Raw genomic sequence first — 144,179 nt, forward strand, 5'->3', positions numbered from 1 at the left:
ACAGATGGGCCTCCATTTTCCTATGGAGTAGCAAAACACAAACATGTTGTGCAACGCAGAACGGCTCCCCTTGCATTGCACGTTTCCCCCCCTCCCAGCTCCCAAGGCACTCAGCAGAATTACAGCCCCAAATAAAATGGGGGGCAAATACACAGATTCGTTTACAACGTTTGTGACCCTGCCTGTTTGCTATAGGACCCTGCGGCCCTGCTGCTCCCTGCTGGATGCGACCTGCAAGAGCAGGGGGTAGGTTGGGGTCATCTGTTTAAAGCGGGTGCTGGCTGCTACCTTCTTGCCTCCCCTCCCTCAGGGTGTTGCTCGGGCTGTGATTGGCGGAGACTGTCCGCGGGGTTTCTCCCCCCCACAGCCGGCAGGGGACTGGTGAGTGCTGCGGCGGGTGGGAGCGGGGGGCGCTGCCTGGCCTCTTGCCGGCCGGCTCTGCACGCCGGGAGCCGGGAAGGGAGCAGCGGCGTTCACCCCCTTCTTGCGGGGGGTTGGCTGGTGGATGGATTTGCCGCTCCCGTGAGCATTGCAGGGGCCCGCAGCCTGCCACAGCCCGGGGCTGCTGGAGGGGGTCGGGTTATTGAGCCGGCGAGGGTGCAGCAGGAGCGGCGGAGGCGTGTTGGGGAGAATGCAGCAGCAGGGTGGGCGCCAGAGGGCTGGTGGCGTTGCAGTACTGGGGGGGGGGGGTGTGCAGAAGAGGGGGAGTTTGCAGAGAGAGAAGTGGGGAGGGTCTGGGGGAGAGGGGGACAGGCTGGGGAAGGAAGGAAGGAGAAGGCGGCAGGTAGCTTTACCTACCAGAGGGATTTCTAGTGACCAGGAGAACTGGAGGAAGGAACTTTGTTTGTGAACAGTCGTGTGAGTCTTACTCTACATGCAACTGAAAGAAGCCAGCAATGTAGCCTATGTACTCCAGTAGCCCGGCATGGGTTAAAGGAGCAGCGTAGAGGGTGAGGCATTGCTTAGGCCAGTAAACCCTGAACCCTGTGTACTCAAGTACATACCCTACAGGGCGCTCTACTCAGCCTTTCCTGTCTACAGCTGTGGTGTGTCCCACTGTCCCCCTGCGGCTGGAGCCTTGCCCTGTGGAAGGAAAAGACTCCAGCAGTGAGGAAAGGCCCCAGTGGCTGGGAAGCAGCTGTCAAAGACTTCTGCCAGACTTCTCCCTGCCATTGGAGCTCTTCCCTGTTGCAGAGAGAGGCTCTGTCTGTGGGGAAAGGTTGGTGCTAAGCTTTTCCCACTCCACTGTCTCCCGCCTTTCAGAGCCTTTCACTGACGTGTAGCGACCCCTGGCAGTGTGGGCACAGCCCGCTTTTCACTGCGGCGAGTGGCTGCGCATACCCTACACGCTGCTGAAGGAAGGGCTGTTGAAACAGGTGGGCTGCTTCACATGAGTTAGCTAAGCAACAGACGCCAGGGTGTTTTTCCCAGCTGTCTACTTGTGTATCAGAAATCAGGAGAGGGGAAACTCTTGTTTGGGGGGAGGGATAGCTCAGTGGTTTGAGCATTGGCCTGCTAAACCCAGGGTTGTGAGTTCAATCCTTGAGGGGGCCCATTTAGGGATCTGGGGCAAAAATTTGGGATTGGTCCTGCTTTGAGCAGGGGGTTGGACTAGATGACCTCCTGAGGTCCCTTCCAACCCTGATAGTCTATGATTCTACTGTAGACATAGCCTTATGGTGCCATAGGTGAAAGGATGACCTTGTGACTAAACTCGTGTAGCCAGGCTAAGGAGATCTATTCCTGACTCTGCCCAGCTACCCTTTGTGACCTTGGGCAAGTCCCTTTGTCTTTTACAGAGTGAGATAGTAAGGATTATTGATTCTTAAACACACAGATTTCTGAGGGCTTTTTTTCTCCATTGCAGCTGGACCCATTACTCTTTGAGTAGCAGAGGAAGGGTGGCCTGACATGGCTGGCCTGATGTTAGGTGGTTGCTGAGGTACACAGGCTCTTGGCAGTCTCCTGTTAACTTCAGCAGCTCAGTTGGGGACAAAATGCTACTTCTTACAGAGCTGTCTGGGGCATCAGGACAGACCCTGAAATAGACATCCTTTGTGTTCAGGGACATACACGTCACCATATATTTGTCACAATAATCTGAGAGTTCCTAGAATTCTGCATAGGAATGCAGAGCTCCTCTGGTCAGCTACTCCAAGATTGAGCCTAAACCCTGCATGAAGATGCAGAATAAGTTACTACTCATGCTGATAGGTGGTTCTTGTTAGCTCTGACCAGGCTAAAAAAGGATCAGCTTGTCTTTATGGGGCAGAGAGGATAGTTGTTCAGAAAGCACTTCAAACAGTTAAAGTGGGGAGGAAGACTTAGGCTGAGGTTTATATTCTGATGCCTGTTCCTTACAATGCCCCTCCTGGAGTTTGGTTTTTAGTATAGACTATATACACTCTCTGTATACACTGTTCAGAGCAAGGGAGGAACTGTACTTCCCACATCAAAAGGCCATTGTAAAGATCAGTATGCACCAATGCCTTGAACATGTATAGCTTTTAAAAGACCTTTTTAAGGATTCCAGCCCCTGTTAGTCTAGGGTGCCTTGACCAACACTGGAGGTCCAGTAGAGAAGTTGCCAGGCTTTTCTGAGCCTTGTGATGATATTTTGACTTCAGCTATTACAGAAGACTGCAGTAGGAGAGATGTGGATGAGGGAAGAGAGCGATTATGCCAGAAGCTCACAGAAGAGAGCACTGTGGGGAGGCAGCCTCAAAATGTGAATACTATTCCAAACAATCAGATGTTTTTCCGAGTCTCCAACTGTGACATTTTTTGGGGTTACCTGACAGGTCTGGAATGAATCACTACCACCTGCTTACAATGTGAGAGCCTTGTCTGTGCCCACCAGAGGAAACCTTCCCATTCTAATGGGTTGCTGACAACTTGAGTGCTCCAATTTGGGCTCTACGGACCCCTCTGATTTTACCTAAAACCATTTAGAAATCAATAAAAAGAAAAGGAGTACTTGTGGCACCTTAGAGACTAACCAATTTATTTGAGCATAAGCTTTCGTGAGCTACAGCTCACTTCATCGGATCCGATGAAGTGAGCTGTAGCTCACGAAAGCTTATGCTCAAATAAATTGGTTAGTCTCTAAGGTGCCACAAGTACTCCTTTTCTTTTTGCGAATACAGACTAACACGGCTGTTACTCTGAAACCTGTTAGAAATCAATGCAATTTGTGTGTAGCTGGAGCCGAAGTTTACTACGTTCCTCCAAAACTCTGAGTGACTTAAATGAAGCAGCTAATTAGTAAACAAGTGGAATGATGTTTGTGGGGCAGGAGAGAGATTTACAGGAAAGAAAAAAAAGTTATTTCACAGCCATGAAGGAGTAATTATAAACAGTGTATAAGGACTACTGACCGACCACCAGAGGGCAAACCACTCCTATATTCTCTCTAACATTAGCGTTAGATGCATCGGAATGCCTAATACCTTAGTCATAACTAGAGCTGTGCAAATAACTGACTGATTTGATAGCATTTCTAAAAAGTTTCTGTTTCAGGTTGAACTGAATGTGGGGTGTGTGTTTTTTTTTTTTTTTTAATTTTCAGGTAATTGAAAAGTTAGAAGAAAATTTGTTTCAGCTTAAACAAAACATTTTGCTTGACAAATGAAATGTTTCTTTTTTATTTTTGGCTATTTAAAACTGTTTTTTAGGATAAAAGCACAATGCTCTATTCACAAAAGGCTTAGGCACCTCTGGCATGCACAAAACCAAGGTAGGAGTGCCATCTGGTATGTGGGAGAATCCGGTGTGAATCCCTGCCCAGGAGCAAGAGTTTGGATCCAGGTTTCTCCTCTTTCTGGTGAGGCCATATGGCTCTTGGTCTATAGGCAATGGCTCTTGGTCTTTCCTGTTGAAGTTGTTCCACTTGTGTAAATATTTATCGGACCAGGGACTGGAACCTGGGTGTCCTGGCAGTGGGTCCCCTAACCACCAGGCTATAAAGACATTCTCTTTCACACACTCTTCCTCACCCACAATGAACTTCAACAGGAGAGACTGAGAAAGACCCACCTCCAGAACACTCTATAGCCAAGTGATAAGGACACTCACCTGGGATGAGAAGGGAGAAAACCTGGATTCCAGTCCTCACTCCAGAGCGGATTTCAAATCTGGCTCTCCAACATCCCAGGTTACTGAGTTCCCTAACTACAGTGTGGGGGGCACCACTATTATCACCTCCTCCTTGGTATTGTGAATCTAGCCCAAAAAAATGGTTCAGTTAAAATGAACTCCCAGTTAGACATTTCCTACATTTTTTTCCCTTTTGCTTTGAAATAATCAAAATTGACATGCATTTGTGAAATGTTTCAATCAATGCACTTTTCAGCGAAAAAAAATTTTGGCTGAAATTTTTTCCCCAGCACTAGTCATAACCTCTCTCCTTCATATATGTATGACCTTTGCATGAGTTCAAAGAAATTTAACTGTGTGAAAAGCTTGAATGGGTAATAAGCCATTTTGGTGCCAGAGGGACAGAAAGAAATTGTGATAAACATTTTATTAATGATCTTAATTTTAAAAAGTGTATGAATTTCTTAACGTTTTTCCATTTAAAATAAAAAAAACAAAAAACATCCTGCATATTTAGCCTTCAGAGTAAATGTAACATTGAGGCCAAACCAATTGTATCTAGTCAAAGTTATAGGGGTGTGTACCTAAATATAAAACCTATAATGGAACCTTATTGCAAACTTATGTATAGATTCGCTATTGTGCCTCAGTATTATGTACTCCACTAAGAGTAATTGTCAGATACACAACATTTAGAGATGAACGTGAATGTAGCCAATTGTGATCAAAGCATCATTATGAAGTCCTATATCTGCTGAGACAAGTGGCCAGTGACCTGATCTTTCCACAAAGATACGGTGACATGAAGCGTTGTGCCAACATTCCTGGCTGATGTGGCAATGACATTCCTCTGTCGTGATGTTTTATTACTATACCAATGTTGCAGCCAAATGTTTCTTAAGGAGAAAAATCCAGAATTTGATGTAAAAAGGTCATTTAAAACTATCCGAAGAAGAATCTATCTAGCTATTTTAAAGAAAAAAATAAAACAAATGTGTGGTTGATAAACTTTTTCTTGTTCAGGAGTTTAGAGAAGCATCTGATCTAGAAGGTCTTCCTCCTTGAGACAGAGAGCATCTGAGAAGCTTATGAACCTACTGGATTGCAGGCCTGCCAGCAGCTGAAGCCCATTCCATCGGAGTTATTGCTGTTCTGTGGGCGTAAGCATTCTCTGTGGAACTGTGCCAGCAGCTTATCTGGTTATTGCTTAACCAGTTTCCTTGCAATTATTGCTGTACTATGAAGAAAAGTTTTGAAGGCTGTGATTAACAAGTAGCTCCACCCGGTTTTTGTGGGTACTGTGAATAAATTCCTACTTGTTGGTGCTTGTAAAGCAAGAATTGGAGTAATCATTTTAACAGGTAAGAACTTATTTTTAATATCCTTCATTGTCAGTTTTGGGTGAGCTATTTATATGCTGTGCACTTAACCCAAGACTAACCAGGAAGTGTTGAAATATGTCACTCATTCTTTTTAATGATTTTTATGAATAATGCAGCTGAAGATAAAAATCTCAGTGGTGTGGTTCTATCTATTCATGAATTTTTGGCTGCTGTGACTGAGTAACTTATTCAACAACATTTTTTGGCTCCATGTGTGTTTTGATATTTGCTACTAAGAGCGATTTATTTCACTACTTGCTAAAGGGGTCATGAGTCTTTGCCAAACAAAATGGGAATGCTGTACCATTCTGAAGTATTGTACAGAAACAGATTCCTTTGTTAACTTGTAATGGTTTAAAATAATTCTACTTTGCAAATTTAGCTTCACTGCAATTGAGATGCACGTGGACTGTCATGTTAAAGCTGTTTCACAGAGCAAAGGACTATGTCTAGGAATGTTTTGCAATAGAGGACTTTATAATATATTCACCCTTTTCCATTGCAATTAATCTAGAGTAACATTTGTGTCCATCACATTTACTTAATTTATAACCAAATCCAGGTTTTTTTAAACTCTGGACTCCAAAGGTCAATGATGCACAATAGAGAAACCGTTTGAGACTTGTTTAAGAATTAGATTGAGCATCAAGCATGATCTAGTTATCATGCATACATTGAAACATGGCATTTTGGCTGTCTGCTTGTATTAGTGGTAGTGTAGTAACACTTTCCTAGCCTGCCCAGAAGTAAAAAAACATGTGTATATTTAGTACACTCAATCTCAAAGTGAAAGGCTTTCAAATTAAATGACACTCCAGTTCTTTATACTTTTTTTTTTTTTTGCTTTTAGTATTTATTGAAAACATGCACTGTTCATATTTGGTTTCTTACTATAACTGCTTTAGTGTATTACATAATCCTGGGGTAAATAGTAAGGACTTCCATCAGTCTCAATGCACTCCAAACATTCAGCTTTTCTTTAACTATTTATATAGGAAGTTTTAACAAGTTTACAAATCCTTGTCATGTAAATATCAGAAACAAAACTCTCCATTACAACAGTTCTCTTTTGTTTAAAGAGACATTACACAGAAATACAGTCATCAGATCTTTGTATTTAACAGTGTCTTATGATATTACAGAATGAGCATTATTACAACACCTTTGTTAAGTGAAATCTCTATACACACATAACAGGCCAGATATGGCTGTCAGATGTTAATATTAAGAAAAAAAATTGGACAGGCATGCTGGTGGGTTTGTTGTTTTTTGGCAGATGAACGTACTTTTTCTGAGTATTGAATGAAAGGTAACCAAATGTCTAAGCATCTATCTGTCCTCTGTTTTGCTGGTACGTAACTGATGTCTTAATCTTTCTGTAACTACAACTTTTTTTTTTTTTTTTTTTTGAACCAATAGCCAAGCAGCTACTAGCAGATGAGAGATTAATTCATTTTCTTTTGCATGATCATTTTCACTAGGAAGCCCCAGGAGGATTATCAAAGGGTCGTTTGGTAATAAATATCCAACAATTTATGCTTTTGCTTACGGATTGCTTCCCAATATTCTGTTGTGGCTGGACATGTCCACTATATATGCATAAAATCTTCTTTCACCACAATTTCTTAAACATTTTTCCACATTCAATATCTCTCTATTTTTTTTAATCTGTCTGGTGTGAGGTACCATTGAACCGGTATCTTAAAGAATTTTTCTTTTATTGTACTACAGACTGAGGTTGCTGGTCCTCTTTTCCAGATCAATCCCCATTCTTATAATGTAATTTTTGTATCTGCATCCTTTTCCCAGTGTATGATATAGAGACACTTTTTGGGGGGCGGGGGGGAGGAAAGCTGTCTGCAAAGATTCATATAAATGAGTTTTGTTTCCTAATTGTCCAGATGCGATCACTTCTTCTGATCTTAGCTTTCTGTGCAAAAGAGGTTTCTAGAAAGTTGAGAGAGACAGTGCCTGATTTGAAAGTACTGGTACGATGGGAGAGTGGGCCAGTTCAAATTAGTTTTGATCTCTAAATAAGTTAGAAAAGTTTCTTTACTCAATAGCTGGCCAACTGTGTGTATTCCATGGGTCTCCCCATCTTTGAAGATCTCTGGTTTGTGATTTTGGTTAAAATCTGGATTATTTGCAATGGGTGTCATTGGTGAACTAAACAATCAGCTTTAACATGAGGTAGGTAGTTTATCTTTACAGATTAGGAAAGAGAACTATGGGGTAAATGAATTACTTATGGTCATCCAGAAAGTATGTGATGCAGCTTTGACTAGAGCCCATACTGCTGCCGCCTCCTAGTCATGTGCCACAAAACCATCCTTCCCTTAAATGATTAATAGTGTGTTTGCCCCAGTGAACATCCATGATGGGAGTTTGAATTCTTTATCGCCTCTGAGAAGTAACTTGGAGATTCCTTTAAAGTGCTATAAAACTCCAAAGTTGTGGGTTATATTGTATTCCAGTTCAGTTTTATAAACTGAACTCTATAATTTAGAACTCTGCCTATAAATGAACAGAACAGCATTAAAGCAGTGGTCATAAATTGATTCCAGTGGAACATGTTTCTCCATTTTTTTTCATTGTGAAGTATCCATTCTGAGCAGATTTTTCACTAGAAGGTTAAATAATGAATATCCATTTACATGATAAACCAAAGGCTGTTTTATCCAGATTGTGGCTGGGAAGGTAGTATAAAATCTCAAGATCTCTAAATCAATTGCTTGCAAGAATTCTGCAGTTGCTTTCAGTTATTCACTGAAGCGTGATTTTAGTGTTAATGAAAAGTGCTAGACTGACTTAGTGGTAGCTCTAATTTGAGACATTGTCCAGCTCAGAAAAATGAAAGTGAATCAGTCACCCCAGTTCTATGCCACTTGCCTTCAAGACACTCCTCTTTAATTCCGACTGCTATATATCTACATTCCTCTACTGTATCTCGTTCAAATCACTACACCTTACCCAGATTTCTCTCCTGACCCCTCTCTCTGCCCACTTCTGACTTGTGAGAGTCCTTTGACATTTATGCTGTACAACTGGAACTTCCTCATTCTCTACTTCCTCACAGAATTTATAAAGATCCACCTATTCCACTCTGTTGATAATGAACTTGCCATTCTCTGTCTATATACAGTAATAAGTAGAACCACCTTGTGCTTTTAAGAAGTGGAATATGGACTCTGTTAATTGTTTGGTATAGTTCTCCTATTCATGACAGAGCACCATGCACCCTTGCAGCACTTAATGTGTGTCATTCTTAGCTTCAGACTTAATGGTGTAGAACTTCTGTCATCAAGAAGAAAAAAGGCCTATATAGGGCAACTGCATCAGTTTCCTATATTGTGGTTTACTTTCCAGCAAGGGCTCCAAAGCAGCAATAGCATTTCAAGGAAGGCACCTGCACTTCATTGAATATCCACAGCAAAGGAACTGAAAGGCACTTCTGAAACTCAATTAATTGATCCTCCTAAAATGCTGACCTAGCGACACCATTGCTGAGATTTAGAAACTGAAGTCCTCTTTATTCCGAGAACATGAATAGGAGCAGTGCAAGCATCTCAACCCTGTTTTGCAGAGACCACTTCTGTAGTTAAGAAGGAGCACTTAGGTTGAAAATATTGGGGGATGAGGATGATTTTTCAAAAAAGCCTTATTGAGCTGAGAGTAATGTCAAATCAGAGCGAAGGGAGGAATAATGGATTAGCTTTCCTTTCCTCATAAACCTGCCTGCCTCTGTAGGTACAATTGGGCTGGCATTGCAGCATATTCATACAGAAATAAGATGGTTGGGGGGAAGAGGCAGAAAATAACTACAGAATTGACTCTTCTGCACTACTTAAAATCCTAGATGTAGTTTGTGGGATTGGAGTGGTAGGTGAGGAGGTTGATTCCATAGATCCACTGCTGGGGGAAAAAGTGTTAAAATTCCTAGGGTCAGATTCTGCCACTCGGTCATAGTGAGTAGCATCTTGCTCTGCAAACAGCTCCTTGCAGTCAGTCAGTGGGACTGCACATGTAGTAATGCAGCAGCAGTTCTATGCATTGTAAAAGTGGCAAAATCTTGGTCCTTAGTTGGGAAGTATATTTAGAGCCAAAAGGAAAACCTTTTTCGTTCAATTAAATTATAAAGTACAAAATTTACTTTTTTATCCCAAGGTGCAAAAACGGAAACTGATCATGGGAAAACTGACCTTCTTGCCGATTTCTGACATGACTTCTCTGGAAGCAGCACCTCCATACTGCCAGATGGAGGATGCTGACTCTTTTTCTCCTGTTTTTCCTAAACCCTGTTGTCTCTTTGTCCTCCATCTTCATTCACTCCATTTCCCTTTGCGATGACATGACTTCATTCTTCTAAATTTGTGGCTTCTTTTTGCAAACCAGGAAGATACACTATTATACACAATTATTTAAGCAATTATGTAGTTTAATATACATTTATTCAGATTCTTTTTACATTTATTATGTTAGAAAATGGTGCATGATGAATTTCTTTGATTGTTTAACTTGTAATTTGTGTAAACTTTATTTGGATGGAAATTCAAAGTCAGTCAAAAATGCACAAACAGAATTCAAATATTTATTAATAAAAGTATCTTAAATATGCTGCATACATAAACTTTTTTTTCTTATCAAAACATGTTTTTCTTTTAAAACTGGTTTATTAAAATAAGGAAAGTATGATCTGTAGTTTAGTGAATTGAACTGATTGTTTCTGGTCAATCTGTCCATCTTTCTTAGTTTTTTATTATAGATAGGAAGAGGAAAACAAGCTTTCCTGCTTTTCAACTTCCAGTTGTCTCTTAACTTTGAATGAACTAATCACTGAACTGAGTTAGCTGAATAAACTGAAATGAAGAAAATGTTTTCTGTACCTGCAGAAGAGGCTACTGCTGTCAAAAGCTGGTTTAGCATCTGAACGAATTCTACTTCCAGGTGCTAAGCCAGTGATTGCCGCCGGTTCAGTGATTTGCCCTTCTTTAAAACTTGGCAGCAAACATACTGATTAATATTTTTGTACTTAATTAAAATGTTGTTAATAGATTAAAAGACACTTAGACCTCAACATAAACTGTCAATTTCAAATTTAATTTTAAATAGGTTTTTTGAAGTGTACTTAATTTAAATGAAAAATTCCAGTTTTAATAAAAAATCTGATTTAAAAAATAAATTGTTTTGTTTTCCCCCTTGCCTTGCCCGAGCCTTTTCTTCTCTAGACTACATGTTCCAGTTCTTTCAATCTTTTCTCATAGGTCTTGTTTTCTAAACTTCTTATCATTTTTGTTACCGTCCTCTGAACTTTCTCCAATTTGTTCACATCTTTCTTAAAGTATGATGCCCAAAACTGGACACAGTACTCCAGCTGAGCCTCACCAGTGCTGAATAGAGTGGAAAAATATGACTCTTGTTAATACATCTGAGTGACATTTGCCTTTTTTTGCAACAGCATCACACTGTTGTCTCATTCAGTTAGTGGTTTCTATAGCCCACCAGATTTATTTATTTATTTTATTTTTGTAGTACAGCTGCCTAGTCTGCAATTTCAGATTTTGTATTTGTGTATTTGATTTTTTTCCTTCCTAAGTGTAGTAGTTCAGTACTTTGCACTTGTCTGGATTAAATTTCGTCTTCTTGATAACAGAGAATTCCTCTGAAATCATCAAGATAATTTTGAATTCTACTCCCGTCCTCCATGTTTAGAAAATGTGTTGGCTATTGTATTAATTAACATGTTGAAAACACTACGTAACGTCCAGTATACTCAGGTGGTAGTAGTATAGTAACTTATTAGCTGTCATGTTTGGTAGACAAACCTCATTTTCCCAGTGTAGAAAAGATGTCTGAGTCTTCAAACAGCCTGAAACAATAGCTATAACAGGGGGGCAAACCTGAGGGCTGCATCTGGGTATGGAAATTGTATGGCAGGTCATGAATGCCTGATGGGAAAGGGGGACTCTATGGGGTGTAGTATGGGGGTGGGGGGCTCTATAAGGAATGTTACTGAGGAGGGGCTTATGGGGGGGCTCTACAGGGGGAGGTACTGGGGACTCCTAGGTGCCCTGCCGGCGGTGACACCAAGGTGGCCGTACCAGGCACCACCACAGGCTGAGGCACCCTAGCTGGGACAGGTGTAGCCCCTGGGTGGTTTCGAGGGTGGGGCCATAGAAGACCAGGAGGGGATTGGGTGGGCTGCTGTGTAGGGGTGGGGTTCCGATCCCGGAAACAGCGCAGTGAAGTCGCACCTGCATAGTGTGGTGCTGTGTGCCGGCAGATGGTGCTCATCGAGGGAATTGTGAGTCGGGGGCGGGGGAGCACCGGGCGGGTGGAGCGGGAGCTCGAGGGTCGGATAAAATACTTGCAGTGAATTGCTCTGCTTTGAAGAATTTGGCCTCTAATAAATTTGTTCCATCAAAGTAACTCAACATACTTCTAGATGGATTTGTCACTGAAAAGCTAATCTTTTTACTGAACACTTTAATTTTTTTAAACACATTTGAAAAGAACATCAGTTTATAAAGAGCTGGAATTAGGTTAGCTACTTAAACATCAATGTGAGCTGTTACCTCATCTTTATTTTTGACATCACTAGCTTCCTATAGTGATGTTAAAGTAGCCGATTTGGATCCTAGAAACTACTTGTCTCATGTATTCTGTTGTCCCAAGGTAGCACTTACTGAGACTCCTCTGTCAAAAACAGCTTGCTGGTTGTTGATATAAATCCACACCACACACATGCAAATAGTTAAAAGATAATGGCAAAGGTCTCGTATGGAGATGGCAAAATCCTCCTATATTGCTTTTTGTAGTAGCCCAATAGACTAGGGTTACCTCCTTTCTAATTACTGGTAACTGGATTCCCGAAGCCCCACACCCTGTCCTGCCTCTTCCTCAGCCCTGCCCCTGCTCCACCGCTTCCCCAAGGCCTTGTCCACGTCTCTTGCTTCTCCCCCGGGCCACCTTGCAAGTAGGAGGTAGCCCTGTCTGAGCAGGGGCTGGCATGGGTTAATGACCTGGCATCTCCCCATGCCCTGTGGTAACTGGGCTTTTTGCTTCCGGTGCCATTTAGGGTTGCCAGGTCCCCAAAACCAGACACCCGGCAACCCTAAAAGGCAACCTAAACACAGAAGCCAAAAAACAGACCCGTCTGGGTAAAACCTGGACAGGTGGCAACCCTACAGTAGACTAGCAGTGGCTTGCTAAATGGGACTGATAGGGTGTATAGACCTCACACTGGTGATGCCCTGGGTGCAGGGCTAGTTCCAGACCTGTCAGTCATGTGTGGGAGGAGAAGGCCTTTAAAAGGGAAGAAACGCCAGTCAGCTGGGGGGAAAGGAGCAGAAGTGCCTTTCTGGGGAGACACCTGGAGCCCAGAGTTGGGAGCCCTTCACTCCAACCCTACAGAGAGTGCAGAGAACTCCCAGGGTAAGCTAGAGAGATTTATGAAGGCCTGCAAAGGGCCAGGGGCCCTTACAAGTTGCAAGGAGCTGGGGCCTGGGCTGAAGACACCCAGTGTAAATAACTGGGTGTAGTCAGATTCCCCACCTGGGTGAGAAACCCCAGGGGGCCCTTTTATGGCACTATTTGCATGAGTAAGTGCAGTTGTATAACTGTGTTGAGCCCTTCCAGGCTCCTCTTGATCAGTGCCCAGACAGTGTCCAGTTAGCGTTAGCTTGACGACTAAATCCCCTCACATGTAAAATGTCTATCTGGCATTCTCTTTCAAAAACAGAGCTGCATTATCACAGGGGGTCAGCAAGAGCACCGCAACCACTGGAAGTAGCTTGGGTAGGAGGACATGGTACCCTTTGGCACTTCAAAAGTAGACTTGGTTATCCTGAGAGCTTGATGGATGCTGGAAGCTTTCTCGATCACAGGCATTTTTAAATGCTTCTTTTCCGTAGAGTGGAGTGCAGTTAATGTGAAACCAATTGTAAGATATACTACTGACTTTTTGTCCTTGTATAATGGATTTTCAGTAGGATCCATGAACTTTTTTCACATGGGGGAAAATTTGAAGTGTGCTTAAATGTTCTTAAATTCTGAGGACTTCCTGTATGTTACCATTAGTGGGGCCTTTTTATTAGCATCTGCCTTGCAGGAAGGTCTCAAGAACATTGAAGTACATGTACTTAAATATATTATGGTCTTTAAATGAATGACTTAAAATAGTGAAGAAAAACTTGAATTGAAGCAGCTACAAAAATCCAAGCAAAAGCATCAGTTTTCTTCTGCAGTGATTTTCTCTAGGGTTAAAACTGGAAAGAAGGGTAAGAGGAAGCATTCTGAGGTCATTCTGTTCTTAGCAGAGATGTGTGTGACAGTAAAGGTTCATTTGTCATAAATCTGCAATACAAGAAAATCAATTTAGAGCTAGGGTAAACTTCTTTTGCATTAGAGAGTAGTTCTGTTGCTGCATGATCTCTGAACACAACTGGAATTATCATTGATTTACTTTGGTCTCTTAAGCCTTGTCTATATTTACAGAGGGCCTGTGTAAGGAAGCAGTATCTCTTGCGATTTTAAACTGCTGCTTCTAACATGGCTCCAGCCCCAATGTGGAAGGGGCCCTAAATGTAACAGCTTGTGTAAATATTTATATCTTTACATGTATATTAACTTTTCAGTAAAACTGAGACAGAGGGCTGAAATGTTTGCACTTCTTTGTTTTGTTTCTTATGTAATGTCTCTTTTTTAATTCCAAGGGATACTGTGTGGGGGGGGGGGGCTGTAACCTGTTGTAATTGGGCTCCTGAGGTACACTACATGCTTGTAAGAGAGTTGGTATCTCTACTTAATCTTTTTAGATGTACCACTGCCTTGGTTTCCCCTTTGTATATAACAGCGTGCTGCAAATCTCTGGGTCTTCAAATACCATTCAAAATGGCCTCCACCCTTTACATAGGAGAAAGCAGGGTTTCTCAAGTCTCAGTCCTGGGGCCCATCCCTTAATGAGAGAGTTCCAGGCAGCTGGTTCACTGCTCAGTTACAAGGGTTCACACTATCGCCAGGATGTCCGTGGCTTGCTTACTGTTTTCTTGCCCCAGCCCTGTTTGGGCTGACTCTGTTTTATTGGACCCTCAGAGAGCTCATGCAGCTCTTTTTTTCCTTTTTGGTCACAGGGATTTAGTCCTTGGCCCATCCTCTCTTCAGCTATTTCCCTGGGCTCTGCCATGAGGAAAGTAACAGCTCTACCCCAGGCTTCCGCAGGGAGAGGCTTTCAAGCAGCCCCTGCTTCTCACACAGGCCCTCTCCCAGACTGGGCAACTGGGATTGACTTTTATTGTCTGCTTTCTGTGTTGGTGTTTTGTTCCTTGTTTTTGTGGGTTTTGTACTTACAACCATTGAAGGAGAAACAATATTGAATGCTGCACATAGGACTTGTATGTAGGTTGTTTTTAAAATGCAAAAATCACATTTTTAACTCTGATGTGGGTGTGGGCCTGAGCCAATATCCCAGAGGGAAACCACTCCAAAGTTCAAGATACTAAAGAGCAAGACTTGTACTCTGTAGTTTGGGCCACTCTCTGGTTTAAGAATAATATTACTGAGGTGGGATCTTGCCTCTTAAGAATATTTGTGAAAGCTTTCCAGGTCCCCTTCAGTAGTGCAAGTTGTCTGCTTTGTGCTTGTAAGACAGCAGCAACTCTACACTTCTGCTTTATTGCTGTGGAAGTGAGAACAACTTAAAGAAGTGAAAGTGCTTTGTTCTGCGTTAGATATTAGATAATGGGTGCCTACAGGATTCCTAATAGTGTGTTAAGATGGCGATAAAACTATGACATGAGAAACCATTAAGCAAAACACAGTGATTGCAGCAGCAAGTTCCTTTTTGTATCTGACTTGTGGTATGCTTTCTTTTCTAGAGGGATTAAATGACCAAATGTGGAAGGCGACTGTTCTGCTGACTTTGCTGACCCTGAGTGTGACCTTCGAGCTAGGTCGTGCTCATAAACAATGGAGTGCCTTTCGCAGCATGTTTAGAAGGATCAAGTGTTCCACACCATCAAAAGGAGACCCAGGGCACCCACTCTTCCTTACCCCTTATATTGAAAGTGGGAGAACTGAGGAAGGTAAGAAGAAGTTTACAAACTACCTGCCTAGAAAACCTACCTCTTTCTAAACTTTCTGTAGAACCTTACTAACTTGCACCTAATGATTGGGAACAGCTGTCGATTACTGAAGCTTGGAAGCTATAGGGTATGTCTACACAGAGACAAATAGACCTGTGGCTGGCCCAGGTCAGCTGACTTAGGTTCCGGGGCTGAAAAATTGCTGCATAGATGTTTGGGCTTGGGTTGGCGCCTGAAATCTCTGAGGATGGAGGGTCCCAGAGCTCAAGATACAGCCTGAACCTGAATTTCTACACAGCAAATTTTAGCCCAGCAGCCCGAGCCCAAGTCAGCTGACCTGCGGGGCTTTTATCCCCATGTAGACATTGAACTGTTCGCTTGGCAAGTGCAGATTTAGTTAGCTGTGATGCTACATAAAATACTACTAAACATAATGTAAAATAGTCTTTTAAAAGTAATGAGGTATTAGAAACTTGAGGCCTAACTATAGCCCTCTGCTGTGGAAGTGCCTTGAGAAGTACGGAGATAAAAGAATAAGAATTTTGATGAGTAAAATCTCACTAGTTAATACGCAATCTCATTTTAACACCTCTAAAATTGTTCACTTAGATTGGTACAAACGTGACAAACGACATGGATGTAGGAGGTGACTAAGCTGGTTCAGATGTTGCATCTCATACAAGAAAAGTTGCATCCGAGAGAGGGCCTGATTGATGAGAGAAACTCCATTGCTTTTCTTGTATCTGTTTTACTCGTTGATTTTTAGTAAGGGGATCAGTGTTCTTCCTCTTCCCCTGATTGTTGTACGTGTGTGTTTGTAGTAAATGTAGAATTGAGATATATGTAAATTCTAAATTGAGGCTTATCTCTAGACCTGGCACACAGAATCTGAATCATCCCAGCCTTTGGAAAGTTTCAGTTTGGAACTTTGCATCTTAGAATCCCGCTAATATCCTTAACGCTGAGGGAAAGGGAGGCATTTCTGTATTCAGGCTGTGGAAATTTTGAGAACCAGAAGTGCTCTTGGATGTTGCCTCCCATTCACAATTGAGGTCTTCAGAGTGATGAATTCCCATTCCACATCCCGTGGAGAAAGGGTAGGCTCCAGGAAGTATGGCTTCTTGAGGGGTGGTATTTGCTATGGGAGGGGAGTGGATAGTGGGCTGTTCTTTTCTGGTCAGTAAGGGATCTGTATGTCCTTGGGTTTATTCCTTGTAATGACAGACATGTTAACCTGAATACCATTCTCTTTATTAATGCTTGTTTGAATCTTTTTGGTCTCTCTAGGAAGGCAGTTAAGTTTGGTTGGCCCTCTCCAAGGAGTAAATGTGAAGAGTTACTCTGGCTATCTCACAGTGAACAAGACTCACAACAGCAATCTCTTCTTCTGGTTCTTCCCTGCTGAGGTAAACGTACTACTGAGATGAAATACTCCTGTGCCATTTAAACAACAAAACAGCCCTCTTCCCCCCATACTTATGGCATTGCTTAGTGTATTTACAACAGAAAGCTGACATTACAGGATAGCAGTACTTTACCTTGAAAGCTAGGCATAACACAAGCCAAACATAAACTTCTATTTAATAAGGGTGAACATTTATTTAATGGTAGCCAGACAACACAATAAATTCCTCTTGAAATGATTGCTTGTACTTTACCTCCTTCTTTTCCTCCAGCCACAGCATTCTAGTTGGCTGCAGGTTGGCTTGAAATGGTTGTAGACTGACTTGAAGTCCAAAATTGATCCCAGATCTGTGTGTGTGTGTGGTATCTATCAAACTTGTGCAAACTTGCTGTAATGTAGGGAAACTGCGTCTAGACGGGGTTTCCTAATTAAAGCAACTTTATAGAAACCGGCAACAGATTGAAGTGAGGTTGAAATGGTTATCACTTTTGTTATTGCTAATTAATTTTTTTGTATCTTTACCCACACTGTACTATTCTCTTCCTTGTCCTTGATCTCGCTAGCCTTCTTGTTTGTGACCTTATGTCTCCTGTATAGATTGGACTTTGTCAATCTGTTCCTTAGCTGAGAATTATTCCAAGCTCTAATTATGCCCATTTCATCATGTATAGGATAGAAAGCTTGTCATTGTAACTTTGTTCTCTTAAAAATCTTGGATGACCTTTTTTTTTTTTTTTTATGGGGAAAATAACTTTCTAATCTTGGCCTTCAGTATTAACTATTAGATTGCAGGGGGATTCATCTAATATTCTGAAATTACTAGAGAATATAGGGGAAGCTGTATTGAAATATAGTATTGAACCTTAGAGAGCTGATATTTTCCAAACTGTTAGCAAAATGAATCCCTTGAGAGGATGGATGACGTGTGCAATCTCCAACAGGTGTATATGGTTTATTTACTAAACTTCCCCCCCCCCCCAACCTAAAATCAACTAGCCCAGCTTTATATTATTTTTTTGCTCTGAGAGGATACTGATGTGCTGTACCAGCTTGTATGATGGAGTTTTAATTTTTAAATCATGCCCGTATCTAAAGGGGGAAGTGGCATTGAGACACATGGCAAGGCGATGTCACCAAGATTAGTTCCGTATCTCAGAGCATGGACTTGTGATAGTTAATAGTGATTGTATGGATTTGACTGACTTCAGAAAGTTTGCTTATCCAGACTTTTGTCACTGTTGAAAAGAAGTTAGTGTCTACAACTACTTAGTCTTCTATTTTAGATAGCTATTTATTTGTCTACAAAAACAACAAGGAGTCTGGTGGCACCTTAAAGACTAACAGATTTATTTGGGCATAAGCTTTCATGGGTTAAAAAAACACTTCTTCAGATGCAAATCTTTACATTTATTTGTCTAATCACTCTGCTCCATGCATTGATGTAACTGACTACTCTGACTCGTGCATAATATGTTTGGCCTTGTGCATTTTGGCTGTTTTGCTGTAGCTTCCCTTGTTGTGCTACAAAGCTGGGTGTTCACAAAATTAATATCTAGCTGTTTTGACTTTTTCAGGTGGCTGATGAGACATCTGGTCTCTTTCTCAAGAACTTATGTAAATAAAACTTACTTAGAGAGTTATACTCCTTATGTTCAGGTTTGCCAAGTAGTGTATGTTAGGATCTTTCCTGGCCCCGAGAAAGCATTGTTAAGAGGGTGAGGTATCGGAGGATTGTCCTGTTGAAACAAGAAAAACATTCTGCTACAGGGGATGTGGAAGAACTGAAGAAAAAATTCACAGAATAGTTGACTTCACTAAAGTTAAGAAAAGTGGTATCTAAATGCTTTGCCTTACATATTTACGAACTTTGCTTTTCAGGGTGTAACCTGTTCTCTTCCCATCCCCAAATTCAAAATATTCAGCAAACTATTCTTCCTTTAGCATTTCCCTTTCTCTTATCTTTCTCCACCCTTTACTTAATTTCATTTCTTGCTGTGCCAACCAATAGTCCCTGTTCTGTTGTTGGACCTCACTGAGACTTAAACACCTGCCAGTTTTCCTCACCCCTTGGGTATTTAGTAAGCAATTAAATGGGCCAGTTATGCCAACACCTCTAAAATGCTTAATATCCCACCGTGAAAGAGTAATATATGAAGTGTGGAAAGAATGTTATGTCTCAAAATTACTAAACCATCATTCAAGTCTTGTAAGGCTTCTCACTACCTCCAAGAGAAACCTCTTTCCTAAAGAGGTAACCTAGAACATGGCTGGAAAAAGCTGAAAAGTTTATGCTTGGATCAGCAGCTAGTAACATGAGGGGTATTTGGTCTAAAGCAAGCCAATTAATCTTAAATTGGTAAATTTTGCTTTCTGGTTTTTTTTGGACATATGATGCTTCAAAAGGATGTGGGGGGAGGTGCAAAGAGACTCTGGAATAGAATGGGCTGCACCTCCTGTGAAAGAATGTTCCAGCATCTATTGTTGCACAATCAACACCCACCCAGTGGGTGAAATCCTGACCCAGTTGGAGTTAATGGGAGTTTTGACATGGTCTTTAGTAGGACCAAGAATTTGCCCCAAGTCTTCAGGGAAACCGTCTTTTCCCAGACTAATTTTCTGATTTTAGAGGCACTGTCCATTTATACAAACCAGGGGCCAAATCCTCAGATGATGTAAATTTGAAATGCTCCACTGACTGCAATGGCATGAAGACAATTTATAGCTGCTGAGGATTGGGCCTGGATGTCTATAAAATGGGGCCTTAAGAAGCTCTGAAAAGAGTTACCAGAAAGAGAGTTCTGTATAATACAAGAAAAATGGCTTGTAGGTCATCAGCAGGCCCCTGTCAGGATGGATTTCAGAAAACAGTACAAATAATAAAATCTCAGAAAAGTGAAGTTAAATGGAGATAAAGTTGAGGCCATCAGGGCGACAAGTCCCATTGCATCATGGTTTTTTAAGCCTTATTAATAAGAGTTAACTTCTGAATATCTTAGGGAAAGAGAACTTTGCTCTTTGAATAACAATAGACAACTGCTAAGAGGGATGTGCTCTAACAATATTAACTTGTAAAATGGCTTTAAAATCCACTAATCCTGGGTGCTGTTGTGACACCCCACTGTTTCTACATTGAATACTCTTGTTAAATAACCTGCCATGTTCCCGATCCTCCTATTTGGATAGCATTATTTATATAGAATTGACTTGAGAAGGAGTCTCTAACGGAGGGTTGCTACTTAAAACTGGAGAAACCAGTCAACGGTTCTTTATATCTGTTACTCAAAAGAAGCATTTTAGTGCTGCAGAGTGAAAGAAAAATGTACTAAGTAGGTTTTATTTAAACCATCTAGAGTTAAACTTCTTAAACCTTTTTTGCTTTCAGCAAATTAAAAAAATGGCCTGTAGGGGGCACCAGAAGAATTCAGTGAACAGCTGCCACAGAAGTCCAACTGAATATGTACTCATTAATATCATCAGTAGCTGTCCTTAAATGATGTTTCTTCTGTTGGTAGAAGACACTTTATTAAAAGAGATTAGTGTATTTGGCACTTCATAGTGTGTTTCTAGGTTCTTCTGGCCTTCTTGATAAAGAAATGGTAGATTTAGGCACTTTTGAATATTTTTTGCCCTGGGTCCCATTTTCCAAAGAGGCACCTTTGAAGTCAGTGCCACTTAGGCTCCTAGGTTTGTCACTTTTGAAAATGGGGCTTAGACACTTTTGAAAATTTTGTTCTTAATGCTGGAGTTCTGGTGAAATCAAGAAAACTTTTTCAGAAATCCTATTCCTATTAAATTGTGATGGTCTGCTGTAAACCATCATGACCTTATGATACCTTCTGTTTTGAAAGTTTTTGCCTAAAGGGGGGAAAAAATTTAAAACCCTGGTGAAAATAGCTTAAACGTTTCCCTGCAGTACTGTGAGCCCAAATATTCTGCTAGTGTGAATAAAATGAAATCCGCTAGGAAAAGTTAAGTGAAACTAACAATGAGCATTTTTCAGTTCTCATCACCTGCTCCTCTGTGCCATACAATTGACTATTCTTTTCTTATTGTTATCTTGTGCTCCCCTTGTCTTGATCTGTTGTCTTACACTTGGATTTTAAGCCCTTTGAGGCAGGGACTGACTTTTTGTTGTGTTTGTACATGGAGGCCCTGATCAATGAATAGAGCCACTAGGTAGGATTGCAGTGCAAATCATGAATAATGATAACTACTCTTAATTCTCTCCCCCGCCCAACTCCATGTTTTTCTGCAACCCACTATGTCCTGGCTACTTATCAAGTCTCCATTTCTTCCACCTGCTCCCAAGATAAGTCCCAATCATTCTTTACTTCTTGAATGGCAGGCTTTGAAACCTGCCTCTTCATGTTCACCATTTCTGAAGCTTGCCCATTGACTGTTGGTAGAGGCTGTCTGGCTCTCCCTAGCAGTAGCTATTTTGGGAGCAAACATCCCCTATAGACAAATCATCCATACAAGAATGAAACATCCGAGAGATCTGTAAGACACTCGGGGTATATCAGTATTGCAAGCTGAGAGGTATGATTCCCAGCCCGGGTAGACAGACTCGTGCTAGCTTAGCTGTAGCTAGCCTGCTAAAAATAGCATTGTGGACACTGTGGCATTGATGGTGGCTTGCACTAGCCACCTGAGTCGTGCTTGCCCAACACCTTGGATTTGAGCTCAGGTGGCTAGCCCAAGATGCCACCAGTGCTATTACATCCACACTACTCTATTTTCAATTTGCTAGCATGAGCTGAGTTAGTGCAAGTCTGTCTACATGTATGGGGAATCACATCTTCTCAGCTGCAGCATAGACAGACCCTTAATGATTCGGAAAGGCTAAAACCAATTCTTGTCACTGAGGGTAACAAATAATGTGTATTTCTTTTCACACAGGACAAGTCTACACTACTGCACTGCATAGGTGCAGCTGCACCAATGTGGTGCGTCTGGTGAAGATGAATTATGCTGACGGGAGAGCACTAAGTTACATTGACTTAAGCGGTAATGTAGACCAGCCCCTCATGTAATGGTGTCTATTTCTCTTGTCTCTTCTTTAAACAGGTGCAGCCAGAGAATGCCCCAGTCCTTCTTTGGCTCCAGGGTGGACCAGGAGGAACATCAATGTTTGGGCTTTTTGTTGAACATGGACCATATGTTGTCGACAAGAATCTCAGATGTAAGTGTTGCTTGTGTTCTGTGAATTCTGGAGAGACGTTTTTTTTTTTCTATTACTTAGGCTTGGTCTACCCCCACTCTGAACTCTAGGGTACAGATGTGGGGACCTGCATGAAAAACCTCCTAAGCTTATCTTTACCAGCTTAGGTCAAAACTTCCCCAAGGTACAAAATATTACACCCGTTATCCTTGGACTGGCCGCTACCACCACCAAACTAATACTGGTTACTGGGGAAGAGCTGTTTGGACGCGTCCTTCCCCCCAAAATACTTCCCAAAACCTTGCACCCCACTTCCTGGACAAGGTTTGGTAAAAAGCCTCACCAATTTGCCTAGGTGACTACAGACCCAGACCCTTGGATCTTAAGAACAATGAACAATCCTCCCAACACTTGCACCCCCCCTTTCCTGGGAAATGTTGGATAAAAAGCCTCACCAATTTGCATAGGTGACCACAGACCCAAACCCTTGGATCTGAGAACAATGAAAAAGCATTCAGTGTTTTACAAGAAGACTTTTAATAAAAAATAGAAGTAAATAGAAATAAAGAAATCCCCCCTGTAAAATCAGGATGGTAGATATCTTACAGGGTAATTAGATTCAAAAACATAGAGAACCCCTCTAGGCAAAACCTTAAGTTACAAAAAAGATACACAGACAGAAATAGTTATTCTATTCAGCACAATTCTTTTCTCAGCCATTTAAAGAAATCATAATCTAACACATACCTAGCTAGATTACTTACTAAAAGTTCTAAGACTCCATTCCTGTTCTGTCCCTGGCCAAGACGACTACAGACAGACACAGACCCTTTGTTTCTCTCCCTCCTCCCAGCTTTTGAAAGTATCTTGTCTCCTCATTGGTCAGGTGCCAGCAAGGTTACCTTTAGCTTCTTAACCCTTTACAGGTGAGAGGAGCTTTCCCCTGGCCAGGAGGGATTTCAAAGGGGTTTACCCTTCCCTTTATATTTATGACAGCCTAAAACTTAAATTGGTATAGCTGTCTGGTCAAGGGTGTGAAAAAACTACAACCCTGACTGACACAGCTATGCTAACAAACCGCCCAGTGTAGATGCAGCTCTGCTAACAGAAGAATGCTTCTGTTAATATAACTATCATCATTTGGGGAGGTGGTGTTCCAACACTGGTGGAACAAACTACTTCTGTTGGTGTATACTGTGTCTACACTAGGGGGCTTTGCCAGCATAGGCTCTGTTGCGTAGACATAGCCTTTGCTTTACACCTTGCAGTGAAGAGTTTTAACATACTTATAGGCATGGAATTATTTTATCTTTTCTGTATGCTGATTGCTGTGCATGTGTGACCCAGAGCAATTTTTAATTTTGTCCTTTTGAGGTAATTTGAAAACTATTCGGTTTATCTTCTGATACTGTTCGTTTTGTACATATTTGGGAATGTATTTCAACACAGAAAGCTAAGTAAAGCTTTAAGAAAGTTTTAAGAATATAATTTTTAAAAACGTATAACTTTCTGGTCATCTTGCTACCAAAATAAGCCTTCTCTTTTCATTCAGCGTGGAAATAACCATTGTTTTGTGAAAAGTGTGGGAAGTAGAACTGAACTTTTTTCTTTCTTTATTTCTTTTTTTTTTTAAAGGAAAGGGCTTAGATTTTAGCATGCAACATAAAGAGTTGCATTGAGCTTAACTCCTAAACATACAAAAGTAATGGGAGTTATGCAATTGTCTGTCTTTGGAAGGATGAGGGTAGAAAATGGTTAAATCTCAAAAATGCTGGTTCAGATAGACCCTGATCAAGCAACATACGTGCATGATCCTGTTGAAGCTAATGGAGCTAAGTGTGTATTTTGCTGGATCAGGGACAGAAAATGCAGAAGACCTGTATGCTTTGGAAATCTGATTGAATCGTACTAGATCAGACTTGTAACATGATTTGACTGGATTAAGAACATCCCTTCTTGAAGTACTTCCTTGATTCTCCCAGATAGGCAGAAGCATATGAAACTGTTTAAAAAAAATTGGTTTACTTTAACTCCCTAAAAATTGGAATGTCCTGCTTTTATTATTAGGCTTTGCCATACAGGAGATTTGCAGCATGGCAGAGTGATATATTTTTGCCTCACAATAGGTTGTCAGAATTTTTTAACATGAACAAAACCATGTATTTTTCTCTAGCCTCATTCTCGGAAACAACTGAACCAGTTTTGTCTGAAACTTTAGACTGATTTTAAAAAAAAAAATCGATCTTTTCTGTCATCAGCCAAGGCAGACACAGGGCATGAAAATTTCATCCAGAATGGTTATTCTGGCAAAGTTATAAGCAACTGAAAACATGGACTTATAATGGGGAAGTGTCAGGCAACCTTAATAATGGGTGGTGCTACCAGCCCCATCTATAATATGGAATGTACTGGCAAAATACAATAGCTTGTTTAGTTTTTTCACAGCCATATTAGTATCAAGTATTATGGCTGTTTCCAACCTGTGCCATTGAAATAGTTATAGGAACATGTTTATCTTTATCTGGGATGGAGATAAATGGTGAGAACTTTGTATTGCTATTTGCTAGTCCTTTTCACAGCATAACTCCTTGATTATATAGCTTAAGTGTTGATGGCTAACAGCAATGCCTTTTCTATTAATAGTGTTTAAACGGAAGTTTCCTTGGACATCTAAATTTTCCATGCTTTACATTGACAATCCAGTAAGTACAAAATATGAAAGTGTGTGTGTTAGGTGTATTGTCTATATTGTAAAGTTAACTATGTATACTTTTAAAGTGGTGCCTTGATAATTCTCCTTTCAGGGTCCATTCTTAAACCGTTTTCGTGGTAATCAATTCTTTAGACCTGTAGAAGAAGAGAGACAGAACTACATGTGACAAATGCTAGTTGCATCACTTTGTGTGCAACTGGAAGACTCTCTTCATTCTACAGTGTGACGGGGTGTAGTATAGACTGATTTACAAATTACTAACAATGTGCACTTAAAAGCAATTTTGCTTTTTATAAAAGGATCAAGGATATATTCCACTCTTCTCGTACTTGCCAAGAAGAAAGTTTGGGTTTATTTTGCACCATTGGGTGAGATCACTAACTCAGAAAAGAGCATAGAATGTGCAAAAATAAAGTTTCTTACTTTTTAAATGCCCTAATTAGTTTTAACCTAATTTACAGTTTTTTAATTGAGAGAAACCATATACTTTACAGAATCTTGGTTTGCCACATGGCAAAAAAAGCGTTAAGGAGCTAGAAGCAATTTTGTTCTCAAATCCCATGATTTTTCATTTCATTATCAGGTTGGGACTGGCTTTAGTTTTACTGATGATACGGGATATGCAGTAAACCAAGATGATGTAGGAAGAGATTTATACAGGTAAATTGTGCCACCTTACTCCATTTCTTTCTTTGTGTTCATTCCTGTTCATCTTTATGTCCCCAAAGCTAGCACTGCTGACATCTTGTGGCCAGCTTCTAAAATCATTTTAATGAGCATTTACAGATAAGAATTGTTTTCTTCCTTTTTATTTCAAGGAATTTTTACATGACATTAGGATCATATGTAGTGGATACACTTATAGTTCATTCTAGTTCTAGAGAGATTCCCAATTTGAGCATATATGGGGAATATTGCTGCATTCAGTAACCTCTCTAGGGCAGGAATGAACTTTAAGTTCACTCAATGATTTGTTTCAGTAACCAGTATATTTAACAAAACAAAATTTTAAAAAAAGCACTTAAGGAGAAATTAGTGGAGGGGGAGGGATGGGGACTCAAAAAGATGAGGGAAAAATTGCCAGCCTGAGTATGCTTCTGTACCTTGTCCTGATCCCTGTAACGCCTAGATGTGGGAAGTAGGGGCCATAACAGAATTTCTTGAGCTTTATTTGTTCTTCATGTCTTGCTCCATTCCTTTGCGCCCTATACTCTTTATAGCCACTTTTGGTTAAATGTTTCCTTGATTTCTGCTCATGCTCTTTAAAATGGCCTCCCCACCCCCTTCTTCAAATTGCTGGTTTCCAAATGTCTGTCTTAAAAAATTCCTCTTGCTAGGCAGCCTCTTGTCCTTGTTGTTCCCAGTCCTTCATCAGTAAACTGTTGCCAGAGGTTCCTCAGCCAATACACATTGCTAAAGAGAGCAAAGTAAATCAAGATTTAGACTGTGATCTCGCACTGAGAGCTGTAGAGGGGAACCTCAGTGGGGTTCCATGAAATCGTGGGGTTCTGCTTGCATGGGTTTTGGTGCTGGAACAGGGCTGGAGAATCTTAATAATTTATTCAGAATGGGTGGCCTGCCCCTGTAGAGAAGGACCTATTGCTGAGAGGTTTTTGTGTGTTTGTTTTTATGTCCTACATAGAGTAAAAATGTAATCCTACCCTTCCACTGGTCCTTTTGCAGAACAGAATCTTTAGAAGGGTGGAAGACTACACCGAATACCTTGTATTAGGAATAGTTGCTTTACCACAAAATCTGGTGAGGGATGCATGTCTCTCTCTATTCCTAAGCATTAGAATTTGATCCTAGAGGGTGCTGAGCACAGAAGCACACACTTTGCTGTTCCAGGCTGAAGTGCTCTGCTGAGTTGGGCCAGAGTGCGTAGCACCTGGCTTGATGAAGCTGCAGCTTTTTCTTTTCCTCTGAAGCACCAAACCTTTTTGTTTGTGTTACTCCCATAGTAAATATTTTACTTCTTTAACTGGCAGACATCTTTGCTTTAATATGGAATTCAAGAAGTAATTTCATACATTTTGGAACTGTCTTTTGTTGTTAGCTTTTTCTCTAGGACTTTGTTACAAATTCCAGCTGACCTTCTATGTGGCTATTTACTGCAGGCATGAGACACATCTCCTTTTGCATGACATGTATAAAGAGAGGCTAATTCAAAGCGTCCATTGTTTATAGCTATTTTTTAGTTCTTTTAGCTTCAGGCTTTCCAAGCTGAAGAACAGCTAATCAAAGGGTAGTGCAGAAAACAGATTTCAGCTGTCCCTTTATAGGTTTCACATTTTTCATGCATCCCACCCTCTTTCCTGCAATTCAGAGGCGAGGGGAAGGAAGGAAGGTCTAAAATCTTCATCAGAAATTTGGGTCTAGTTACAGGAAATTGAGCAGTAGTGGTCAATTTTTTTAGCCGCCTATGAAACTTCAACCCTCTCATTTTTTATTTATTTATTTGTTGGTGGTGGTTGCCTACTGTGTTAGCAACTTTACTCACTCTTATAATCTTAGTAATGGACCCTTGTACCTTCAAAGTGTTGGGAGCCCAGTTACGATCACAGTGGTGTCTGTAGGTTATTCTGTGGCACCGCTTCAGAGGGAAGACCGCACCCTTCTTAGCTTGGGCATAAGTCAAAGGCAGTTGCAGTTTCCTCTTTCTGCCTTCTTTGAAAGGACTGCTTTGTTTCCTTTGACAGTGCGGTTTATAGCTTCCATGGTTTGTAGACCTAGCTTCATCAGTTGAAACTGTCAAAATGAAGTTCCACTGAGATTGAAGTAAGAAAACTAAAGTTAGTTAAACTTAAATGCATGGGTGGACATTATGCAAACTTCTCTCAAATGATTCAGGAATTTCTAAATATCATGGTGTTTCAAAAACTTTTACTCTCTAAGGGTCAATTTAAAAATGCTATGACCTGTGATCTCTAAATCTGCTGCATTTTCCAGAAACTCTGTGAACACTGGAGCAGAAGATTACTCAGTCCAGAACTATATATTTGACATGCTCATTAAATGAAGAGTAGGTTTAAAAACAAAAAAACCCATAGACCCTAGTGATATGAGTTTTCTAATGGAGAGAGTATTAATCCTAACAAACATATCCTATAAAACTCCATATGGGATTCTGCTGTGTATTTGGAGTAAATCTACTTTAAAATGATGTTGCTTAATTGGGGTGAGGTTAATTTCCATGTAGTCCTGATTTATACTTTTATTTATATTTCAGTGCACTCATCCAGTTTTTCCAGCTATTTCCAGACTATCAGAAAAATGACTTCTATGTTACAGGAGAAGTGAGTTCAGATAACTTTTTATTTTACTTTCAAGAAAACTGTCTATCTTCATAATTATTTGTGAACATGAAGAATAAATCTTCAGTGCCCTTACTCTGACAGCAGAGTACTTAGAGGCCAGTGAGCAGAATGATGGGCGGGGGAAAAGAAAACATTGACTCTTCTCAGGAGAGGAGTGAAGTGGAGCAATCACTTTTTCTCATGTAAAGCTTGTAGTCTTTCTTAGCAGACTATAAGCTTTTTGAAATATACTGTAATTCTTTAGGTATACCAATATCTGTTTCTTACCTTTTATACTGGCATATTTCACTCTTAAATATACACTTTTCACTTTCTGTCCTTACTGCTTCAGGATGATCAAATAGTAACTTTAAAAAGATGTGTATATTTCTCCTTTATGTATATCCAGGGAACAGTAGGCACATATATCCTTTTCTTAATTTTATATATCCCTTTCCAGACACTGTTCTGAAAAACAGTCTGTTAATGGGATCTTTCTCTTGGAAGTATATGGAAACAAGTCATCAGCTAATTTCCCAAAACATACTGTAGCTAACTTTTGGATGGAAAAGCTTTGGTTTATTGTTTCCATACACACTGCATTCATACTAGTAAGATTAAGGTCCTGCAAGGATCTGATCTTTCTAACTGCAGCGCTTTCCTATGACTTATTTTTGCTTTAACACCATGAAAAATTAATGGCAAACTTTTGCACACCTTCAGTTTCGTAACAGTAGTTTCCCATTTTTGCAGCAGGAACTTTTAATTTCTCCAATGAGACAAATTTCAGTCTTGAATGGAAGCATCTAGTGAACTTTATTTTCAGATGATGCTTTTTGGCCATCTAATCTACAATTTTAAAATGCAGAAAAAACAACTTTGAAAATGACATGGGAGGGGTCCATGTTTAATTTCCCTTAAGGACTTCATAATAGATTTACTCAGTCAACAAATAAAAATATGGCTTTCATAACTTTCAGCCCTGCATACTACACAAGGGAGCTAAAAGCCCTGCTTGCTTTCTTTGGTTTGTGCATAACCAACAGAAACAGTAATTGGTATGTAGCTAACAATTCAGATGCGTGAGCCAGAAAGCTTGAGCATAAGCTCACTCTCTCCTAGATGTCTGAGCTCTACAGTGCCCACTAGAAGTAAATAATAAAAACTTATTTAATCAGAGAGGTGTAGAATGAAGTCCTATCCTGTGTCCCTATGCACTTCAATCTGGCACCATTATGTGCCAGCTGAGTTGTCCAAAGTGCAGTCAGAGAACCAAATATGGCCTCTGGCTTTCTTTGTCCTGTAACTTCAAAATCAGGCAAAAACTGATCATCGGCAGGTTTTGTTGCTGTGGAACTCAAAGGCATTTCTATCAGTCTGTTAACAAAGACGCAAGTCCTGACCAGTATTGTGTGTTTGTTTGATGGCATGAACTCTACAGATCAGGCATGACACCTGATGAGTTGCCAGTGCACCACTCGCTGTGTAAAGTTTATTTGCCCTTAAGCTATGTTAAACCTTATTTATTATTAATAATTTTTATAACTGCCTAAAACTTAAGAAATAGGTCAAGAAATTAAAATATGTCCATGACTAGTTCAGCTCCTAAGAGAGACTGTGTGTGCAGAACAGGTTTTTTTCTTTGGGGTTATAACTATTTTTATCTGTTAAACTAAAAAGTTTGTAGGCTTTTTTTCCTCTCAAAAACCTTTGTCCATTTGATATATGACCCATGAAGATACATGTACCAGAACTTTAATTAGTGCATGCCTCTAAGCTGTATGACTAGGATTGAATAAATGTCTGTCTTCCTAGTCTTTTCCTCCACCCTGACTTTTCGAGCACACCAGATGGCTTTAATGTCACTAAAGAGAGAGAAGTGTCTGATAACACAGGGCTCAAAAGTAAAACCTACTTAAAAAGAGTTCCATCTGCATTTAATTAATCTGCAGGAATCATTATTTTTAAATGTTCTTGTGAATCACTGCCTCTCCATGGCAAAGATTCCCAGAAGCACTGTGCAGTGTAGCTGAAAATGTGAAATATAGTGAAAGCCTACTGCATATCAAAAGAGCACCTGCATACAATTCACAGTGACTGAAATTAAGGGAGGGGAGTGATTTGCTCTAAGAGAAAGGGCAAGGGTGCTTAGGGCTGTGGCATGCAGCAGGAAAGGGTCTAAACATTTTTTATATTGTTACACATCTTTTCAGTTTTGCAAGTATGTCCTGCCTCAAGGCTCAAACACAAATGAAGCAGGAGTCTCTTAGCCAAAATGGAGACTAAATGTATAAGAAAGGCAAAAGCCTGGCTCGTCTCATCCAGGTTCCAGAATGGAAGAGAACCAACTCTATCATCCTTTCTTCCTTACTTCAGTGAGTTTAGCTCCAGCTATTTCCCAGCAGAGCCTTCCCAATTCTTGCAACCAGAATCCAGCCCCAACTCTTTAGTACGTCTTCGTGTGGTATGTTGATAGGAATACAAGCAGGCTTAGCCTCCTTACTCTGCAAATCGCTATGCTCAGAGCAAGCAACTGGTCTTCCCTGCCAACCTCTGGATGGGGATTGGACTCCTCTATCACAGGGGCCATGTGAGGTCAAATTAATAAATACCTTAGGAAACATTAAGTTGTCACTTAAAAGTAGGAAGAGAATAGACTAATAGTAATGTGGGTCTCTCCCATGCTGAAATTCCTGTAGCCCTCCACTGTTAGGTTGGCAGGCAGAGAGCTCTTATGTGACAGAAGGATAGTGTGTGAGTGTAGATACTAATCAGGATGAGGAGCAAATGTCTTGAATGTCTGGTATCCTAAAAAAATTCATGTGTATGGTTCTTCATGATGTCTATGGCTGAAGGCAGGTAAAATCTCTTGGCTTGGCTGTAGATATTTTGTACAAGAACCATATGTAGGCTTACAGACCATTGAGATTCCAAGTGCAGCCTCACCATCTTCTGTCCAAGCTGCTTATGCTTCTGGAGATCACAATTAAACCCCAGAGGCCTACTGGCACAAGGAATTTCCAGAATACAGAAAAGTCGGAGTGTAGATTCCCTCTCTTGCAGATAACCATCCGTGAATCAACTGGCACTCTGGCTGGGAGATCAGATATGCCTCTGTATTTGGAGACCCTTTCTGAGCTTGTAACTCCTATTGTTTTTCTATTGTTCATTCTTCTGTATTGTAGATGTCATATTTAAATAAAATCACTAGTACTAATGATGACATACCAAGATAATGTTGTGGTGTCATGGTTTGTGATCAGCTGCTAGGTATTTGCATTTGGGAGCCCTTTTCTTTTCTAGGACAGGAACTTTCAAACTTGGGTGCCAAATTTAGGCACCAAAATCCACACTTGGGCACCAGTCCACGGCATGATGACTGAGCATATGAAACTCCTGTTGAGCTTCGTAGGGGCTGAGGGTGTTCAATATGTCTGGAAATGCCCCCTTTATTTTTCTATTTGTTGTAGGGTTTTCCAACACCCATCACAATTTCAGTACCTCCCAGGTAAATTAGGTCTGCATGAAGAAGTTCTGTAGGCTGAGTCTTCTGCTCCTCTCCCTTTCCTGACTAAGGAGGCTCTGTGTGGGATATATTTGATTGTAGTTTTACATTGTGCTCAAATATGACTCTAGGTATCTGAACTTGAGTGGCTAAAGATAAAAGTTTTGACCCTAGTCCCTGACAGTGCCTATTTTCTTCAGCAAGAAATCTGGTTACACACTTAATGGCTCTTGACGGGCTTTTGTGAAATGAGTAAGTGGCTGAAGTCCAGTTACTATTAGTCTGACATTGCAAAATGAACTATGGTATTTTGCATTCCTGTTGACCACCTGGATCCATATTCCAAAAGTTGAGTGTACATCTAATACAAGCAATCATCTATCACCTTTGAGGTTCCTAGGTGAGGAATGAGAGATTCAGTACCACCACTGCCTGTATTATACACATGGACTGTCTTTAATGCTGTTACTCTGGCACCTTTATTAACAAGCACTCAATGAACTTTAATACTGTATTGTTCCTCTGTTCCTTCTGACTGGCCTTGATTCTCTTTAATCATAAAGCTTGAGGCATCATGTAAGGAGAATAGTGTTTCAAACTACTTAAACTCGGAATCCTTTCTGAAAGCTGTTTAAGTCTTTATTCAGCCACTTAAGGACTTGACTTTTAAATTAAATAGAATCAGAAAGCTGTCTCTACATATGAGCCTACGACAGATTGCTGTGTTGTATTAAATTTGGTTGTGCTTGCCAAGTTTTGTTAACTATTGTTAGGATCTGATTTTAAAATTCTGTACCAAAGTCCACTTTAATTTCAAAAGGACAAAATTCTGTTTTTATTGTGGATTATTGGCTCTGTGCATTAGATATGAAATAGGTAAAAACAAAGTGGCAAAGTATGTGGTGGGACATAAAAAGGAGTGTCGGCTCCGGGTCAGATTTTCAAAATGAGGCAGTCTGAGCTATCAAATTCTTGTATGAGCAGTTTTTCATGCTTACATTTTTGCACATGCAAATTGAGTAGCTGGATGCCTAAAACTTCACGGAAGTGCAACTTACATGTATACTTCAGTTTTTGCTCATGTAATTTTGAAGTTATAGCCTTTTTGAAAATGGGACTAAATGAATTGTGGAGTGTACCTACAGTATGAGTTACTGGTCTACTTTATAGTCACTGGCATTATAGAAAAAAGCTAAGTGCTGATCTCTGGAGACATCAATTTTGCTTAGAACAGTCATGCCTTAGGTTAAGTTAGTTGCTGGTTGCTGTAATATTTTTTGGCATTTAAGGGAAACTTGCAATTTTATTTTAAAAATATAATACTATAATCTACTTGTAAAAAAATTGCCAATAACTTCTAAAATGCCCATATTCTCATAGTCTTTAAGGTCAGCAGGGACCATCATGATCATCTAGTCTGACCTCCTGTGCATTGCGGGCCGCAGAACCTTTACAGTTTATTTTCACTAAAAGTACTGGTGTTGCCCTTTTCACAGTAACTTCATAAGAGAAAATAAACATATCATGCTTCAATTAGTCTTGCTTAAAAAAGAAGGTAAAAGAAAGGCATGGACTTAAGAGGTTTAGGAATAATGGGATACAAGTTAAAAAGGATCCTGGAAAGCTATTTTCATTCGTGGTGGGGGAGGAATACAGAAAACCAAACTGGGTCTTGTGCTATAACAAGTCAACCTTCAAATGAACCACAGTCAGATGGGTGAGGAGCTCTGTGCTTGTTCCTTCTCTTGTCTGTTTAGGCATGCACAGAGCAGTGTGCTTTTAGGGCTTTTGCAAGCCATGTGCTTGTGAACATGCAGTCATTCACGTACGTGCCTCATTGAAAAGGGGATATTTCAAACAAATCTGTTGGCAACATAAGTTTAGAGAGATTCTCTATGAGGAAAACACTTAATATTTTCTTGTTTGTTTGGATTGCATGCTCTATAGGGGAGGGACTGTATGTACATGGGGTAGTGGTCTTGATCTCACTTGGGCCCTGTAAATGTTGCTGTAATACAGTAGTAAATAATGTGTGGGCCTAAACCAGACAGTACATTGGCTTGTTTGTTTTTTACTCTTCTCTGAACTGTATTTTTTTTCTGAGGTTCTTTTTGAGGAAAATCTGTTTGCACGTACAAGTGTGTTGGCAGGCTCTTTGGTCTATAGCAAAAAGAAAAGGAGTACTTGTGGCACCTTGGAGACTAACCAATTTATTTGAGCATGAGCTTTATTTTCTATAGCAGTGGTTCTCAACCAGGGGTCTGGGGCTCCCTGGGGGCCATGAGCAGGTTTCAGGGGGGCCATCACGCAGGGCCAGTGTTAGACTTGCTGGGGTCCAGGGCAGAAAGTCAAAACCCCACCGTCTGCAGCTGAAGTCTGAGCAATGGGGCCCCAGGCAATTGCCCAGCTTGCTACCCTCTAACACCGACCCTGGGTTTTATATACAGAAAAACAGTTGTGGCACAGGTGGGCCATGGAGGTTTTTATAGCATGTTGGGAGGGGGCTTAAAAAGAAAAAGGTTGAGAACCCCTGTTATGTAGATTATAGCTCTGGGAACCATTCACTATTCAGCCAGCAGGAGGGGCACAGTCCATCTGGCTTTTCAGTAAACAAGCACTATGTATTTTAGGGTCCGTCTAGAAGAAGCAATATGGTAGCTATTATGTCTGCTTCATTTAACTTTTAATTGAAGAATTTGAGTGACATTTCATGCCAAATAGTCTGGGCCCAAACTTTGTTGACAGTATGGCTTTTCAGATTATAAAGCTATACATTTCTCTGTCTAAAGTTTCTCTATTTCTAATTACATTTCTCTCCCTGCTCCCCCCACCCATTTCCCTCACTGTCTGTTTGGTCATAAAGGTCTGAGGTGAAATCCTGGCTTTTCTGAAGTCAATGGCAAGACTCCCATTTAGTTAAATAGAGACAAGATTTCACCCTTGGCCTATGCATAAAGTTGAACCTCTTTGACTAAATTGGCTTAAATATAATACTTGTAGTCAAGCTTGCCCTTGCAAGCTAAAGTGATAGAACACAGATTTAACCAGATGTGTGTCCATGCAAGGATTTGCATTGGTGTAATTCACTAGTGCAAGTTTGGGCCCTTAGGCTGTCTGTTTTTTAAAGAATTCCATTATGTAGGTAGGTAATATTTAGAGACCGCTCTTTTGCCTAAAGAAAAGGAGTACTTGTGGCACCTTTGAGACTAACAAAATTATTTGAGCATAAGCTTTTGTGAGCTATAGGTCACTTCATCGACAGCATGGTAACTAACTATATCTAAAGAGCTGTGGCAGAGTAAATCCTCTAGCAATAGTAACTGCTAATGCATGTGTAATTCTGCTCAAAGGACATAGTTTTCGTTATAGTTTTGTTCTCTGCAACTACACTGTCTCTGAAGGGGGCAGATTCCAGTTTGACTTCTTAGCTGGGGAAGCCATTTCTTTGCTAATAACAATTGGCAGGGGCATAATAAATCTGCAGAAATTTGTTTAAAAAAAAATTACAGGATAGTGTGGGTGAGACCGTACCTGACACTAGCCTCAAGAAGGCTAGTTTTATTATTCTTTGCACTTCAGGATGGTCTGTTTTCCAGTTTTCATAGGAATAGGTGAATAAATACAGCCTACGACACCGAGGACACTTAAACAAGTGTTTTTCATAAAGTAAAACATGCAGTCTGCTCTCTGTGGAAAAACGAAGATACTCTGTCAGTCCACTTGCCTACCCCATTACTCACCATGTGCTGTCCATTTCATTGAGTTAGCATAAATTTAGATTTCAGTCTTGCTGGATCATTTGACTGCAAAGGGTATAGTACACCCGTCTGGCACCAGACAAATATGTTACCACTGTAATTTATAGTGGTACTAAATAGTCCATATTTTACAATCTACCTGAAACTGTGCTATAGGAACTTACAGTGTTAGGTTTATATGAATAAGTAGACTTCCGACTAATACATTCATAGATCTGAGACACATTCTGTCTCTTCCTTCCTCTGAAGGTACGATGGAATTTAAATTTTTGTGTCTACTTCATGGGTTCTTCTGTTCTTCTCCTTCCCTAGCATTATGGCATTAAATATACTCATACAGTCTTATTATAGTTGAAAAGCTGTATTCAAAAGCCTTAAAGGTGGCCAGATTCGAGTTTAGCCTTGCCTCTAGATGCATGTTCCACAGCCAAACTCCTTCAACAGAGAAAATACCTCCTTTGGATCTTGCATGCTTATCCCATTGCTTTGTCAGTTGTTTGTCACAGAGGAGCCTTGCCAGGTCATGGATGAAGACAGAATAGCTGATGTACCTGGGACATGACTTGGTGGTGGGCTTTGGTGATCAGTCTTTGGGAGACAGAATAGGTTGAAGCTGATGGGTGATATGTTTGTCTGAAGGGGAAGGCTACTGCCTTTGCATTGCTTCCAGTTTCAGCCCCAATTTGTGATCAGATTCTTGTCTGAGAGGAAGGAATGAGGCTTCTTAGCAAGCTGAAGGCAAAAGGCTTTTTTTTGTTTTTGTTTTTTGCATCTGATGATGCTAATTATTGTTTAGAGTCCTCACGGTATTCTGAACAGGGGATAGATGCTTTTGATGGAAGGTCTGGGAGAGGGCAGGGGAAAGAGTGATTAGAGTACCAGGAAGTAGTATTAAACATGTATACCTTTCCTAAAGGTATTGTCACTGAGTCCCTACTTGGATTCAACATTTACGATCTCGCAGTTGCTCTGATTGGTGTCTATTTTAATCTAATTATGATTGACAGTATTGGCAATGCTTCTGTGTCAGATGAATCCAGGGGTCAAATTGGGAGGAAAAGAATTGTGGAATTCTTCCAAGCTCCACCTACAAAATAGGCCAGTTCTGACTCTCCAGAATGAGATGCTGCTCACAGTAGATTGTGCACAAAATATGATTGTGCATGCTATGAACTCTACTAGGCTAGCAGCTTGGCTCTCCCTTGATGGGGCTTGAGTATTACCAGTGGTTCTGCTGGAATCCTTGGCCTTGATTCTTGAAAGAGAAAGAAGGTCTCCCAAACATCTCCTGCTTGTGGCACCAAATGAGACATCACTCTCAGTAAATTGTGCAAATCTATGTCCTTGTCTACAGTATGCTGGTAAAATTATACCAGGAAAATCCTGTGGTGTGGTTGTAATTATACTGGGATGAAAATGCTTACACCAGTATAGCTTATGCCATTTCACTGAACTGGCATATATACTGTGATACACCAGTATAACTACCTCCACCCTAAAGCTTTTGCAGGCAGAGCTATGTTGATTTAAGAAAAAAAATCTCACTCCTGATTGATATAGCTGTGCCTGTAAAATGTAAGTGTATATCGAGCCTTAAAACATAAACATCAGTATTAACAATCTTAAATGGCCCTCTGAGTTAACGTCTATGTTAGGCACGTTACCTACCACCCTGTACCAGCCCAGTCCAACTCAAGGATAAACTTGACCAGGGCCAGGCATGAGATCATTAGCCAAACTATTTTAGAGTGGGATTTCTATGGGATTTGGATGTGCATTTTCCATTATAAATAATGGAAACGGGTGATTCCAACCCCTTAGGGTTTGACTATTTCAACCTTAATGTCTTAAATCATTTTTGATAATGAATTTATTTAAACTCTGTGTTCATGAGGAATAAATTAGCCGCATATCAGTGAGGGGTAGAAAATAAAGAATGGAAAGCTGCAGTAACTCTATGAAAGTGAAATAAAATATTGTTAGTTTGTCTAATGTAGAAATACTCAAGTTGTAATACACAGTAAAGCAATATTATTTCAAACTGAATCACCTACGATTCCATTCTCTCCAGTCTTATGCAGGGAAGTATGTGCCTGCTATTGGCTACTACATCTATACCCATAGTTCCAAAGCCAAAGTTAAGATCAACTTCAAAGGAGTTGCTATTGGTGATGGTTTCTGTGACCCTGAAATGGTAAACTTTACATATTTTTTTTCTATTCTTTTTGTACTTAATTAAATGGAGTGCTTTTCTCATATTACAGTCCTATCTAGATAAAAGGTAGTTGTTTCCCAAGTGACTTCCTAATGACTTTAAACCTTTAATATTTGCCAAATGTTTCCAAACATCAAGTTACTAGATCAATTTTTTTTTATTAAAATTTTACTCAGTTGAGTTCAGTGACTGATCTAGAATTTTAAAAAGGCGATCTTGGAAAAGTAAAATATGCCTTCCTAACCTATCAGCTTCCTTTCTTGTGTGCCTGTCTGGTAGATGCTGGGTGGCTATGCACAATTCCTGTACCAAATTGGCTTGGTGGATGAGAAGCAGAGGGAGTATGTCCAGCAGCAGACTGACCTGGGAGTAATTTATATCCAGCAGAAGAAGTGGATGAAAGCCTTTGAAGTACGTATCAGAGGCCCCCATGTTGGCCTTTAGCAATTAAAACCATCTGAACTGAGCAAGGGGTCAGAAAGAAGCATAACGAAGATCAGAAGTTTGATGCTGGAGAAGGTGCCCATTATAACATGGCGGGGGGAAGAGGGAGTAGGGAATGAAAAGAAAGGAAAAGGACTGTCCATAGAATTTGTTTTGGCCTCATTTAAAACAGAGGCTTTAGAATATGTTTATACAGTCCTGTCTTTCATTAACTGTTTTTGTTTCTTTAACTAAATGCTTACATGCCCTGAAGGTTTAACTTGCCCATGGAACTTAGAAGAAATGCTGTCTAGAGAGCTGCTGCATATACTTGAACGTGCTATTAAATCTTATATATTCAAAAATAGTGGCCGCATTTCATAGATGCAGTTAATCAGTGTCTGCAAGGAATATTGCTTAGTGGTTCGTGGATGCCCATGTTGCAAGATGTGTTGGCATCTAAGATTACGGAGCGCAGACGTTTTCTCTACACGAAGTACAGACGCCCCCCGACTATATGCAATCGTTCCATTCTGGAAAGCCTTGCATAACTCAAATTTTGCATAAATCAGAAACATATACCCGTACGTTACACAAAAATTTCCGCAACTCGAAAAGCCTGCTTATGGAACTTTCTCCATAAGTGCGAATTTGCATAAATTGGGTCTTGCGTAACCCGGGAAGCATCTGTAACTCATTGGAAGTGCATTATAGTAACTGTTCTGAGTTTATAATCTCTGTTGTGTGTTCTAAATAAGTAACTTTTCTTTTGTATAATTTAAGCATTATAATGGGAGAATATGCATCATATTTATTATGTGGGTATTTTCTGGTTAGACACTTTTAAAATACAGATAACACTTCTCACAATGTTTGCAAAATAGGATGAAAATAAGAAAATTGTTACTTTTTAGGGAAAAGATCTCCCCAGAGGTTGGGTAAGTAGCTTGGCAGTGGATTACTTGTGGGATACTCAGACACTACAGTACTGAGTGCCATATAAGTACCTAAGATTAACAGTTAAGCACTATAATCAAAATTTAGGCATGTAAATAGAAGTGGCTTGACACTTAAAGATGAACACCTGCAGCTCCCTTGATTTCAGTGAGAGGGATTGTTAAGCACTTCTGAAAGTAAACACCCTTCTATTTTAGTGGCTAAATATGGATGTAGGAGCCTAGATTAGGTACCCAGCTGTGGAAGTCTTGCACTATGTAAATACTAGAGGTTAAAATTTTGAATCATCTTTGGTCACAAGGTGCCAATTTCAAACTTGTGACTAGTGGAAACTTGCTGTATCACCATTCAGAATCAGCTAGCTTTGCTCATGAATGAAGAACACTGTGTGGGGAAACTGGCACAATGGCTACTAACAGTGTCCATCATGCCAGAAAAGTGTACCAAATATAAAAGTTTGAACCTGTTTCTCAGCCCCACACAAATAGAATGCTTGAATCATAATATTTATAAGATCCTTTATCTTAGCCTGGAGGATAAGGTTTCTTCAACACCTCAGAGGCCGGGATTTACTCTTCAACCATAGACTCATAGAATATCAGGGTTGGAAGGGACCTCAGGAGGTCATCTAGTCCCACCCCCTGCTCAAAGGAGGACCAATCCCCAATTAAATCATCCCAGCCAGGGCTTTGTCAAGCCTGACCTTAAAAACTTCAAAGGAAGGAGATTCCACCACCTCCTTAGGTAACGCATTCCAGTGTTTCACCACCCTCCTAGTGAAAGTTTTTCCTAATATCCAACCTAAATCTCCCCCACTGCAACTTGAAACCATTACTCCTTGTTCTGTCATCTGCTACCACTGAGAACAGTCTAGAGCCATCCTCTTTGGAACCCCCTTTCAGGTAGTTGAAAGCAGCTATCAAATCCCCTCTCATTCTTCTCTTCGTAGACTAAACATCCCCAGTTCCCTCAGCCTCTCCTCATAAGTCATGTGTTCCAGTCCCCTAATAATTTTTGTTGCCCTCCACTGGACTCTTTCCAATTTTTCCACATCCTTCTTATAGTGTGGGGCCCAAAACTGGACACAGTACTCCAGATGAGGCCTCACCAGTGTCGAATAGAGGGGAACGATCACGTCCCTCGATTTGCTGGCAATGCCCCTACTTATTAAGCCCAAAATGCTGGTAGCCTTTTTGGCAACAAGGGCACACTGTTGACTCATATCCAGCTTCTCGTCCACTGTAACCCCTAGGTCCTTTTCTGCAGAACTGCTGCCTAGCCATTTGGTCCCTAGTCTGTAGCGGTGCATTGGATTCTTCCGTCCTAAGTGCAGGACTCTCACTTGTCTTTGTTGAACCTCAGAGTTCTTTTGGCCCAATCCTCCAATTTGTCTAGGTCCATCTGTATCCTATCCCTACCTCCAGCGTATCTACCACTCCCCCCAGTTTAGTGTCATCTGCAAACTTGCTGAGGGTGCAATCCACACCATCCTCCAGATCATTTATGAAGATATTGAACAAAACCGGCCCCAGGACCGACCGTTGGGGCACTCCACTTGATACCAGCTGCAAACTAGACATGGAGCCATTGATCACTACCCATTGAGCCCGACAATCGAGCCAGCTTTCTATCCACCTTATAGTCCATTCATCCAGCCCATACTTCTTTAACTTGCTGGCAAGAATACTGTGGGAGACCAGTGTCAAAAGCTATGCTAAAGTCAAGGAACAACACGTCCACTGCTTTCCCTTCATCCACAGAACCAGTTATCTCATCATAGAAGGGAATTATATTAGTTCGGCATGACTTTCCCTTGGTGAATCCATGCTGACTGTTTCTGATCACTTTCCTCTCCTCTAAGTGCTTCAGAATTGATTCCTTGAGGCCCTGTTCCATGACTTTTCCAGGGACTGAGGTGAGGATGACTGGCGTGAAGTTCCCAGGATCCTCCTCCTTCCCTTTTTTAAAGATGGGCACTACATTAGCCTTTTTCCAGTCGTCCGGGAGTTCCCCCGATCGCCATGAGTTTTCAAAGATAATGGCCAATGGCACTGCAATCACATCCGCCATCTCCTTTAGCACGCTCGGATGCAACGCATCAAGCCCCATGGACTTGTGCACGTCCAGCTTTTCTAAAAAGTCCCGAACCACTTCTTTCTCCACAGAGGGCTGGTCACCTCCTCCCTATGCTGTGCTGCCCAGTGCAGTAGTCTGGGAGCTGACCTTGTTCATGAAGACAGAGGCTAAAAAAGCACTGAGTACATTAGCTTTTTCCACATCCTCTGTCACTAGGTTGCCTCCATCATTCAGTAAGGGGCCCACACTTTCCTTGACTTTCTTCTTGTTGCTAACATACCTGAAGAAACCCTTCTTGTTACTCTTCACATCTCTTGCTAGCTGCAACTCCAAGTGTGATTTGGCCTTCCTGATTTCACTCCTGCATGCCTGAGCAATATTTTTATACTCCTCCCTGGTCATTTGTCTAATCTTCCGCTTCTTGTAAGCTTCTTTTTTGTGTTCAAGATCAGCAAGGATTTCACTGTTAAGCCAAGCTGGTCGCCTGCCATATTTACTATTCTTTCTACATATCGGGATGGTTTGTCCCTATAACCTCAATAAGGATTCTTTAAAATACAGCCAACGAGTAAGCTACCCAAACAGTTCTAATCTGAAACCCTGGCCCAACTGACTTCTGGATTTCTAGGGCTGATGTCAATAGGGCCAGGATTTCACCTCTAGACACTAAAGACCTGGTCCTGTAAAGTTCTGCATACCATCCATTTCCACTGTGGGATAAAGGCTCATGTGTATTTTGTATTCATGCCATAATACAGATGAACTAAATAGGTTGAATAACAGGGTGTCGCAAAAGCTTGTGTATTTGTCATGGGAAAATAAACTTTGAAGTTAGCTTTTGTAACCTTGTAGTAAAAAGTTATTAGGCCATGAAGCTGATTTACACCAGCTGGGTATCTAGCCCATTAATTTTTGTCTCAGTGAAAATGAAGAAACATGCCAGCTCCCAAAGTGAAAGAAGAGGTTTAACCTATCCACTTCAATATGTTTGAAACATTTCTGCATATTCTACTTGCATATTGTATCTGTACAAGAAATACAAGTTACTACAACAGTTACTACAATTGCTTTAAGAGTACCAGTACCTGTTTGTTCAGGGCAGAAGTTTCTCATAAACACATCTCGTTAATAGATATTTGAGCCTGTTGCTGCTGGCTGCCATGTTAAGTGACCTTATTTGTGACGCTAGTAATTTGGGAGAAATGCGAGATGTTGTAAACTGGGTTTGAGCCTGTCTTTGATTGTTGAAACAAGCTTTAACTTTGATCTTTAAAAATGAGTTAGTATGAAGGACTGGCTGTGGGAATAAAAGTGAAGGACTGAACATTTTGTAATAGATGTAATGATAAATGTGTTTACAGTATATTACTAGAATAAATTACACTTCCACCCAGCTTGAATTTCTGAGGGGGAAAAATACAAAAGTTAAATGACGACAAAGTGGCAGATTTCAAAGAAATGCATTCCTTAAGGATAACTTTCAGTTGGTACAGATTTCAAACCTGTTGTTTTTTTTAAAAAAAAAAAAAAAAAAAAAAACACCCTCCAAAGTGAAAAATAATTTTGCTTCTACAGTGTATCTTTCATGCAAACAGTAATTCAGCACTTATGGTTAACTCTTGTTTGATAAAATATTAAAATTAATTTTGAATTCAAAGCTTATGACTGTCAGTATGACATGAGTGTATTTTTATAACACAACAGAGGGATGCCAACATGATTTATAAAATAATAGTTCAAATTCATTTCTGTTGGAGTGGGGCACAAGTTCTTGTTCTGCACATGTGACTCTTGACTTCGTTTCTTTACATTTGTGTACATTAATGTTTCCACTTCAGGGAGTCAGTGGTGATGGCTCAGGGTTGGGCAGAGTGGTCTCTGAACTATCATGGGTGTAGCTTCAATAATCTCTCTTAGAAGCATATGTAGTTGCCTTTATTACATGTTGAACTATTTAACGCTTCAGTATATGCTTCTAAGACAGAAAAATAGCTTTACTTTGCATAAGGATGCATGTTGAAGAGGCTAAACCTTTTATAAAAAGGATCAAGCTAAGTATTAAAGGTCTTTCTATGGATTTTTAATGGGACTTAGAACAAGCCCCAAGAATAATCTGGTAAGGATCCAGATTGCAAAATTCCCAGCGTTCTAATTTCCTTTTTCTAGCTAATGGGACTAAACTGGTTTCTAGGCAAAAGATCTTATTTTATTCCAAGTTCTTGTCCTATCTTTTTAATTGTTGGTAATATCACAGAGTTGTTAATAAAGCTCCTTAAGCTTCAAAACCTAAAGACCCTTTCCAGTCAACCCACCATCCCACCCACCATTGAGTGACTAAATGGGCAACAGACTCAACCTGTTGAACCAAGGTAAGGGGCAAATTCTGGATTAGAAGGCCTCTTTGAGAACGCTCTGACAGTGGGCACATAAATCAGGGGTAATTGGTCTGAAGATTCCAGCCGCTTAAAGTGATAAAGCCATAAAGAGCTTAATATTTCAAAGAAACACCTTGAATTGTACCCAGAAACCATCTGGAAGCCAGTGCAGTCTGTGAAGGATAAATGCATGACGCTAAATGAGAAGGCAGAATGCATCTGTCCTAGATTGAGATTTTTGAGTGGTTTTCAGGTGTAACCCATATTCCAATCTGAAATAATCAGATAGCAAACTAGAAGTAAAACTCCAGTTTAGAAGCCATAAATAAATATACAAGTAATCATAAATATAGACAGGCAAGCCCATATACTGCATAAATAGCAGTGAATTCTTTTTCATAATGAAATGGATAACCTTTGGACTTTGCAATACACATAGACGAAAGTGTAGACTGTAAAGATATTTACATTATTTAGAGGCAAATTTAGGTTCATGAACTCTCAAGTTTCCTCCCCCACTCTGAACTCTAGGGTACAGATGTGGGGGCCTGCATGAAAACCTCCTAAGCTTAATTTTACCAGCTTCGGTTAAAACTTCCCCAAGGTACAAATTAATTTTACCCTTTGGCCTTGGAATTTCCACTGCCACCACCAAACTTTAACTGGGCTTACTGGGAAACGTAGTTTGGACACGTCTTTCCCCCCAAAATCCTCCCAACCCTTGCACCCCACTTCCTGGGGAAGGTTTGGTAAAAATCCTCACCAATTTGCATAGGTGACCACAGACCCAAACGCTTGGATCTTAGAACAATGAAAAAGCATTCGGTTTTCTTACAAGAAGACTTTTAATAGAAGTAAAGGAATCACCTCTGTAAAATCAGGATGGTAAATACCTTACAGGGTAATTAGATTCAAAACATAGAGAATCCCTCTAAGCAAAACCTTAAGTTACAAAAAAGACACATAAACAGGAATAGTCATTCTATTCAGCACAGTTCTTTTCTCAGCCATTTAAAGAAATCACAATCTAACACATACCTAGCAAGATTACTTACAAAAAGTTCTAAGACTCCATTCCTGTTCTATCCCCTGCAAAAGCAGCATACAGACAGACATAGACCCTTTGTTTCTCTCCCTCCTCCCAGCTTTTGAAAGTATCTTGTCTCCTCATTGGTCATTTTGGTCAGGTGCCAGCGAGGTTCCCTTTAGCTTCTTAACCCTTTACAGGTGAGAGGATTTTTCCCCAGGAGGGATTTTAAAGGGGTTTACCCTTCCCTTTATATTTATGACATGAACCATGAAAGTATATTCCTGAAATTGACTGGAAAAGATTCTGTTCTCTTATAATTGTGGCTTTAGCTTTGGAAACTTAAATAGCTTTCTAATATTAATGCATGGAATGAAATTCATATTTAAACTCCAGTAAGAACATGACATAAAGAGCAAGTTTAATTGAGAAGCAGTTTTGATTGTATGTTTTGTATTTTAAATACATATGTTTATCTTGGTTTCTCCCTCCAGGTATTTGATACTCTTTTGAATGGTGATGAAACAAATTCTTCCTACATTCAGAATGTTACAGGATGTAGCAACTACTTTAACTTTTTGCAGTGCCAGGTAAACTTACTATTGCAATAACCAAAAGCCCCAAAACAAAAGAAATTTACTGTCTAACATAAGCAAATGTCTTATTCTGTATGTCAGGGTTAGGAAATTGCCTGAATGTAGTAAAGGTGTGTGTATAAATGTAATTTTAGTGCCAGTCTACCCACACACCTAAGCACATGCTTAGCTCAAAGTATGAGTTTTCCCACTGACTTCAAAGAAAATATTCACATGCTTAAAGTTAAGCACTTAAATACTTTAGCTGATCAAGGCCTTACTCAGCTTAAACACTTGGTCTTTAAGCCATCTTTTGTAGAATGCACTTTGCAATGTTAGAGAGCTGCTATGTATTTCACAAATTCAAGCCCGATCATGTTTGGTAATAGAATGATCTCTGATGGGAGTTGAATTCCTTTCCATATACAGCAGAAATAGAACAGTATGGCATCTAAAATATCTGGTAATAAGTCAGTTTAGACATCCCTCTCCATTTTCTCTTTAGGCTCAAGAAGAGCTGGGGGGAGGAGGGACCTTCCCCTTTATTGTAGCTTATTTTAGAGTATCAGTGGACTCACTGGCTAATGTCTTGAATAAACAAGAGTTGGCAGGGGTCAGGGGTTTTGATCTTTATGTATGTGGTCACACTGCTGAAAATTGTGTTTTGTTTAATGCAGCTTTCTTGTAACAGGAGCCTGCTGACCAGGAATATTTTGGAGCGTTTTTATCACTCTCAGAAGTGAGGAAAGCTATCCATGTGGGAAATCTTACCTTCCATGATGGGTCTGCAGTTGAGAAGCATTTGCTTGAAGATGTGATGAAGACAATAAAGCCATGGTTAGCTGTAATTATGGATAATTACAGGGTAAGAAAGTAATGGCTTCTAACTTCCTACTCTGGGGGTATATCTTCACTACAGAATTAACCCAGGCTCTTATCCCTAACCTGCTCCGGTGTGTGCACACAAACCTCGGACCGGAGTATGGTGCTTTCAACCCAGGCTAACAGGCCCATCCTGGGGTCTAAGCTAAAGCTCAAGTGTTGTTATCACGTCAGGCGGTAAGCCACCCACTTTTCAGGCAGAATGTAGTCTATCTAGTGCTGGTAGCCCGTCGGAACCATCGGTGGAAGAAATCAAAAATAGCTTGGTATCAGGAATGAATAGATGAAAGTTGTAGCAGTAAATTTTTGGTAAACAAGATTGTGTCTTGGTAGGTGTTCACCAACTATCTGAGCTCTGACATGGCTGAATTGTCATAAAGTGAGCAATAATGCACTTAGAAATACAGTTGGGCGTTAACACATCATAATTTATTGTGGGGAATATGTGAAGAAACAAGAATGCCATGTGGTACTTGTAGTGATGGGAATAGGGCCAACTGGTCTTTAATAGAGCATAATAACATATAGATTAAGAGCTACTTACCTGGTGTTTTCCCACTGGACACTTGGAATTGTATCAAGAATGCACACAACCATTATTTGTAGCACCCACTCTGTTCTTAGTTAAACTATTATCATTTTTCTTTTGACAATGTGGCATTAATAACTAATAATCTGATTTGAAAAAAAACATTAAAATCAAGCTTTTAATGCTCGGTTTAGCCTATTGAAAAGTTGAGGGCCCAGATCATCCATTATGGCTGAGAGGAATGGCCCAGTGCAGTTTGGGAGAGGTCAGGGTGAAAATATGGCCTTTATGTTCCTCAGTCCTATGCGAGTCCTGTACTGAGTTCAGTCCTCTGGCCTAATGTATCGGATTTAAAGGCTGCTCTGAAGTTGCACTGGCTGCCAGCAGCCCCAAGGGTGCAATATGGCAGCCAGGGATCAGCATTGCACAGGCAAGCTCGGGTCACATTTGCGATGTTGGGAGCAAAACCTCTTCATGACATCCCAGGATCTGGGCCAAGATTCTTAAATGTAACTGTGATGCCAAGGGATGTGAGCTCGGAAGACCGTGCAGATTTCTTGTTTTGAAACTACAATAGTCATTTTACTCAACTCAGTAGTCTGAGGTAAGAAGCACTTTTACAAAACTTGTGAGTTTATTTCAGTTTTTAAATCTCTCCTCTTCTGAAAGTTTGTCATGTCTAATTTATTTTGCTCATCTGTGGCTCTGTTTTTTGCTATATATCTCTTGAGAGCTTAGCACGGTATTCAAGGTATACAATTGATTATATAATTTCAATACTCATTCTTTATATAATATGTACCTTATTTACCTGTTTGACAATTGCTGTCCATTTAGCAGATATTTTCATTGAGTTGTCCACAGTGACACCCAACAGGTGTTAGTGGTTACAACTAATTTAGAACCTAGCACAATATGCTTTATTTTCCGTTTGTCAAAACTGAATTTCATCTGTTGTTAATTCTGCCTGGTTATCTAGTTGTGTGGGTGCTCTCTGAAGTTCCTCAATTTTCTCCAGTCTCAACTAAGTAATAATTTTGTATCTTTGGAAAAACGTTGCCACCTCACTCTTCAGCCCTCTTCTGGAACACTAATGCGTATATTCAGCACTGTTTTCTTTATCTATCTCTGGGGTGTTTCACTATGATTTTTTTTTCCATACTGAAAACAGGCTGTTCATTCCTACTCCTTGTTTTCTACCTCTCGACCAGTTTTTTGTACAGTACAGTACTTTTATCATTCATTAGCTCCTTAGCTATTTGCTTTTCAAATTCCTTCTTATTCTCTCAATTCCCATCTTCCATTTTTCCTGCCATGTTTTGTTCCTCTCACATGGGCTGAATTTCTATTTCCTGAAGGGTACCTGTGTGTCTCAACTAACCTCCAGATGGTTTGCCATTAAACCAAACCTAGAGTTGTTTGCTTCCTTTTTTGTTTAGTTGTATGCCTATCTCCTGTAACTCTTTTACAGAAGCAGCACTTGTGGTTACATAATTGATCTTACATTTCTTAAGCAAAACAAAATGATCTGTTGCATAAGAACAGGAAGAGCAGGACAGGCAAGACTGGTGGGAAAAGTGCAGTTTTAGTGGGAAGGGGAAAGTGGCGGTCAGGAGCTAGGGAAACTATCCAATATGTTCTAGCTGCTTTGTGCTTCTCTAGACTGAGGTGCAAAGTTACAAGGAGAAAAAGGTTGTAACGTTCATGCTACATACCTTTAAATATTTAATTGTACATTGTAGCATTTTCTTTAGGATTCTACATGTAGGAAATATTTAATTCTAAAAACAAAGGAATTCCCACAAAAATTACATTAAATTGGAGTTAAGGTTGTGAATATAGCAATAATTTCAGTAAAACTTTATAGTGATATAATTATACAAGAAACAAGTATTACAAACCATGAAATTCAGAGTTCAGGTTCAACTTAAAAGAAATTCATGTTAAGATATGAAAATACATAAAGTACTCAAACAACCTTAACTCTGCCCTATAGTGACACTGGGGAAGGTGGGGGGCGTGGAAATAGCCAATAGAAACTGAAAAAAAATCAGTCTTTTTAGAAAAAATCAGTTTAATCTGTGAATAAGAACACTAAAAGATAACACTAATTGTAGGCTTATTGCATGGCATCAAAACAGGGCAAAGTTAAGGTTGTTGAAGTGTGATATTCTTTTAGAAAATGAGATGTCAGAGGATCTCTGTAGAAGTCTGGCGTATTAGCAATGTACGTATTTCTTTACTACGTAGGAATGCGACATTATTACAGTAATGTATGAAAGGTTTTTTGGGGGAAAAAATCCCTTTTGATATAATTCTTGCTTCAGAAGGGCTACTGGAATTACTGGTAAAAAGTGGAGAGAAAGCAAAGTTAATGATTCTAAATGGGCACTTTCTCTTCATACTATATTCTTGCTGGAACCCCGGATGGGTAATTTCTGTCAACATATTTATTTTGTTGGATTGCTATTACAAGAGGGGTAGTTCAGATGCATTGGGAAGGCTCTTGGCTAGAACAGCTTACAGATCAGACTAGTAAAGTACAATAGGTCCTCGTGGGAAGCAGAACCTCATAAATCTCTTGCTGTTTCCTCTTTTCAGATTCTTCTCAGATATTTAGTATGTTCCAGAAGACTGAAAAGGGTTTTGACTGCTGTTTCCTATTTTTTTTTTTACTGAAGACAAAGGCTGCAAAATCTTATCTAAAATATTTCACTACTTGCAAACTGGACAAGCGTTTGATTTGTGTGTGCACACACATGCTTGTCTATGCAGTTGGGTTTTTGGCTCCGATTCCCCACACTTTTCAAATAGTGGAATTTGATCAAGCTGCCTTGCTTTAATTTGGGTAACCTTTTCCTCCTCTTGCAGCTGCCTAAGAACTTTACTGAAATGTTTACAGACTTCTGTCAAGCTTTTGCCAGAAGATGCTTTATCTTGTCACTTTTAAGGAAATATTATACCAACAGGTTCAGACAGCAAGTAAAACACGGCACATGTGCAACTTGGCCATCTTTCAGTACTCTCCTATAACACTGGCTCGTTTGTTCTTTATGAAACCAGGGAAAGACCTCAGGAACTAACGCATGCATATTTGGTCTTCAAGATGTTGGCTGCTGTTTTCTTAATTGAAATAAGAGATGCACTGTACACTCTATTTTTCAAAACCCTATCACTGGATGAGAGGGAAGTTTCTTAGAGTGACATTCATTTAGTAAATTGTCCTGGTAAGCAAGATTTTGAAGATTACACTGTTGCCACTTGTTGATATTGGCAGAGGGATAGTATAATAAAGACACAGTGCGACACAGTTGCTATGTTGCATGAGGCAAATCATGCTTACTTGTCTCATGGTGTTGCAATGGCTGTGAATCATCTGAACCTGGTGTTTGTGTGTTAAAGAATTATGGCGGGCTACTTTTGGCTCTCTGGTCTCTTGGCAAACTGTCTTTTTGCCTGTTGCAGCAGTTATTTGGGATGGATTAGATATTATAGTTACAGGTTTCAGAATAACAGCCGTGTTAGTTTGTATTTGCAAAAAGAAAAGGAGTACTTGTGGCACCTTAGAGACTAACCAATTTATTTGAGCATAAGCTTTCATGAGCTACAGCTCACTTCATTGGATGTCTCTAAGGTGTCACAAGTACTCCTTTTCTTTTTGCATATTATAGTTACTGGCACTTCATTCTCTGGTCTTTGCTTTCCATCTTGATTTATCCAATTGGGACATCAGGTGGCTGTTGAAATCATTTGTCCTATTTGGATGTTGTCCACCATTCTCTTAATAGAGCCATTTTGCAGAGGATACAGTGCTTATGAGTGTACTTGAGTACAGATGTGCAAATAAATAGGAATCAAGTAAATAATTTATTTTGGTGAACATGTAGCTCTGGGAAGCTGTTGTACTACAAGGAGGGAAATATGAATGAAAAAGGTCAAAGTGTAGTAAAAGTAGTAGTAATCTTAAATGTCAGAATCTACATATGCCCCCATTCCCTCGCATAATGAATTGCACTGCAGAAAGCTACTTTCCCTGTGAAAGATCTGTGTCCCTGCTCCAGGAAAATTCTACCGCCTCTCCATAATAAGTTTCATCTATTGGTCTGAAAGCACTTGCAAAGGTGGGTAAGCATTATTATCCTCATTTTGCAATTGGGGAAACTAAAGCAGAGATGTTGTGACATGCCCAAGGTCCTGCAGCTACTCAGTGGTAGGGTAATAAATAGAATGTAGTTTTACTGAATTCCAGTTTGGTGCCTCAGCCACTGGGCCATGCTGCTTCCATTACTTTGTGTTCATATGAAAAATTATATTGAACACTACTGTTCCAAAAGGAACACTTAAAGCCCAGGAAATGCCAAAACTAAGGCTGCCTATATGGCCTTAATTCTACCTCATGTGCATGACTATGTTCTTTAATTGCACGATCTCATTCATTACACATTCTGCTCTACTGAGGGCTCAGATGTGGTTAGTTGAATAGCAGCATAAATTCATATTTATCCTGTGGTAACTGCAAATAGAATATGGCCAAAAATAAAGAACAGCGTCTGCATGACTCCGATCCTGCTGTGCATTGTCCAGTCTGTGCACTGAATGAGGCCAGGGGTCCGCAGAAGAAAACTGTATGTAACCATACAAGTTAACCATACAAGTACAGACTATCGTAATTCGTATACCCAAGGAGGCAGAATTAAGATTCTGTAGGCAACATTAATTTGGCTTATTTCTGTGAGCAGTAGTAATCCAGTAGTGCCTCCATCCAAGAATCTCCTAGCCCCTCGTAAGTGTTAACTACTCCTCATTTCAGTGATGGTGGTTTTTTCCCCACTTTCAGATTAGGTGTGGGAGTGAGGCTTGGAGATTGTGACATGGAAGGCTGTGGCATGACAGATTAAAGATTTTCTCTTCGTCTCTCCCCTCCCCCAATGCTACAAATATCATTTTTCCAGTGTTGAGATTTGTTTTCTTTCAAGGTTCGGGCTTCCAGTTTGTATGAGGCGTTTTTAAATAGGTGTTCTTTGTAGATGCACCCTTCTTGTCACCCAAACTTTATTTGCTATGACTTCTGATTGTTGGATGCCCTAGATATTGAATTCCACTTGTGGTGGCTACTTAAAAGATTCTCTTTTCAGCAGATGAACTCAACCATCTAATAAACTAGATCATCATGAACTGAAAAATATTGAGGCTCGAGTGGAAAATGGTGCTTGCTCTAATTGGAGCTAAGATTACTATGAAACCATAGGCATTTCCTGTTGCCAAGATATTGTGTTGGTCCCTGAAAACTTTGTAGGCCAGTGTTGGAATGTTGCTGTTGACCTCTGAACAGTTACATTAGAGAGGTTAACTTGCCTTGGGGGTAGGGCTTAGTATTGCAGTGTTTAAGAGTTCATCTAGTCAGGAAATTGTGGCTGTAAAGTTACATAGCCCTGTCGCTTATCGTTACACAGCTCATTAAATCACAGCTAATTGCATCTTCACTCTTCCCCAGTATTCAAGTCTTAATGTTTCTCTGCCTAATTAGCACATTAAAAGTTTAAAATCCATACCATTGTGCTTATTTTACTTGCTTACTCTACACCAGACAATAAAATTTGGATGTCAAATTTGTTCTGATTAAAGGAAAACTACATTCAGCTTATTAAGTTCAGTAGCCTGAAAGTTCATGAGGTAGGTGCTTATTTAATTATTAATCTGAAGTGTATTTGAAATTGGAATTTTTGAGGCCACTATGCACTACTTTAGTTTGCTAAACATTTGCCTTTTTATCCTTTTTGCTACTTGTTGAAGTTCTCACTCTCTCATCCATACGTTGTCTATTTAGACTCTATGTTCTTTGGTGCAGGAACATTATCTCTAAATCATCTATCATTGTTTTGGCATCATATCAATATACTGGAAACAGTCAAGTTATGTCTCTCTTGTGATAATGGAAAAGACATTTCAAATGTATATGGTAAAACCATATGGGTAATTGATCTAAATGGGAATTCACTTTGAGGCTCACATCCATATAGTTCATTAGAGTACCAAAAGTAATCTTCCAAATCCAGAAAGGTCTTTTGCCAACTCCTAAACTCAAAACCACACTGTAACACAGTGTGTTCAGTTTAAAAGAATAGCATCTAACTTGGACTTTCAGTAGAACTACTTTATTACGTACAAGGGTCGCAAAGTAAAAGTAATTAGGATCAACTCAATGATTCTTTGCATGTTTATTTGCTACAGCAACAGTATATAAACCAGAATGTGCATTTTATTGTATTGTATTGTAGTGAAGCCTTTTTAAGATGTGAATTATGCCACATTTACTTTTGTCCTAGCTTGAAGTCTTAGCATCTGCTTTCCCTTTAAGGAAATGGATATCCTAGAATAGAATATCAGGATTGGAAAGGACCTCAGGAGGTCATCTAGTCCCACCCCGTGCTCAAAGCAGGACCAATCCCCAACTAAATCATCCCAGCCAGGGCTTTGTCAAGCTCGACCTTAAAAACCTCAAAGGAAGGAGATTCCACCACTTCCCTAGGTAATGCATTCCAGTGCTTCACCACCCTCCTGGTGAAAAACTTTTTCCTAATATCCAACCTAAACCTCCCCCACTGCAGCTTGAGACCATTACTCCTTGTTCTGTCATCTGCTACCACTAAGAACAGTCTAGATCCATCCTCTTTGGAACCCCCTTTCAGGTAGTTGAAAGCAGCTATCAAATCCCCCCTCATTCTTCTCTTCCACAGACTAAACAGTCCTAGTTCCCTCAGCCTCTCCTCTTAAGTCATCTGTTCCAGTCCCCGAATAATTTTTGTTGCCCTCCACTGGACACTTTCCAATTTTTCCACATCCTTCTTGTAGTGTGGGGCCCAAAACTGGACACAGTATTCCAGATGAGGCCTCATCAATATCAAATAGAGGGTTTCTTTCTCCACAGAGGGCTGGTCACCTCTTCCCCATGCTGTGCTGCCCAGTGCAGTAGTCTGGGAGCTGACCTTGTTCGTGAAGACGGGGGGCAAAAAAAGCACTGAGTACATTAGCTTTTTCCACATCCTCTGTCACTAGGTTGCTTCCCTCATTCAGTAAGGGACCAACACTTTCCTTGACTTTCTTCTTGTTGCTAACATACCTGAAGAAACCCTTCTTGTTACTCTTCACATCTCTTGCTAGCTGCAACTCCAAGTGTGATTTGGCCTTCCTGATTTCACTCCTGCATGCCTGAGCAATATTTTTATACTCCTCCCTGGTCATTTGTCCAATCTTCCACTTCCTGTAAGCTTCTTTTTTGTATTTAAGATCAGCAAGGATTTCACTGTTAAGCCAAGCTGGTCGCCTGCCATATTTACTATTCTTTCTTCACATCGGGATGGTTTATTCCTGTAACCTCAATAAGGATTCTTTAAAATACAGGCAGGTCTCCTGGACTCTTTTCCCCCTCATGTTGTTCTCCCAGGGGATCCTGCCCATTAGTTCCCTGAGGGAGTCAGTCTGCTTTTCTGAAGTCCAGGGTCCGTATTCTGCTGCTCTCCTTTCTTCCTTGTGTCAGGATCCTGAACTCTACCATCTCATGGTCACTGCCTCCCAGATTCCCATCCACTTTTGCTTCTCCTACTAATTCTTCCCGGTTTGTGAGCAGCACGTCAAGAAGAGCTCTGCCCCTAGCTGGTTCCTCCAGCACTTGCACCAGGAAGTTGTCCCCTACATTTTCCAAAAACTTCTTGGATTGTCTGTGCACTGCTGTATTGCTCTCCCAGCAGATATCCGGGTGATTGAAGTCTCCCATGAGAACCAGGTCCTGCGATCTAGTAACTTCTGTAAGTTGCCAGAAGAAAGCCTCGTCCACCTCATCCCCCTGGTCTGGTGGTCTCAAGCAGACTCCCATCATGACATCACCCTTGTTGCTCATACTTCTAAACTTAATCCGGAGACTCTCAGGTTTTTCTGCAGTTTCATACCGGAGCTCTGAGCAGTCGTACTGCTCTCTTACATACAATGCAACTCCCCCACCTTTTCTGCCCTGCTTGTCCTTCCTGAACAGTTTATATCCATCCATGACAGTACTCCAGTCATGTGAGTTATCCCACCAAGTCTCTGTGTTGTTCCAATCACATCAAAATTCCTTGACTGTGCCAGGACTTCCAGTTCTCCCTGCTTGTTTCCCAGGCTTCTTGCATTTGTGTATAGGCACTTAAGATAACTCGCTGATCGTCCCGCTTTCTCAGTATGAGGCAGGAGCCCTCCCTTCTTGTGCTCGCCTGCTCATGTTTCCACCTGGTATCCCACTTCCCCACTTACCTCAGGGCTGTGGTCTGCTTCCCCCAGTGAACCTAGCTTAAAGCCCTCCTCACTAGTTAGCTAGCCTGCTTGTGAAGATGCTCTTCCCTCTCTTCGTTAGGCAGAGCCCATCTCTGCCTACCACTCCTCCTTTTTGGAACACCATCCCCTGGTCAAAGAATCCAAAGCCTTCTCTCTGCCACCACCTGCATAGCCATTCATTGACTTCCATGATTCAACCATCTCTACCCGGGTCTTTTCCTTCCACAGGATGGATGGATGAGAACACCACTTGCTCCTCAAACTCCTTTATCCTTCTTCCCAGAGCCACATAGTCTGCAGTGATCCACTCAAGGTCATTCTTGGCAGTATCCTTGGTGCCCACATGGAGAAGTAGGAAGGAGTACCTATCCGAGGGCTTGATGAGTCTCAGCAGTCTCTCTGTCGCATCGTGAATCCTAGCTCCTGGTAAGCAGCAGACTTCTCGGTTTTCCCCGGTTGGGGTGGCAAATAGATGACTCAGTCCCCCTCAGGAGGGAGTCCCTGACCACCACCACCCGCCTCCGTCTCTTGGGAGCGGTGATTGTGGAACTCCCTTCCCTAAGACAGCGCATCTCATGCCTTCCAATCGGAGAAGTCTTCTTCTGCTCCCTTCCCTCAGATGTGTCATCTAGTCCACTCTCCGCATTAGTATCTGTGGAGAGAACATGAAAATGGTTGCTTACCTGTATCTGCATTGCTGGTACATGGATGCTCCCCTTTCTTCTTCTGGAGGTCACATGCTGCCAAATTTCTTCCCCACTGCGCAGCCTGCTCTGAATCTTCAGAATGTTGTGCCCATAGAAGCATATCCTGATGTCTGTGTAGGAAATCTTCAGTTTCTCTTATGCAACACAGGGTTGATACTTTGTTTCTCCAGACCTTGAACCTTATCTTCCAATATGGAGACCAGTTTGCACTTCGTCGCTTCTGTCCTGTGGAAGAAAGACAAACATAGCACATCCTGTGCAGGTGGTAACAGCTGAACGCTCACCATCCAAATTACCTTCCTTCTAAGAGCTTTCTCGGGTGTTGTGGTAACTACTCAGAGAAGCCTGCAATCTTTTAGTCATGTCTGAATGAAAATGAAGCAGATAAAAGTATCCTTCTTACATCCTCATACATCCTTTTAAACTGACAGTATTTTTTAAATATTGTGACGGGGCAAGGCCAAATAGATACATTAACTCCAGGCTAAACAAATCCCTGGTACCAGGATAAATGAAATGGCAGCTGCTACAGGTCAATTAAGACACCTGGGGCCAATTAAGAACTTTCCAGAAGGCAGGGAGAAGGCTAGGTTGATTGGGACACCTGGGGCCAATCAGGGGCTGGTTGAAACTAGTTAAAAGCCTCCCAGTCAGTCAGGTGAGTGTGCATGTCAGGAGCTGTGGGAGGAAGTTGCACTGTTGGAGAGGCTGAGTAGTACACACCATATCAGGCACAAGGAAGGAGATCCTGAGGCAAGGGTGAAGTGGAGCTTGAGGAAGTGAGGGCTGCTGTGGGGGGAAGTAGCCCAAGGAATTGTACATGTACTGTTTCTAAAAGGTCAGCTACCATAGCTGATACTATTAGGGTCCCTGGGTTGGAGCCTGGAGTAGAGGGTGGGCCCGGGCTCCCCCCCCCCCGCCGACCTGTGCCCCCTGATTAATCACCGAGACTGGGAGACAACAGAAACTATGCAAGGAAGGATAACTTCTCCTCACCTCCCTCGCTGGCTTATGATGAAAATGGCTCAGTAGATTGTGACCCTTGTCTCTAGAGAGAGAAGGATTACATGCAGGATCACAGTGAGCCTCTGAGGCTAGCGAAATCCACCAGGAAACACGGGACCCACAGAGGCAAGGACAGAGCTTTGTCATAATATAAAAACCATTAGATTTGAAAAAAACAGACACAGATCTGCTATACAAATTTTCTTAGGAATTAATTTAGTCTGGGCACTTGGAATTGCAATTTGCACTTAAATTGCAGAACTGCTGTCTTTTGGGGGTGCAGAACTTTTTGTTTTTCAATAACCATTATTCAAATTTGATCTACAAGACCCAAAACTTCTTTTTAAATGAATTTCCATTTGGTACATTTCTTAGCTGAACTTCATCTGCTAGTTTTCAATGTAATCTTGCAATTTTTTTTGAAAGAATAAATGAACATTTGTAGTGTGTTTTATTTCATGTTTTTTACTAAATGTTGCTACTGGTTAAACTAGATAAATTTGTGTTCAGAATATCCTGCCTACCAAATAGCTATCTTTAAACCACTCTTTGTTCTAAGATAAAGTATTCTAGATCAGTGCTGGGGAAAAAACCTGAACATAAAATTACAGCTCAGACCAAATAAGTAATAGACAGATTTAAAAAATTGTAGTTAGAGAGCATGCATAAGGCAATTCAGACTTGTTGAATTAAGTCTCTGATAAGGATTTTATTTGGTATGAATTTAGAATAATTCCTGTGAGGTCAAATAATCGGATGCAGTTTGAGCTTGGATTGAGCTATATAATTTGGGACGATCATTAAATGCTCTTGGATTCAGGTAAAGTATACAAAAATTGAGAATCTACAGTTCTATTTTTAACATCTAGTCACTTTGTATTTGAGACGCACATGAAGTATCATTATCTAGCCATCAGCAAAATTAATGAGACTTCTAGATTACCTCTGGAATGAATCAGGCTGTGTTCCAAAATCCTAGGGAAAAGCTAAGGTAGCTTCATTTGGCTGTTTTGTACTGTAGCCCTGTTGAAGTCCTTTTCCCTTCCTCTTTTGGTTTGATAGTGAGGAATTGTATTCATGTGTAGCTTTGCACTGGAATACAAATATTCTGCTCTGTTTTTTGCAGTTAATCACAGATTTGTTGTTAGTTTGCATTAATTTATCAGGTACCAGAGGTCAAAAATCATCGTTCAGACCTATTTATTTCATTGCTTGTTATAATCCTCAACAAAAGGAGGTATGGAGTGGAGAAAGGACCATTTAACATAATGAGGGAGAAGGATGATAATCTTTCGGAGACCTTTTTTGTTTTTTTAATAAGACTAAAATGTTCTCTTTGGACCCATTTTAAATGCATCACGGTTCCATGTTTACTTATTGAGCATTCCGCAGCTGATTACTGTTAGGGCTTGCTTTGTGAATGGAAAATCTGAAGATGCTGGCTGTTTCTTGCATTAATTATTTTACCAAAAAAACCAGTTAACTCCTGTGACCGCTTGGGGATATGTCTGGGTCAAACTATGAATTCCATATTATTTGGATGAGCCCTATATTTTTTTTCAGGGGCTCTGCTTTGTACTGTAACCTCCTTTATGGATTAGAGCATCTGTTTTGTAGCAGGCTTAATACCTAGTGGAAAGACCGTCTGAAAACCTATGGCAGAGCTACCATAGGTGTTAGACGTTCCCCTACTGGAGTAATGCATTTTCTACTGGTAGGGCCATTGACTTTGAATGATTCTACACAGAAACTGAAGGGGAGGGGAGTGTAGCAGGAACCCATAATTCCCTCATATGAAGCACATGAGCAAAATGGAGAAAGACTTTTTAAAAGATGGTTTGTTCTCTAAGCAAGGGGGCTGACCACCACCACATACAAGAAGATAGAGCTAAGGAATGCAGGAAGGGCTGCCTGGCCTAAGGACACTGACCAAATCCAGGACTAATAGGAGGGGTGAGATCAGATGGGACATGGAGGTGGAACAATGGCTGCATTCGGGATTTTGTTTTACCAAGATTTGTAGCTCTGTAGTGTACTTTAAAATGAATTGATTATAGAGCCATAAAGGACCATTATGGTCATCTAGTCTGGCCATAGGACTTCCCTGAACTAATGCCTATTTGATCTAGAGGGTATCTTGTTTTTTAAAAAACATTTAAAAAAAATTCCAGTGTTGCAGAATCCACCATAACCCTTGGTAGGGTATTCCAGTGGCTAATTACCCTCATTGTTAAACCCTTGTGCCTTATTTCAAGTCTGAATTTGTTTAGCTTCAACTTCTAGCCATTTGATTTTGTTATACGTTTGCCTGCTAGCTTGCAGAGCCTTGTATTACCATATCTTTGTTCACTTGCAGTCACTTTGGTCACCCCTTAATCTTCTCTTTAATAAGGTAAATAGATTGAGCTCCTTGAATCCATCTCTATAAGGCATATTTTCCAATCCTCTTATCCTTAATTCCAAAAGGATCCTGATAAATAGGAGAGGATTCAGACAAGAGGCATAAGAATGATTATAATGTCTGTGGTAAAGAAATTCCTATCTAGGCCTATGTTCCTTGTTTTCCTGCCACATTGTTACTGAAGCATTGACCTAAAACTAGAATGGGAACTAGGTGGAATCTCCTTCCTCAGAAGTTTTTAAGGTCAGGCTTGACAAAGCCCTGGCTGGGATGGTTTAATTGGGGATCGGTGCTGCTTTGAGCAGGGGGTTGGACTAGATGACCTCCTGAGGTCCCTTCCAACCCTGATATTCTATGATTCTAGAGCTTTGGTGGCACATAGACATGTTTCCCCCATAGTCCAAGCAACTGGGGACTCAAGAGGGCTGAGGTGCTGGTTCCAAGGCCTAAAGTGGCTGTACTTCAGGGTCCTGTCAAACATGGAGTCTGAGTATGGGGAGTGTCTGAGAGATCTAGACCTAGGAACAATGACCAGGCACTATCTGACTGTAGTGGGGTTTAGAAGCATGTGAGATCCCACACTTGGGTCCATTCGCAACACACTGGTGTCTCTCCAGAGACCCACATTTATTTTTTCTTATGTGCTGTTAGGGGGAGAGAACGTACTTTCAAGATCGCCTTCTTTACTCCCTTCTATGCCCTACCTTCCCCCATCTATTGTTTCCCCCATCTGTTACTATACTCCTTCCAAAGCTGGTCATTCTTAATATGTTGGCTATAGCAGGGCAGGAAAGGTTGAGTGAAAGGAGGTGCTCTTGCCCCTGTCAGTAGTGGGAATGAAGAACTAGCTTGGGACTGTTTATACTGCTTCTACTATTTGATTAGTTTTGGACACTGTAACAGGGCATTCTGTCCCCCAAAGTTAGTTGTGGTCTGGGTCCAGCCAGGCCTATTCCAAGGTTCTCTCCCCTTAGGGAACAGACATTCTGGGACTTGTACATCCCTAGAAGGGTCATGTAACCAAGCTGGGAGTAACACCAGGTGGGAAATCGGAGGGGAGAGAGGTAGGTGATGATCCTGTGTGACAGGACCCCAGTGTAGAAGGCAAGCCTGTGGCAGTATGTAGTTAGTAGTATAGCCAGTGTGGAGCAGGAGGTGCTGGGCATATCTCTGTGGTAGGCTAGAGTGACGGTCTAGGAGAGCTGGGAAGCATTTAGCTGAGAGGAGCTGCAGGCACTATTGCCAATCCCAAAGGTTCAAAAATGATGAGTCAGACCCCGAAAAATCATGAGACTATTTTAAAAAAAAGATTTTATTGTGGTTTTGATCTGTCTTTTTTGATTTTTGAACTCTGTTAGTGTTGTCAACACTCACACATTTATCAATGCAGTTAATTCTGCCCAGTCCCTCATTCGTTCTGACCTCCCAGCCTCACCTCTATTCCTCCTGCAGCTGCAGGCCATCTTCATCCTTCCCCTTGCTCCTTCCCTGGCCAGGTGTTGCAGGGATTGAGGGGAGAGAAGTGAAGGGAGTAGAGCTGCCTGGGGCTGGTTTAAAGTTTCTGCTCCCTGTTTCCCCTCCCCTCATATGACAATGATGTCTGCTTCTGAGGAGAAGGGAGCGAGCTTTGCCTGCTTCTTTCAGCATTCTTGATTAGCCGCTCTTCCCCAGCAGGCAGAATCTGCTTGCATCTGGCCCCATCGCTGGCCAAAATCCCATGAGTCCTGAAGAAATCATGAGAGTTGGCAACACTGCGAAGAGGCCAAGCAGGAGGCCTGGGTTGGAACTCCGTTAAGGGAGCTGGAGAAACAGCCAGGAGGGACAGAGCGAGCTTTGTGGCCTGCGTCATCAAGACAAAGGAACTGATGGGAGATTGTGCATGGCCAAGGAACAGTTGAATCCAGGCACGGCTAATGATAGTCATGGAGAGAAAGGTACTACAGGCATCCCGCATCAGTGCGGTAGCTAACGAACTATACTGAGCCTCATGGGACGGGGAAGGTAATTTCTTCAGGGAGAATGGGGAAGACAGACCTCCAGGAGTGGTCTGAAACCTAGCAAAAGAAGCTGGGTGGAAGTGTTACCCTGGATTTGAGGGGTGTGTGTACCCCAGAATGTGATGAAGCCAATTCCAACCATATTATGTGCATTTAGCTACCAGGAATTAATGAACTAGAACACCACATAGTTAAGGGTTAATTTGAAGCAAGGTCACATCTAGCTGGCAGTTTCAGCTATCAGAGTGGGAGGAGGGGACAGACAAGTAAACAACTTAATGTTCTTAACTGAGACTAAAAACCTTGTTGGTTGGAAAACCTTGAATCTAGACGTCTCTGATATTAAACCTTTATTGAAAGTTAGAAAAGTGATGATCCAGTAGGGGATCATTATGACCTGTGTGTTTTGTAGAAGTTAATGATAAAAGATTAGTTAATAGGGTGTACTTTGGAGCAGTCCTCCGAAGCCACCTTGAGAGAGGTTTTTTCTTTTCTCCCCGGTGGGTGAGCAACTGACCACTGTTAATTACTCAGTACCGTTCCAGATATTGGGTAAATATCTGGGATGTTCTAAACCTGTTGCTTATATCTGTGTGTGTGCTTAAAAAGTCTAATAAACTGCAGTGGTAGATAAGAGCACGCTTATTTGCATTAATCTTATCAGACGGAATTGCTGTGTTCCTATTGATTTATTCCTGACACCGCCTGGAGTGAAATAGTTAAGTTACCTCTTCTGTGGGTTCCGAAAACCCCAGGTAAGAGAAGGACTGTGTGTTTTGTTTGGATTTTGTTCCAACCTAGAAGAGGTGGACTTTTGTGTTAGACTGCAGAGTCAGTCCCTTATAAGCCTGAGGGGAAAATTCAGCTGATGTGCCCGATGCCAGATCAGTTAAACCACTTTTACAGCCACTACTTGAAGCTTTTTCCTTCTTTTGTTGCCGTTCTTTATGTATAAACTTTAAAATGTTAAAGGTGTTTCACAGCAACCTTGCTCATTACTTTTAGAGAGAAAATAACCCCCTGATGTGCAACAGACTGTGACTGTACATTTCCTGGGACTGTACAGTTCCCTTTAAACTTGTCACTCTGTTCTGGAATTCTGTTTTGTTGTCCTGTCATTGGGCAACACTTAAGAGACAGGTTCGTTCTTCCAGTTAGTTAAGCCGCTATGATGTCCCATTCCACATATTTGGTGCGCTTGTGGATCTTATTTTAGCTATCAATAAATTAGCTAAAACCTTACTTAGAAAAGGATAGGCACAAATTTTACTGCTCCAAAGTATATACAAATATTGTGGGGTGTTTTTTTGGAAAATCTGAGAACACAGACAATTTATTTGATTAAAAAATCTTAACCGTGAAGTTCTGTTTTATTGTGTGGGAGTTCCCTCCATTTAAGAGAGTCTTGTATGAAAAAACCTCTTTCTTTCTCTTTGAAAATATTGTTCCACAAAACATTGTGAATGGAGCAGTAAATACTTAAATCAACTTGTGTTTAAAATAAAAGATGGGGTTTTTTTAAATGTACATTAGAGAGAACAATCACACTGAAGCACTCTTGCATAACTTTCATGAGACTGGTATTACTCAATATTACTTTTCATAGTTAGGACGCTGCCTCTGTATCAGTTTGTGCATCCAAATATAAGCAGAAAATGAGCTTTGATTGTACTATTTTTGAAGCAGATTGATCGTGTTTATTACGGTAGTGCCTAATGGCCAACCAAGAACAGGGCCCATTGTTCTAGGCACTGCACAAACACAGAGTAGTCCCTGCCCCAAACAACTGATGATCTAAATGGACAAGACAGATGCAGGGTGGGGAAAGGGGTATAACACACCAGCAGAATGAACTATGTGATGGTGGTAAATGGCATGTTAGTGCCATGATTTTATTTTTATTGATGGATTTACTTAGAAGGGGCTAAGCTAAATGAAAAGAAAAGGGAAGGGAGAGGGGACAGCAAAGGGTGGGGTGGAGGTTGGGAGACAGAGCAGGGGAGAAGAGGGTTAAGGAGTAGGTATGGAATGAAGCTGCGATTGAGGGACTATGAAGAGAGAGGGAGTTGAGAGGATCGGCGCAAAAAGCCAACCAGCAGGGCAGAGAAAATGCAGTCAAAACTGTAGAAATATTCCTTTTCCTCAACAGAGAAAAAGGATTGGGGGAATTGTTTGTTCTGCCTCTTTCTGTTTTTCTAGAACTAGCTTATTTGTTAACATAAGGAGCATGAGATGCCCTGTGGTTCATTGTATAGAGCCCTGGACTGGGTGCCAAGACACTTGCATTCTGTTCCTCTCTCTTGCCCAAGATCACTCAGCAGGTCTGTGTTGGTTTTCCTTCCTACCCTTCCCTATCCTCTGTTTTCCCTCCCAGCCTTTGGCTGTCTCGTCTATTCAGATTGTAAGTTCTTTGCGGCAGGGGTTGACTTTTACTGGCACTACCATAATACAAATAACAAATATCCCTCCGTTTCTGTGATTCTTCAGCCTGTTCATTCAGACAATAGAGGACTTTCACTCTCTTCGTAGCCAGAGAGCAGGATCAGGGGCTTGCCCCACTCTGCGTGGCTTCCAGAAGCAGCAGCATGTCCGTCCTCCGGCTTCTAAGTGTAGGGGCAGCCAGGGGGCTTCACACGCTGCCCCTGTCCCAAGCGCCTGTGGACAGGGCAGCTTGCAGAGCCGCCTGGCTGTGCCTCCACGTAGGAGCCGGAGGAGGGACATGCTGCTGCTTCTGGGAGCTGCTTGAGGTAAGCACCACCCAGAGCCTGCACTCCACCCCCATCCCATGCTCCACCTCCCTGCCCCAGCCCTGATCCCCCTCGCACCCTGCTGAACCCTCAACCCCGCACCCCACAGCTGGAGCCCTCATCCCCCACCCCAACCTCCTTCCCCAGCCTGGAGCCCCCTTCCACACCCTGAACTCCTCATTTCTGGCCCCACCCCAGAGCCCGCACCCCAACCCCCAATTTCGTGAGCATTCATAGCCCACCATACAATTTCCATACCCAGATGTGGTCCTTGGGCCAAAAAGTTTTCCCACCCCTATTCTAGAGGAAGCATAAGCAGAGCTTGTAGCCCATGGCTTCTCTCAGGTGACGCTGCATCCAGTATTCCCTAGATGGAGCTACTATAAGGTTGGTGCATAATTGGTTGGAAAACCGTTCCCAGAGAGTAGTAATCAGCGATTCAGTCATGCTGGAAGGGCTGGGGTCCCGCAGGGATCTGTTTTGGGTCCGGTTCTGTTCAATATCTTCTTCAGTGATTTAGATAATGGCAGAGAGAGTACACTTATATTGTTTGCGGAGGATACCAAGCTGGGAGGGGTTGCAAGTGCTTTGGAGGATAGGATTAAAATTCAAATTGATCTGGGCAAACTGGAGAAATGATCTGAAGTAAATAGGATGAAATTCAATAAGGACAAATGCAAAGTACTCCACTTAAGAAGGAAGAATCAGTTGCACACATACAACATACAAAATGGTTAATGACTGCCTAGGAAGGAGTACTGCGGAAAGGGATCTGGGGGTCACAGTGGATCACAAGCTAAATATGAGTCAACAGTGTAATGCTGTTGCAAAAAAAGCAAACCACCTGGAGGCTTGATGGAAGGGGGAAGCCTTATTCAGAGCTAATTTTTATCCATCATGTTCATCTCACTAGAAGAAAGTGTGAAATAGTTTTCCCATCGCACAAAAATTTTAGACCTTGGAAAAATTTTCCCATCCTGAATTGGGATGAAAAGTTGAAATCTCAGATTTTCAGTTCATGAAAATCTAAAACAACAATTTTGGTTTGCATAAATCAAAAGATTTCATTTCAATAACTACAAAATGTTTTATTTAGATTTTGACCATTTAAATTTTTTTAATTGTAATAGTATTAGCTAAAATTTTGAAATGAAGTTGTTTTGAACTAGAAAAAAATTTTTATTTAAAAAAATGTGAAAATTAGATGTTTCAAAAACTTCTAAATGTTGTCAACATTTTCGAGTTGAGAAATACATCAAAACCAACCCTTTCCCATGAAAAGCTTCAGTTTCAACAAAAAAGTGTCCAAAAAAACCCAACCTCCTACCAACTACTTCTACTACAGAAGGAAGCAGTAGTCTAAAAGGTTTCAGAGTAACAGCCGTGTTAGTCTGCATTCGCAAAAAGAAAAGGAGTACTTGTGGCACCTTAGAGACTCACAATTTATTGGTTAGTCTCTAAGGTGCCACAAGTACTCCTTTTCTTTTAGTAGTCTAAAAGTAACCAAAAAGTATTGCAAGTCACTTAGTGTATTCACTATGTGTAGTAGTTTTCTATCGCAACTTGTTAAAAGCTGGTTATGATGACTCAGGTTCCTGGATTTTGCAACCCAGTGTGTTGAGAATCTGCTGCTTCTGCAGCGCCACAGCAGAAAGTATGAGCTGAATGAAAAGTACAATCAATGGGACTGGCTTTGTCTTAGCATTTGCTAGCTCAGATTTTGACTGATCATGAACAATCTAAATGCAGTTTGCTGTTACTTCTTGAAAGCTAATTTAGAGTAACTTGTGTCCTTGGTGTCTTGTTTGGCTTTAACTTAATTCTGTAAAGAAGGATTTTTGGAACATTTTCTTATACAATTCAACAAAATTCAAGGTTGTATGAAGGCAAACAACCATAATGCACCAAATTGCACAAAGCACATGTTACGATAGCTGTGAGTTAGGACTCTCCAGTAGTCGAATGAATAAGTATGCAGCACTTCCCAGCAGATGTTTCACTACCTTGACATCTATTCACCATTTTGGTTGGTGAATATGAACATGTTCAAAATGGAGATAGATAGCAGCCAACTGAGATCATTCCACAGCCTGAAACAGCTTAGGCTGCTGTTGAATCATTTCCCCAAACAGGAAACCACAAAATATTAGAGAGTAAGGTCACTAGATCATTGGGAAAGGAGCACAAGTTTGTCTGCAAAGTGTTATGATGTCCTGTAAGTAGGACAAGCTATGGCAATGGAACTAGTATTAAAAAAAACAAACTAAGAAAATAAGACTGATTTTGTAAAGCACAACTTTCTCTGCATTCAACAGTAAACCTGAAACAACTTCCAGCTGTTTCGACAACTTTGTAATTAGGAGTATTCAGGAAGATGTGACTTGTATTCATGGTTTTGCCAATTACCTGCCTCCTCCTCAAGTAGGGTTGCCAACTTTGGTTGGACAAATTCCTGGATATTTCATCATATGACATAATCTTTAATTCCTGGAGACACCAGGACAATCCTGGGGGTTTGGCAACCCTATCTCCAAGGCTAAAAATTAGAAGGGAATCTAATGTTTTTCTGTTGCCAGCCATGTTTAGAATTGAGATGAGAATCATGCCTTTCAGTTTTGATGACTAAACTGCTATTTATTCCAGTGGTTAAGAAGTTTTAAAACTTCATTACATATGTTTAAAGAAGATAAGGCTGTATATTGTTGGAAGGTACAGATTACATTTTCTGCAATTTTACAGTCTAAAATTTAGTCTGTCATTTTATTCAAGGTAAAAATCACTCAGTGAAGTTTTTCTATCACCCTCATTTTTAAAGTGAGTGACAAATGTATACTGGCAAGGGCCTTCTCCCCTCGTCTAATCTCTGTCCTAGACTTTATGGAGAGCCCTGTACAAAGTTAATATAGCCTTAATTGATCATCCTAGCCTCCTGTGCATGGGTGGCGGGTGGACCCCCTCTTCGGGAAGGCTAGCTCCACAGCCCCGCCCCTGCAGCAGGAGCCCTGAGGCCACTGAGCTGGAGAAGCCCCAGGCCACCTGGAACCCTGAGATGCCTTTTCCCTCCCCCTCGTACCCCGCGCTGCCAGAGGAGCCCTGGGATGGCCTCAGTCCTGGGCCGGCCCCAGCTGGCCGGCTGACCTGAGGCCTGGCCCGAGCAGCCCCAGCCGGCCCTGAGCGCCCCAGCCCTGGCTGGCCTGTGGCAGTGGCTCCTATTATACCTGCTGCTCATGCTCCTGTGGATCCCCAAGGTGTACACCATCAAGCATTCAAAATATGATTGGTTTAAAAATCATGAGACTTTCTAAAACAAAATAAATTCATTGTTCTTTTTACTTGCCTCGTGTGTCTGAGCCTTTAAAGTTCATTTTCAAGCTTTTCTTTGCAAACATGAGGCGAGGAACTTTTTTAAATGGATGCTGTGATTCTCATGATTCCAGGAGCTGGTGCTTTAAGAAAAAATATGAATATTGTGACAGTGGATCCTCCAGTAGTTTGGGAGCCAAACCACTGGCTTTTCTGCTGGGGTGAGGACAAATGCTGCATTTCCTCTCTACTACATCCGCCAATGGAACAACTTTGGGGAAAACTTTTGTGAGGGGATCCAAATGGTTTTCTCTTCCTCTAGAGAGGATCACAGGCCTCTGATTAGCCATTTCTTCCTTGATTCTGTGGCCACAGAATAAGTTTCTACTGCAAAAGTCTGGAATAAATCTCACTTGCTTCAGCTAGCCAAACGCCTAGATGTATTTAACATTAAGTACCTGGCATCAGTCAGAGTGCAATCTGAACATGTCTTCAATCAGACTTTTTCTGTAAACTGTGGAAGACTCACAGCTGACTTTGTAGAGAATTTTGAGAGTCCGTTAGAGTCAAGCTGACATCCTCACTAGACGCTGTATGCCCTAAACAGCTAGCGATGCAGGAAAATTGTGAGGCTGAGATGGGGCAGAGCCATAGTGTTGGATATGGCCTAACTCTACCACTATTAAAATGTCTTCTGAATTTCTCATTTGGGAAGCTGACGGAGTTTCTGTGGCTCAACACCTAACTATCTAGCCTAGTACCTGTTTGTGTAATCAGGCCCAAAATACTGGGACTAATAATCACTGGTAACCAATTCCGAGAAACATACGGAAAGAGCAAAAGGTGAAATTTTAACAGCTTATTAGAGGAGTGAAATTGTGTTTAAAAAGCAAGCATTTAAAAAGCAAGCTGACCTCCTATGAATTAAGTGTCATTTGTGATAGAGAAAAGTTTTTCTCCTCTGTGGTTTTGCCTCAGCATCCCTTGTATTTCTCTTTATTCTGGTTTCCACCATAACATTAGAAAGAGATTGCTTATGATTTTTTTCCCCAAGAGAAACAATCTTACTATATTAGGAACTACACATAGAAGTAGCCATTAATCTTCCCTTTCTCACAAGTTATTTTTTTATATAGAGTAACTCGACTAGAAGAATCATTGAGAAGTGCCATTTTAAGTAATGATCTGTAGTCCATCTAAAAACTTGGTATTTGTACTAAAAAGTTCATTTTGCTGGCTTTTTTATGTAGATAAAGCTATATAAACTTTCTCTCCTAGAAGTAGATTTGTCAGTAACAAGTGATGGGACAAGTTAATGCTAGTTTAGACCGTATGTAACTTCTGTGTTAGAAATTCCATAAAGCGTATTTTATAGAAGATTTACCAGAGTTGTTTAAAGCATAATCTTGTCTGTATAATCTTGACTGCTGTTAGATCCTGATTGATAATGCTGTTCTGCGTTCTAGCCTATACTCGGGAGCACAACACAGATATAATTGTTCCCATACTGTTGAATATGACAGCTGCAGAAGATTTTTCAGTGGCCATGAGGAATCAAGGTCTTTGAGGCAAAGCTCCTTTATATAAACAATGCAATTATTTTATTGAACTAGTTTGGATGAGCCTTTATAGAAAAAGCTTTTACTTTCTAGGATTTTTGGTAACAAGGAATAAATAGCACACAGGAAATGCGTTCATATTCTCGACATATAAAGGTCTTTGTTAGTTTGAACACTACCAGACTGCTGTTAGATTCTGATTGATACAAAATGTAAATACTACTTAAATACAGGATTTATAAAGAAACCTTACTCTGGAGTGAGGAAACTTTTTTTTTTAAATGCAGATAATACACTTTTCCCCTCTTGTTCCTAAAGTAATATGCACACTTAATTTGAGGATTCAACAAATTTTCTTTACTCTTGCAAGTGGGAAAGTAGAAAACCTGGAACCCCTCTGTCACAGTTCAGAGCAACTGTACCTTAATTCCCCTGTATGGTAGGGCAAGGACATCTATTCCCAGGCTTCCAGCTCCCTTGGCCATCACCTTTCTTTGATGGAGACACTAATCGCTCTCTCTCTTCTGACCCGGGTATCTCCAGGCTGAACAGTTCCCTGCCTTTACTATATTATTGCCAACAAAAGACAGGCTGTCGAAGCAGGCTTCTCTTGCCTTCTCTTCAGAGGGTAATAACAGAATAATTGCAACACATTTATAAGTTACCACACAGCTCTCTCTGTGCGAGCTTATTTATTCTTAGGGTAAAAGTGTTGTAGAGAAAGCATATTAAAAACAATAAAAAAGTCTACATAAATGCTCAAAAGCTTACTAGAGGTCAGTGCAATTCTGACATTGGCTCTGGAAGGTGGTTAGTCCTTCAGACCCCACAAAGAAGGTCTCTTCTATGGTCACAAGTTCATAACAGCCTCAGCTTAGAACCAGCACACAGTCCTATGGGGCTTCAGTAGGCCAAGAGCTTCCAACCTTTCCTTAAGGATTGGGGCCCTCCATGGACCAAAGGTCCTGTCCATTTGCTGGATCAGGAAGAAGGCCCTGAGTCATCTTAAAACTCAGGGTATTTATTCAAAAGTCCTTTCTAGTCTGTTGGTCCCCGGAGAATCCAGATTTGGTAATTGAACTGTCCTCTGGTAACCAGTGATCAGCAGACAAATGGTCCCCCACCTCAGGGCAAAGCTTCAAAAGTTGTTTGTATTTGGGGGGTTTGCAATCCAGTTCTACCCCGTACTTCCTAGGAATTCTACTTTACGTATTTTCCCAAAAGATCAAACATTGTTTAGCGCACAGTCTTTTGAAGTTCACATTGTCTCCTAGAGATTGCATTAATCCTTCCTCCTCCTAAAGAAGTCCCACAATGGTACAAAAACATTTGCATTCCAATACAATGGACTACATGGATATTAAATGTAATTAAGTAAGGTTTAATTTAATTCCATAAGGTTTGCCTGGGATATTGTCTCATGTGTCACCCTCCCCCACAAAAAAACTTTGCCCCATCAGAGAGAGTCAGAAGACATCCACTGGTTTGAACACCTATCTATGTGTAGTTTGTTGCTTTGTGGTTAGTAGTGCTCCCATCATGATCCACTTTCTGCATATGCTCAGGCCCAATGTCAAAGGGTTAATGGCATTTATTAATATGTCAAACTTTTTATGTAAGCAGTATTTTTAAGGAAACACTAAATCTTAAACTAAACATATATTTTAACTTAAGTTCTCATCCTGATTTTATTTATATACCACTATATTTATACCATACTTCTTTGCTATTCTTGTGAAAATTATACCTTTTTGCCTGAATAGAGGTGTTAAAGTGCATCACAGAAATGTCTGATGTGGTATTTCTTAATCACTGTTACCACTCTGTTGTTTCCACAGAAGTGAGTAATAAAAATCCTACCAGCCATTATAGAAGTCCTGATTCAACTACAGTTTTGAGAATGCTAAATCCCTGGCTGCCTTGGACTATCTACTTTTTCTAAACTTCAATCATAGATTGAGCTTTTGCATTGGCTTTCAGTAATAAAAATGCACATATCGCAGATATAACTATTCATAGTCAAATAACATGCTATCTTCAGGAGCCGAGAGCCCTCAGTTTTGATTGACTCTTAGAAGACTATTGAGACAGTTGTGTGAAAACAAATCTTGCAATATCTGGATTTCTCAGGTCTTTTGGGCATAGTATGGGTACTGCAATGTTGGTGGTGGTGGTTGATCTCCTCCTGGAGAAAGAGAGAGAGAACATGGCTGAAATTCTGAGCAGCCCAGAAATCACATGCAGAGGCCAGTTGTGGGAGACAAAGATGGCTTTAAGTCATGTTTGTGTCTTTGAAATTTCAGACTACTCCACTCCAGAGGTTCATGTGGCCACCCAGGGCCTAATTGTGCTGAAGCTAAAGGTTACTGTGGAGCTAAATTTTGTTTAACTGAGCTTTACAGTTTATTTAATATTGACTGCTTTGTCGTCTTCCAGGTTCTGTTATACAATGGGCAGCTTGATATCATAGTAGCAGCTCCACTGACGGAACGCTTTCTACGTACTGTGCCATGGAGCAAAGTGGAAGAATACAAAAATGCTGAAAGACTTATATGGAGGATCCATCCCCTTGACAAAGAGGTAGCTGGTTATGTGCGCCAAGCTGGTGAATTCTATCAGGTAAAGAAAGGAAGCTCTTGAGACACGGACTCTATATAAGCAGTTGTTGTCTATGCTGAGGATATTATCTTATATATTTAGGTTCCTTCAGGTCAGGTTGTACAGTAGCCTGCTACTATAATGGTAGTAGATGATACCACCTGTGATTGACAGCCTCGGGAAGTGCCAATGACTTTGGATGAATGAGCATTTTAGGAGGATAGTGGCACCCCAGATGGAGGAAATGTTATTGAAAGGTGGAAGAGTTAAACCACAGTTGAACCAATGGCAACCACAAACTGGTGGGAAGGCAACAAGAAACCACCCTCTCTATTTTTTTCTGATGAGAACTATCATGGAAGAACAAAGGTAACATGATCCACGTGTGGCGCTGGACAGTGAGACCACCCCACCACACAGACCTGAAGGCATAACAAATTATACGGGGGAGGAAGTTCCAGCCAGTAAGAGTGGTGGTTGCAGTTATAATGGTGCTGCACCAAATCCTTTGAGGAGTACGGTGCCTGATAATTGCACCAAGGAAAAGAATGATCTGAACCTTCATAAATGAATCATCACAGTAAGAACATGGAATGTGAGGAGTCTGTATGAAGGGAAGGTTGTCCTTGTGACCAGTGAATTGGAAATATGTAAGATTGATGTATGTGGAATCTGAAAGCTGTGATGGAATGGTAGAGTTTGTTTCATGGAAATGGGTGGGTATGTGGTGTACTACTCAGGATCCAAGACCGTGAGGAAAAAATAGGGTTGCATGTATCTTATCCAAGGAGAGATCAAAGTGTGTGTTTGGATATAATCCAATCGGAGATAGAATCATTACGATTCACCTTCAAGTAAACCTAATTAATAAGTAGATCATACAGGTTTATGCCCCTGTGAAAGCAGCTCACGCCACCACAGTTGAGTTCTATGAACAGTTTGAAGAGAGACTCATTAAAACACCAAGCAAAGACCTCATCCTTGTATTTGGAGACCTGAACCTGAAAGTTGGAGCTGCAAGCGCTCATGAAGAAGTAATGGGAAACAATGGTCTGGATTTACAAAATGAGAGAAAAAGGTGTTTAGTTGAATTCTGCTGTTCTAATCATCTGGTCATTACAAACACAATCTTACCCAACATCTTAGATGTATATTTACATCATCTGACAGCATGACCAATAACCAAATGGACTATGTAATGATACAGGGATGCTGGAGATTGTGTGCAATGAATAAACACTTGTCCAAGTACAGACTGCAGGTTAGGTTATCAACTATTATCCTGAAGCCCTGAAACCTAAAATTGCAATTTAAAAATATAAGATGTTCAGCAGGTCCACAACATCTGGACCTGTCCAAAATCACCAAAAACTACATGACTTCTGTTCCGATCAAGATTGAGTCATTGTCATAAGTGAAAGAGGAAAACAATGTGAATGAACTTTGGAATCAAATGAAAGCTATCATGCTTAAAGGTACCAAAGCACACATTTTGAAAAGTCAGGGTTGGACTGAGTGCACCATGGTTAACAGAGAAGGTGTTTTGAGCTGTCAAAGAAACAATACAGAGTGAAAGAGAGTGGCTTGGAGACTAAAGAATGTAGGAGAGAATACAAGGTATTGAGCAGACAGATTCAAAAGCAGACTAGACGAGTGAATGCGTCAGGGCAAAATTCAAGGAACTTGAAAATTACAGAGGGTAATAATACAGAAGGTATGTTCACAGTGGTCAGACTTCTTACTAAAAAAGTTTTCCCTGCAACCAAGCATAATAAAAGACCATGAAGGCAGAGTTCTTACTGAAGGTGATATTAAATGCAGATAGAGATTGTGCCAATCTGCATGCCTCATCAGAGCCACTTGTGATACAGGAGTACAGAGCCAGAGCATCAATCCTGTAAGAGGAAATAGGGCGTGCTATTATGAAAATGTAGCCTGGGAAAGCACCAGGGGTACATAAAGTACCCGTAGGATTGCTAAAAGTGATTGGTGACTATGATATTGATCTTGTGGAAAATTTGCAGTGACATATAGATGACTAGACATTGGCCGGACCACTGGACAAAGGGAATATTTTTGCCGTTGCCAAACAAATGGGATATAACAGAGTGCAGCAATTCTACCAGTTTCCTGATACTGAATGCAAATAAAGTGCCGCTCTACGTAATTCGGGATTGAATGAAGCAGAACTATCACCACCACAAGTATAATCACCTACTGATTGTGTTTCATTGACTACTTCCAAATGTTTGACATGACCATCTGTGGAGGATACTAGTAAACATGCAGAGTTCAGTCTCTACTGTCAACAGACCCACAGTGCAAACAGAATTAAGTGATGGTGAGTGGTTTTTCACTGGGTGTGACACAAGTGTGCATTCTGCCCCAAGTCTTTTCAACATGTATGCAAAATGTATTAAGATACAAGCCCTGGAAGATTTGGATAAAGTAGAAGGAGCTGGGATTTCCATGGGTGGACACTTCTTAACCAATCTCAGATGTGCTGATGGTATGACACTCTTTACTGCAGCCATCAATGCAATTCAACAAATGCTGGAGTCTCTAAAAACTGTTAGTGAGGAATGTGGACTATTCCTGAATGTGTGGCAAAAATGAAATGTATTTTACATTGACACAATCAGTAACAACAGGATGCAAGCAGACATGACGATTAACAGTTAAGCTGTAGAAGCAGTAGGTGAACTTAGTTATCTGGGATCATACACATCCAACCAAAGAAGCTACTCCAAAGAAATCGGAAGAAGACTTGGGCTGTCTTGCTCAGCCATGGCCTCCCTTACAAAAGGGTGGAAAAACTGTGGCATCTCAAAATGCATGAAGGTTTGACTGATTTTAAAAAGCATATTTTTTTCCATAATGACTCCTATGGATGTGACTCCTAGGAAATTAATGCTACTGACAAGAAGAAAATCAAAGCCTTTGAGATGTGGTGCTAGCATAGGATCTTCTGCATCTTCTTTTCCAACCAGGAGATAAAGCTTATGTTAGAAATATTATTGGAGAGAAGTGGACTCTGTTTTCAGAAATCAACAGGTACAAACATATGTACTTTGGTCATATCCATGCATTAAGATGGAAATAACCTTGAGCAAATTATCATGGAAAGATTGGTGGCAGGTCATGGTAGTAGGGGAGGACCCACAAGGAGACTGGTAGATGGTGTGCGACAGATCGTGGGAGTTTAGCTGTTTAGTGTGCAAAGTTAGCAATAGATTGAGACAGCTTCCAAAAATTCTGCTATGATATCATCAGTATTCAGGCATGAATAAATTAACTCTACTTACTTATCCTAAAGAAGGATACATTGTATGGTCAATTTTTTGATAGATAAGTCTGTACATGTGCAGCGATCTGGCTGAAATGAAAAGTGGAAAGGCCAGGAAAAAATAAACTGGCATGTTTGTTTTGAAGTTTTTGTCATTGATGCTTCAGTAACTTTCTGCATGAAGAGCAATTTTTTATGGTGTTACATTAATTTTTTGGAGTTTGGTTTTTAGAAGCACAGTAAGTAATACTATGGAGAGCTAAAATCTCATACATCCCCCAACTAGACCCAGGGGCTGCCTAGGAAGTTGATAGAAAGCAAGAGCTCAGCGATGACACTACAGCAACACAAAGGACCAAACCAACAGACCTTCAGTGACAGCTTGAGTCCCATAAGAAACAATGATTGCTTGCCCCTACTCTCAGGTTAAAAACTTCTTTAAGGCCCCAATTCGGAAAGGTACTTCATTGGGACTGTTTGCATACTTAAAGTTTAGGCATGTGCTTAGGCCACACTTTGAAAAAGTATTTAAAGATGGAGACCCAAGTTATGTTTACAAAGGTTGGTTTGGGTCCTTTATGGTATCTCCTATGTTCAAAACTGTTATCACAGCACTAAAAATGGAACCAGATACCATGTTTAAAGCATATCTGTAGTTAGTTTTTGCTTTTCAAACATGACATCCCATGACCTTCATTAAAAAGTGAGTTGGCCAAACTATAGCTCTAACTATATAATATTTTACCATTATATGTTATACCATTATATAGCAATGTGGCTAACTCTTGCAGGTAATTGGAGATCACAGGCATCAGGGATTGGACCCTGGATGTTGGTGACAATTGCCAACACTCCTTTGTAGTGGATTTTGTTGTTGTTTGCTTTTCAAAATTGGAAATTTGCCAGTATATGAGCACATACTAGCTCTGAAGTATAGCTATGAAATATGAGCGTCCAAGACCACTTTGGGTAATATTGAAGTTGGCAAAATGCTCAAATAATGTCCTGATATATAAAGAATATTTATAAGCAAAGTCAAGCCTGTGGAACTAGTTGGCAGCTTCTGTTCTTCCTGGTACCATCACAAATGATACGTTGTTAGTAATCTCACCAGAAAGACTATAAACCCTGAAGTGGTATCTTGAGGTAGGGACAGACATGGGTTTGAGATTGTTGGAGTGTAAGAAAATAAATGTATTCTCCTAAATAATACTTGAAGTAGCTTTTTGTAGAGTCTCTTACACTCATCTTTCATACTTCAATTGTTCTCTCAATTATTTTTAGTAACTTCTTGGTCTTATTAGGAAAAGAAACTTATTTAGAATGAATTTGACTTGAATCTCTTCTGCCTGAACAAGAAACAGTTAAAACGAAAAGAACCAGAACACACTCACACTCTCTCTCCCCTGCCCTCGCCCCCCCCCCAATGCTACTATTGGGGACACACACTCATACTCATGCTATAATTAGAGCCAAGAATAATTTCATCAGCAACTTCAAGGATCCCATTCAGAGGGTCATCCGTAAAAATGATGGCCCTGGAGAACACAGACATCCCACATATTTGTTAATGATTCAGTTTGAATTTGCTATATGTTTTTCTTCTGAAAACTGTCTTTCCCCGGGACAAAGTACAGCATGTGCAGCAGCCCTGCAGGCTTCTCAGCATACCTGTGCTCTTGTTCTCCTCCCACTTTCATTGTAGCTGCCAATAAAAGTGCCTTTTCAATTACATGTTTTTTGTTGATCCTGTCCAGTAAGAAGTATTGATATCTACATTTCATTTCACATAGAGCAGAGAACAGCTGATCAGTGTTTCCATAAAAACAATGAGGAGTCCAATGGCACCTTAAAGACTAACATTTGTTTGGGCATAAGCTTTCGTAGGTTAAAAAACCCACTTCTTCAGATGCATGGAGTGAAAATTACAGATACACGCATAAATATACTGGCACATGAAGAGAAGGAAGTTACCTTACAAGTGGAGAACCAGTGTTGATGAGGTCAATTCAGTCAGGGTGGATGTGGTCCACTCCCAATAACTGATGAGGCGGTGTGAATACCCACAATATGCCAACATTTTTATGGCCGACTTAGAGCAACGCTTCCTCAGCTCTCATCCCCTAATGCCCCTCCTCTACTTGATATACATTCACAGAATCCTAGAATCATAGACTTTAAGGTCAGAAGGGACCATTATGATAGTCTAGGCTGACCTCCTGCACGACGCAGGCCACAGAATCTCACCCACCAACTCCTGTAACAAACCCCTAACTTATGTCTGAGCTATTGAAGTCCTCAAATCGTGGTTTAAAGACTTCAAGGTGCAGAGAATCCTCCAGCAAGTGACCCCTGCCCCACGCTGCAGAGGAAGGTGAAAAAACCCCAGGGCCTCTGCCAATCTGCCCTGGGGGAAAATTCCTTCCCAACCCCAAATATGGTGATCAGCGAAACCCTGAGCATGTTGGCAAGACTCACCAGCCAGACACCCAGGAAATAATTCTCTGTCGTAACTCAGATCCCACCCCATCTAATTTCCCATCACAGGCCATTGGGCATATCTACCACTAGTAGTCGAAGATCAATTAATTGTCAAAATTAGGCTATCCCATCATATCATCTCCTCCATAAACTTAATCAAGCTTTGTCTTGAAGCCAGACATGTCGTTTGCCCACACTGCTTCCCTTGGAAGGCTGTTCCAGAACTTCACTCCTCTGATGGTTAGAAACCTTCATCTAATTTCAAGTCTAAACTTCCTGATGGCCAGTTTATATCCATTTGTTCTTGTGTCCACATTGGTACTGAGCTTAAATAATTCTTCTCCCTCCATGGTATTTATCCCTCTGATATATTCATAAATAGCAATCATATCTCCTCTCAGCCTTCTTTTAGTTAGGCTAAACAAGCCGAGCTCATTGAGTCTCCTTTCATAAAACAGGTTTTCCATTCTTCGGATCATCCTAGTAGCCCTTCTCTGTACCTGTTCCAGTTTGAATTCATCCTTCTTAAACATGGGAGACCAGAACTGAACACACTATTCCAGATGAGGTCTCACCAGTGCCTTGTATAATGGTACTAACACCTCCTTATCTCTCCTGGAATTACCTTGCCTGATCCCAAGACCGCATTAGCTTTTTTCACAGCCATATTACATTGGCAGCTCACAGTCATCCTGTGATCAACCAATACTCCGAGGTCCTTCTCCTCTGTTACTTCCAAGTAATGTGTCCCCAGTTTATAACAGAAATTCTTGTTATTAATCCCTAAATGCATGACCTTGCACTTTTCACTATTAAATTTCATCTTACTACTATTACTCCAGTTTACAAGGTCATCCAGATCTTCCTGTATGATATCCCGGTCCTTCTCTGTATTGGCAATACCTCCCAGCTTTGTGTCATCCGCAAACTTTATTAGCACATTCCTGCTTTTTGTGCCAAGGTCAGTAATATAAAAAGATTGGTCCCAAAACTGATCCTTGAGGAACTCCACTGGTAACCTCCTTCCAGTCTGACAGGTCACCTTTCAGTGTGACCCGCTGTAGTCTCCCCTTTAACCAGTTCCTTATCCACCTTTCAATTTTCATATTTGACCCATCTTTTCCAATTTAGCTAATAATTCTGCACGTGGAACCGTATCAAATGCCTTACTGAAATCGAGGTAAATTAGATCTACCGCATTCCCTTTGTCTAAACAATCTGTTACCTTCTCAAAGAAGGAGATCAGGTTGGTTTGACACGGTCTACCTTTTGTAAAGCCATGTTGTATTTTGTCCCAATTACCATTGATCTCAATGTCCTTAACTACTTTCTCCTTCAAATATTTTTCCAAGACCTTGCATACTACAGATGTCAAACTAACAGGCCTGTAGTTACCTGAATCGCTTTTTTTACCTTTCTTAAAAATAGGAACTATGTTAGCAATTCTCCAGTCATACGGTACAACCCCTGAGTTTACAGATTGGTTAAAAATTCTTGCTAACAGGCTTGCAATTTCATGTGCAAGTTCCTTTAATATTCTTGGATGAAGATTATCTGGGCCCCCCGTTTTAGTCCCATTAAGCTGTTCGAGTTTGGCTACCTCAGATGTGATAATATCTACCTCCCATTTGTCATCCTACCATTATCCCTAAGCTCCTCATTAGCCTCATTAAAGACTGAGGCAAAGTATTTGTTTAGATATTGGGCCATGCCTAGGTATCCTTAACCTCCACTCCATCCTCAGTGTTAAGCAGTCCCGCTTCTTCTTTCTTTGTTTTCTTATTTATATGGCTATAGAACCTTTTACTATTGCTTTTCATTCCCTTTGCAAGGTCCAACTCTACATGGCTTTTGGCCTTTCTCACTTAATCCGTACATGTTCTGACCTCAGTAAGGTAGCTTTCCTTGCTAATCCCTCCCTTGTAGGCTTTCTGCTTTTTCTTAATCACCTCTCTGAGATGCTTGCTCATCCAGCTTGGTCTACAACTCCTGCCTATGATTTTTTTCCCCTTTCTTGGGATTCAGGCTTCTGATAGTTTCTGCAGCTTTGACTTGAAGTAATTCCAGGCCTCCTCCACCTTTAGATCCACAAGTTTTTCGGTCCAATCCACTTCCCTAACTAATTTCCTTAATTTTTTAAAGTTAGCCTTTTTGAAATCAAAAACCCTAGTCACAGATCTATTTTTGTTTATACTTCCATTTAGTTTGAACTGAATTAGCTCATGATCACTCGAACCAAGGTTGTCCCCTATAATCATTTCTTCTATGAGGTCCTCACTGCTCACCAAAACCAAATCTAAAATGGCATCCCCTCATGTCAGTTCATCAACTACTTGGTGAAGGAATCCATCGGCTCTCATATCCAGATCTTCATTATATGGACCCACAGGAAGGAGGCCCTTGAAGAATTCCACCTGGATTTCAACAGTTTCCACCCCACCACCAACCTCAGTCTGGACCAGTCCACACAAGAGATCCAGTTCTTGAATACTACAGTGCAAATAAGTGATGGTCACATAAACACCATCCTACACTGGAAACCTACTGACCCGTTATCCTTACCTACATACCTCTAACTTCCATCCAGGACACACCACACGATCCATTGTCTACAGCCAAGCCCTAAGATACAACCATATTTGTTTCAATCACTCAGACAGAGACAAACACCTACAAGATCTTTTTATCAAGCATTCTTAAAACTACAATACCAACCTAGGTAGATGTCTGGGCTCAGGCTCTGGGACCCTGTTAGGGGGTGAGGATCTTAATGCCTGGGCTTCAGCCTGAGCCTGGATGTCTGTCCTGAAATTTTATGACCTTGCAAGACCAAGTCTGCAGGTATGGGCCAACCGTGGATGTTTTATTGAAGTGTAGACATTCCTGGAGAGAGAAGGTGTTGCAGGTGGGACGGCAGATGCACTCAGACATTGAAGGGAGTAAGAAGGCTCCTCCAGGGCCCTGAGTCAGAGGGGTAAAGACACCAGCAGGAAGGAGATCTGTGGAGAATGCAGAGAATGTCAAACTCCAGGCAAGAAACACTAGGAAAGCAGGAAGACAGGGCCCATTTTGAAATTGTGGGAAGACTGGAGCTTTTGAAAGACTTTGTGCAGGATTTAATAAATTGATCCCCAGAAATGGGGTTTGTTTTGAATATCTGGATGGTGTGGGCTTTTTAATGGACCCTAAGCAGAAGGGGAAGCTAACGCAAGACACTGCAGAGCTACCTATAGCCAGCAGGGGGCACTCCAGAGTGGCACACTCTTACGCATGCTGAATTGTGTTAAGGAGACTTGTAGGTTTGCCCTATGTTCATGCTAGCACTGTTCCACAAGTAACACTAGTGGCATTGTGGGAGATTTTGAAAGGCCACAGATGTGGAACAGCAGTAGGAGGACTAGATGAACTGTTCAGCCAGTGTGCGTGCACGCTAGCACTGAAATACTTCAGGATGAAATGGTATTTAGTTCTGCTGAAGTTTAGTCTACCCCAAATGGCATCTAACACATTTTTAAACTATCTGGGAATTGCTTTTGTGTGTGGATGTGTTTTAGCTGGAACAAATGGTATTTGACACAATACACTTCTGTAGATTAGGCCTTAGAATGCCTTCTGTTCTCCTTTCTGTACTCTTTTTTGTGTGTGTGTGTGTGTGTGTCTGACCCTGTCTTGAGTGTTTTGCCAGGCTCCCTGATGTAAAGTATTTTTTCGGAAAGGCCAATGTGCTGAAAGTCTCTTCTAATTTAGACCATAATTAAAGGAGAAAGGGGCACTTAAAGGTAGCTTATTGCCAAAATCAAAGGCCTTTGGCAAACTTCAGCACATGATTTGCTCTTCCCAGGAATATCAAATAAATCTAGGATTAAAAGATATTCTAACATTGCATAATATGCAGTGAAAGAAATGAGAATCACATGTGTTTGTGATAAGTAAGAGGTGTTTAAACTCTGTATCCAGGTCTTTGCATTTTATTTAGGTGATTTTAAAACTTTGGCAGAGATCCTCTACTCTTACTGCTGAACTATAAAATAGAATTGTTCTGCAGTAACAAAAGCATTCTCTGTGGAACTTGGATCTGTAGACTCTATATATAACAAGTGTGTGGTAATGGAAAAAATGGACTATAATCATGATGGACCTTCTCTTTGGTATTAGTCGCATAAAACAGAAGCATGTGTCTGTGCCAAAAATGAAACCTTATTTTCTGCCAAGCTCTCTGATTCTTAACTTAAACTACAGTATGTTAGACTCCAGTGTAAATCCTTTCTATTAATTAGAAGGGAGGAAAACACACCAGTTTAACTAACTATATTTTTTAAAATGTATCTGATTTAAACTAATGGAATCCCTTAATTTAAAGAGACTAATTTTAAGACTTACCAATTTAAACTAGTTGCTTAATCAATTTATCTTAAATGTGTATACGTCTAGGTGTTTACACCAGTTTAACTAGATTTTAAAATAGATTAACTAAATCTAGTTAAACTGGTGCATTTTTTTTTTTTTTTAGTATGGTCCTGGACAAGGAAAAGGAGGGGATGAAGATCTAAGAACAAGAGACTTCATAAATTAGCTTCCCTCTTGTAGTTCTCTCAGAGAAAACTTATGTAGGTTTCACCAAACACCAAAGCTTTAAGTCAATGAAGATGTGAGATCAGCACATTGTGGTGTGGTGTTTGGGGCAGAACAAATAACTTCCCTTAACATTCATATTGGGTGCTGGAACCCACTGATATATATGTAAGAATATGAATCTGATCACATTTGATGAATCTGCACACCTCTTCAGGGTCTACTTTTTTATAGTATTTTAAAGACCGACTACAGGAATCTCATGGCAATCCCAATCGAGGACACAGCGGAGATTGGGAATAGTTGCAATTTTATCTCCTGATGATGTGTTTCTAGATGTAGATAAATGTAAAAATAAAATGGTAACAATGCTTTTAATCTAAATCTAAATTTTAATAGCTTACCACAGAAGCAACACCCATGCTAAGGCCCTTTTTCAGTCTGTGGGAATTGTACAACTATACCTGGAAAATGTATAGTTGACTCTGTTCAATCATTTAAAAAAAAATTAAGAGTCCTAGTGTAACCATTTGTAACCATTTCAGAGGGAACATCATTATCCAGATGGACAATTTACATCCCAGCTTCCTGCCCTGTATCTCCATTGTCTAGGCAAAACTTCACAAGTCCTTAGTGTATTTGCCAATAATTTTCCCCTCGAGATTAAAATGTCTGTTGGTCAGAACTTGGATAAAATCCGAGCCAGTACCCTCGGTTTTATCCAAGTCCTACAGGAAAAATTATTTAATCAGAATAATTACAAATGCAAGAGTTCTACTAACGGAACAGACTGTTTGATATGACTTAAAAGTATTTGGCCTCAATTCAGCAAAGTACTTAAGTCTTATGACCCATTGTACTCGATCAACTTTTGCTTAAGCATGTTACTGAATCTGGGGGTCCTTGTGAGGATTTTATAGATTGCTGTAGCTGTTTTGCGGTAAGCAGTATCAGTAAACATGCAAAGAAAGGGAGGTTGTTTTTGATGGAAGAAAGAAACTACTAAGTAGATTTGGGATAATTAAGAACAGCTAGTTCTCAGGAAGAAAAACTTGGCTTTGTTATGGTAATTGTTAAACTGCAGACAACACTTGGCTCCTGCCATGAAGAGCAACTGAACTAGGTTCCTGATTAGAGCTAGGTGAAATTTTTTTGGACAAAACTCTTTTTGAGGAAGAAAATGGAGGTTCAGCAACACTGAAATGTGTTGCAAATTCATGTCTGCTTTGCCTAATTGCTCATGTTGGGAGGGGTGGAAGAAAGCAAAATTCTAAAAAGTCAAAATGCTTTCTTTCAACTTTTTTGAAATGAAATATTTCAATTTACTGTTCCATATGACTTTTTTCATTTAGAAATTTCCTTCAGTTTTATTTTTAAAATGTTCAAAAATGTTAAGCTTGAAATTGAAACAAACTGATTTGTTCAACCCAAAATTGATGTATTGATTTTTTTTTTTAATTGGCAGTGAACCATAATATCTGTTACTAGTATATCTGTGTCCCTGATGTCAGGCACAGAGACAACTCTTCATGCAAAAAAACTGCAGACAGATTGGATTTAATATCTGCGTTGTGCATTCCCTTTGAATATTTGGTATAGATTATTCTTAAATCTGTGCCCGTGCACATACATGGAACATTGATGTATACATGTTTGGTACTGATTAGACTCTAGTTTTAGGTAACTTTTTCTTTCAACTCTAATGTACAGCATACATTTATTTTATGAATCCACTAATAAGAAACTCTGTTATCTGTACTAAACAGTGCAATTAGACTGGCCCTAATTGAGCAATGTAATTCTTTGTTCAGGTAATACAATATACATTGAATCAGCCATTCTAGAAATATCTTTCCTAAAATAAGAAACCAGTGAGCTTAATCCTCCCCCTTTTTGAACTAAATTTTAAAATATCACTATTGACCTGTTCCAGTCTGTGAAATCTATTTCACAGAAGAAGTGACTCCCATATGACCAAAACAAAATAGTATTTGTCCTCTTAATGTAAAAATCAAATGTGACAAATGATTTGTAGCTTTATCTGTAGAGTCACAGATTTTTAAGACTAGCATAGAGGGTTGTGATCATCTAGTTTGACTTTCTACTATAGAACTTCCCTGAATTAATTCCTGTTTGAACTAGAGCATATTTTTAGAAAAACATCTAATCAATAAAAATAAATCCAATCAAAATCCAGTACGCTTCTGTTGGGTTAAATTCTGCTTATCCACCTGCAAGCCCACTGATTTCTGAGAGATTGCACAGATGTTGCTGGGTAGAAACTTGCCTTTTTGTTATCTATTGTGCTGTCACCAAAGACCGACAATAGTTGAGGCTTCTTGGGCTATCCTAAAATTGAGTGTCACAACATTGTGCATTGTTCTTAACACCCTATGAAGTGCAACAGTATTAGTGCTGAATGAATAATTCACAGTGAACATGTTTTACTAATTAATTTAGTCTTTCTATCTGTGGAATCTGTATAAGCAAGTTGCAATGTCTTTTACTCTTTTATTTTCCAAAGTTTTCATTTCAGTTTTCACTGATTCTGAATATTCTATTTTAGCTGTTTCTTAGCTGCAGTTTCACAGTTTTGCAGTTTCTGTGTTGGGTGAGCATGCAAGCAAATACTAAAATTAGCATCGAAATCTACTTTCACAGATAACTCTGCTGGTTGGCAGGATCACTGAAATGTTCATGGAATTAATGCAAAAAAGTGTGCACATTTTTAATAAATATTTCAAAGTATCCCCCTCTCAACCTAACGACTACCTTAGGCTGCAAGCAAGAACCACGTCATCTTATGTTTGTAGAGCTCTTAGCACAATGAGGCCTCAATCTTGATTGGAGCATGTAGGCACTATTGTCTCATAAATATTTTTGATGATAAAGTGGGTATGATCATGGGTGAAATGAATTAATTTTAGAAGTCAACCAGTATTTGTGTAAAATATATTATTTACCCAACTATAATTCATTGATAGACTGTCATATGAGTAGATTAAGCCTACACAGGATTTTTGTTTGCTGTATAATGTGGATGGATTTAAATCACAAATACAATTTTTGGTAACCCTCAATTTATTTAGGCCATGTCTACACTAGAGACCTTACAGCAGCACGGTTGTACTGCTGCAGCTGCTCCGCTGTAAGGTCTCCAGTATCTCCAAAGCTCTCCCCTTGGCGTAATTAAACTACCCCCAATGAGTGGCAGTAGCTATGTTGGTGGGAGAGCATCTCCCGCTGACACAGCACTGTCCACACCAGCGTGTCTCTCGGTGTAACTTATGTCTGTCAGGGTGGGTGAGCGACATATGTTTTACTGACAAAAGTGCTAGTGTAGACATAGCCTTAGAAACTCCAGATTCCCATGATCATAGGCTCAATAATCAGGAAATATTCTGCTCCTGGGATGTCGGTTGTACTGGAATGCAAGCAATGCAGCTGATGACTAATCTATAAAATACAAGTGTAGCCACAACAAATAGCTTATGTAATAACATGTATAGTATGCACTTAGTACTTGTAGGGTGGAGAACTGCTGCAGTGACCCCTACTGGGAGGAAGGGTCAAACTGGCCGGCCATGAATTCCCTTGTTCTAAAATTAGCTAAGAAGACTGTGTGTTTGTGTGTGTGTGTGTGAGAGAGAGAGAGCAGCTAAACTTTTTTATTTTTTTCACAGCTGAAAATAGCAGCAAGATTCAAATATAAATGGTATTTATATCAATAGCGAGTGTCCATTAATGTTGCCATAGAATAGACGCTGCTTTTGATACCATTGACCTTGAGGTATGGTGACTTTGATTATCTGTCATCCCTTATTTCCTTTCCTTTATTTCCTTTCCTTTCCTTTATTTATATAAATCTACTCTTTTTTTTTGAGAGAGAGAGAGAACCTGGCAATGTGGGTGGTCTTTCCAGCTCGAGCCTGAACATCTACACTGCAATTTTTAGCCAATAGCATGAGCCCTGCAAGCCTGAGTCAGTTGACCCAGGCTCTGAGACTTTCTGCTGCAGGTCCTTTTTTTTTTTTTTTCCCCCCCCTCCACAGTGCAGACATACCCACAGTGTCCTGTGCTTGGATCTATTACTCCATCTTTTCCTATTAGGTACAGGCTGAGATGTGGCCGTTTAAATTAGAACACAATACTTTTTTTTTCTATAGCTGTGAAAACGTTCTTGTTTTAGCTAACTGAGTGTGTGGAAGATCCATGGCATTTTGAGGTGAGTGACAGAACAAAGAGTTAATAAAAGGCACTGTAGACTTTGAATTTTGAATCAAAGCAAACTAAAATATGCTACCTGGAATGTTTTACAGTCTTAGCTAAAATATTAATCTTTCATTGAGTTAGTGGCCAGCTGACAATAAATAAGGATCTTGGAGTATAGGATTCTTCACTAATATTTTATATTTTTACTTGTTGGGTTTTTTTGTGGCAGCTGGATGTCAGGCATGAGAACCTGAGCTGAGATGCTCTTCTCACCTTTCCTTATTGGTCCAGAATCAAAACTTGCAAATTCTCTTCCCTTGTAGTACTGTTTTTACTCACCCGTCCTTTTACTCGTGGTGTTCTTGTTTCCCCCGATGTTAATGCCTTCATTTTCCATGTGTTTACCAGCCTTCTGTTTGAGGACTGAGGAAGTCTCTTTTCAAAGCCTAGCTTTGCCAATCCATAGTAAGCACTATAGCAGTGGTGGCCAAACTTATTGACCCTCCGAGCCGCATGCGATAATCTTCAGAAGTTCGAGAGCCTGCAAGACAGGGACAACCTTTACCCATGCATTTTTTAAAATATTAACCTCTGACTTAATGTATGATGGTTAATTACTGCTAGACTTAGAGGACTTGTGGGTCTACATCCTAGTCATAAGTCTTTGGAAATCCAGTAGATATGTTGTCAAGGCAGTACAGAGGAGCTTGGTCAGATGTCGATTTGTAAGGATTGCACAATGCTTTGATTATTATGAATTTCTCCACAGAGTGCAGTGATGCACAGCAGTATGTTGTGCCGAAAATTGAAATGAGTCGCAGGCTAGTCTACTTGAGTTGAAGATACTTTGTTCCTGGCACTTGCTTCCAGAACTCGATTGTAGACTCTGATTTCTGCATCATCTTTAGAGCCTGGTCCTCCTGGAGTTCCAGTAGTTCCATTTCTACAGTAGATGGTTCTGTATCCACAGTTTGGGGAATTGGACAGCTGTTCTTGATCACATCAACTATGAATGGTGTTAGAGGGCTTATTCCTTCACCCACTTACTTCCCTGGTCCTTCTCACATGAACAGAGAGCAACAATACCCGAAGTCCAAAGGTGCAAACAATTCGATGTTTATTGGGGTGAACTTCCAGCAAGCATGATTCCAGTTTCCTTCCTTAGTATCCTCCTTCCCAGCTCTGACACCACAGAGCCTTACACTGTGTCCCTGTTCCCATTCCTACCCTTAGCCAAACATGATTCCAACTTCCTTACTCCCATTCCCATTTCCCCCTTTAGCAAAACATGATTCCAATTTTCTTACCCCCATTCCCTGTTCCCATCTCACACACCCACATGCCCACCCACACCCAGTCACTTCCTCATTGACTACAGATTATATAGTAAAACTTGAGTTCTGCTTAGCTATACCTTAACCAATCATTTTCCTGAAATTTAACTAACCAATCCTAACATATTGTAACATGATTATGTAACCAATTATATCCTACCACCTTAATTAGTTTACACCCAGCAAAATTAATTATACAGCAGACAGGAACAATCACAGAACCAGACAGAGATTATACAGACAAACAACAGCAAAGTGGGAACTATAATGACAAGACAATACAGAAGTGAGGATTTCACATCCCAGCTATTGATAAGTGAATTCTTGCCAGACAGGATGCTATCAAACTAAGTTTCCTTTTACATTTTCTAGGCACTTCCCTTTCTCTGGAGGTGATAGGAACTATCAGGACAGGATTGTATTCCTAACAGCCTAATAGCACCTTATTTCAGTGTGAATAGTTTGGAATGTGAGGATGTGACTGTTTGCTTCCCAGCTTATGGCTGCCTCTGCTGCTTAGCCAAAGGCCTTAGCCTAAGAACAGGGCCTCAGACTGTCACAGTAAGAGAAGGCCCTTACACCAGCAGACAGTGATTTTGATTCTTTCTTTTATACCTCTATCACTAGCCAAATGATAAGAATACACCTAAATTCTTAGAGTATAGGCCTTTACAGACAGGCCTGAATATCTATATCCTAATAAATGGGTTTACAAGAAAGGCAAAGCAGGATCTCAACTTCTGCAAATCTTCGAACCTGGCCTGAAAGTCATCAAGCAGTCCTCGTAATTTCTCTGTATTCCTCAAGTTTGTGATCTTCTACTCGATTTCAGGGAATGTGTTTACCTTACTCTTGAGATGAGGAAAGTGGTTGAAGTCTCTTGACACTATATCTTTTTGCAGAAGCTTTAACTTGTTCTGGAAGCCAAAGACTGTCTGAGTAAAGTCAGAAATAATTTTATCCTTTCCTTGGAGTGCCAAGTTGAGAGTTTACAGATGATGCATAGTATCAATGAAAAACCATCAGATCCTGCATCCATTGTTCATCTTCCAGTTGTGGATAGGACTTTTTTTCTTTTCTTTAAAGAAAGCATTGATAGGTTCCAACAGTCCCACAAACCTATTTAAGACATTGCTGGTTGATAACCACCTCACAGTAGAAAGAGACATCATTAAGTTTGTCTTCAAGATCCAGCTCTTCGATAAAAGTTTTGAACTGTCGACGAGTTTTCCCATTCGAACGGATGAAATTGACAATTTCTAGGACCGTTTTCATAATGTTGTCGTATTTTGAAATGTCTGCCTGCAAGATGTTCACGATGGGTAATGCAATGAACAGGGAGAAACTCTGGAAATTTCGGATCACTTTTCAGTAGTCTGATCAGGCCTACTTTTTTTTCGCACCATTGTAGGTGCTCCAGCTGTTATAACACTGACAAGTTTATCCAGTGGTACATTGGCATTTGTTGATGCTTTGTCAAGTACATTCTTTACGTCAACACTGCAGGTTGTTTCTTTTAGTGCCACTAAGTCCAACATTTCTTCTTTCACAATTACATCCACAGAAACATAGCAAACGTCGCTATTTGTGGTTTATCTTGTATATCTGTGGATTCGTTGACAGCTAGGCTGAATGCTAGAGAATTCTTGCTTGCAACATCAGCTCTGATCTGGGAAATACACCTCTCCATAGTGTGGAGTGAAATAGCAATTTTCTTTATTAGTCATTGAAGTTTTGTGTTACTTGGATCTAAAATTGCAACCACTTCTGCAAATTTCTTCTTAACAAATTCTCCATCACAGTATGAACATTTAGCACAAGCGATATTCCATGACACAACATAACTAGCTTTAGTTGTTGTGTCAACATCCTTACTGAACGTTGAAAGTAGTGTCTGTTTTACTGTTTAGGCATAACTTTAGTGCAGTTAACTTGTTTTTCCTTAATTCTGATTCAGGAGAGTAATTAGACAAAATTATTGTAATTCGTTTCATATTGATGTTTCAAGTTGCTCGTATTGTAGTGAGTGAGCAGCGCATTGTGGATAAGGCACAAGGGTTTGCTACCTTTAGCAATGAATGCAAAATCTTCCTCCCGTTCTGGCTTAAAACTTTGGTTTTCTTCTTTATATTTGCATTCCTTACAATTTGAAGATGTCATTGTCATCCAACGAAATTAACGTAGGATTACCACTTTAAATCTAAAACTAGTCAAATGTGACTTGCGAACAGTAAACACAGCTTGTATTCTGCAGAATGCAGGAAAATCGTGAACTCATGAGGTCTGCACAGCACAATGGCTGAATACAAAATGATGCAGTTTCCTGATGAAATGCACATGTGCGAGCTTCTCTTTTTAGAGTCTCATTCTCACACTGTCGGGTTCACCAGGGCTTAAATTCTCTTGAAATATTTCCTGGAGCCCCCCAAATCCTCCCACATTGTCCATTATCTGCCTACCAGACTGGTGGGTGTAGGAGAAGCTTACAGCTTCTGCCCTGTGGGGAGGGAGCACTGTGTCTAAAGCCCCAAGATCCCTTTCCCTGCAGGGGAGAAGCCCCTAGCCCTACCGTCCCACTGCAGGGCAGTAGCCCTGAGCTCTTCTCCCTCCCTGCCCCCAGTCTGGTAGGCAGAGAATGGGGAGGCATGGGGGGGGCTCCATGACTTTTTAACTGTAAAAGAGGTGCAGTTTGGCCACACTTGCAATATAGGTTCTGTCTGAGATACAGATAACACAGAGCATGCTGCTTCTGCAGTACAATCCAGCCAGGGAAAAATAAATCCACATAAGGAATTCAGCTGGTCTCCTGCATGACACTGCAGAGCATTACCAAAAAGCCACAGGGCTTCTTGAAAAACCAACTATTAGCCAGCTGTGCTGCCTTGCCAGAGATCTAAAAGCAAGAAAAGATTTGGCTTTCTTTGCTTGGTGCTTCCTGCAGATTACCCACCCCATTATGTCTAGGGCTGTTCACATCTGTTTTGCAGTACTTCCCTCACTGGCTTAATTGTACATGCTTATTGATATCCTAGACTAAGCCACAAAGAACCACTTGTCTAAATTTAACTAGCTACTAGCCAACAAAGAAAGTAGCAAAGAATAAAATGGAGCAAAAACAATTAAGACATTTTAACACGGGAGTCTCTGGAGGACAGGGTTTTTATTTCTGTATCACAGTGATAACCAGGATACTAATTTTGTCACTACAGATGTTGGTAAAATCTGGGAAATAAATCAAAGGATAACTCATTTCCTTTTAATTTCTTTCAAAACAAGTCTGCCGTCTTCACTCTTCCTGAGCCCTGGAATTACTTCCAGTGGTGACTGTAAGGAGGACTTTGGAAATGGCTTCTCCCTCTTCCCCATCCCCAAACAAGTTACAAGGCTCAGCCAGTGATTCCATGACTTCTGGAAGCCCAGGGCACACTTACTACCCTATTGAAAACCAATGAGTTTAATTCTTTAAAACATTTTTCTGGGGAACAGAATAAATATATCAAATAAGCCTACTAAAAACTGCCCTAAATGTGCACGTGCACTAAACAATGTGTTTCTCCATTTTAAAAATTAGGCTAGTGAGAATAACAGAGCTCTGTGGAGACCCATATTTCAGAAGCGTTCAGTCTTACTCTCTGAATTTTGGTTGCCCCCCTTGAACATATAAGGTAAATCTGACTCTGTGTTGCACAGGTATGGTAGGGGAGAAAGAGGACACCTGCACTCGCCAGCAGAACCTCATGAGTACTAAGGAGGCTTGATTAAGCCTTCTTGGCAGCATATCACTAACCCAAGGAACTGTGATGAGGTACCCATTCCTTAGCTGAGCAAAGTATACTAGTTGGCTCCTTCCCTGAGCCTTCAACTGCTTGTCCCTCCCATGAGGTCTGCTTTGTAACCCCCCAACAAATCAAATGCACCAACCATTACTAGAACAAGGTTTTGCTGTAGGTACTGAAAAGGTCCAGCCAGAGAAGAGTAACTAAGATTGTCAGATCTGGTGGGGTGCTGATATGGAGCGTCTGAAAGCTTAATCAGAGGGGACTTCACCAAGGTATTGGAGTCAGGAGTAGATAGGAAGAAGATCAGTCTCTCGTTTTATGTTGTCCCATTTATAAAAAAAAAAGGGGGGGGGGGGTCACTTTTAATGGAAAGTAAATATAAAGGACCAAGGAACACCAGTTTACGCAGCAGGGAGTCAGCCTTTGGAATTCAGTATGGCAGGTTGTCGGTCACATGTTGTAGCTGGATTTAAAGAGAATCTGAACAATTTGACGACCAGTGCTTGTACTTTATGTGCTAAGATGGGTGTATATGTACTGGAGGTGGCAACTGTTTGCGTCTAAGTTGCACTCTCCACTCAAGGAATCTCTATCCACAATCACAAACTGTGATTGCAGCTCGACTAGATGTATCTGAGGCTAGTTTTAAGCTAGCAGTGAGTAATGAAGCCAAAGCAGGGCACACATCAGCATGGACTATACAAACCCACCCAGAGCCCTGGGTAATTTAGCATGGGCTAGCTCCATGAGTAAGTATGTGCTGCTCAGCTTTGCTGCTCCAATATCCAAGCTAGATTGATTCACGCTAGCTCGGGTATGTCTACTCAAGCTGCAGTTATACCCCATGATAACAGTATAGATGTAAAATGTCATGATTCAGGTTATCTGTTAATTGAGTCACCCAAATACAATAGAGGAATAAAACTACAATTGAGTGAGGATTTTTTTTAAAAAAAATCACTACTTCTAACAAACATAAACAGAACAAATTGAGTTTGTTTAACCATATTACTAGTACGCATGCAAGTCCAGCCTGACTTGAAAAGTAACTTTCTTCATGCTTGAGAAGTCAGCCTCACTGGAATTCCTGAACATCCGCATCCAGACAGTGTAGTGACATCCTACAGCCACAGTCCTCCTTACTAATAACAATGAGGTCAAAAAGGAAGTTTGGGTCACAGTAAATGTAAGCAAGGACCCTGCATCCTACTGTTACTTTTGTTCCTTGAAAGAGTGTCAGAGCTGAAGTCTGTGAACTCTGCTGGTTTACTTTCCCCAACAGTGTTTATCTCTTTTTGAAGCAGAGTAGGGGGGAGGGGAGATGCAGCTGTTTATTCATTTTACTGAACCAGCTCTTGTTTTGAGATTTAAGATTTTGCAGTTCTTTGTTTAAGACAGAAATCTGGAACAGCATTGCAGGCCTCCATGACACTGCTAGCAGCTTCTGGTCATGGTAGTGATTGGATTAGGGAACGGAAGGCTATCTGGGATAGAGCATTGGCAGCTCTTGGGATTTAAACTACCCAAAAGCCAAAGTAAAACGAATGTGGTGGTTGACTGGCTGTGGTTTTGTTCAGTTAACATTGTCTTATAATGTATGTCCTAAATAATTTGGCATAGCTGGCAGTCCCTACTTGGGTAAGACCCAGGACTGGTTTAGCATGAAGACTGAACTCTCTCTCATGACCCTGTGGAAGGCTGGTCTTTCCTGGTCAGGCTTGAGGAGCAGTGACAGAATAATATGCTTAAATTTATATTGTCTGGTGTGAATGTCAGAATTCCTAGAAACTGGAAGTTTTCCAGTACTTATATCACTTCTTCTCTTAAAAATAAATAAATGCAAAACTAAATCTGTTCCTATATAAAGTAGAATCCTGGCCTAAAAATATCAGATACAAAGAAATAATTGTACTAGCTTAACTGAATAGACCAAACAGATTAATATTGTTTTTTAAAAAGCCAAACTATTAAGAGTTAAAGCTGAAAATCTAGATTGATAGAGGCTTTTAATTCCCATTGTGCGCTGAAGAATTGCAGCGCATATGGTATCGAACGAAGTGTGTCAGAGTTCTGAGACTGCAGCACAATAGGGTGGGTTAAAAATGAGCTATCGTTCCAGGCTGTAAGTGAGACATTTGATACTGTTTTTAACCTAGTGGGTTCTGCTTTCCTTGCAGAGTGCAACAGTAAAAGTAACTGATTATAAAGACAACTTTCCTCACCGCTTTATAGAAAGCTGCGGAATCTTTCAGTCCCCATTTGGTACTTAGCGATGCATTTAATTATGCTGCAACTGTGTGCAGTCTTGCACTGAGCTAACCTTACTTAATGTTCCATAATTGTTGCTGTGCCTTTGCTAGCTGTTGTGGTTAATGTATATTATGAAATTGTATGGGGGCTGTTATGGTTTAATTTGTAAAAATTGAAAAAAATGAATGGGTAGTACATGTCTGAGGTAAATGTAAAACTTTCAAAAGCCCCTTAATCCTGTCTTCAAAAGTAGTTTAGGTACTTAGCAGTCTAAGTCACTAGGCAGTTTTTGAAAATTTTACTCATAGTGGCTGCTTCAGAAATCACTATGGGCAAATCGCTAAAATTCAGAAGCTTCAAGCCAGGCCATCTTGTGCTTTTGCTCCAGTCAGATCTTTCAAATTAAGCAGGGACTGGGCCTGTTGGTTCTTTAATAAATATCAGGCATGGCCAGGTGCTGCAAGAAGTGCCACCTATTGATTCAACAGTATTCTGCCCTCTCATTAGTATTGAACAGTGCTTCTGCAGGATGTTGGGAGATCCTGAACTACTGGAGATGCAGTCTTCCCAATGAAATGTGAAACAGGTCTTAAGACCACTTGTGGTCTGTAAAGTGCATGTGACTCTTATCCTGAAAGGAGGGGGCTGTATGGGCCAAAATTGTATTTGGATCATTACCTTCTGCTTACGTCTGAAACTACAAAGGTATTTTTGTCAAATGGGGAAGGGTGGTATTCTTCACTTCTTGTTGAGCTAATCTTTAGGGTTGCAAAGTGCTATTAAGCTGTTGCTGTATTTCAGTGGCGGATCCCTGTGTAGTTGATGTTAAACTGGCTTCTAAAGTGCACTGAGGTCCTTTGGAGATAAAAGGAATATGAATGTAATTGTTAATCAACATTTAATATGCATATTTATTCAAACCATATGTGCTGGTTCTATGAAGCCATGCTGCAAATTTCTGTACCTAAAGGATGATGAACTTGAAAGAGAAGGACTTAATAGATATACTGACAGTTCTTTTTCCTCTAGCCATACTAGTGGTGCAGTGGAGGCAGCAAGGGCACAATGGAACGTATATGAGACCGTGACCTTTAGCTGCTATATATTTTGTTGAGATGTAGTCCAGAAAACAGCTGCCAGTTGCCAAACATGTTTTAAACTCAACGGTTGTATTTTCTCATACAGATAACTCATTTAGGTGTCCTCGGTCCAGCTGTATGTCTGCACAGAAGTCGTTTTGTCAGATAACGGCCAAGACGGAACCCTGATTACTACTTTCTGTTTGACTACTACAGACTGAGATTGTGGGTGCCAGTAAAAGATCTTCTTTGGAATGACTTCAAGATGTTGTCAAACAGTTGTTTACTTTTAGCATGTCATAAGGAAGGGGCTGAGGGAGAGAGGAAATACTCCATGAACTGGAACAAGCTTCATACACTGAAAAAGGAATGTCTTAAAATTTGAACACAGGAAAATTGGGAATGCACTGTAACACAAGATGCTTTTGAAAAACAGAATCATATAAACAGTTTCACACTTCAATTATATGAGAATAATTCAATTCAGAGTAAAGTAGCTAATTTAGCTAATTTAGCTAACGCTCCCTTCTGAATTTCAGCAAAAATTGGAATACACAAGAGGGGAAAGATGTCTAATGAGATCAAAAAGTAGAGGACTATAAACTAACGTGAAAATAATCTATCATCTGTTTGGATAAAATGAATTATTCTAATATTGCCCCTATTTTAAGACCTGAAGTTTCCTAATAAATTCAGTTTCCAAAATTAGATCATACAATATAGACTTGCGCTGTTCTTTTCAACATTTGCCAACAGGATGAATATTTGACTAGGCAATATAAATCACAGACAATATGATGGTGATGCTGCTGCTAGTTTCCCTGTGGAGACTCAGAGCATCTAAATCAAAGTATGATGCAAATGGTATCCATGTTAGGCCTGTCTAAATATCAAAGATTACCAATTAGGCTTGATAGTTAGTTATTTGATCCTATTATTAACTGGTCTAAGATCACATGACTTTGGATATGTTGGTTTATATTTTACTGACTAGAGTGAGAGAGTCATCCTTCTGACTCAGCATGCACGCTAAGATCTCTGTACATGAGAGAACCCAGTTTTAATTAATTTCTGCTGGCAAAATTGACTTTTGTTGCTCAGGATTTACTACTAATCTGTTCTTCCTTTGCACCCTGAAGGTAATTGTTCGAGGTGGAGGACATATTTTACCTTATGACCAACCTGAAAGATCATTGGACATGATTGACAGATTTATCTCTGGAGAAGGATGGAAGACAAATGATTCCAAAATTAAAACTTAAAATGCAGTGTAAATGTACTACCTTGCCAAATGCTTCAGAAATGTTTTGAATGTACTATAGTATATTGCCATCTGGAAAAATCATGAAATTGAGGATGAGTGTAATAAAATGGATATAAATGTTCCTTGTTGCTGGTTTGTCTTATTGAAAATTTTCCATTGGTAAAATGCTGTGAGAAAACAACATGGATCTAACTTTCTGAAGTCACCTAAGCTTCCCCTCCCCCCACCCCAAGAAAATCCTTAGAATCTGGAAAAATGTTAGCCACTTAATCCATCGACTAGTGAAATAATCAGATTTTTAATGTATTCTACTAGAGGCCGGGGGGAGGGAGGGAGAAGAGGCACGAGGGTGGGCTTGGAGAGGGGGCAAAGAGGCATGAGCAGCAGGTGCGGGAGGCCTCGGGGAAGAGGGGGGGAAAGGCGTGGGTGGGGGAGGCATTGGGGGAGGTGGCAGAGAGGTGCAGATGGGAGATCGGGCTGAGTAGGAGCAGGGCCTGTGGCAGAGTGGAGGTGGAGCATGAGCGAGGCCTCAGGGAGAGGAGGCTGAGCGGTGGCCGGCCTTGAGACAGAGAAGAGGGTGGGGCCACGGTCCGGGCACCAATGCCGCCCCACCCACATACTTCTAGGGAGTTTCCAGTGCTCACGCCCAGTCTCCCCAAATGCTGGAGTCACGCACCTGAACATACAGAAATTGGGACAACATGCAGCCAGACAAGGCCTGACCAAGCTTCTAAATCAGCCATTTGAAATTAGTTCAGTAAGGGTTTCCATACAACCACTCTGATATGTACTGCTGAACAGCTGAAGTCCTTACCTCAGACCAACAAGAAGCAAGCTCTATACCTTGCTGCTTGTGAAAACAAAAGCAGTGGATTTCTAAATGAGCCCTAAGGATGCAGCACATGCAGCCTAGACTGAAGTTTAGATCATCACTGAAGCTTCTTGGGATAACATCTTTTAACAAAACATCATTTGCAGATATTCTTTGTCCAGTTTAAATTCCCTGGCTCTTGGTTATCTCTGCTCAGATGATCCAGAGGCCCCAGGGCCAAATTAAATAAGTTTTCCTTTTCTAACTAAAATTCATTTGATTGAACAGCATTAACAAGGCAGGCTCACGGAGCCATGGTCTCAATATCTTTTTTTTTTAAGATTATGGCCCCTCTAAGACATCTCCTCCCAGTCCAATACCTTTCCTGCAGCAAATAGTGTGCAAGTTACATGAAAAGCAATATCAGGACAATAAGAAGCAGACAAGATGAAAATATCCTTGCTTTTATATGAAGGATATGGCTGGTTATGTTTCTCTCTGTCTTTTGTATCAGTTTACTACTATTTGTTGGATGTAGGATGCAGGGAATCTCTGCTGGTCATTTTGCAGTTTGTTTCTCTCCTCCTGTGTGTGTGTATTTTCTACCCCTCCAGCCTGGTAGTACAAGAGTTTTTTTTGTTTAGGTGTTCAAGGTCTCTGAACACAGAGTCCTAGTGTTTTGCTCCAATTAGCTGGAAGTTTCACTGTGTTGAAAAGTGAGGTGCTCCACTACTGAGGTAAGAGCACACTGGCTTAATAGGAAGTGGTTCACAGGCAAGCTTGTGAGGATGAGTGTCCTAGAGCTATAATGCACAACAGCTATCCATTGGATCAAACTTTCCTCCAGCCATTTTCAGCCTTTTTGAATCTGAAATGAAAACCAACTTAAGCTGACTTCAAGTTCAAGCCTTGTATTTTAGAGCAGGTTATTTTAAAACAGGACTACTAGTCAAAAGCTTTGTTAAAATCAAGCTTTTGATATGGTCTCCCACAGTATTCTTGCCAGCAAGTTAAAAAAGTATGGATTGGATGAATGGAATATAAGGTGGCTAGAAAGCTGTCTAGATTGCTGGGCTCAACAGGTAGTGATCAACGGCTCGATGTCTAGATGGCAGCAGAGTACCCCAGGGGTCAGTCCTGGGGCCGGTTTTGTTAAACATCTTTATTAATGATCTGGATGATGGGATGGATTGCACCCTCAGCAAGTTCAGAAATGACACTAAGTTGTGGGGAGAGGTAGATATGCTGGAGGGGAGGGGAGGGATAGGGTCCAGAGTGACATAGACAAATTGGAGGATTGGGCCAAAAGAAATCTGATGAGGTTCAACAAGGACAAATACAGAGTCCTGCACTTAGGACAGAAGAATCCCATACACCGCTACAGGCTGGGGACCAACTGGCTAAGCAGCAGTTCTGCAGAAAAGGACCTGGGGATTTCAGTGGATGAGACACTGGCTATCAGTCAGCAGTGTGCCCTTGTTGCCAAGAAGGCCCATATTGGGCTGCATTAGTAGAAGAATTGCCAGCTGATTGAGGGAAGTGATTATTCCCCTCTATTCGGCACTGGTGAGGCCACATCTGGAGTATTGCATCCAGTTTTGGGCCCCTCACTACAGAAAGGATGTGGACAAATTGGGGAGAGTCCAGTGGAGGGCAACAAAAATTATTAGGGGGCTGGGGCACATGACTTACGAGGAGAGGCTAAGGGAACTGGGCTTGTTTAGTCTGCAGAAGAGAAGAGTGAGGAGGGAATTGATAGCAGCCTTCAACTTCCTGAAGGGGGGTTCCAAAGAGGATGGAGCTTAGCTGTTCTCAGTGATGACAGATAACAGAACAAGGAGTTGCAGTTGGGGAGGTCTCGGTTGGATATTAGGAAACATGATTTCACTAAGAGGGTGGTGAAGCACTGGAATGGGTTAACTAGGGAGGTGGTGGAATCTCTATCCTTCGAGGTTTTTAAGGCCTGGCTTGACAAAGCCCTGGCTGGGATGATTTAGTTGGTGTTGGTCCTGCTTTAAGCAGTGGGTTGGATTAGATGACCTCCTAAAGTCTCTTCCAACCCTAATCTTCTATGATTCTAGGACTACTAGTCTGATGTACTAGAGAAAAACGAAGCTCCTAATAGCCCACTATGAAAAGGCTGAATCAGCTTACTTTATTCTCTAATGTATTTTTCTCAAAAGAATAAGTCACCCTATTAAGCACTGTTTCAAACTTGAACTGTAATGCGTTGCTTTTAAAACTTCTTGCATGAAATATGCTGTGATGAAAGTGAATTGACATCTCAAAAGATCCGTGCATGAAATATTAAAGTTCAGTACAGTTGCATTTCTTTAATACAGGTTGATCCTCTGATATCCAGTGCATGCTGGCCTATAGAAATCGCCAATGAACTACAGAGAGTCTGAGATGAAATTTCCATGTTTCTTCTACTTAACAGTTATTACCATTTATAGAAAATTGGTTAAATCCATTACGGAACTAATCTGTGAATGTGGCTGTCAGTTATATTAAAGCTATTCTAAAATATTGTTTATCTTGGACACTGGCTGTTTCACAGAACCTACAGTACATACCATTTTGTTAAGTACAGTAAAAGGAACAAAGCACAATTGTTACATGTGACCTGGGTATAAAAAAAAAGGTAAAGTCCACATTTTTTAATTTCCTGTACTTTTCTTGAATTTTTTACTTGGGTATTTGGAAAATTGATACACAGATACCCTGAAATGACTCAGCGTGAAATGTAAATCAAATTCAATAAGATCTGACTTTCAGAGAGACTAAGTAAACTAGTCACTTATGGATTTCTTGTTAGTTCTATCTAGGTCACTTGATAAGTTAGTAGTTTTGCTTAAATGAGGAAAATAAAAAGATGGCTAACCACTAAGGTGTATAAAGAAAAGGAGTACTTGTGGCACCTTAGAGACTAACCAATTTATTTGAGCATGAGCTTTCGTGAGCTACAGCTCACTTCATCGGATGCATACCGTGGAAACTGCAGAAGACATTATATACACACAGAGACCATGAAACAATACCTCCTCCCACCCCACTGTCCTGCTGGTAATAGCTTATCTAAAGTGATCATCAAGTTGGGCCATTTCCAGCACAAATCCAGGTTTTCTCACCCTCCGCCCCCCGCCCCCCACAAACTCACTCTCCTGCTGGTAATAGCCCATCCAAAGTGAGGGAGTGAGAGAACCTGGATTTGTGCTGGAAATGGCCCACCTTGATTATCATACACATTGTGAAGAGAGTGGTCACTTTGGATGGGCTATTACCAGCAGGAGAGTGAATTTGGGGGGGGGGGGGCGGAGGGTGAGAAAACCTGGATTTGTGCTGGAAATGGCCCAACTTAATGATCACTTTAGATAAGCTATTACCAGCAGAACAGTGGGGTGGGAGGAGGTATTGTTTCATGGTCTCTGTGTGTATATAATGTCTTCTACAGTTTCCATGGTATGCATCCGATGAAGTGAGCTGTAGCTCACGAAAGCTCATGCTCAAATAAATTGGTTAGTCTCTAAGGTGCCACAAGTACTCCTTTTCTTTTTGCGAAGACAGACTAACACGGCTGTTACTCTGAAACCTGTCATTACACTAAGGTGTATGTTTTTTTTCCCATTTGGTCCCCTTCTAATCTACGTATTTTCAGTGGCATGGGCGTGAATGCCAGGGAGTAGGGCAAAAATGACAAAGAGCACTCCTGAAACAGAAATGGATACTTGGAAATTCGTGCCAAACCCATACTGGGTTAGCTGTTTGCCCACACTCATGTATTCTGTTCACGCACCTTGGTAACTGAAGTGTATGCTTGAAAAAAGGCATCCACTCAAGTTGAGATTCTACGCTTGGGAGTTGGCATGACAACATAAGCAAATAGTCAATGCAGGCAGCAACTGAAAGAAAGAGTTGGAAGAGAACACTAGGATCATGTGAAAACCATAAACTCAGAGGAAACAAGTGCTGGCAAGAGAAATTAAATGATAAAGTGTGAACATCACAGAGCTTCAGAGGTGTTGCAGTAGTTAAAATAGTGAAAAATATGTTCAAGTCTAGTAGAAGGTAGAGTATCTGATTGCTGAGGTAGTGGCTAACTCTGTCTCCAGTGGATAAGAAGATTGTGCTACTCTGGGCAAAACTCCAGCACTGTTGTGTGCCAATAGAAATACCTAAGCAGGCTGAACAAGAGCAGTTTTATAGTAAACTGCTAGTGGTGATGCAGAAAGCTTTCTGATTTTTCTTTGCCTTAGGAACAATTTACATTTCTAGAAAGTAGCAATTTTTACCACAGGGAAATATTTGGGTAAAACGCAACAGTTGTGAAAATCCAATGGCAAATGTCTAGTAGCCAGAAAGACTGAGTACTATTCATCCCTGGAGTCATACCCTCACCAGATCTTTACAGGAGGAGGGATGGCATGATCCAGAGTTTAAATTCAAATGAAATAATTAGCACGACTCAGAGGGATTGGATATCTATGTGAACAAGAATATCCAGAGTTACAGTTCATGCTAAAAAATTTTGATAGGAATATAAAACTTTGTACTTCACACTTAAAATACAAGGTTTAGAGAGTATGATGAGGCCTTTATTAGACTGTGAAGGGAAGCTTATCGCATTGCCTAAAGCAGTGTTTCTTGCACCTTCCTTTGGGCATCAGCCATTTCTTACCTTGACGTGAGACATACCGGATTGTTTTCTACTTCCAGGTATCATGAAAGCTGTTGACATTATTTTATAAAACTTTATTTGGTTTGGGAACTGGCTATCTAAGAAACCACCTCTCTCTTCATATGCTGTTGCCACCACCGTTTGAGGTCACGTTGAGTGCTTTGACCAGCAGGCCTTAGACGTGAAAGGCTCCAGACTGGAGGGATTTTACAACCCCTAATTCAAGTAAAATCCTTAATATTTTATGTCCTTTTGTTTAGCCACTTAAAATGCAATTGTGACAAAAAGTATAGTTAAATAGAACAGATAGCGTCACACTATCTTATCCTCCCAATTTTTTACCATTTCAAAACTAACTCACCATTCTCAGCACTAGTTTGGAATTTTCCAATTGAGTAAATTCTGCATATTTAAAACAATTCTCCTCACTCTATCTAAGTCTGTTATTTGGCTAGATCTGATAATTTTACATGTGCTGTCACTAAGATAAACAAGAGGTGACAAGACACGTTTATCATGTTCCCTGAATACAACTGCGGCTCTTCCATTGCAGTGACCACAGCAGTGATCACTGGATACATGTAGCTCCCAATGCTGCACTAGAATTTGAATCCAAAATGTATATATAGGTTCAGAATTTCATTTAAAAGAAACTTATCCTATTCTCGTCTGTCAAGTATCTTTTCTGTAGTCAGAGGCATCTCAATTACAGGGTACTTAATCTCACTCTTAAATTTAAATACAGCTCTCAAGTTTGCTGATGTGTATTTTTAACATACTACCTACCAAAGGGTGGAGTATAATCTCAATTAATTTTGTGAAAAGTGTGATTTTTAAAAAACTCTATAATTAAAATGATGCAAGAACTGAAGGCCTCTGTAATTTTCGGTGATCGAGAGATTGAAGTCCAAGTCTAGTAGACTGCAGTGTTCCTTACTTCAGCTTCCAAGAAAAGGGAATAGAATGGGGATTTCTCTTTCTAAACTTTTGGTAGAACTCTGCCATTATCCTATTTAGACTTGATAGCCTCATCCAGCCTGAAGATTTCCTCCACTGAAATAGACAAGTTCCAAATTTCTAAATCTTTTTCAATTCCTGCAGGCTACAATTATGCACACATGGTATATGACAACAACCATAAAAAATCTTCTATAACTTCTATTTCAGATATTTTTCTTCTTTGCTATAACTCTGAATTGTCCCTCAGGGACTGATATTTGAGTTAGTCAGTCAATAACTTGCCTCTTTTCTCTGTATATTGTGTCCACATTTTAATTATGGCATTATTATTTAATTCCATAAAATGCATAGTTCTTTACAAGCAGGTAAAGACAAGGACCCTCTTCTGAAGATATCACAGTCACTAATGTAGACTATACAGCGATCGCTGTACAGATTAAGGTTTTCCGAAAGAAGTATGTTTTAAAGAGGAAGAGAGCACTTGGCACACAGGAAGGGCAAAGCTGTTCTAAATATAAGGGGCAGTTTTGAAGAAAAGTGCAAAGCTGAAGGGGGGACACACTAAGTGAATAGTTAGGGGAGCAGATACAAAGATAAACTATATTCCTTTTTTTTAAAATAAAGTTAAATTATTGGATAATATCACTCATATTTAATCATTCTAACAATCACAAGAGCTTAAATGCTGCTATACTGTGTGCTCAGACTCATGGAAAGCCAGACTGACACCCAATGAAGTCAGTGAACAGATGCTAGTTTAACAGCATATAGAAAACTGACCCTCTCACTTTCAACATACACTGTTTATCTTGCTTATTCTTGTCCAATGTGAGCAATCTATAGCAAAGCTGCTGTTACTGACAAAACTGTATTTATTTTGTTGAACATAATCTTCATTTTCATTTGATTATTCTTTGAGCTTATACCTATTGCAATGTACAAGAATCAATCTCCATAGATTGTGGAAACTTTGACAATGTTAAAAGTAGAGAGTGATTGGAAACCTCTGTGTGTCACTAGACCAACTCCTCAACTGATATAAATCTGCATAACTATCAGAAGCAATAGGACTACACTGATTTATACCAGATGAGAGGGTGGAGTGAGGTAACAAAAAAATCAAAGCAGGAGAGCATTTTATGCTTACTAGAGAGAGAGAGTAGCAATCTTTTTCCTCAAGAAGACATTCATGTTTGGAAATTGACATAAGTATTTGACTTTTTAAAGAGATGCAAGCTGAACACAACTTTTATTTAAGCACAATCTCCATATTTTCAGATTGGATAGGATTGCTTTGTGCTAAGAAATTAGTCCTGAGCACTCACGGCTGCAAGTGAAGTTAATGAGAGCTGTACATTGAATAGAGTGCTATTCTCCTAGATATCAGATGGCAGGCTTCTCAAGATGGGCACCCAAAATTGCTGGACATTTGATAATTTTGGCCTTAATCTCTCTCTGCCTCAGTTCCCCATCTGTAATATGGGGACAATGCCTTCCTATCTCACTAGGGTGTTAAAATAAATTAATGTTCGTGAAGCACTCCGATATTACAATGACGAGTCCCACAGAAATGCAGACAAGGAAACAGTATTCAGTAGTGGGTTTAGACAGTGAGCAGTAATAAGGCGTTAGGCCACACACTGAATGAGGACAATAAAAAGAATACCAACAGCTGCCCCTTCGGTGAGCATGGTCCATGCAGTGCACTGAATGAGGTGAGGATACTATGGAAAAATTCTATGACTATGTAATTAGACAATCATAATGGATACACAAAAAGAGGCTGAATTAAGTTTCACAGGCAACCTAAATACTGGAATTTCTTAACTTTTTGAGTTCTTGATTTTGCAACCTTAGTATTCTTAATGTGGGGTTTTGTGGGTTTTTTGGTTACCATCTCTACAAGGCTGGGTACAACTGTTTTTTTTTTTTGTTTTTTTTTTTAAAAGGAGGCAACAATGGTATTTCACTTTAGTTTGAGGAAATGGATGGGAAGACTTGCTTCTAGATTTTTAGCTTATTGAAACATCCTTCTGAGGTCATTTATGGTGTAATAACCTTAAATATACTGGAATACCATTAATGTTAAGATCAGCCTTTTAAACAAAGCTCTCCTATAGTGTGGCCAGCAGCTTTGATCCAATACCACATTTCATCATGTGGTACTAAGTAGTACAGTATAATCAAAGTACAAATATTTATAAAGAAATAAAGAATGCAAGGAGCATAATGATGCTGCTTTCATTTAATTTTCCAGGCCCTTTGGCTTCAATTACCTAATGTTTTGAAGAAGTCTGCAAACATTTTTTATCAGAGAACTTCTATAAATGAATTGGCTGAACAGAACTATTTCCATTACAGGATTTTGAAAAAAATATCTCCCTACCTTGAAACCCTTACTGTCCACAGTAATAAGAGACAGAAGATGTTTAAGTCCACCACCACAAATGTGCACAGGTTTGTAAGTCAATTTACTTAAAACATTATGGACTATCCAATGATTAAGACAGACAGGTGATTTTATAATGTGTCCTGGTCCTTTAAAACTATAGTCTTTAATTTTACATATACTGTATTATAAAGTGTACACAGGAAGAAATGGTGACAATTTTCAGAAATAAATTATGCTTCATTCAGAAGAGTCTTTCTAGATCCAGCATATGACAATTCAGCAGAGTGCCTTTTCTTGCAGATTTTTCAGTTAAGTATAGTACTATCACTTTGTTAGAAATAAGCAGTTGATCTTGTTGTTCATGACCAGCAAAGTACTCATCACAGCAGTGGGCAGTGCTTAGAAGCCCTGATTACTTTATACTTTAACACAAGCTTAACTTAAAGTACGTGAGGAACTCCTGATACAACAGTGTATCAGGACTATTAGCCTAGCTCCTCAGATGATGCAAGTCTGCATAGTTTTACTTAATTCATTGGAGCAATGGTGATTTACACCAAATACTATTGGCTAGATCGTTATCTCACCACTTAAATCTCATGGAAACTAGTTACGCGGCAGGTTTTATGATTCCATAGGTCTTCCTCAGACAATCATTCAGAATTAAAAGATTTTATTCAACAACAGCATTCTATAGCCACCCTTCAAATAAAAGCTGCTAAAATTGATCAAGATAAAGAGGAAAAGTTATTTTTAATACTAGTTTAATCTTCACTTCCTTGTAATTTAATTAAAGGCACTTCCATGGAGATAAAGGATAAAGCCGATACATTAAATACATTGTGTTTTCAATGGATTCTAAACCTTTTTTTTAATCTTTATAGCATATGTTTAACAGATTGTATTTAATAATTTAGTGGCAGTTTGACACAAAAGGAGGCGTTCTGGCCTGAGCCATATTTTGTGTCAAGGTCTTTCTCCTATGGATTCTCTAACTATTACAGCCACCCATACATTATAAAGTTGATTGGGAGTAATGAAGAATGCCCCATCAAAAATGGATGTCATCGTAAAAGGACAATACATCAGTTGTGATGATCACAAGTAACCTTATATGGAGAAAGCATCCAATTCAACTACGTGGTTATGGAAAAACTGCTCTAACACTACTGCAAAGATTGAATGCATAAACAGATAACCATACAACAGGATTGCAGCCACAGCTACAATTAATTTGCCCTTCCTGAATAAGCATTTGTTTTACATAACCTATGCCTCTCTCTGTTCCTGATGGGAGTAGTGTTCTCCACTCACTTATAGACACAGAAGTTGAACTAGAGAGAAACCATGTACTTATCTGAAGTTTTGTATTTATCTCCCATGAAATAGAAGTGTCTGACAGTACACAAACATTAGTAACTGGGTTGGCCTTTACTGACATGTAACCCGTCAATGTAATTGACAAAAGCCAGTTAATAACTGGTCCATAATGGCAAAGGTCACTGAGTAAGTGAACTCTGAAAAGTGAAATTAGGTACATAATCCTCCCCTTTATTTTTATGGATATTTATGCTCATAACAGTATCCATACTCTGATTTTGTAGTTAGATTAATTATATGTTGTTTTGCTTTAGTTAAATTTAATCTAGCAATAGTTATTTAGGTGTGAGCGTACACACGAATCACATCATTGACGTTTTCAATTATATCGATTATATAGTTGACGTATGCAGCTAAAGAAACAGGCTGGCACTTCTTGGACATTATGCATTTGTTCAACACTAGGGCATGACTTGCTATCAATATGAAACCTAACACCAACCACTAGGGTGTTTTAAAAAGCGAACTGGCTGTACCCTAGTAAAATAACACAACTACAGTGAGTATTTTGCAGAAGTCAGTGGCTTTTGGTTATGTTTCTGAATGAAAACAAACAATTATAAGAGAATGTTTTAGCTAGTGCCACATGTTAAGTAATCCTTATACATCCTTTACTCAAATATTTAGTTCTTTAAAGATTTAAAAGATATTTGTAACTGGTAGGCCACACTTTACAGTCTGGGATTCCCCCTAGGAAAACATCCAGATATCTATTAAACATCTGGTAGCCTCCATTTCACTGAGCAGACAAGGTTTATAACATTAACTGTGAATCTGGGAATCATGCTTTCTTTCTGAAGAGGAGTTGGAGGTCTCAAGTGACATTCCATTTTTTAATGAAAGCAACTCATCACACCAGAAAAAGAGGTTTACCCTTATTTAAAATGTCTTGCAGTGTGGTAATTTCAACCAATATAAACTACATATGGTAGATGAATTGCTTCCACAGGGAAACCATAAAGTTTTAAAGAAAAAAATAAATTATTTATCACATTTGGCATCAGCATGCTCACATTATCCTGCTTTACAGTATCTGCAGTATTGGCACTGATGTTGAACACTGACATACTCACTAGCAAAGAAAACAATTGACCACGCAAGAGATGCTTTAATTGGTGAGCTTTGAGAATATTTAACCAGGAAACTCACAATGTACAGATTAGTCTGTCAGATATGCTCATGCTTTTCAGCACTCCACATAGCTTAAACTTCAAATTCAAGGATCTCTTTAAAACCCCTGGAGGTTGTGTATAATTAGGTTTGGAAGGATTAGATTTATTGGTAAATGTCGGTAAAGGTTGATATCACTACAGACACACAAACTGATGGAAAAAGTATTTCCATCGATAACTGAAATTTACAGATAGGCAAAGTAAGAAAAATGCTATTTGAGAACTTAATGTTTAAAGACACTTTGTATATTCTCACATGTAATGATGACAATTTGAGTTTTAACAGTTAAAGCTTTCCTTTTTGAATCTCAGCATCTCCTCTCATTAAACAATTATTGCCTGACTCCGCTCCAAGTTTTTCACAGCTGTCAAAATTTAAGTAAATAAAAGGGTGCTCAAAAAAAACCAGTCAAAATTATAAAAAATAAAAAATTGAATTCTGCCAAGCATATGCATAATAACAATATAATGCTTGACTGTTGTGGAGAAAGTGAATAAGGAAAAGGTATTTACTCCTTCACATAACAAGAAGTAGGGATCACCCAATAAAATTAATAAGCAGGTTTAAAACAAACAAAATGAAGTATTTCTTCACACAATACACAGTCAATCTGTGGAACTTGCTATCAGGGGATGTTGAGAAGTCCAAAACGATAACAGGGTTCAAAAAAGAACTAGATAAGTTCATGGAGGGTAGCTCCATCAATAGGCACAATGGGCAAGGATACAACACCATGCTCTGAGTGTCCCTAGCCTCTGATTGCCAGAAGCTCGGAGTGGACGACAGGGGACGGATCACTCGATGATTGCCTAGTCTAGTCATTCTCCCTGAAGCACCTAGCATTAGCCACTGTTAGAAGACAGGATACTGGGCTAGATGGACCATTGGTCTGACTCAGTATGGCCATTCTTATATTCTAGCTCCAAAAAGGAACAGTAAACTTGGCATCTTTTACCTCAACAGATATGCTCCTAAAATGCACTTAATCATAATTGCTTGTTAGTGGCAAAAATAAGTTTACCCTTTTTCTTTTACTCCTCTTGGCAGTGTAGAGCCCATATGCATAAGGAGGACTATGATTGATTCTTTTCCTTCTTGAGCATCAACAATAAATTGTTTACTAAATTCCAGCCAAACCCACTGAAAACAATTCCTGGCTAGATGTCAGAAGGCATATAAAGAAAGCAAAGGCTCTGCACTATGCATAATCTGATCTTTATTACTTGTGATGATGTATGAAGAAGAAAGGAACTACAGTGAGTCTGTAGGGATGATAATTAGTCAAGTGATGCATCCCCCCTCTTTTGTAAATTGAGCACATTGGGGATGGAAATTCTTAAGGGATAGATAAACATGTCATTTCACAGTCACTTTTCTGAGTAATTTTTCTAAATAAACTATATAATGACTCAATTTGAGTTAAAAGAAATCCATCCACCAGCTAACTGGGTTCTACCTCAAAATAAAAATAAATAAAAAAAATCCTTCAGAGGCAGAGTAATAGAATTGACAACCAGGAAAGAAAGCCTCAAACGCTGCAGCCTTTATGGGCCTACTTCTCATCTTGTTTGAGCTGGATATTAAAGACTTGAAATAAAATACATCCAAAGTGAGGTCAAGACTAAGTTGGAAAACTGGGATGGAACTCTTCACTGGGGATGTTAGGAATCAAGAGTGTAAGATGGACAAGGTTATTTAATAAAAAGTCATAGTTTTATTAAATGAAACAGATCACTTTCACTCTGTAAGTATACTTATTCTTCAAGCTTGCAATTCTGTAAGTAAAATACAAGAATACAAGTCTCCCACCTCACTTAGGCAGACAAACCTCTCGTTTCCATCCTGAGATACTGATAATACTACAAATGTAAACGCTTTTCAGTATCTATTATGAAGTTTCAACCAAATTAATTCAAGTGTGCTAAAACCATGCTTGACTGATGACTTAGATTGCTAGACATGAGTCCGTACCTTCTAAAAGTTGACTAAGTTCTGAATTCAACTATTCTGACTTGTGATGTTTATTTTCACACATTTTGAAGCAACGTGATGTGACAATCTCCTTTGCAAACAGATTTTTGAGGAAAAATCTGGATATTCAGTTTTAAAATGCTAGAAAAGGAAGGGAGGGATATAAGAGGATACTGAACATTATATTCCATCAGAGAGATTTCACCTGATTCTTTCTGTTCCAGTTTCAGGTGATTGGATTTGTACTTGAGATCAATCATGTGGGCTAAATGTGTTTCATATCTTCTCTGAATTTTTCCTTTATTTTCATCCTTGTGATTCCAGTTCTTTTTAGCTTTCCAAGATTGGCAGGTGGAAGAAGAACAGCTAGTGAAAATTAACCTGGATGTAACTGAAGTGATGCTAGTAGGAAGAGAAAGGTGCCCTGAACTCTCCTACTCCATGATTTCTATGGGGAGCCATTCCAGACTGCAATGCATTAGGGTTATATGTTTTTGGCATCCTATGTTGCTGGGCAGCCAGGCTGCTTATTCTGAGCAAGCTGGAGATTTTTAATGGAATGGATCTTCATTCCTTGATGAAGAGAGTTGAAGTATTCCAGCCTAGATATTAAAAATCTATGGATCATTTTGGCTAGATCTGTCTCCAATAGGATTGGAGACTTTTTCTTCTGGCCAACTGCAGATGATAGTGAATATTTTTTTCTCCTGTAGTTTTTTGGGTCTCCAAATGCTGTGTGGCAGGTCAGATGAAACTATTTGAATGCAGACTTATGGGATTGTTATGGATAGAGTTGCCAACCCTCCAGGACTGGCCTGGAGTTTCCCAGAATCAGCATCGATCTCCCAGTGACTATTGAAAGCAATCCAGGAGATTTTAATAGGATATTTTAAAAAAATGACATTTCATCACGTTGGGGAAAAAAAGTCTTCTGGAATAGTTTCAGTCAGAGTTGACAACCCTAGACAATATTGCCATGTTGACTTTCAAAGTCCTACATAGAATTGGTCCTGGTTACCTGAAAGATCATCTCTGCCCTCCCGACTGCGATCTCCTACAACAGTTATATTCCATTGGAACAGCGAAATCATTGACTGATAAGGAGTATGCAGAGGTGGATTATGGTATTGTGGGGCCCTGTGCCAGAGCAAGTGGGGGCCCCTCCCCACCCCTTCCGCCTGCAGTGTTCCCCCCACCCCCAAGCCTCCCCAGCGCTCCTGCTGGGGTAATGGGGTTGGAATGCGGGGGCTTGCCCTGCTCCACCTGTGCGGCGCTCCTGCTGGGGAGCAAGGTCAGGGTGCGGGGGCTTCCTGCCAGAAGAAATAAAAATCATTAACCTTGCGCAAAGTTAAAAGCAACAGCCACCTCATCTTCACTCAAGCCTTCCCCTCTTTCTCATGAATTGGTTGAAAACACACAACAAACAAAACACTCTCAAGTAACCTCTCACCCCTGCCAAGTCTGCCTCTTGGTGGCAGAGAAGGAAGAATGTGCCACATACTGCTCTCCACAGCCACCTGACTCCACTGCAATCATCTCCCCTTTCCTACTTCTATTTCCTGTCTTATTCTATGCACTTTGCATCTCCCTCTCAGCACCAAGCTGCCACGTACCCTCTCTCTTCTCCATGCCTGCCTTTAATATGCACGTAGGGTGACCAGATGGCAAATGTGAAAAATCGGGATGGGTTGGGGAGAAATCGGTGCCAATATAGGAAAAAGCCCAAAATACTGGAACTGTCCCTATAAAATTGGGACATCTGGTCACTCTATATGCATGTCTTCCTTCAAACCCTAATCTTCCCACCCTAGGGTGACCAGACAGAAAATGTGAAAAATCAGGACAGGGCGTAAGGAGTAATAGAAGCCTATATAAGAAAAAGACCCAAAATCGGGATTGTCCCTATAAAATCAGGACATCTGGTCACCCTATCCCACCTTTCCTCTGACTTCCCTCCCAACACATACTTAAAAAAAAATTAGGGAACTAACCAGGCCCTGCACCTTACTTTGATGTTCAGGGCTGTGGCTTTCTACTGCCTTCTTCCCATCTCCCTGCCTACTGACTGTAAACTCTTTGGGGGGCAGGGACCGGGCCTCATTACCCTTCTAAAGAGCCTGGTGTGTTGCTGACGCTGCATTGACAACTTCCCTGTGCCTTAGCACCTCTGAGGGGAGGACTTTCCCGGTGGGCAGAGAAAGGCTCAGGGTTCCCATCCTGCTGGACTAGGGGAGGTTTAGTCCTTTCATAACCATTTGTTTCATAGGGACCTAATCTGTGCTAAACCCTGATTAGTGCCTTTGGCAGGTTTCTAAATACAGCTAGAAGGGGCCAGTTTACTTCAACTCCTCCGAACCCCCCCTCCCCGCTTTAAATTAAAACCACAGCTCTTTATCTGCTGCCCATGTCTTTACTTAGCGCTCCTAATGACAGGTTTCAGAGGAACAGCCGTGTTAGTCTGTATTCGCAAAAAGAAAAGGAGTACTTGTGGCACCTTAGAGACTAACCAGTTTATTTGAGCATAAGCTTTCGTGAGCTACAGCTCACTTCATCAGATGCATAGTGTGGAAAATACAGAAGATGTTTGTTTTTATACACACAAATCATGAAAAAATGGGTGTTTATCACTACAAAAGGTTTTCTCTCCCCCCACCCCACTCTCCTGCTGGTAATAGCCTATGTAAAGTGATCACTCTCCTTACAATGTGTATGATAATCAAGGTGGGCCAGGAAGATCACCGATGGATTGTAGTTTCCTCAGGAAGTCAGTGGTGTCTCAAAGGTAGCTGGTAGTGCTGGTAGCGTAGGGCCTGAGGAGGGAGTCTACATAGCCAGACAATCCTGGCTACCTTCGAGACACCACTGACTTCCTGGGGAAACTACAATCCATCGGTGATCTTCCTGATAACACCATCCTGGCCACTATGGATGTAGAAGCCTTCTACACCAACATTCCACACAAAGATGGACTACAAGCCGTCAAGAACACTATCCCCGATAATGTCACGGCTAACCTGGTGGCTGAACTTTGTGACTTTGTCCTTACCCATAACTATTTTACATTTGGGGACAATGTATATCTTCAAATCAGCGGCACTCCTATGGGTACCTGCATGGCCCCACAGTATGCCAACATTTTATGGCTGACTTAGAACAACGCTTCCTCAGCTCTCGTCCCCTAACGCCCCTACTCTACTTGCGCTATATTGATGACATCTTCATCATCTGGACCCATGGAAAAGAAGCTCTTGAGGAATTCCACCATGATTTCAACAATTTCCATCCCACCATCAACCTCAGCCTGGAACAGTCCACACAAGAGATCCACTTCCTGGACACTACAATGCTAATAAACGATGGTCACATAAACGCCACCCTATACTGGAAACCTACTGACCGCTATTCCTACCTACATGCCTCCAGCTTTCACCCTGACCACACCACATGATCCATTGTCTACAGCCAAGCTCTGCGATACAACCGCATTTGCTCCAACCCCTCAGACAGAGACAAACACCTACAAGATCTCTATCAAGCATTCTTACAACTACAATACCCACCTGCGGAAGTGAAGAAACAGATTGATAGAGCCAGAAGAGTTCCCAGAAGTCACCTACTACAGGACAGGCCTAACAAAGAAAATAACAGAACGCCACTAGCCGTCACCTTCAGCCCCAACTAAAACCCCTCCAATGCATTATCAAGGATCTACAACCTATCCTGAAGGATGACCCAACACTCTCACAAATCTTGGGAGACAGGCCAGTCCTTGCCTACAGACAGCCCCCCATCCTGAAGTGAATACTCACCAGCAACCACATACCACACAACAGAACCACTAACCCAGGAACCTATCCTTGCAACAAAGCCCGTTGCCAACTGTGCCCACATATCTATTCAGGGGACACCATCACAGGGCCTAATAACATCAGCCACACTATCAGAGGCTCATTCACCTGCACATCCACCAATGTGATATATGCCATCATGTGCCAGCAATGCCCCTCTGCCATGTACATTGGTCAAACTGGACAGTCTCTACGTAGAAGAATAAATGGACACAAATCAGATGTCAAGAATTATAACATTCATAAACTAGTCGGAGAACACTTCAATCTGTTCTGTGACAATCTTCAATCTTCAATCTGTGACACTCTGGTCACGCGATTACAGACATGAAAGTTGCGATATTAGGACAGAAAAACTTCAAATCCAGACTCCAGCAAGAGACTGCTGAATTGGAATTCATTTGCAAATTGGATACAATTAACTTAGGCTTGAATAGAGACTGGGAGTGGCTAAGTTATTATGCAAGGTAACCTATTTCCCCTTGTTTTCCTAAGGCCCCCCCCCCCTCAGACATTCTTGTTAAACCCTGGATTTGTGCTGGAAATGGCCCACCTTGATTATCATACACATTGTAAACAGAGTGATCACTTTACATAAGCTATTCCCAACAGGAGAGTGGGGTGGGGGGAGAGAAAACCTTTTGTAGTGATAAACATCCATTTTTTCATGATTTGTGTGTATAAAAACAAACATCTTCTGTATTTTCCACAGTATGCATCCGATGAAGTGAGCTGTAGCTCAGGAAAGCTTATGCTCAAATAAACTGGTTAGTCTCTAAGGTGCCACAAGTCCTCCTTTTCTTTTAGCGCTCCTACAGCGGCAGGGGAGCGGGGGGGCAGAGAGGCGCGAGCGGCGGGCGGGTGGGAGCCTGGGGGGGAGGGGCCGAAGAGGCGCGAGGGTCGGGCGGTTGGGAGCCTGGGGGGGAGGGGCCGAAGAGGCGCGAGCGGCGGGCGGGTGGGAGCCTGGGGGGGAGGGGCCGAAGAGGCGCGAGGGTCGGGCGGTTGGGAGCCTGGGGGGGAGGGGCCGAAGAGGCGCGAGCGGCGGGCGGGTGGGAGCCTGGGGGGGAGGGGCCGAAGAGGCGCGAGGGGTGGGCGGGTGGGAGCCTGGGGGGAGGGGGCGGGGCGAAGAGGCGGACAGAGGGCGGGAAGAGGAGCAGCGCGGGCGGGGCCATGGCTCCGGCGCTCCAAGAAAGGGGCGCGCGCCCCGCCGCGTCCTGGTTTAGCCTCTTATCCTCGCTGCTGCCCTTGTTCCCTCTCCCCCCCCTTGGCGAGGTCCGGGCTCTGCATCCGCTCCGCCAGCCCCGCTCCCCGGGGAGGGGAAGGGGGAGCAAAGTGTGGGAAGTCCGAGTTTCCGCTCCGTTTTCTCGGCAAGTTTCCGCGCTGGTCTTTCCCCTGCTCTCCCCCCTCACTCCGCCCCGTCCGTGCCAGAGCCGAGAGGAGCGGGGGTCCCCCAGGACGACCCAAACAGTTTCGCCTGCACGCGGGACCCGTCCCGAGGCCCCCCCCCCACCCCTCCGGGCCGGGAGAGCGGCCGGCGCGGGGCTGAGCGGCTGGAGCAGCAGCAGCTTCAACGGAGCCTCCGGCCAGCGAGGCGGGCTCGAGAGGGGCTGCGGCGGCGGCGGCTGCTGCCCGGGGATCCCGAGTCCAGCTACCGCCCCCCCGCTCAGCCGGTGCAACAAGTAGCGCCGGTCCCTTGTCCCGCAGAGCGGAGGAGGGGCCGAGTAGCAGCCGCTGGGAAGGGGGGTGGGATGCTGGAGAGACACAAAGCCGGCGGGGGAAGCAGCCCGCCGCAGCTCCTCCCGGGATGGGGACGCCTCGCAGGCTCGGCTTGATGCTGCTGCCGTGGTTGGTTTGTGACTGCCTCTCCCTCCTCTTGCTGCTTCCCTCCGTGGAGTCCATGTGCCCGGAGCCATGCGACTGCCAGCTGCAGCAGCACCTCCTGTGCACCAACCGGGGGCTGCGGGCGGTGCCCAAAACCGCCGACCCCCAGGGCATCCTGACTTACAGCCTGGGGGGCAACTTCATCGCCAACATCTCTGCCTTCGACTTCCACCACCTGGCGGGGCTACAGCGCCTGGACCTGCAGTACAACCGCATCCGCTGGCTGCACCCCAAGGCCTTTGAGCGTCTGACGCTGCTGGAGGAGCTCTACCTGGGCAACAACCGGCTGGTGGCACTGGCGCCGGGCACCCTCCGCCCGCTGGCCAAGCTACGCATCCTCTACATGAATGCTAATGAGATTGGCCGTCTGAGCACTGCCTCCTTCACCGGCCTGGGCAGCCTGGTCAAGCTGCGGCTGGACGGCAACGCCCTGGCCTCGCTGGGCGAAGCCACCTTCTCAGGGTTGCCCAACCTGCTCTACTTGCACCTGGAGTCCAACCACATCCGCTGGCTGAGCCGTGGCGCCTTCACTGGCCTGGCCAAACTGCGCTTCCTTGACCTGTCTGGGAACCAGCAGAGTTCGCTGCGTCACCCAGAGACCTTTGGGCCACTGGGCTCGCTAAGCACACTGCTCCTCTCTGGCAACAGCCTGCAGCAGCTGGGTGGGGGCCTCTTTCAGCACCTGCCCAGCCTGGCCAAGCTCTCACTCAGCGGCAACCGGCTAGCTCAGCTGGCGCCAGATGCTTTCGCTGGGCTGGGGGCACTGAAGGAGCTGCGACTGGATGGGAACCTGCTGAGTCACCTGCCTGCCACCTTGCTGGAGCCGCTGCGCAGCCTGGAAGCGTTGGACCTGAGCCGCAATGTGCTGGCTGCCCTGCACCCTGCCGCTTTTGGCCCCCTGCCCAAGTTGCGGGAGCTCAGCCTACGCGACAACGCACTGGCTGTGCTGCCAGGAGAGCTCTTCACCTCTAGCCTGGCTCTTCAGCACCTAGAACTGGACGGCAACGCCTGGAGCTGTGACTGCCGCCTGAGGGGCCTGAAGCGGTGGCTGGGCACACGGCACTCACAGGGTCGGCTGCTCACTGTCTTTGTGCAGTGCCGCCTGCCACCTGCCCTGGCCGGCAAGTACCTCGACTACCTCCAGGACGCACAGCTGCTGCCGCCCGATGGCACCAACTGCCACAGCGGGGCCTCCCCATCTCCCTCCCCGCCACCTGCAACAGGGCAACGGCCCAGGGAGCAACAGTGGCAGCTGATTCTGGCCCCTGAGGGGCTTGGGGGCAACAGCAGCCGCAGCCCAGCCCAAGGGGGACCCAGATCCCTGCCCTCTGCCTCCACCATGCGCCTGCTGGGAGTTCAGGAGGGGCCTGCTCTGGGCCGAGGCAGCGGGAGAGCTGAGCCCACCCCTGCTACCTCCCTACCCGACCAGCTGGGCAGCTCCAGGCCATCTCTGCCTCTGGCCGGCCCTGCATGGCCTCGGCGGGCGAGGAAGCACCACCTAGCCTCCTCTGCGGCTGGGGCCCCACTGGTATCTGACCCCTGCGACTTCAACAAGCTCTTCCTGTGCAACCTGTCAGTAGAGGCGGTCAGCACTAGCTCGGTGACCGTGCGCTGGTGGGTGCGGCCTCACCGCAGTCCCCGCCTGCTGGGGCCCGTGCGCTTCAGGCTCCTCTTCGACCGCTTTGGGGCCGCCGTCAAGTTCCAGCGCTTTGTCTACCTAGCGGAGTGGAGCGAGCCAGCCGCCACCCTCCGGGAGCTGCGCCCTGACACCCCTTACCTGGTCTGTGTGGAGGGGGTGCTGGGTGGCCGCGTCTGCCCGGTGGCTCCCCGAGACCACTGCGTGGGGCTGGTCACCCTGCCCAACGGGGGCACAGCTGGCGGCCCAGACCAGCAGCTCCTCACACTGGTATTGCTGGCGGTGAATGCGCTGCTGCTCTTCGTGGCCCTGGCGGCCTGGGTATCCCGCCTGGTGCGGAGGAAAATACAGGGGCGGCGGCAGGCAGCACCGGTGCACGTGCGGCAGATGTACTCAACCCGCCGGCCGCTCCGCTCCATGGGCACTGGCGTCTCTGCCGACTTTTCTGGCTTCCAGTCCCACCGCCCACCCCGTGGCGCTGTGGCTTGTGCCCTCAGTGAGACTGACCTCATCGAGTTCCCCTGTGAGCGCTTTGCTGACAGCAGCAGTGCCCGGCGCGGGGACGACCACCTGCTGCAGCAGCGATTCGCTGACTAGCAGTGTGGCCCGTGGAAACTGCAACTCCCAGCTGGCCCCATGCTGGCATCACGGTTCAGCAGGGCGGGCTGGGAGTTGTAGTTCCCCCCCTCCCCGCTGTCTCCTCAGTGAGGGCGGCGCTATGTGGAATTTAAGGCTGTTGCCAAGCAGAGTGGGAGTGGGTTGAGATGGGGCACCCTGAGTAAGACCTAGGAGCTCCATGTGGGTGAGTCTAACCGATGGGACCCAAGCTTGTTACGTAATTCCATCACTGCAGTCTCAAAATATCAGTGTTCCTTTCTGCAGGTAGGAGGGGGCTGGAGTTCTCCTTGTGGGCACATCCCAGTTACCAGGAGGGGTTATGTGAGGTTGGGTTTGGTCTGGCACATTTATTACAAAGAAATCCGTAAAAATATTAGTACTTTCTTGAAGATTAAAAAAAATCACTAACCTAAGGAAGTAACTCTGCATTTTAAAATAATTGCTGTCTAGAGCGGAAGAGTATCTGAGCTAATGCACATAGCAGCAGGGGTGGAGTCTGTCGTCAGAGCCAGCAGTTTATGTATTGTATCTTTCAGGATAATCTTCTTGCACTGTGTTTAAGAAGGTCCAGGTTACCTTTCACTAGTCAAACAAATAATCCAAATAGCTGATGTGATACAAGAAGTATGTTTGAAATTTACTGAACACTGAGTTTTTAAACCCATCATCACTTCCTAGGCATATTGTTGAAATAAGACTTTTAGGAACAGCATCAATACTGAATTCTGCAACATGCAAGTAATCTGAACAGTATGGAATATGGAGCGTTTGAATGATGCGGGTGTTTTCACTCAAATAGAACGCAAGACAACTGTGTGTTTGTGTGTGTGTTTTATATCTTTTTAAATAAAAAACAGTAATGCAATTGATTTTAGTCTTGCAGGAATATATTGCTGACACCACTAGGGAAAACTAACAGAAGTTTTGTAACATGTTTACAGGGAATTATTTCAAAATTGTGTTTTAAATACTGTTTGGTACTTCTACACTTTAATGTGTGTTTTAGTTGTCTGGGTACATGGTTGGTTGGTCAGTGGATCACTGACTTTCAAATAATCCATCTTTGTAGCTACCTGAGTTCATACTAAGGTGAATTATTGATTGATAAGTAGCATAGATGCATTCCTTCTTTAACAATAATAGGTGGAGGATGTTTCAGAAATGTGAAACAAACTTATGCCAATAAGTAATTCTCTTGGTTTTACTGTACTAAAATTAGTTTTATATGTACTTGTACCTTCACTGTGAAATCCATTAATTTTTTTATGTTACTCTGTGTTTCTCAGTGTTTTGCTCAGCCAACTGAGTAATGATAAAGTTAAATCTTTATCTTGAGTTAATCTCTTGCAGTAGTATATTACTTTTATTTGAATGCATTTTTGTTTTCTGAGTAGTGTTAGTCATTTTATGATCGGCTGCTCTCTACTTTCTGGGAGTTTTACTTCCCTATGTGCTTCTGCCACTATTAAACGTGGTGGTTTAGTTTACATTAGTTCTTTTTGTGTGGTCTAGAAATGGGCTAATTTAAAAAAAGTCCAAACTGTGGTTACAGTTATATGCAGATATTTTAGAAGGAGTTCAATATGTTTTTGAGACCATTGATGTTACTTCTGCTCCTATTCATTTTACCTAGAGCCTCAAATGAACTCTTGAGGAACTGAATGGCTCATGAGTTTGATGATCTATGGAGGCATCGATCTCTGTCACTGGTTCACATTTGACCTAGGTTGGTGCTGACCAGAAAGTTTTTGTTTATGGTCTGATGGTTGTTTGGTAGCCTAAATTAAGTCATGTGGTGGTGTCTGCTTTTTAATGAACAAATATTTACAAAAGACACCATAGTAATTAGTATCTTTGTTGGGAGTCCAGTGACTGAATGGGAACGAGCCTTTTATGCCCTGGAGATGGCTTCTTAATATTAGGGTCCAAATACAGTGAAGAGGGAGTGTTAGGAGAATTTGTCTTAACCCTTATCAGTTATGTGCAGAGAGTATTTCAAAGTGAATATTGATCCTATTGAATTCAATAGGAATTTTTCTACTGATTTCAGTGGGGTTAGGATTTCACCCTCAGTCTAAAGTTTCATGAGCTGCATCTTTCAGGGACAAAATCTTGAAGTCCATATGCAGGAAAATTTTCACTTTCAATCACTAAGATGTAGGACTGAATGAAATTTGGATTGAAGAAGTGCAGGATCAGTCCTTAAATTGAGTTAATTTTGTAAGTGTCTTAAACTCTTGTCTTGTTTACTTTCAAATATCTATATAGCTATGGGTCCCATGTGATTAAGTGATTATCAGTGAACAACACCATTGTTATTGCTAGAAATTAATGGGGATTGCATAGCATTAAACTGTATATCACACTTAGTTTAGCTCTGTCACTGGATATTCTTCTAATAGAAGATGCATACATGCTGTACACAATTATGATCAGTTATGTCAATAAACCCATTTGCTAAAAGAAAAGCAGTGTCTCCAGATTGATTTTAAAATGATACAGTATAAAATACACAGTTTGGTTTTATTAGTTTATAACTGGTTTTACATTACCCAAGGCTGCACCTTGTCTGTTACTTCATTCCTTTCATATTTTCTCAACATATTTTTCCAATATACCATACTTTTGTTCTGGTTATAGTATGTTGGGTTAGTCTAGGATGATTTTGGCTTAAAGCAAAATACTTTAATATCTGTAAAGAAACACTTTATGTATGCCAAGGATGCAAGTATTGATAATTTTACTGGTTAGAGGTTTTCCTGGGTTGGTACAGACCATCTTGCACCTCTGCCAATTATGTATTATCAGATCAGTGTACAAGGGGTCATCTCGAATGTTGATATCTCGTGAACTGTTAGGGTTAACAACAAATACTTTTACTGTTGGGGAACTATGGGTCCCAGCTTCACAGGGGTAGAAGGCATTTATTTATATGACTGGCTGATCCTATTGGACCCTAAAATACTTGTCATTCAATTTTGTTTGTTGTTCTTGAATTCTGATAATGGCCCGTCCCAAAGAATTGCTAGAGATATTAATGAATGGTTCATATCGTCTAAAATTCTGGCATTATATAAATCTGTATTAATCAGTCTTTAATTTTGGAAGTTCATGTCAAAGCCATAATGGAAGTCATGGTAAAAAATCAAGATGGTTAGCAGAATGATACGGGTGATTTTTAAAGTCTAATGTTTCTTAACTTTGGGCTGGAAACAGGTTAGCAGAGCCATACAAATTCTTTCAGGATCAGTAAACATTTTTGTGCCATGGGTCTGGACTAACACCTGGGGAGGAATGTCAGTTCCTGAATTATGGGACTGTTATTACATAGTTCTTGTTTCACCAGTAAAATAATAGCATTTCCATCTGCCTTTTATTTCCCCCGCTGCAGTTCTTCTCTAAAACCGGAGAATGTAAAATAGAACATTCTAACTTAATTGATCTGTTATCAATCTATATTCAGAGTTGTATCTGCTTCTTTTAGTGACAAAAATAAATTCTGATTGACCTTTGCTATTCTTCGCCCTGCAGGAACCCACAAAACTCAGAGAGCGTAAGCTGGATGTTATTCCTACTTGCCTATAAATCATCAGAATTGTTTAAAAAGTTCCAACTACAGATGAAATCAGTTACCACTATGTAAAGTCATTGACTATAACAGGTATCGCAAATGCATCATGGAGGGCACAGTCTGAAAGGAATAGGTTTGTATAGATGTAACTGAGAACCTGATTTGTCCTGTTAAACTGATATTGCAGGAAACAACCACAACCGAGTTTGACTTTTGGAGCCTAGGTTGAGTTTGCTGGGCTGGCAGAAAATAATACCTTTACTTGTATACTGAGGTCAGTGTGATACAGAAATTGAGACACTATAGACACGGAATCCCACAATGCCATTTGTAGAGTGACTTCAGAGTAGAAACATAGTTTAAACTATTAAAGAGATCTTCATAAATCTCCTCATTCCTGTCCCCCTAAAAAGCCCAATAAATAAACCCAAGGTTTATCTCCCTAAATCATGTCATTTGCAGTTTCATCAGCATAACCTTTTAAATTATTGATTATGATCAAAGTTAAATAAAGTAGGTGCAGTGGGTCAGTATCAGCATGTTAATAGGATTAATAAGAAGTCAGCTTTACACTTTAGGTTACAATAGATTCACCCACACAATTTCATATATATCCAGTGTGTTTGCAACAGATGTAATGGGTGAAGGGGCAGGTAGGAGGAAAGCTACCCAGTTTACCTGTTCAAACATCTAGCGGCACACAAAATTCAGGGTTTGTCTGCACAGTGGAAAAAGTCTTGTTTGTGGGGTAGATGGAGCTGCTTGAAAAACGTGGCCTGCAAAGTTGGCAAAAAGCAACAACACCCAAATCTTGAACAAATATGCATTAACACACATTAACATTTATTCTTTGTTTGGACATCTATTTTGAGAAGAGTTGCTGCAGATGAAATGGTGATCTATAATTCATTATGTATCTTAATTGAGTGAATAAATGTAAGGCCCCATTCTGCATACCTTTTGAATGCAGAGATTTTGTTATTTTTCTTGTACCATAAATATAACATAGTTTTGTCAGAATGTCCCTAGACACAATTTTTTTTTACTGCTGTTTGTTTTTCTCAAATGTTTATTTTTCTCAGGCATGCACATTAATTCCTATAGAAGAAAAGTCTGTTGTCTTTGAATTGCTTACGTTCATGGACAATTACATCATAAATGTATTGCTATAACTATGCCTTGAGATCTTTTATCAAAACAAATCTGTCATTTGTCTTTACAAAAAAGCTATAAAAAATTTCAGAATGTGATTGGTCCAGTATGAATAAATAATCATTGGAAGAAAACTGCCTTAAAGTATGTGAAAACATTAACAAACTTCTTGATAAAGTAGGTTTTGGAGTGAATTGGTGAAAATATCCAGTATGATATCATTTTATAGGCCTTAGGCATTGATAAGCCAATTTTATTACCAGTTGTGGAGGAGTGCCTGGTGTCAGAACTGGTCAGAACTGAAAATGACTAATTCAGGGTAGACACATGCCAAACTGGTGATTATTCTAATGTTAAGAGTTCACCCAGCCACTACCAAGATAAGGCCAGTATGTATCACCATACTGGTTAACAAGAAGCAAAAAACAGTCTCCTTAGGCATTCCAGCTCCTATCACCACGCAGACATCAGTTTATGATGAGAGGTTACTGAAAAACAGATTAATCATATATAAAGTTCTTCCAATCAGTCACTTCCGCAGGTCAATATATAACTCAGATCTTACCCCAAAATTGTGCTTGTAGCTAATCCTTTAGTAACTAAAAACAACGAGGAGTCCTTGTGGCATGATCATGCCCAAATAGATGTTAGTCTCTAAGGTGGCACAAGGACTCCTTATTGTTTTTGCTGATACAGACACACAGCTACCACTCTGAAACTATACAAACTAAAAGTTTTATTAGTAAAAGGAGAGTTATTAAATGGTTAAGGAATCATATACGTTACAATTGATTTTCTGAGTTTGCAGGTCCGAATGATAGCAGTGATGTTAAGTCTGCTAGGTTGGCATAAGTTTCTCTGGTTCACCCAGCAGGTTGGGGGTCATTCAGTAACTTTGTTCAAAGCTTTCCTAGATAATCCCAGTTCAGAGAGGAGAAGCAGGAATGAAGACAAAGCAAGTGATGTCACCGCTTGCAAGTTAAATCCCAGCTCATGCGCCTGGAAAGTTCCTTGCCAGTATGGAGTCTGGGCTTACGTGTGCATGGAAAGTTACTAGTAAAAGATGGAGACTTCAATCACATGGCCTCATCACATGTCCTTGCATGCTTTGCTGAATCATAGAGGTAGCCATTGGCTCCATGCTGTCTGAGATGTCCTCAGGAAGGGCTCATGAAGAGCTGATTCCCTTCAATGGCCCATCACCATATGGATGGCCTATATACCAGTGAGAGCTAGTCTGAATGTAAATTTGTCTGGGGGGGTGTCATCCAGGAACAACACATGTCTGAGATACAAATACAGAGCAAATGTTCATAACTTCAGATATAAAGATAATACATGCATGTAAACATGATTATCATATTTAGCAGATTACACTTTTCCACTGACAGTTTACATGACATACTCATCAGATTTAGTGAAATGGTGCAACAATAATGATACATTAGTGATTGTAACAGTAGTGTACACTTGGTTATCATTCTTTTTATAAAGCATCACACCAATTACTATGGTAATTATGTGTAGTATGTTTATAGGGTAGAAATAAATCAGTAGTCATGTTTTTTCCATTGTAATATATATTTGGTTCTTTTACTTTAATCAATTCAGATATATTTTAAAGAGAACTAATGGTCTGCTTACAAACAAAACCACTCTGTCAGTTAGTAAATTACTCTTATCAACAGTTCCTAAGGGCTGGTCTGTACTACACAGTTAGGTCACCTAAGCAGTTTATGTCGACCTAATTATGTCTGTGTCTATACTACAGTCTTCCTCCTGCTGATGTAAGTGCCCTACTACACCAACATCATAACTCCACCTCCATGAGAGGTGTAAGGCTTATGTCTGTGTGGTAAGGGCGATACTGTCTGTGTAGCCACTGCATCCCTTACATTGGCTGTCTTGTCAATTTTATGTCTGAAGTTGTGAAATCGATAAGAAAGCCAGGCACCTAGAGCCCCGCTGCCCCCACACCTGGCTGAGAGCTAGGGGAAGAATGGACCTGCTCCCAGTTAGGAGTCAGGGTGAGAAGCCCCGGTGGCTTCGGATGCCACTCCCAGCTGAGAAGTCCTGGTACCTTCAGACCCTTCTCCCTGCCTGGAGCTGGGCAGCCTTGTCAATTTCATGGCTCGGGAGCTGCCAGTGGAGCTGAGAGACTGGGCTCTCAGCTCCCCACACTGCCCTTCTTAGGTTGGTGGAAGCGCTTCTGGTGAGGTTGCTGCAGTAATTAACTGTGATTGCTATAAGATGATCTAATCTAGGTTGATTTACATTTCTAGTATAGACATACCCTAAGATTATCACTTTTTTATTCCAATAAAATCAAATTGCTTCCAGGTACAATAGTCCTATAATTAGCACAATTTATAGTGCTCTTAGGGACCAAATAAATACGTAAAACACTGCTACTTACTTTACGTAAGATCTTTTTCTTCTGAATATGTTTGTGCAAAAATAAGTTATTTTTTCCCCTTCCACCTATTTCTTCCTTCATTCTTTAGAGATCCACCCACGTAGAGGGCATGTAGACCTTTGTGTCTGTACAATCCCACCAAAATCATTGGTACGCCACTCATGTGCAAGAGTCCATGTGGGCATGTCACTTTGCAGGTGCTGAGGATTTTATTAGTAATATTGCTGCTTAGAGGTGCTGTGAGAGGGAAGTTTAGTTTTGTTAAACTAATTTGTGAGGGGAGCAATTAAATAGTATTGTGTATATATAGGGCCATATTTTTGCCCTCTCTTTACGGATTATTCCTAACTGGTGTGAAGAGGAATTTCATTGCTCAAGACTATAGTAATGAAATTACTATAGTCTTGAGCAATATATATAGCTCTGAGCAATATAGTATAGCTCTGAATCTTTATTATCTGAGAATAGAAAAATTTAAAAGATTTGATTATGGCCACTTAATTCTTCATTTCATTATAAGACATTGTGTGAAATCTTGGCCCCCCTGAAGTTGATAACAAAACTCCCGTTGACTCAGTATCTCTAATCAGCTCACAAGATGTTGTCCTATTGTCTGTTGTTCATTTAGTTTTGATTGTTGAGCAATCATTTAGATACTAAACAAAAGAATTATCTAAGTACAGACTTTGCACTGTAGCTTATTTAGATAATAAGACACAAGGATGGTTTTGTGACATCATTAATTCAGGAGTGTTGTATGTAAGGAACAAGGTGAAGCTGAGTGCCTACACAATATATTCTTTCTTACTTGTACATGCAGAAAGAAAATATTTTGTCCTGGTTGGCTGAAAACAAATTATGTAAGGCTGTTTATCTCCTCGGAGGTAATATTGAGAGGCGGTACAATGTTAACAAATCATATTGCCTATGGATATGCATGCATCCTGATTTGTCTGCAGCAGAAGTTTTGTGAAACCATTGCATAGTTTTTTCTGGATGTCCAACTCCCTTTAGTTTACACGGAAAAGCTGTTGAACTTTTCATGGCTAAAGTGGGAGATGTTTCCAAATATTTGTTTTGAAGGTATTCAAAATTGATGTAAGAATATAGCTATTAATCTCTTATTTGATTGAACATCAAAATTCAGCTACTGTTAACCTTGGTTAATATTTACCTCTAGAAGAAAGAGATTGTTATTCACTACAATAGAAGTCCATATGTGCTTAATATGAAATAGTTTGAAGGGTGTGAACAATCTTACTAATTGATGCTAAGCATATATATCACTATATCATCAGAAGAGTCAGAAACCATTAGGGTTTTATTACTCCTTTATATGAATATACTCAGAAAAGGCATTATAGGAGAAAAAACTATTAATTTCTCCTATTTTTTGTTTGTTTCTATGTGAGGAATAACATGGTATATGCCATATTGCAGTACAAGGATTTATATATCAAGTGTATTACAGTACAAAGCCCAAAGGTTTTGCCTATGAGAGAACTTGGAATATTGCTGAGGAAAACAGGGCATCTGTCCTATGAATCACTTACTCTTTAAGGGCTTGATCCTCTTTCCATTGAAGTAATTGTGGGTTTTACCAATCTAAACAGGATCAGACCCAAAGTGATGCCTGATTTTTTTTAAGGGGAAAAAATATGAGGATGAATAAACTATAGGTCTTTTGTGCTTGCTCTCTCTGGAACTTAGTTCTGTGGTCCACTTCAGTGGTGTATGTAGCAGTGACCACACACATGCTCAGAGAAGACTCTGTCTTTTTTTAGTGTTGAATGTTTCACGTGAAATGGGTATGAAAAATGGCAGAAGAAAGTAGTGGTTAAATGAATTTAATTTGTCATTTACAGTAGATGGTCACACCCTGGCTCTCCCTGGGCACTCAGTAATGTCCTAAATCAGGCCTCAGGTGCTTATAATCAGTACTTCTTTGAAGATTCCACAGCAGTGGAATTTTCTGCCAAAATTTTTCCTTGCCACAGAATCTGAGCTTTCATTTAAAAAAAAAAAAGAAAGAAATCAGGCCTCAAGTTTGCAAAGATCAGTTTGAAAATGTGCACCAAGTACCAACTGATGCAGTTACAGTTTGCAGAGAGTCCAAAACAGTAGCTAAGATGTCTGAATTTTCCCAGTCATCATAAGGGTGTTAATGTTAACTCTGAAACCTAAAGATGGCAACATAAAGCCAAACATTAACCATTTAATTGCTGATAATGAAAGGAGAAACATACAGCTAATGTACTTACCCCACAAACACTGCCTTACGGTCCTCCCTAAATATTGAAAAGGCCCACCTATACCTTACTCAGCTGTCAAAACCTTTTACTTCTGACCCTGACAGCTTCCTAATGCAGTTTGGCATTATCAATACCAAATTCTGCAGCCTACTGAAAGTTGAAAATGTAGGAACAGCATAAAACAAACAACACAGAGGCTATTTTACTGACTGAATTCAATATTTTAAATGAATAATGCAATTACTCTCCTCTCTATTTTTAATTTATATAAATCTGCCACAGAATTTCCACCAGTCTGTTGCAGAATTTAGGTGAAGCTTGCTCTAGTGTATGTTGGACCTTGTTTATAACTGTGGTGCTGATGCCACTGTCTCCTCTCAACATGAACTACTTCAAAGACCTCACCAATCCATCCTGGGCCTCCTCTTGCATGAGTGCAGATTAGTGATGTTCTGTTTGATGCAGCACACTTGATTGGTTTGTTTGTGAAACCGTGCCTTAGTGGGTCATAACTGAGAAGGCCAAATTCAGGACAAACTGCTGAGAAATAGGGCAAACACACTGCAAAACCGGTGGTGGTTATTTTATAAGATATACCAAACTAGCCACAAAAGTAAACTCCTGTTTCACCCACACTGGCTAACAAGAAAACATAAAGGTAGTTTCCTCAGTTCCCAGTTCCTATATCACCACCAAAAACACTGGATTTAGAGATGAGTGGTTCTTTACAACCGGTCTCATAAAATAATAGGTTCTTCTGATCCCAAAGGACCAGCCACACACCCAGGTCAATCTATAACTTAGATCTTACCCAAAAGATTGTGCCCATCCTTTAGTACCTAAAATCTAAAGGTTTATTCATAAAAAGAGAAAAAGAAAGGTCAGAGTTAAAATTGGTTAAAGGAATCAATTGCATACAGTAATGGCAAAGTTCTTGGTTGAGGCTTGTAGCAGTTATGGAATAAACTGCTGGTTTAAGTCAAGTCTCTGAGTACATCCACAGCTTGGATGGGTCATTCAGTCCATTGTTCAGAGTTTCAGTTTATAGAGGTAAACAGAGGTAAGAAGCAGGACTGAAGACCAAAATGGAGGTGTTTCCAGGGTCTTTTATACCTTTTACCATGTAGAGGGCATCCTATTGTTCTTACTGTAGAAAATCACAGGAACAAGATAGAGTTTGGAGTCACATGGGCAAGTCACATGTCCATGCATTTCACCTAGTCACAGCAAGACATTCCATTAAGTGTAGATAGACGTCTCCCATGGTACATTGTCAGTTAAATGTTCTTTCAATGGGCCACTCAATTTGAATAGGCCCTCCAAGATGTGCTGGCTAATTACTTCATGGGCATTACCCCAGGAGCAAATCTTTGAAATCCAAGTATAGAGCCAATACTTATAACTTCACATACAAAAATGATACATGCAGACAGATAGCATGATCATAACCAGCAAATCATAACCTTTTTATAGACACCTCACTTGACAGCATTTGTACAAAAGTTGCTGCAAATATATAACAGTGGTTGCAACAATGATTGATGTGGTCATATTTTAATCAGATAACGTCACAGTTTGCTATTGTGTTTTATTTATATACTTGCTAAACTACAGTAGTTGATCATCTGCAGTGGGTTTCATCATCAATGCAGATTTAAGGGACTTATCTACAGGCTTGAAACTGCACATTGTGTGGGAGTGGGGAATAGAGTTGGAAGCAGGTGGAGGAAAAGTCTTTTATTCTGATTTAATTAAAAAGGAGATGATTGCTGTTACCAATAGCTAGCGTTCTCAACAGAAGAAGGTTCAGACAAATTGCTAATTAATTACCGTGTTAAATCTGGGATTTTAAACCAGACAGGTAATTTTATTCAGGAATAATTTGTCATGGGCGTGGTTCTCCATTTCTGTTCGGCCCCTTTATACACTCCAGTCTTATAAAAAGAATGTAAAGGCAGCAGGTCACCCCAGCAAGGAGTTTCCCAGAGTAGGAGTTTTTATGCTAAAGGAGAGGCACAAAGGTGGCATAAGGCCAAAGTTACGCCTCCCTTCCATTCTTGCACCATATGGAGCCCAGGTGCAATTGAGAACCAGGGCCAGTATCTCTTAATTTGAGTAAGTCTCACTTGTCATGTAATTAAATATAAATACGGTGCAGATTTTAGATTTGAGAGAGAAAGAAGGAAGTTTAAACAGTCATAGAGTGATAGGATTTAAGGCCAGAAGGGACTCCAGATCATCTAGTCTTACCTGTATATCACAGGTCATTGTCACATCCAGCACCTGCACATGAAACTGAACAGCTAAAATTAGACCAAAGTATTTGAGCCCACAGGAGACTAACATATTATGTGCCACAGACAGAGAATGGGAGGGACCAGGGTGCACCCATGCCCAGGGCCCCCGCAATGGCAGGGAATTGAGTAAATGAGACATACTCAGGTAATCCCAGCAAGTGACCCGCACAGCATGCTGCAGAGGAAGGTGAAAACCTACCAAGGTAACTGTCAGACCTGGGAGAAAATTCCTTCTCAGTCCCACCTATGGTGATCAGTTAGACCCTGAGCATGTGAACAAGAACCAACCAGCTAAGCACATGAGACAGCAGCTTTCAGAAACTAGTAGTTCTGGAAAAACACCTACTTTTTCTCACCAGCCACTTTAACTTCAAATAAGCAAACTGCTGAGTTAGCACAGGTTGAACTAGCCCATGGTTCATTGAAAACCTCTGGCAATGTCTTAATACAAGGATCAGCAACCTTTGGCACACGGCCCTTCAGGGAAATCCACTGGCAGGCCGGGACAGTTTATTTACCTGCAGCATCCACAGGTTTGGCCAATCGCAGCTCCCACTGGCTGTGGTTCGCTGTTCCAAGCCAATGGGGATTGCGGGAAGTGGCGTGGGCTGAGGGATGTGCTGGCCACCGCTTCCAGCAGCCTCCATTGTCCTGGAACGGTGAACTGTGGCCAGTGGGTGCTGCAATCGGCCGAACCTGCAGAAGCTGCAGGTAAGCAACCCGTCCCAGCCCACTAGCGGATTTCCCTGATCGGCCGCATGTCAAAGGTTGGCAATCCGTATATTAATACATGTGGTACAGGGAAAGTTTTATTCAGTTAAAATATTTGTTTATGGTTTGTTCATACTTAAAACATTTTGCAGTTTGAAAATAACAATGAATTCCAAAGTGATGGTTCATAATGAGACAGACCTAATTGTTGGACTCTGGATGTATTTGGTGTTTAGCCTTGTGTTTGTTAATGCCTCTGAGACATTCATGCGTCTCAGCTGATTTATATGGCTTGGTTTTCCTTATTGATGTAACAGATTAAAATTATGTCTCCCATTCCAAACACTCCTGTCAATCTCACCTCCAGCTTTTTTGTTTGTTTGTTTGTTTAAAACACTCCCAGCCACTTCTCTTGTATGAAGGGGGGAAAAACGCGGCGGGAGGGCATATTTTAACCTGCTTGCTCCTTTACTAGATTGTGTGTTGGTGTTTGTGGAATGGGATAGTTGACAGGTTCATCAGCCTTCTAGATGGGGCCAATTCATTTAATCATAAATAGGCTCTCACTGTTTCACACCATAGAAGCCTGTGTCAAGCCATGCAAGAGATTGTATGACACAGAAGTAGCACCACTTTTGCTTGGTTGGGACCTTAACGGTTATTTTTACTATTTTTGTTCGTTTTGTTTTCCAGGGTGTTCTTTGGCTTCCCCACCCCATTTTATTTTCTCTCTATCTCCATCCAAAAGACAAGCCAAAATTTCATATATAGACCTAAATAAGGGGTCAGTTATGTTAAACACCCCCTGAAGTCAGTAGATTAGTAATTGCTTAGAACCTCTGAAAAGCAGGCCCCTTATTTAGAAGGCAAAATATGGATTTATGAGCTTACTTGAGGTATCCAAGTTTAAACATTATGGCCCCTGAATTTCCTGAGATCTTTCAGATGAAGGAGGCTGACTACATGCAGGTTCTTCCTGTCAGTTTTCTAGCTTGTTCAGAGGGGGGCTTTCCAGCTGGGTGGGAAGCACTAGTCACTCCTCACAATAAGGTAATATGCTGCCTATATATGTTAATGCTCAACTTAACAGCCACTCTTATTGTTTTCTGTTATTGAATTTTCAGTGAGGAATCATCCTCCATATATAATCTTATACACACCATTTTATTAACATTGAAGTAAAGTTGCCTGGATCTATAAAACAGGATCTCAAACTTAGATTGCAAAGAGTGGCTGAAGGATGTTTTCTGTTGTTTAGAAATGCTTACATTAATTGATGATCTGTTAATGGTTGTTCTAAATTTGGTATTTTTATACAGACCACATATCTGTACACATGGTTAAAGTTTACAGATCCTTGTTGGCTTTTCCAGGCTGAGAATGGAGATGGGTAGGCTAATGACTGGAGTAGTACTTTAACTGCTTATTTTGTTGATTTTTTGGTTTGTTTGGTTTTTTTTTGAGGGGGTGAAGGGGGGAAGAAAATATGTAGCCTCGCAATCTAAACTCAGAGTTAACAAAAATTTGTGTGGGAAATTTCCCAGTTAGTTTTTAAGTAGTGTGTATAAATGTTAATGATTCACCTGGATAGCTGTCCACTTTATATATATATATATAATTTTTTCCTGAAATGGGTACAGGGCTAGCTGCATCTCTTTTCCCCTCCCCTCAATAAACCTTTCTGGTCTTTCTGAGTGCACTCCCTCAGACGTCTCTCCTGGGGTGAAATTTTGCATTGTCCCTCACTTAGAGCGCTGTAGCCCAGGGCATGCACTATGTGTCAACCGTGCCTTCCTGCAGGTCCAACTGCATTTGTGCATCTGTAGTTCTTCCCATCAGGATTCTGTGAACAGTGATGTACTTAGTGACCAAACAGCCTTCTTATACCAAATAATTTGTTATTTCTCAGTAGGAACATAGCATAAGAGGAAAATTGATTTTAAAACAAGCAGTCTACACATGTCCATCTCCCCTGATGGTAATCTAGGCAGGCCTAACTTATTCAGACATCCCCAGTGGGGGCCTGTGTCTAGTCTGGTTCCCCAAAACTAGCAACTCCTACCAAAGTTCTTTTGTTCTGTGTTTGTGGGCCTTTTCCTGCCCATGTCAAAACTAGATTGTCTGGAGATGGAGACAAAATCAGAGCTAAAGCTAATCATTCTGGCACTGTCCTTTAACAACTAGTGTTTGCTGAGAGGTATCTATCTTAAGTCCTTCTTTTCCTGCCTATTTTTCAGTCAGCCCCACATGGAGCTAAGCTAATATATTCATACAGTAAAAATCCAAATTACCAGGCCAATGTACATTATTCATAAACTATTACAGAGCAGTTCAAAATCCATTACATCCTATCACGGAGACCTGATGTCTACCATTGCATTCAGCTGTTTCCCTTCCTGCTCCCCTGCAGGGCTGCATTCCTTCTCCCAGAGTGCTCCATTTCTCCTCCTTGCAATATCCCACTCCTTTATGCACACCTAGGATTGCCCCATGTTCCCCTGCACCCCAATCCCACTTTTGTTCCCTACCATTCTCCCTACTTTTCTACCACATTCAGCTTTTAAACACTTATACCTGTACAGTTAGAGTATTATGCCTTTCTTTAGGAAAATGCTGTCTCGGTCTTAAAATGACCTTTGGAGGCAATTACAATGTACAATTTTGACACAACATGGTCAAAACCACACAATTTATATCTTCTCTGTTAACTGCTAAAAGGAAACTCAGTATGTGGAGCATCAGAGGGGTGGCCGTGTTAGTCTGGATCTGTAAAAGTGGCAAAGAGTCCTGTGGCACCTTATAGACTAACAGACGTATTGGAGCACAAGCTTTCATGGGGGAATACCCACTTCGTCGGATGCATGTAGTGGAAGTTTCCAGAGGCAGGTATAAATATGCAAGCAAGAATCAGGCTAGGGGTAACGAGGCTAGTTCAATCAGGGAGGATGAGGCCGTCTTCTAGCAGTTGAAGTGTGAACACCAAGGGAGGAGGAACTGCTTTTGTACTTTGGCTAGCCATTCACAGTCTTTGTTTAATAGACACTTTGATAGTGTCAAATTTGCAAATGACCTGAAGCTCAGCAGTTTCTTTTTGAAGTCTGGTTGTAACTTTTTTTGCTGAAGGATGGCTACCTTTAAATCTGCTATTGTGTGTCCAGCGAGGTTGAAGTATTCTCCTACAGGTTTTTGTATATTGCCATTCCTAAGATCTGATTTGTGTCCATTTATCCTTTTATGTAGGAACTGTCCAGTTTGTCCGATGTATATAGCAGGGGGGCATTGCTGGCACATGATGGCGTATATTACATTGGTGGACATGCAGGTGAATGAACCGGTGATGGTGTGGCTGATCTGGTTAGGTCCTGTGATGGTGTTGATATGTGGGCAGAGTTGGCATCGCGGTTTGTTGCATGGATTGGTTCCTGAGTTAGTTACACTATGGTGCAGTGTGTAGTTGCTGGTGAGAATATGCTTCAGGTTGTCTGTGGGCGAGGACAGGCCTGCCTCCCAAGGCCAGTGAAAGTGAAGGACTGTTGTCCAGGATGAGTTGTAGATCACGGATGATGCGTTGGAGAGGTTTTAGCTGAGGACTGTATGTGATGGCCAGTGGAGTTCTGTTGGTTTCTTTCTTGGGCTTGTCTTGCAACAGGAGGCTTCTGGGTACACATCTGGCTCTGTTGATTTGTTTCCTTATTTCCTTGTGTGGGCATCAGAGTTTTGAGAATGCTTGGTGAAGATCTTGTAGATGTTGGTGTCTGTCTAAGGGGTTGGACCAAATGCGGTTGTACCTCAGTGCTTGGCTGTAGACAATGGATCGTGTGGAGTGTCCGGGATGGAAGCTGGAGGCATGAAGGTAGGCATAGCGGTCAGTGGGTTTTTGGTATAGGGTGATGTTAACGTTACAGTCACTAATTTGCACCATGGTGTCTAGGAAGTGGACTTCCCTTGTAGGTTGGTCCAGGCTGAGGTTGATGGTGGGGTGGAAGCTGTTGAAATTGTGGTGGAATTCTTCCAGGGTTTCCTTCCTATGGGTCCAGATGATGAAGATGTCATCAATGTAATGTAGGTAGAGAAGGGGTGTGAGTGGACAAGAGCTGAGGAAGCATTATTCCAGGTCAGCCATAAAAATGTTGGCATATTGTGGGGTCATGTGGGTGCCCATAGTGGTGCCACTGGTCTGGAGGTATAGATTGTCACCAAATTTGAAATTGTGAACTAAAGACAAGAACAGAGCAGAGGGGATCTTCTCTGGATAGTGCTAACACATCTCTTCCATGGATGATTTTGTCCTTGATTTATAAAGATGTACTTCCAAGAAGCAAATATTTTAATCTGAAATAGACCAAATTACATGTATTTTCCTCAGGAAGGGAACTCCCAAACTACTCAAAGACGACTTTATAAGTTTAAGTAATTTTAAATGGTGGGCAATATATCACTGAGTAAAAGACTGTTTTGGAGAACTGGCAGCTGTAGTGTAGTTGAGACTGTTTATATTATCAAACAAATTAGACTGGAGGAGTGGAATAGACATAAAAACATGATGTAACTGTTTATATGCCAAATTAAATGGTTACTTTTAGTAATTTAGTTAATCAACATAACATTAGGCTAAATTCATCCCTGGGGTAGCACTATTGACTTCAAAAGCAAACCAACTTTTGCTAATTTCAATGGAATTATATCAAGACTGAGTCTGGCCCATTCTTTCTAATTCCCTGCTTTATTTACAGAGTAATTACTGTGTGTTAGGAAGGAATGATAGTCTACTTTAAAAAAAAAAAAAGAGCAGATTTAAACAGACCGGTTATTGGTTTCTTTCCTGTAAATGAGAGGATATGCTTTCATTATCTGTGACACACTGTGAAATTAATTAGTCTCTGGAACATTAATCTGATTCAGCTAGGTCTAGTATATATCTTGGATTATCACATGGAAAATGAGGCTACCAAAAGGAAACATCTGCTTGCATCCCTGTGAACTAACATTTCAGTAATTTAGCAACATGCATCCTTCTTGGAGTTGCTGCCTATTGTATACAGAGCTCAGAGCTAGAGATAATAACAAAAGGATACTTGAGGTGATCCTTTTGTATTGGATGAAACAAAATGGAAAAACACTTGGCAATCACACATCCTTCATGAGGCCATGGGAAACAGTAAAGCAGAGCAACATTTCTAGCAGAAACATGTTGAGTCAATGTAATTAACTTCAGAAGAATCCAGCAATCAAAGGAGAGCTAACTGTGAGGAAACCCCCCAGGTATCTTTCTAGGTTTGTATGTCTCTTAATAGCATCTTTGTCTTGATTCTCATGACAAAGAGCAGCCTGCCAGGCAATGGAAAAAGAGGGTGAGAAGGAAAAGCAAATGATCAGTAAATAATACAATGGGAACACTTGTTTCTCTATTTTCATGTTAATTTTGCACACTACTGCTCAGCAAGAAAAATATCTATGTGACAATATTTTTGCATTTGTGCCCATGGAGGATGTTAACTTGTTTGTCTTGTGTACAGATTCATTATTTCATGAATGCAGTATGTCGGCTGCTGAATTTACTGTGTTGGGTTAATTTCGTGGCTTTCTTCACAGCTGCCTTGTGGAGGCTTGATGCGTGCAGAAAGTGAGAGCACTGTTGCCAGTACTGTATTTGCAGCCCACGCTGAGGGGCCTGCTGGTAGAGGTCATGAATCAGTGTTCTGCTTGTTTGGGTCTGAGTTTAAGGGAATGCCAATCACAGCAGTGCTTCCAGCTGTATTAGACAAAGGGTGGAGAAGTAAGCAAATGCCCCCAGTCCTATGGAAGCTGCTGCTGAGTCCCACTCCTGCAAAAGGGAGAGAAAAAGATGCTCCTAGCCTCTCACAGGGCCTCTGGTAACCCAGTCTAGGGAAAGGCAGGAGGAAGAGAGCATGTAATCTCATCCCACCCTCTTGAAGAGGATAACAACAGGCCCACAAAGCCAGGGTCCAGGCTATAGTGATTTTTGAAAGGCTGGGCTTGGAGAGCTAGCCAAATAGCCAGAAGAGGAGAGGGCAGCAAAGGATGTCTGAGGAAAAGATGGTTTGCTGGCACATGGTGTTACCTCAAGGGGAATAAGGCAACGCTTCAGAAAGGAAGACTTAGAAATGGTAGAGGGGAGATAAAAGGAAAGCCCCTTTTCTCAGAAGGGCAGACTTGACTCCCTTCCATATCTGTCACTGGTGGATTTAGCTTACAATAAGCTGTCTGTTCCTCCCTCCCTGTGTGATGTAATAAAAATGAAGAAAAGACAAGGTAATATGGTGCAAACAAAAGTAAGTGTATCAAGGGTAAAGGTACAGAAAACTGGGAAAATGGGGCGGGGGGAGGAGAAACACAAACTTAACCGTACAGTGATTCAGTGACTGGCTCTAGGAGCTTGAAGCTCAGACCCACAAAACCTCCCTTGGCATTCAGAAAAACAATACATGAAATCCCAATACAGAAACCTTTCCTATTATTTAGGCGCAGTGGACACTATGAACGGACGTGAGGCCCAGGACCGTGTACTCTCTGGCTAATTGGAAGCCTTTGAGGAGGGCTGCTGGGGAGTCCCAACGATTGCTGGATTTTGTTGCAGGTGGGGAGACCCTCTGGGATGATGGACACCAGGAAAGCAGGACCCTCCACAGGTAAAATGAATTCGGTTCGCTGTGGCAGGGATCGTGATGACAGGCCTCTCCTTTCTCGACCTTGCTGTGGGATAGATGGTACTCTTCTCTCTAGCTTTGGAGAGTTGGGCAGACCCAACTGTGTATGTGCTGCTGCAGGAATGGGCAGCACCACGCAGGCACTGAGCAAGATCTTATATATTCTCTAAGGCGGGAAAAGTTTTGAGGGAATAGAATGTTGACTCTGGTGCAAAAAACTGGTTCAGTCTGGTTTGAGCCAGAGGACTTCAGTGTCTAAGTTGTAAACAAGTTTGCTTACAAAGATGGAGTCCAAGGGTCATAGTTCATATACTCCATATTAAATTCTATTGAAGCCAGTAATTTACTTAACATTACTTCAAAAATACATTAATATGTTTAATTAGGTATTTTAATAAACACCAACATTTGTATACCTAACAATGGGACTGGGCAGCAAGCCATAGGAGGAACTGTAGCACCAAGAAAGACCATGCACAGCAGAGGAGATGTGTTCTAGCCAGTGGGTGGGAAGGATGAGAGGAAGGCCTGGAGAAGAAACTGCAGAGTCAGACTCTGTGAAAACAGTGATTACAGCATGGTGAAAGTACTATAATTCTTTGATTGGGTTTGAGAGGTGTGCATTGGGCTGTCCTGGCCTATTGGATTGTTCCTCCTTTCTCCTGCCTGGCTGCTGGTGAGGGCTCTCATCTTTCTTTCCCAAGAGGAAGGAATAAGAGCATTTCATTTCTTTCCTTCCATCCCTGCACCTGCGGGTTGGGTTGCCGGAGGCAACACAAGAGATTATGTAGCTTTTTCTTTCCCCTCTCCAATGTGAAGGGCATGTCCATATCACTATCTCACCTGCTCAGTTTCTCTTGCTTTCACCTTTCCTGTCCACTAATTTCATAATAATGGTAAAAATGTGCAAGACCAGTCTATTCAAATGCTCAGCTGGTGTAGTGTGGTGGGCTAGTCTACACTACTTGACTACATCCTCACAGCTGCATAATTACTCCACCTCAATGTGAGGTGGAAGCTTTGTCGGCGGGAGAGCATCTCTGCGTGGACACTGCTTTAAGTCGATGGAACTTACATCACTCAGGGGGATGGCTTTTCCCACACTTCTGAGCAATGTAAGTTACATCAGTTTAAGTGGTAGTGTAGACAAGCCCAGTAGCACAACTTCCTCCTTTTGCTCCACCCTTTGTAAACGAGCACTCATGTTGTTGGTTTCAGGATTGGTCATTCTGCCCTGAGCATAGCTCAGTGCATCCCTTTGGACACCAGGTTCTGACCACCCTATGACGGGTGAGAAGCTGATTTTTTAGAGTTGTTGCTGGCAATGTAATAAGCCATTGATAGCTGTAAAAATGTACCCCCCAATCATCCTACAGTTATTAAAAAAAGTTGGTTATTTAAAAGCTGCCCTGACTCACAGGAAACCTGCATCAGCGAGCAAGATGTATGCCTCCCAAGGGCATAGAAATAATGCTGACAGAGTCCTAAGATAAACATTAGAAAACATGGACAGGCTCAGAGAGAAGTTGCTCTTTCTTCTAGAAGTGAGATACTAGGATGTGGGGAATTGAGGGGGAGAATATGTTGAAAGAATAAGAATTGATTATCATCCTAACTTCTCACCCAAGAAGCATGGAAGGTTACAGAAACCCTGCTAGGAAGTGGTTGTGTTGCTACCCAGGAGAGGGTGGAGCATTTTACCTCTCTTTTTTGCTCTTCCTGAAGTCTTTTCCGTCAGTGCATCTGAGTAACTCCCAGCAGAGAGAAATTTAGCATTGCTGCTTGCTCAGAGAGACATAACAATGCAGCAACTCACCCCTGCAGCACCTCCTGCTAATCATCTCAGGAATTAGCTCACCAGCCATCAGAGCACCCTCTGCAGGCCAACATCCCACTTGCCACTGGCCCCCCTTTCTCTTGGGTGCTGCCCCCTGGCAGTACCCCACAGTCCCTGGGTCTCCCCTCCCCAGGGAACCCCCAACCACTATCCCCACCTCAGTCTTGGGCTACTGCCAGTCACCATTGAGCCCCCACACTCTGGGGCAGACTGTGGTGTATAAGCCAATCATCACAGGCAAGGGGGGCTTGGACCTGCTGCCTCTGTCTACCCACGGGCTGCCCCAGTACCTATCTTAGGCTATCTGGAGCCTCCCAGCTCCTCTGGCCTTCCCCAGCCCTGCTTCACCTTAGGTACCCAGGTATACTCCCCAGCAGTACAAGCCCTTCTCTCTCTAAAGGCAGACAGGATGTCTCTGTCTGCTTGTGGCCCACTGCCCTCTTATAAGGGCCAGCTGAGCCCTGATTGGGGCTTGGCCACAGCTGAGTCTGCTTCCCCCATCAGCCTGGGAACTGCTTGCTCCCAGCCACAGCCCTCTCCTGGGCTGTTTTAAGCCCTTTAAGGCTGGAGCAGGTGACCACCCTCCTACAGATGTGAAAAAGCTGCTGCCTTTAGACATGGGGGTTCCTCGTTTGAGCTGTGGTGATGTGCAGGATGTACCTGTAGCAAGTTCTAACTCAGGGAAGGGCTAGGGAAAGGAGCACTTTGCCCGTTGGACAAGTCCATTTAACTGCCTGGCCATTAGCTTCAGGCACAGCACAATCTCCGTTACAATCTAATAAACACCAAGCATAGCAGCAACCGGGCATGAACATGAACCAAAACGCTAGATCTTGAACACCCCCAAATTTGGAAAAGCTTGGATACAGCTGATTCTGAACAAACTATTGGGGTGAGGGGAAAGAGGAATACGAAGTGTCTGAGACAATAGTTGAATTTGATGAAGGTTTAGAATCCCATATCATGGGTGACAGAAGATAGTCTGAGATCCTCCCCTGAACATTCCTCTATGGTTTTGGGGTCATTTTATTTCCCAAGGAAATGACATCAGCTCCATTTTTCCTCTGTTGTCATTTGGTTTTTACTCCCCCCCATCTTTCCTCTATTTTTCTTCTGGCTCTCTCTGTTTTCTCTTCCTTTTACCTTTTCTGTCCACTTTTCTCCCCAGGTTTCTTTCCACTCTTCCCTCACTGGCTTTCTCTCTTTTGCACACCCTGCTCTCCACTAACTCTCTGTTCCTGACCTTCCTGTTCACTAACTCTAACATCCACTAACTCTCTGTTCCTGACCTTCCAACCGCACATGAAAATCTCTTAAAACTGGAAAGTGCCTTAGGGTCTGATCTGTGTACATTGGGACTTTTAGCCACTGGTAATAGCTACACACATGGGATTTGCATTCGTGGAGCTGTGGTGCTTCAGTGTAAACTGTGATGTGCACCAGTGCTACCTACAGTGAATAATGAAGCATTTGAGCTTAAAAGTGAGAGTGGGGTGGTATTGTTTCTATTTATGTATTTATTTTTTGTTTTTCTGAGAGTATTCATGTTAGTCAAGTAGCTGAATGGTCACAGAAAGTGGACATGAAAAAATTGCTGTTTCTGTTTGTTCAAAAATAGCTTTGACATTTGAATGGCGATTTGGGAATATATTTTTCTGCTTTGCTGAGCTACAGTGAGGTAAATCATTACAAACTTTATTAAGCATGTCTCAGTCTGAGTATTCACACAGCACTTACAAAGTTCCCAGATCCTCTCTCAGAATGCTGTGAACTTGATTGACAGCCTGGGATGGATTCTCTCAGGTCAATCTTTTCTTCGGCTGTGCCAAAGACCAGATGAGTCAAAATTCAAGGAGATATCTCCAGGATTTAACAATCCACTCAGCATTTTCACAGTGTGTAGTTCTTCTTTAAAACAGTTCCATTACTGTAGCTGTAATTTTGGTTTAAAATGCTCATCCAGTACTTCTTGAAGATCCAAGTGCCATGATGCCATTTTTTCCCAATGTGCCTTAAATGTTTTAAATATATTTTTAGCCATGTTTTCTGCCAACACAATTTACTCATATCTAACATACACTGAAGTGTCTTTGCATGTTGTCAGTAAGGAAGTTATGCAAGATAGGTTAATGATAAGCAGACTTATATGTGTTTCAGCCTGGGTCATTCATAATGTAAAAGTAGTATCTGAGGCAGTTCCACTTCAGCTTGTGAGATCATAGTCTAAATAGAGTCAAGGCTGGTAACTGACAGACCTCCAAGGAAAATCTTATGTTGTTACAGGAACTGTTGATGGTTCAGAGGGTGCTGCTTTTTCCTCTGAATTAATACATCAGTGTAAGTGCTGCTACAAGTTCTATCTTTTGGCTGAGATAAAAAACAAAAGTCCTCCATCACTTGTGTGCCTTAAGGATCTCATAATATTTTGTGCACGAATAGGGCTGCTACCTTCACTGTCTTTGCTGAATTCCAACCCGGATGATTGTTATAACTGGAGTGGCAACTTGCAACAAGCAACATATTCAGTAAATTCAGCCTTTATGTCTGCTTTGTGAACTGTCCATGAACAGACTGCAATTTTAAATCATTCAATGGAAGTTTGTTGTGGCCAAATTTCACCCTGTGGAGTGCTCACAGATTGGTTGCTACATTGCTGTATTCATGATTCGATATTCAAGTGTTAGCATTAAAATCAGCTGGGATTTTTTGTTCCTTGATTGGATGACCTAACCTTATGGACTACTGCTTCTTCCCTGAACTAATTTTTTTATAATTGCAAAAACTATGTTCACTTTCTGGGAACGCTTATTTGTATAAAACCTCCAAGGAGCATCCTACTTAGAAGTCACCAATACAACTGTGGATAATTTGCCCAGCTGTAGTTATAACCACTTTTCTTACTCAATTCCCTGTGCAGTTTCACTTGGATTCTTTGTCACTTCCTCTCCCAAACTGTTGTATAGTATTGTTAAGTCTTTTAGTTGCCCTATTTAACTTTAGAAGTGATTGTATTGGTGAGTAAAGTGGTTCCTGTATATGTAGGAGTGAGGGGGATAGAAGGACTCTGGGGCCTGGTTCTTATTTACAATAAAGCCCTTTTATAATCCTCTGACAATGAGTGAGACATCCACTTTAAATCCTCTGAAGCTTTAGCAGTATTGCCAATCCAAAGCACACAAAAATCACGAGTTAAACCAATCTCATAATCTGGGGAGGTCTAAAAACAATGAAATTTTTAAAAAAAACAATAACAGATTTGGGATTCTCTTTATTTGCCTTCTGATTTTTTGAGTCTTTACAGTTCCTGGTTGCTGAGAAATGTTTGAAAACCTGAAGCCTAGAAACATACTTAAAAAACAAAACCTCTAAGATTATTACATAATCCTATGACTCCAGGAGCTGGATCTTTAAAAAACACCAAATATTGTGAGATTTGCAATAAAATTGCAAGAATTGGCAACATTGTAATGAAAATTGCACGATGGCTCTCCACGCCAGAAGACCTCACTAGGGAAGAAGTTGGGGATGGCTGTTGAGAGAAATTCTTGAATTTGGGTTTTAGCGTTTACCTTTATGGTCAAAATCTAGGCCCCAATGCTGCCACTTGTAACACACAGATTTAATTCAGTGGGATTCCACACAGATGCAGCAGTCCTTCTGCATTGCAGAATCAGGGCCCAAGTGAGTTTCAGATGACAGTTTTTTTCTGTGAGTAACTTAGTGTGTATTTAGTTATGTTAATAAACCTTTGTGAATAATAATTTTTTGTATGTGGAGGCCTGGAAAAAGTGACCAAGTTATATTGCATAGGGGAAAAAAAGTGTTCTTCAGGGAATTAACATTCTAAAGTCATTTTACATGTACATTTGTGCTTCAGTAAAAAATTTAGCTGTCTTGAAAAATCATGTTAAAACATAAAACATTTGAGGTAACTTAATAGTTGGCACTTAAAGTAACTGCAATTTGATGTTCAATTCAAACCAGATGTTTATTTTTTGCAAGGAGTATTTTCTATTGTCAGGGGAATAAAAAAAACATTCAAGGTTATGGAGCAGACATTTCTTACTACAGTTGATTAGAACAAATTACCAAGAGCTATGCTTCAGATTTGAAACACTAAGGCGTTTATGATCTCAGGCCCCAACAATTAAAGAAAACAAAAATAAAGGGATTAGAAATATACATAGTGAGAGCAGTAAAACTGCAAGAGTGCTCATGGATCTTAACCAGCTGGATTTCATTTGAACTTGAAAGTTTAATAGCATAAGCTTGCACATCTTCTTTTCCAGTTCAGAGGATCATCTGCCAGATGGAGAAGCACTACCCCTTTTTTTAAGTCTTGCATTGTAGGATTTTGTTTTAGAATAAAAGGAATTGGTGTGCTTGAGCAAAATCTGTGGTTTTCAACCAGAACAGAATAAATACCTTTTAGAGAAAGTTGGCTTGATGTAAAGGAAACTGAAGTGATAAAATAGCCAACATCTCTAATTAACTTTTAAAAAAGCATTTATTTATTTCCGCATTTTATTCTGGCACTGGGCTTTGTCTGACAACACTGATGCCATGCTGGAGCTCTGCATGCTTACAGAGACTACTGTGTTACTGAGGCCACACTGAATGGGGAAATTATACACTTTGGAATCTTAATGTATGCCAAAAATTTATTTTACTGTTTATTTTAATGATCCGTAGAGCTCCTGTTACCATGCTGATTGGGCACTTAAAAAAATGTCCTCTTCCCAGTGCCCAGACTGAGCTCTGGGGATCACCCTGCGTGGAAGGGGTAGGAGCAGAAGGAATCCTCTATTCCAGGCAGAGAATCTGCTCTGGAGCTGGTACTTCAGCATAAAGGTTGGAGAAGTGCCTTTAGCTCTCATGGACCTAATCTCCAAGGAACAATAGACACTGATTCCATAAAGGGATGGATCCACTAGTCCTGCCTCCAAAGAGCCTCTGTGTGCAGTCATAAAGAGCTCCAATGGAACTGGTCTCTGTGGTTTCAAGGGGAATGCACAACCCTGTGTACTCTCAAAGCCTGCCTCTCAGTAATATGCTGCTTCTACTGTGTATGGGACACTTTGCACACATGAAAGAGGGGATAAGGGGGTTGCCCCTTAGCTATAAAATTCAACAGTACTAATTAAATAAAGATACCCACAGAGGGTAGCATTAATTATAGCCCTGCTGCTGTCCTTTTGTCAGGGAACAAAACAATCAAAGAGAAGCCAAATCACATAAATGCATCTTAAATCATGTCCTGGAACTCCACCAGCTCTAGCTTTAGTAGTAACTCAAGAGAAGAGAGAGAGTCTGTTGCTGGCCCTAGATATTTCAAGCACCGTTACTGACAGCAAGTGTCTCCCAGCCAGTCTACGTTGCTGAGAGGGGCTATAGGACAAGGAACGGCTTTTAAATAACCAGTTCCCAAAACATGTAGGTATTTGAAGATTATCACTAATGTTCAGAGATGAACAGGGAGCCAGAAGCAGATAGATGATCCCAGGTTTTGTGTGCACATAGCAGACTGATTCGTGCAGAGTGGATGCATTCTGCAGTTGAGCTAAAGCCTGCAGGTGTCTGGAGGCCTTACAGGCTTAGAAAGCTCACATATTTAAAGCAACATTTTGTAAAAGGACTACACCTTCTCGTGAGATCAGTGTCCTTGAGCCTGCAAAGTTCTGGGTGCTCTCAATACCCATCCACTTCTGTAGGGATTAACGGTACTCAGCACATCTCAGGATTGTGCTGATATATTTCTAATAGGGGATACGATTTCTGTTGAAGTATGTGTAAATTTTTGACAGTGAGGGTAATTAATCATTGGAGCAGTTTACCAAGGGCTGTGGTGGAATCTCTATCACTGACAACTTTTAAATCAAGGTTGGATGTGTTTCTAAAAGATGCTCCAGGAATTATTTTGGGGGAAGTTCTATGTTATACAGAAGATCAGACTAGATGATCACAACGGTCCCTTCTGGCCTTGAAAACTGTTAATATAAATGTTTGCTTGTTTTAAAGGGCTTAATTGAAGACACAGACACGCTCCATATCTATTGTGTTTCAATGGTTCAATAGCATGTTTGCTCAGTTTACTAGTAAACACAGTCTACCCAGATGTCTTTTGTAACTGACAGTCCTGAAAGACTCAGCCTGTGCTCTGAGTTTGAAGCTAGGTTCTTTCTGGCTCATACATCACCAGTAATGAGGATTCTACAAGCTACAATGTGCTTTTTTCAGAGTAGTAGCGTGTTGGTCTGTATCCGCAAAAAGAACCAGAGTACCTGTGGCACCTTAGAGACTAATAAATTTATTAGCGCATAAGCTTTCATGGGCTACAGCTTACTTCATCGGATGTATAGAATGGAACATATGGTAAGAAGATATATATATATACATACAGAGAAGGTGGAAGTTGCCATGGAAACTGTAAGAGGCTAATTAATTAAGATGAGCTATTATCAGCAGGAGAAAAAAAACTTTTGTAGTGATAATCAAGATGGCCCATTTAGACAGTTGACAAGAAAGTGTGAGGATACTTAACATGGGGAAAAAGTGTAACTGAAAGCGTAATTTATCTTGCCAAATCTCTCTGA

The 144,179-nt window shown here is 41.1% G+C and overlaps 2 protein-coding genes across 4 annotated transcripts; both read left to right on the top strand.

The window, feature by feature from the left end:
- Window positions 1–263: 263 nt before the first annotated feature.
- On the top strand, window positions 264–95,455 carry CPVL (carboxypeptidase vitellogenic like). 3 transcript variants are annotated; one of them, XM_084621344.1, is made up of 14 exons: window positions 264–381; window positions 5,119–5,456; window positions 15,350–15,556; window positions 16,844–16,962; window positions 22,029–22,143; window positions 24,766–24,824; window positions 25,419–25,495; window positions 28,065–28,131; window positions 37,466–37,588; window positions 37,889–38,020; window positions 44,962–45,057; window positions 45,734–45,907; window positions 70,916–71,098; window positions 95,210–95,455. In XM_084621344.1, the coding sequence occupies exons 3-14, from the start codon at window positions 15,367–15,369 to the stop codon at window positions 95,330–95,332; spliced, it is 1,458 nt and encodes a 485-aa protein (XP_084477470.1). In that variant the 5' UTR covers window positions 264–381; window positions 5,119–5,456; window positions 15,350–15,366; the 3' UTR covers window positions 95,333–95,455. The 3 variants fall into 3 exon arrangements, with proteins under 3 accessions (XP_084477470.1, XP_084477471.1, XP_084477472.1); XM_084621345.1 differs by lacking the exon at window positions 264–381 and adding an exon at window positions 422–522; XM_084621346.1 differs by lacking the exon at window positions 264–381 and adding an exon at window positions 540–644.
- An 18,269-nt stretch (window positions 95,456–113,724) lies between these two features.
- TRIL (TLR4 interactor with leucine rich repeats) lies at window positions 113,725–119,144 on the top strand. Its single transcript, XM_084620956.1, has one exon. The coding sequence runs from the start codon at window positions 114,352–114,354 to the stop codon at window positions 116,659–116,661; it is 2,310 nt and encodes a 769-aa protein (XP_084477082.1). The 5' UTR covers window positions 113,725–114,351; the 3' UTR covers window positions 116,662–119,144.
- The last annotated feature ends 25,035 nt before the right edge of the window (window positions 119,145–144,179 follow it).

The sequence above is a fragment of the Lepidochelys olivacea genome, assembly GCF_965140295.1.
Source record: "Lepidochelys olivacea isolate rLepOli2 genome assembly, chromosome: 2".
Classification (NCBI taxonomy): domain Eukaryota; kingdom Metazoa; phylum Chordata; order Testudines; family Cheloniidae; genus Lepidochelys; species Lepidochelys olivacea.

Bases quoted from the DNA above. Each gene is read 5' to 3' on its own strand.
- TRIL (XM_084620956.1), top strand. From the start codon at position 114,352: ATGGGGACGCCTCGCAGGCTCGGCTTGATGCTGCTGCCGTGGTTGGTT.
- CPVL (XM_084621344.1), top strand. From the start codon at position 15,367: ATGTGGAAGGCGACTGTTCTGCTGACTTTGCTGACCCTGAGTGTGACC. The intron at 45,908-70,915 runs GTAAGAAAGTAA...GTCGTCTTCCAG, and splicing joins TAATTATGGATAATTACAGG to GTTCTGTTATACAATGGGCA. The intron at 71,099-95,209 runs GTAAAGAAAGGA...TGCACCCTGAAG, and splicing joins AAGCTGGTGAATTCTATCAG to GTAATTGTTCGAGGTGGAGG.